The sequence below is a fragment of the Juglans regia genome, chromosome 14 (genome assembly GCF_001411555.2).
Source record: "Juglans regia cultivar Chandler chromosome 14, Walnut 2.0, whole genome shotgun sequence".
Classification (NCBI taxonomy): Eukaryota; Viridiplantae; Streptophyta; class Magnoliopsida; order Fagales; family Juglandaceae; genus Juglans; species Juglans regia.
Genome location: NC_049914.1, coordinates 23374263 through 23516236, shown reverse-complemented (window position 1 = coordinate 23516236; position 141974 = coordinate 23374263). Strand labels below are relative to the sequence as shown.

General features: G+C 35.5%; 12 protein-coding genes, 1 long non-coding RNA gene, 1 other non-coding gene and 1 pseudogene across 22 annotated transcripts; 6 read left to right on the top strand and 9 right to left on the bottom strand.

The window, feature by feature from the left end:
- Positions 1-7112: 7112 nt before the first annotated feature.
- LOC109000560 lies at positions 7113-19140 on the bottom strand. The gene is made up of 9 exons (XM_035685610.1): positions 19057-19140; positions 17798-17866; positions 17135-17359; positions 14955-15024; positions 14636-14853; positions 14119-14541; positions 13907-14031; positions 12977-13770; positions 7113-11365 (listed from the first exon to the last, which is right to left on the bottom strand). The coding sequence occupies exons 3-9, from the start codon at positions 17156-17158 to the stop codon at positions 7113-7115; spliced, it is 5907 nt and encodes a 1968-aa protein (XP_035541503.1). The 5' UTR covers positions 17159-17359; positions 17798-17866; positions 19057-19140.
- Positions 19141-22914: 3774 nt separating this feature from the next.
- Positions 22915-25581, bottom strand: LOC118344577. The gene has a single exon (XM_035685609.1). The coding sequence runs from the start codon at positions 25579-25581 to the stop codon at positions 22915-22917; it is 2667 nt and encodes an 888-aa protein (XP_035541502.1).
- A 7729-nt stretch (positions 25582-33310) lies between these two features.
- On the bottom strand, positions 33311-49632 carry LOC109000603 (stomatal closure-related actin-binding protein 1-like). 2 transcript variants are annotated; one of them, XM_018977543.2, is made up of 13 exons: positions 49397-49632; positions 48207-48506; positions 47631-47759; positions 47227-47319; positions 43607-43747; positions 42929-42997; positions 41360-41443; positions 39992-40172; positions 38020-38136; positions 37639-37697; positions 34893-35027; positions 33790-33939; positions 33311-33676 (listed from the first exon to the last, which is right to left on the bottom strand). In XM_018977543.2, exons 2-13 carry the CDS (start codon positions 48486-48488, stop codon positions 33632-33634), a joined length of 1485 nt encoding a protein of 494 aa, XP_018833088.1. In that variant the 5' UTR covers positions 48489-48506; positions 49397-49632; the 3' UTR covers positions 33311-33631. The 2 variants fall into 2 exon arrangements, with proteins under 2 accessions (XP_018833088.1, XP_018833089.1); XM_018977544.2 differs by lacking the exon at positions 49397-49632 and adding an exon at positions 49238-49339.
- A 4835-nt stretch (positions 49633-54467) lies between these two features.
- On the bottom strand, positions 54468-60324 carry LOC109000604 (protein FAR1-RELATED SEQUENCE 4-like). 6 transcript variants are annotated; one of them, XM_035685501.1, is made up of 12 exons: positions 60111-60324; positions 59787-59987; positions 59200-59306; positions 58200-58272; positions 58013-58117; positions 57850-57945; positions 57694-57783; positions 57531-57623; positions 57266-57455; positions 55175-57183; positions 54936-55073; positions 54468-54814 (listed from the first exon to the last, which is right to left on the bottom strand). In XM_035685501.1, exons 4-11 carry the CDS (start codon positions 58257-58259, stop codon positions 54936-54938), a joined length of 2781 nt encoding a protein of 926 aa, XP_035541394.1. In that variant the 5' UTR covers positions 58260-58272; positions 59200-59306; positions 59787-59987; positions 60111-60324; the 3' UTR covers positions 54468-54814. The 6 variants fall into 6 exon arrangements, with proteins under 6 accessions (XP_035541394.1, XP_035541395.1, XP_018833093.1 ...); XM_035685502.1 differs by lacking the exon at positions 59200-59306; XM_018977548.2 differs by lacking the exon at positions 59787-59987.
- A 122-nt stretch (positions 60325-60446) lies between these two features.
- On the top strand, positions 60447-65742 carry LOC109000606. Its single transcript, XM_035684946.1, has 5 exons — positions 60447-61164; positions 62349-62512; positions 62612-64652; positions 64932-65159; positions 65461-65742. Exons 1-3 carry the CDS (start codon positions 60543-60545, stop codon positions 63698-63700), a joined length of 1875 nt encoding a protein of 624 aa, XP_035540839.1. The 5' UTR covers positions 60447-60542; the 3' UTR covers positions 63701-64652; positions 64932-65159; positions 65461-65742.
- Positions 65743-72647: 6905 nt separating this feature from the next.
- Positions 72648-76556, top strand: LOC109000608 (elongation factor-like GTPase 1). The gene is made up of 2 exons (XM_018977556.2): positions 72648-72773; positions 72900-76556. The coding sequence occupies exon 2, from the start codon at positions 72946-72948 to the stop codon at positions 76048-76050; it is 3105 nt and encodes a 1034-aa protein (XP_018833101.1). The 5' UTR covers positions 72648-72773; positions 72900-72945; the 3' UTR covers positions 76051-76556.
- Positions 76557-77193: 637 nt separating this feature from the next.
- LOC109000609 (putative pentatricopeptide repeat-containing protein At1g69350, mitochondrial) lies at positions 77194-80221 on the bottom strand. 2 transcript variants are annotated; one of them, XM_018977558.2, is made up of 2 exons: positions 78282-80221; positions 77194-78200 (listed from the first exon to the last, which is right to left on the bottom strand). In XM_018977558.2, exons 1-2 carry the CDS (start codon positions 80149-80151, stop codon positions 77707-77709), a joined length of 2364 nt encoding a protein of 787 aa, XP_018833103.2. In that variant the 5' UTR covers positions 80152-80221; the 3' UTR covers positions 77194-77706. The 2 variants fall into 2 exon arrangements, with proteins under 2 accessions (XP_018833103.2, XP_035540877.1); XM_035684984.1 differs by having other exon boundaries at positions 77194-80221.
- An 11851-nt stretch (positions 80222-92072) lies between these two features.
- On the top strand, positions 92073-97185 carry LOC109000610 (phosphoribosylformylglycinamidine cyclo-ligase, chloroplastic/mitochondrial-like). 2 transcript variants are annotated; one of them, XM_035685507.1, is made up of 10 exons: positions 92073-92411; positions 93281-93351; positions 93846-94220; positions 94801-94895; positions 94968-95069; positions 95172-95231; positions 95949-96121; positions 96244-96346; positions 96441-96599; positions 96763-97185. In XM_035685507.1, exons 3-10 carry the CDS (start codon positions 93875-93877, stop codon positions 96931-96933), a joined length of 1209 nt encoding a protein of 402 aa, XP_035541400.1. In that variant the 5' UTR covers positions 92073-92411; positions 93281-93351; positions 93846-93874; the 3' UTR covers positions 96934-97185. The 2 variants fall into 2 exon arrangements, with proteins under 2 accessions (XP_035541400.1, XP_035541399.1); XM_035685506.1 differs by lacking the exon at positions 93281-93351 and having other exon boundaries at positions 92087-92411.
- A 7339-nt stretch (positions 97186-104524) lies between these two features.
- On the top strand, positions 104525-106609 carry LOC109000611 (F-box/kelch-repeat protein At5g26960-like). The gene has a single exon (XM_018977560.2). It carries the CDS (start codon positions 104708-104710, stop codon positions 105992-105994), a length of 1287 nt encoding a protein of 428 aa, XP_018833105.2. The 5' UTR covers positions 104525-104707; the 3' UTR covers positions 105995-106609.
- A 5071-nt stretch (positions 106610-111680) lies between these two features.
- TRNAA-UGC lies at positions 111681-111753 on the bottom strand. The gene has a single exon. It is a non-coding gene; the product is annotated as a tRNA-Ala (tRNA).
- Positions 111754-111823: 70 nt separating this feature from the next.
- Positions 111824-116067, top strand: LOC109000613 (translation initiation factor eIF-2B subunit gamma). The gene is made up of 13 exons (XM_018977561.2): positions 111824-111974; positions 112171-112266; positions 112538-112615; positions 113407-113487; positions 113565-113784; positions 113864-113922; positions 114137-114186; positions 114286-114373; positions 114466-114720; positions 114846-114938; positions 115102-115206; positions 115389-115505; positions 115586-116067. Exons 1-13 carry the CDS (start codon positions 111846-111848, stop codon positions 115655-115657), a joined length of 1443 nt encoding a protein of 480 aa, XP_018833106.1. The 5' UTR covers positions 111824-111845; the 3' UTR covers positions 115658-116067.
- On the bottom strand, positions 115692-118795 carry LOC109000562 (annotated as a pseudogene).
- LOC118344470 lies at positions 118578-120306 on the top strand. Its single transcript, XR_004798258.1, has 3 exons — positions 118578-118654; positions 118813-119377; positions 120230-120306. It is a non-coding gene; the product is annotated as an uncharacterized LOC118344470 (long non-coding RNA).
- LOC109000614 (feruloyl CoA ortho-hydroxylase F6H1-3-like) lies at positions 120271-123050 on the bottom strand. Its single transcript, XM_018977562.2, has 2 exons — positions 121961-123050; positions 120271-121219 (listed from the first exon to the last, which is right to left on the bottom strand). Exons 1-2 carry the CDS (start codon positions 122455-122457, stop codon positions 120646-120648), a joined length of 1071 nt encoding a protein of 356 aa, XP_018833107.1. The 5' UTR covers positions 122458-123050; the 3' UTR covers positions 120271-120645.
- Positions 123051-132760: 9710 nt separating this feature from the next.
- Positions 132761-140064, bottom strand: LOC109000615 (cysteine desulfurase 1, chloroplastic). The gene is made up of 10 exons (XM_018977563.2): positions 139748-140064; positions 139149-139282; positions 138714-138873; positions 136698-136884; positions 136399-136544; positions 136248-136320; positions 136082-136145; positions 133946-134045; positions 133351-133509; positions 132761-133150 (listed from the first exon to the last, which is right to left on the bottom strand). Exons 1-10 carry the CDS (start codon positions 140009-140011, stop codon positions 132980-132982), a joined length of 1458 nt encoding a protein of 485 aa, XP_018833108.1. The 5' UTR covers positions 140012-140064; the 3' UTR covers positions 132761-132979.
- Between the last annotated feature and the right edge of the window lie 1910 nt (positions 140065-141974).

Genomic DNA, 141974 nt, shown 5'->3' with positions numbered 1-141974 from the left:
ACAATCTTTTATAATAACAACAACACCTATCTTATTATTCTCCTTATCAATTGTCATATCTCAATTTACTTAACAACTCCAATAGTAGGAGGTGTTCATTTACATTGAACTTGTCTTACCAGATGTCTTTGTACTTTTTGTTTCGAAGCTTTTTTAAAAAACTCATAACTTCTTTACTTAGCAAAATTGATGATACGATTTGGATTAGGAAAACCCCTTTATGCTTTAAATTATTTCTTCTTTGCCATTTAGTTCTTGATATCACTGCAAAAAAAATTGAATTCTTCTTAAGTTCATATATTATCAAATTTTCACACTACTTGGAGAAAAGGTAATATGCATGTCATCCAAAGACCGTAATACATGAATTGTGTTTCTTTTCTTGTGACTCACAAATGGGACAATACAGACAGTCAATTACTCAATTATCCTTCTTCGATAAAGGTTCACTTCAATAAGGATCCATTGAGACAAACTTTACATATGAAGTTTTGGAACATTCATATTCCATAAGACTTTCCACACTCCAATATCATTCCTTTGGGGTGATGTTTGTCTCCTATATCGATCACATATATTATTCTATATATAGTAGGCACTCCAAACTATAAAAGGCCATTAGAATATGTTGTGAATATTCTTTTAACTTCATATGCAATAAAAATATATTACACAAGTTGCATATTCCACCACCCCATTTTCTAATCAATTAGATCTGCCACATAAGAGTTTTTAGATAAGCTACATGTTGGAGAGTATATCAAATCAAAGGTACAACCATGAACCCATCTATCCTTGAGACTTTCACATGTTTATCATTTCCAATTCTCCATGAGAGGCTCTCATTAAGGTCTCGTTTGGTTACACAAAGGAGATATAATTAAAGTTGAAAGTTGAATAAAATATTATTATAATATTATTTTTATTTTCATATTTGAAAAAGTTAAATTATTTATTGTATTTTGTTTGAGAGTTTAGGAAAGTCATAATTATTAGATGAGATAAAATAAACTAGGCATAACTAATCCTAGGGCAAAGTGAATATTTCTCCAAGCATAGGAATGTCTTGATCCCAATTTTGCATTCGATAATTGATAATGAGTATAATATTTAGCCTTGAATATCTACCCTACAAGAGAATCAGGTTGTTGCATAACCTCCAACATTGCTTAGCTAAAAAAGCTTTGTTAAAGCACTAAATCTCATGAAAACCAAGTCCACCTTACCATTTTGACTTACCCATCTGATCTCAACTAGTCTAGTGCACTCCATTATTCTTTTTCTGAGAACTCCACAAAAAATTTCTAATAAGCTTGCTAATCTCCTTACAAATAATTAATTTTGGATAAATAAAAACACTCATATTGTAAGCTTGTATGGCTTGAAAAATAACTTTGATCAACATTATGAACTATGTCTCATACTTGACTTTTGATATTTTGAAACGATTGCATCTTAGACTTTCCAATAAGAGAGAGTAGTCCCAGATAATTATCAAAACTCCAAATGGTTGTTATATTAATAGTAGCAAGCAAAATATAGATGATTTATATATATTCAACTTTTGACCAAGTGTATGTTCGTACATATCAAGCAAGTAGTGAATCCTTGACCATTCTATAGGGTTTGCTTTACATAATAGAAAGTTATCAACTACAAAAAAGAGATGATTCATTGTGAGAGTGCCCTTAGCTATAGATACTCCAAAAATAAGGTCTTGTTGTTCAAACTTTGGTAGTAGGTAACTCAAGGCTTTAACGCAAATGACAAAGAGGTAAGGTGACAATAGATTATCTTGTCTTATACCCCTTCTAGGGACAATCTAGCCATGAGGTTTACCATTTATTATAATAAAGTAATCGTTAGATGAGATACTTTTTTCATGATAACATTGACCCAAGTAGCATCAAATCTCATTTTTCACATAATAGATTAAAGAGTCCTCACTCAACCCTATTATTTGTTTTGTTCATATTTAATTACACTACAATGTACCTAAGGGTGTAAAAGGTCCGGTCCGGTCCGATTTTGGATAAAATTTAGGACCGAACCGGTATGTACCGGTTTTGTATTTTTCAAAACCGATTACACACCGGTTATCCTTCTAAATCAGTACTTTCGGTTTCCGGTCCGGTCCGGTCCGGTTTTCCAATTTTTTTAAAATGTAAGTTTCACAATTTGTCATTAAAAATTTGTTTATAAAAAAAAAATTTTTGATTTAAAAAAAATTGTTTTATACTTTTATTAATATATTAGACTATATAATAGTATTTATATTAGACTATTGGTATATTTATAAGTTATATATTAGTATTAGTTATAAACTTTTAGTGATTTAGTATTAACATTTTATGTAATAATTTACAAATTATAATAAGAAATTATTTCATATATGAATATATATATTATATATAAAATTTCACATAAAAATTTATAATTATACATTATATATAAAACTTATATATATTAATATTTAATATATATAAAATATTTTGTATAAAACTTATATATAAAAATATTGTTTTTTATTTTTTTTAATCAACCGGTCCGGTTCGGTCTGGGCTAAAAAATCCCGGAACCGGCCGGTTTTTACATTTTAAAAATCTGTTCAGGACCGAACCGGTTCAAAACGGGTAAAACCGGTCCGGTCTGGACCGGTTTTCCGATTTTTCGGTTTGAGTTTACACCCCTAAATGTACTTATCATTGCCTTCAATGAAGAGTTCATTGTCTACATTACTTCATAAGTAGCTAATTTATTATCTGTAATCAACCTACCAGAGAGAAAAAGCACTTTTAATTTTTAGAGATAATGTTTGGAATGATATACTCTAGGATGTTAACCAAGACCTTAGCCACAATCTTATACAAAACATTATAGAGACGAATAGATCGAAAATCTGTTACCTTAAGTGCAGCATGACCTTTTAGAATGAGAGTGATAAAAGTGTGGTTAATAGAATGTTAGTTTTGTGAAGTATTTAAACATTCTAGAACTGCCTAACTTACATTTTCACTAGCAAGGTCTCAATTACTTAAAAATCAATAAGCAGTAAATTCATCTGACCTAGGAGGTTTAAGAGGTCCCATACTGAAAAAAGTATCTTTTTATTTCCTATGTTGTGAAGGCCTCCATTAGTCTTGTATTCATGTAAGAAGTATCCAGTATTCTGAACATATTCAATGCATTCCTCCACCTTAGATAGACCTGCGATTGAGAATAAGTTTTTATAATAATGCAGAATGATATTGCTAATGGCACATGTTGAGATTCATTAGACGTGGTATGCTATATGTCAATATACGTATATGCCATGTCACATGTTTTTTTGCTTTCAAAAACTCTATTCAACTATCTAAAATGGCTAACAACCCATCTCAGCTCATTAGGTTATTGTATTGTCCTATTCAAGTGGTAGTCTTTCCAAACTTAGATCAACCAATACCTTAAGTCAACAAATATCATTCGTTTTTTTAGCACTAGAATTGCCACCAAGATCAGATGTGGATTGGTGGTGGATGATCCACGACCGACCGTTGGATCATGTCCTTTTCTTGAGCATTCTCGTAATCTTGAAATTTGTGGTTGGTTAAATAATACATTTGGAGAATTGAATGATTATTGTCCATGTTGAAAACTACATTTGCAAAACCAACATAAATATGTTTATCATTCAAAATATAGAATTCCTAAATGTCTAGAAAATGACATCTAGGACAAGAGAGAATGAAGAGTATGACTAGAATACCTCCTTGTAACGACCTAGTCTAATATTATAAGAATAATTTTATTGAGCGAAATTATGTTGATTGGCCATATTAGGAAACCCAATTTTAATTTATTAGATAATTTAGAATAATTCACAATCCAAAATTTATTAGAGGAAATTAATAGTTATTGGACTCAATAATTAGATTGAAGCCCTTTTTATTATTAATTAGAGGAGTTAGGTCTATTTTAGACTCAAACTAGACCCGTTAAAATTTATTGACTACCAAGCCTACGAAATGTGGGTAAGGTTAAGAGATTATTTGAATAAATTAAAGCAACGAATTTGTTAGACCCAAAACCAGCGTAAAGCCCAAACTTTCTTTCAATGGCGATCTACTTGCGTATAAGCCCATGCACGTCTTCCCCAACTAAGATTTCCTACTCTAAAAGTGTTTCCTAAATTCGTAACAGACTCAACTTAAAATTCCATAATCTTATTTTAAAATGTCACTAAGTAAACGTACTACATCTTATTTAGTGGGATAAAAGTAAGATGGTAGTATAGTGTATAGAATTTTTCCATTTGAGTAATGTTATATACTATACTATCATCCTATTTTGATCATACTAAGTAATATGTGCACATTCATCACCATTAGATGATAAAGAAGCATGTAATAAATGATCATTTAATAGTGATAAATATGTCACATCTTACTTAATAGGATAAAAATGATATGGTAGTATGGTGTATAGAATTTTTTCATTTTTATACATCTCCTTCCTCTGCATTAATTTTCCTTTCACACAACCCCAACGTGAAATTAAGCAACCCGAAACACCCATTATTTTTCACAACAACTAATCTCACGGCTTTACACCCCCATGTTCTCTTTACATGTGAATAGGCTTGGATTTAAATTAAATAATTTTTTAATTGGGTTATGTTCAAGAGATACAAATATTTTAAGTTGGGCTGGTTTTAGTGTAATTAAGAAACTACTATATTATTTTAAGTTGGGTTGTGCTTAATATTTTAAGTTAGGCATAATTTCACTTGGATAAATATATTAGTCCATAAACGATAGTTAACAGAAAATAATTGAAGGTTTTAAATTGTATTGCCAGTTATTAAATTATCATTAGTCTATATTAGTAGTTTATAAGGATTTTTAATATTAAGTATCATTCAGGCTATTTTATGAACCACAATCGTTTAATAGATTTAGATAAAATACATTTTCCTACTAAATTAGATGTTATTAGTATTAATTTATTATTACAATAATAGTATATAAGGATCTTAATTTTAAATATGATTAAGTTAATTGGGATATGTGAACTGAACGGGTGGTTGCTGGAGCTTCTGATCAAGAATAACTAATAAGGGTATGGAAGTGTATAATGTTGGACTAAGTGCGATATACAACCCATCAATGCCAATGCCAATAATAAAAATGTCCATAAGATAAATGCATGGAAAATGGATAAATGTAAATAAAATCACTTTCAATTGATAAAAATGGTATTTTTAAGGCAACTTTCCTTTTGCGGGGAAATGGGTGGAGATCAATTTATTGATACTAAAATATTTTTTTGAGAAGAAATCGAGTGTAGTTGTTGTAATGAGTGTTTGTGGAGAAATCTTACTCCCTCCTTATCAAGGTCGGAACTAGAAATTTAGCTTCGGGGGGCAAATTTATATAATGATGATTATTTGGGTAAACATGTAAATTTGTGTATATATATATATATATATTATGCATTTTGTTATTTATAATTATAAATGTAATTTCATTTCATATTAATTCAATGGATACCAAAGAATTATTATTAAACTTGACAATTGGTCATATTAAAGTTTTCACTTTAAACAAAGTAAAAAATTTGCATCATTTTTCTCATTCATGTATTTTTTCACATGGGAAAAAACCTATTGAAAACACTTGGAAGAAGATATAGGAATAACAAGTATTAAGACTTTTAAAAAGACATTTTAACTTTAGGGAAATGAAGAATTTTGAGTTTTTTTCTTTCTATACACATGTATAGATATTCATATTTATAGGCCAAGACTTTGGGATATTTTTAACTTATCTCTTCAAGTTTTATAAATTTTTGGGGTATATTTTTTAGTTATAATGGAGGCAAGATTTTGGATTCTAAAATAACCAAGAAACTTTTTTTTTCATATTTTAATGGAAACTCGATCATTTTAGATGGAATTGAAAGAGTGTTTTATATTTTTTAAGAATTTTGGGAGATTTTTAAACTTTTTTAAGTAATTAAAAGTAATTTTTTTTTTCAATTCTTATTCGTTAATAAATATATTTACTTAATTTTTTTTCTTGTGGCCGAAGGGCCATAGACCCCTCTACCTCTATGTAGGTATGCCAATGCTCCTTACGTGTCTTAGGTCTCGTTTGTTTGTACAACTCTTCTAAATTCATCTAATCATTACTATTTTTTTAAAATTTTATATAAAATAAAATAAACAATTCAACTTTTTTAAATCTCAAAATAAAAATAATATTATAAAAATATATTTTAACAATATTTGATTTAGTTTTTAACTTTAATCTCAACTCATCTCATTTCATCTACGAAAACAAACGAGGTCTTAATCTTCTAAAAAAAAATGCTCCTCATGTATCTGACCTCTATGTAGGTCTGTTATTGCTCCTTATGTATCTTGATCTTTTTATATTAATAAAATACTTGCTAAGGATAAAAGAAGGTCACAAGCTTGTTTTTAATATTCATAGTTGATCTATCTATTGGTAAATCAAGAAAAAAAAAAAAAATTGTGTTTTAGTTTTGTGTTATAACTATGTAACACCCCTGTATTTGTATTTCTTCTTTTGTATTTGAGACTGTAAAACATGTGCTACATGCAAATGGCGATGTGTGTGGATGATGGGAAATAGAGAAATAACTCACTTCGAGGGTGAGGACCTCCGGAAGATAAAGAGAGAGAAGGGAATAACAAATTCATTCACGTTTTGCATAAAAACAGAAAGTGCGTACACTGTCCTCTATATAGGACTGACCACTACTGCACGTCAACCCTTAACAGAATAATATTCTTCTTCCAGATACCCACTACAGGACACAACAAACAAACGGCATAAAGGAAATAACAGAAATAGAAATAAGGGCTTAAACTAAGTAGCATGGGCTGACTGGCCCATTGGACTGACTCATAAGTAACATAGAATAAGGCCTCACGGCCTGCACTGCGCGACTAAGCCCATCGATGGAAGCCGCACTTCTTCAATTACCCAATTCCGTCCAAAACGACATCGCACTCCATAGCCCTAAATCCTTTCCCGAAGCTTCTCTTCATCTTTGCACTTCATCCTTTCGTCTCTGTACTTCGGTGTGTGACAAGAGCCCCCTTCTCAAATCACCTTGCCCACAAGGTGAGGATAAGCTCCCTTCAGCCACTCGTATGATTCCCAAGTGGCATCATCTTCGCTCTGTCCCTGCCACTGCACCAAGTGCTCGGTGATGGGTATGTTATGCCTCGGCTTGCGAAACCACTTGCTGATTATCTTCTCCGGCTCGGGCTTCAACACTCCTACGGCATCCGTGGGTGGCAGCTCTTCAAGAGGTATGTTTCTCTGTCCTAATTTCTTCTTGAGTTGGGATATGTGAAAAACTGGATGGATTGTTGCTGTTGGTGGAAGTTTCAATTTATATGCTACTGAACCGACCCTTTGTATGACCTTGTATGGCCCATAAAACCTAGGGGCAAGCTTCAAATGCTTTCGATTGACCACTGATAGCTGTCGGTAGGGTTGTAGACGAAGATAAACCCACTCTCCTTCTTCAAAGTTTTGATCTTTCCTCTTAAGATCCGCATATTTTTTCATGCGGTCTTGAGCCTTCTTGAGGTTGTGCTTAAGGATCTCCAGCATTTCCTCTCTGCTCTTCAAGGTTTCCTCCACTGCCTCAACTTTAGCTGTACCTGGCGTGTAGTTGAGTAACCTGGGGGGAGAATATCCGTATAAAGCCTGAAATGGTGTAGTCTTTGTGGATGAGTGCTGAGTGGTGTTGTACCACCATTCGGCTAAGGGAATCCACGTGGACCAATCTTTGGGTCTGTCACCCGAGAAGCACCTCAGATAGTTTTCAACACATTTGTTCACTGCCTCACTCTGCCCATCTGATTGGGGATGATAGGCAGTGCTAAAAGCAAGTTGCACCCCTTGGATCTTGAATAGCTCCCTCCAAAATTGCCCTGTGAAGGTGCTGTCCCGATCGGAAACTATGGAATTAGGCATTCCATGCAACTTGAAAATGTGTTTAGTAAATAGCTGGGCCACAGTTTTTGCAGAAAAAGGATGGCTCATTGGTATAAAATGCCCATATTTAGTTAACCTGTCCACCACAACCCAAATGCAACTAAATCCATGGGAAGAGGGCAACCCTTCAATAAAGTCCATGGAAATTTGTGTCCATGGCTGGTAGGGAATGGGGAGTGGTTGCAGCAAGCCACTTGGCTTAGACTGGTCTGCCTTAACTTTCTGACAAGTGTCACAGTCTCTAATAAATCTTTTTACATCAGCCTTCATCCCTGTCCACTTGAAATCCCTTCTCAATCTATGAAGGGTTTTATCATAACCCGAATGGCCCCCAACTGGGCTATCATGCAGTAGCTGTAATAACCTTTTCTTCAGCTCATCAACATCAGCAACCACTACCCTCTGTTTATAGAGCAAGACTCCATCCCTCATAGTATAGGCAGATTGTAATTCCCCTTGCTGGAATTTATTTAATAACTCTTGCATATTTGGGTCTTGAGCATATGCATTTTTTATGTCTTCCCACCACTCAAAGGTAGGTAGAGAAATAACTGTTAAAACTGCCCCTTCAGCACTTTCTTCCACCTCAGCCCTTCTAGACAAGGCATCGGCCACCTTGTTGTCTTGTGCTTTCTTGTACTCCACTACCAGGTCATAGCCTAACAACTTAGTAATCCATTTATGCTGCATTGGAGTCCCAATCTTCTGCTCTAACAAATGCTTTAAACTCTGATGATCTGTTTTCACCACAAAGGGGTGGCCTAGTAAATAAGGACTCCATTTCTGAACTGCCATCACCAAGGCATAGAGCTCCTTTTCATATGTGGACATCGACAAACTCCTTCCTTTGAGAGACTGACTGTAAAATGCTATAGGCTTTTGTTTTTGCATAAGGACAGCCCCTACAGCAGTTCCTGACGCGTCACACTCCACTACAAATGGTAATGTAAAATCTGGCAAGGCTAAAACAGGGGGTTGAGTCACTGCCCTTTTTAATTCCTCAAAGGCCTTTCTAGCTTCCTCGGTCCAAATAAACTGATTCTTTTTAAGTAACTGGGTTAAAGGGGCTGCAATGCTTCCGTAACCCTTAATGAATCTTCTATAATACCCGGTTAATCCCAAAAAACCCCTAAGTGACTTGAGGGTCGTGGGAAAAGGCCAACTCTTCATTGCTGCCAATTTTTCTGGATCTGTCCTTACACCCTCAACAGAAATTAAATGACCCAAATAAGATACTTCTTCAGTAGCAAATCTGCATTTTGAAAGCTTAGCCAACAAACAATGTTTTCTCAAAAGCTCCAAAGTTACCCTTAAGTGCTGCACATGCTCTTCCACCGTCTTGCTATAGACCAAAATGTCATCGAAAAACACTAGGATAAACTTTCTAAGGTATGGTCTGAATATATCATTCATTAGACTTTGGAAAGTTGAAGGGGCATTGGTTAGCCCAAACGGCATCACTAAAAACTCATAATGCCCTTCATGGGTCCGAAAGGCTGTTTTGTGAATATCATTTGGTTTGACTCTTATTTGGTGATACCCCGACCTTAGATCCAGTTTAGAAAACATCCTAGACCCACTGAGTTCATCTAATAACTCCTCCACCACGGGAATGGGATATTTATCCTTCACCGTTACTTTGTTCAAAGCCCTATAGTCCACACACATTCTCCATGACCCATCGGCTTTTCTTACAAGTAAAACAGGAGATGAATAGGGGCTGTGGCTTGGTCTTATCACTCCTGAAGTTAATAGTTCTCTCACAATTTTTTCAATTTCATCCTTTTGGAAATAAGGGTAACGGTATGGTCTTACTGAGATTGGGTTGGTGTTTGGGTTTAGGGTGATGGAATGGTCATGACTTCTTTGTGGGGGTAACCCTTTCGGGTCTCCAAACACATCCTCATAGTGTCCTAACAGTTTCTGCACCAATGGGGGCAACTCACTTGCTGACTTCTCACTGGACACTTCTACTAACTGTAGTAACAGTCCCTTTTTTTCCAATTTATTATTCATATTCAAATTTCCCTCTTCAATTAAGTTGGAAGCCCACAAACCCTGTAATGCTACTGCTCTACCCTCTTGCTGAAACTTCATGGATAAATCTTTAAAGTTCCATAGAATGGTTCCCAACTCCCTCAACCATTGAACCCCTAACACCATATCACAGCCTGCTAACACTAAGACAAATGCATCAATAAGGAAAACATTGCCTTGTAACTTCACTCTCAGGTCAGAACACCCCCCTTCACTACTAACTTGTTCCCCATTCGCCACTCTAACTCTCACCTTTTCGACTAGATTGACAGGAATATTCCCCTTTTTAATAACCGAGGGATCCACAAAGTTGTGGGTGCTCCCCAAGTCTATTAAAACTACTAGTTCCTGATTCCCTATCTTCCCTCTAATTCTCATAGTTTTTGGACTAATGGACCCAATAATTGCATGTAAAGAAATTTCAGGTTGATTGGGATTATCCACAAAATCCAAAACCTCTTCATTTACCAACTCTATCTTCTCTTCCTCTATTACAACATCTTCCTCCTCCACTTCTTCCATCAAAAATAATTTGGGTCGTTGGCATTTGTGACCCGGATTCCACTTGGAATCACAATAATAACATAAACCCTTATCCCTCCTTTCTTTCATTTGGTGAGGTTTAATTTTCTGCACTGAAACAATGGCTTTTTGGCTAGAGGGGTTACTGTTTGGGTTATGGTTGTGTTTTTGGATGGATTGGTGGTTGTTGGGGCTGTTTTTCAGGATGCCTGACTCATGATAACCCCCAGACCGAAACTGTTTTTTGTACACAGACACACTCTCTTCTTGTAATTTTGCAAGACTATAAGCACTTAGCAAATCTTTGGGATTAAACATACGCACTTGTAGTCTAATTTCATCTTTTAAACCACTGAGAAAACAACTTAACTTATACCCTTCCGACAAACCCCTCAATCTATTAGATAACCCTTTAAAGCTGGCTTTATATTCTTCAACAGTGCCCATTTGTTTGAGCCTTGTCAAAGCTTCCATAGGATCATCATAAGATGATGGCCCGAATCTAGTTAATAAGGCCTTAGTGAAATCCTCCCACTCCCTTATTTCACCAGACTCCTCAAGGTCTTGAAACCAAACTAAAGCTTGACCATCCATGTGAAAGGATGCAAGTCTTAGTCTATGTTGAGGTAGGGTATTGTAATAAGTGAAATAGTGGTTTACCTTGTACAACCAACCACTTGGACCCTCACCATGAAAAAAAGGAAAATCAATCCGTACCTGTCTAGGATAATTATCTCTGTTTTGATCCACATGCTCCTCTCTATACTCTTGGTTGTTCGAAGATTCCCCTCTACCATAGTTGCTGTTTTTCTTTTGCAGTTCTACTGTCAGAGCTGTCAACTGCTGCATCACCGAATCTGATTGCTTCTTGAGGGCCAGCATTTCGGTTTCTAAGGTCTTCATTTGTGAATCAGTGGATTTCTTCAAAGCTGTGAGGCCATCCTGGAGTTGGTTCAGCCTTGTTTCTTCAGCCATGATTGGACACTCGGGAACCTGTCTCTGATACCAAGATTGTAACACCCCTGTATTTGTATTTCTTCTTTTGTATTTGAGACTGTAAAACATGTGCTACATGCAAATGGCGATGTGTGTGGATGATGGGAAATAGAGAAATAACTCACTTCGAGGGTGAGGACCTCCGGAAGATAAAGAGAGAGAAGGGAATAACAAATTCATTCACGTTTTGCATAAAAACAGAAAGTGCGTACACTGTCCTCTATATAGGACTGACCACTACTGCACGTCAACCCTTAACAGAATAATATTCTTCTTCCAGATACCCACTACAGGACACAACAAACAAACGGCATAAAGGAAATAACAGAAATAGAAATAAGGGCTTAAACTAAGTAGCATGGGCTGACTGGCCCATTGGACTGACTCATAAGTAACATAGAATAAGGCCTCACGGCCTGCACTGCGCGACTAAGCCCATCGATGGAAGCCGCACTTCTTCAATTACCCAATTCCGTCCAAAACGACATCGCACTCCATAGCCCTAAATCCTTTCCCGAAGCTTCTCTTCATCTTTGCACTTCATCCTTTCGTCTCTGTACTTCGGTGTGTGACAAACTAATGCTTGTAAAATTGCATGCTGACCAGACTTGTAAATAGCAAGATCCATTGGAGTTTAAAGTGGAAGAGAAAAGCGTAAAGTCGGCCACACTACCTTCATTATTGCTCAATTGAATCTCTCGAAAAGTAATAAATATTCAGTACTTACTATTATCAAACTCACTTAACGTGTATACCTCTCTTCTACTTTAGAGTTCAGAAAACAATTCTAATAAATCCAAATCCGTTACATTCTTCCCAAAATCCTACGATATGGCCTGTTTCACGAGTCATTTTTGAGCTGTGTCGTATGCTCTCAATGCTGGACGTTAATTTCTTTGAGAGATCATCTGATGTAATTTGTGGAAAGAATCTGTATTTATCATGATCACTATCTTGTTTTGCAAGACTTTGGCTCATAAATGATTTGCGTAAAGCTAATTAGAAGGTGTCATTCTTCTTTCCTGTTAGGGACCGAGTTGTTCATCATGAGTAGTGCTGAATTTCTAGACCATGTACCTATGGATAAGAAACAAAGAGTGCACATGATTTGTAACAGTCCAACTCAATTTTACCTTTTTTTTTTTTTTTTTTTTTATGAAGATTGAATGAAAGTTTGGGGGAGTCGATATGACAAGTGATTTATGGAATGCCAAAACATTACTCAATTCTCACATTATTATATCATTCTTTCCTTAAAAGATCACAATCCATTGTATTATTAAACAAAGGAATTCAAATACTTATATTCTGGTTCTCTGTGTTGCAATTGCCACCAAATTCTTCTTCCCTGAATCATTTATCTCCATTCTGTGTCTTAGACTTGATCCCAAACTCTGCAGTACTGTCTTCCTTGTATTTGTACCATGAAGCACAATAAAGATAGATTGCAAGGTTGAGGGCGCTAAGGATAGCCAGGAACCAGTAAAAAAGATCCAAGTTGTTATCATTCAAGTTGTTTCCATGTAGCCACCCTTGTTTACTTGGAGTAATCTTTTTGGTGATTGAGTTAATGAGGTCCACAAATATACTGCTCAAGAAGTAGCCAAATGATAGGGATAAAAAGGTGAAGGAAGTAGATAGCGATCTCATTCCTGAGGGAGCTTCCTTGTAGAAAAACTCCATCAATCCCACAATTGTGAACATGTCTGCAATTCCAAAAATGCCATATTGGAAGGAAAGCCAGAACAGACTTAAGGGCTGTAATGGGTTTTTGTGGGCATGGTTCCTTCTCTTCACTTCAACTATGGCGGCTACTGCCATTGAAATAATAGAGAGAACAAGCCCCACTCCAACACGTTGAAGCTGCGTAATGCCTGATGGATGGCCGGTGATCTTCCGAGCAAAAGGGACCACGAGGAACTCGTAGATGGGTATGAGGAGGGACATGAAGAAGAGTGGTATCACTGGTATTGATGATGTTGGGAACTTGAATGAGCAAATATAGGGATCCATGAAGTAGCCTTGGTGCACTGAGAATGTTTGCAACTGTGCCATGCATGTGTTCATTATGATTGTACTTCCAATAATGGGCAGCATTCTTGTTAATATCTTGACTTCTTCAACTTGGGTAACTGTGCAGGCTTTCCATGGCTTTGGAGTCATGCCTTCGAGAAGAATAGCAGCTTTATCGAGCGACCTGATTCATTAAAAGCAGACTTATAGCAACTGTACACTGGAGTTGGAAGATGCCAAGAAGAGAGAATCTAAAAAATTGTGCCACACAATGATGCACTACCAGCTGTTACATTGCTGAGTAAAGTTTACACCATTACCTGAATTGGCTTGTATGTGAAATTTTTTCTTCAGATGGATCTCTATCTTCATCATCGATCTCGTACAGTTCATCTGGACTAGTTGGTATTGACAACCTTCTGTTTCTAATTGCAACCACTATAACCTGAAGCAGAAACACGAATCATTCCTTAATAATAGCTACAAATCTAAGTAGATAAAGTTCAGAGAGAGAGAGAGAGAGAGTAGCAACTTGTGCAATCTTCACTATAGGGCTGCTTCCCAAGGGTTGGAAACAGTAGAAGGGATTCCCAATGGCAAGAAAGATGAATCCAACAACAGCAGTGACAGTGCCAATGAGGAAACCCCAGTACCAATCTCTGTTCATGCTAACCCACACAACGACTGTAACTCCAACCATGGATCCAATCGTTGTACTGAGTAAGTACCAATTAAAATAGCTTGCAAGAAGCTTCTCTCCTTTCTGGTCCTTGCGATCAAACTGGTCGGCACCAAGTGCTGGAAGAGACCCCTTAACTCCACCAGAACCAACTGCTAATAGACAAAGGGAGGCATAGAACATGGCTGCTTTACCACCTTTGACACAACTTGACTTGCCACAAGGATCAGGATGCAGGCTTTTATCGTAAGCTTGAATAGTAACCATTATTAAACCCTGCAAGTTAAAGTGGTAGTTTGAAATAGTAAGGTGAAATTTGCCCCCAATAGAAACATGGATATGTAGTTGGGCTTTTGACATTGAATCTTACCAGTACTTCGAATGCTCCAAATGTCAGACACGTTTGTAGTCGATTTAAGAAAGTGTCTGAAATGAAGCCTCCCAAGAGTGAGAGAAGCCAAACTGAACCCATGAAGTTCGTAAGAGTATTTGAAGAAGCAGATAGATCAAAGTGCATCACAATCTTAAAATACAGAACCATGGTCACCATGTTAGCTACAAATCCTATATTCTCAAAGGTCCCCAACACTGCAAATCAGAAAATTAGTATGACTTAACCACGAACTCTAGCTTTGCATGCATTGCTTACTTTAACATTAAAAAAAAAAAAAATACAGGGATGTTCTTACCAAAAACAAACATGCAAGCCAGGAATCCACCTTTTCCCTTGCCCCGTGGGCTGATGAGCATATCCACTTCCTTGTTATTCTGCAAGTAAAATATGAGAAGCAACAATCAGCAAGAGACACAGAGAGACAAAGGTATGGAGATGAGAAAGCATAGTAGTACAGTGCTTACCATGATTTAGAGCTTAGGAGAGCAGTAAGAGTTGCCAATAGCTTAGGAAGATTCAAATAACTGTGAAGTGGAAGTGGCTCTGAGTATAAAATTGCGGGAGTGATATGTATAGTGTGTCATGTCCACTACACACCAACCTGCTAGACTTATCATGGAATTTTAGAAGTTGTTCTTTCTAAATAATCCAAAAACTCTCTTATTCCCTGCTTTGTACTTCTAGCCGCTACCTCTCTCCTCTGTGCCGGAGGAATATTCATTTTTCTTAAATTTTTTTATACTTCCCCTCAAAATGCTGGACAATTATTAGTACCACAAATTGGATTCAGACAATCTGACTATTATTCTTACTTTTGGAAGTCTACCTTCAGTTTAACATTATAATAAACGTTGCCACTCTATTTGATAAGTACAACCAATGGCATCTCTTAGTAAGGAGAGTAATAGCTTCTTGAGCAGGATTTTCTAAACCCTCAAAAAGAAAATTAATCACAAATTAATAGAATTTTCCTTAGTTCATATGTTTCTTATACATGCCTTGAGGAAAACTTTGACCAATCTCTCTGATCTTCAAGGCTAGAAGGCTTTTTTTTTTTTTTGGCTTATTTTCACGTACCAAACGACCAGAAAATTGAACTCGGAATAGAATCTCTGCATTAGTAAAATCAAAACCCACAAGAGAATACTGAGGCAGTAGTACTCTACGAATATGTCTGGTGTATTAAACTTGCTCAAGCTCATTTAGCAATTTAGGACTGCAAATTGCAACTTAAGTTCAAAAAGTTCTTCAAACACAGAAATTAAAGATAAAGTTCGACCTTTTTTTTTTTTTTTTGATTGATAAAGTTCAACCTATTTTTAAGATGTCATAATTCTAACAGAAACTATTAGGCCTTATTTGTTTTTACAACTCTTCTCAACTCATCTCATTTAATCTAATCATTACAATTTTCTCAAATTTCCATATAAAATAAAATAAGTAATTCAATTTTTTTAAATCTCAAAATAAAAGTAATATTAAAAAATATATTCTAATAATATTTTATTTAATTTTTAACTTTAATCTCAACTATCATCTCATCTGCGAAAACAAACGAGACCTTAAAAGTACAAGCTTATCCTGGATACAAAAATAAAAAAATTACAGGCACAATAATTATACAAATCACGAAAACCTTTTCATAGAAACAATTGACAAAGGAGTCACATGTAATATGGTTATTCGCCGATGGATGCTACCAATGCACCAAATTCACATGTGTCGTCCGGCGTTATTTTCAAGAACTTACATTACTCAAATCTTGAATGCTCTCAAAGCCTCAAAACACTAGGTTTAAGACAAAAAGGTTTAAAAATTCCAGGTCTAAAATTACAAGAATTAGAATACCATTACAAGAAAGAAAGATTAATGCAAATGAATGGGGTCTTCCCCATACTCAGCTTCACTGGACCCTCCATGATCGGTTCTGATGTTGGCAACTCCTTCCTCATTCACCTTAACCTTAGCCCCACAGCAGCCCTTTCTATCGTGTGCCTTGAACTCAGCAGCTTTTCCACACCTGCCCCCATCATTTTTACCAAGCTCCAGCCTCCTCTCTAAGAACTCAGAATTCTCCTTCCAGATCTCTCCATTAGCATAAACCTCTTTCTTCCATATTGGAACTGATGCCTTGATTTCATCAATTACATACTTACAAGCGGCCAATGCATCAATTCGATGAACTGATGAGATTGCAATGAAGACGCTTGTTTCTCCTACTGGAACTGGGCCCAGGCGGTGAGAAACTGCAATGGAGTGGAGATTCCAGGAGGATCTAGCGGATGAGCAAATGGATTTAAGGCATCGAATTGCCATGGGTACATACGCCTCGTATCTCAGCTCCAAGACTGTTTTGCCATCAAAAGAGTCGCGTGTTGTGCCGGAAAAGGTTGCTATGGCACCAGCTTGCGGAGCACTTACATAGTTTATGTATTTGGCAAGGTCGATTGGATTATGCTCTTCCAAGATTTCAACCAGAGTCTTCTCCTCACAGGCCATCGTTTTGGCTACTGTTGTACTTATCCTGAGCTCCGAACAATTATGCAACTTTTGGTGATTTCTTGTTTTATAATATATTATAAAACTGCCTATGTTTCACATGGAGTACTAGAAGTAAAGTATATAGTTCCCCAGTCCAAACCCTAGACGGAATCATTCTCAGCCACAATGTTGCATAGAAGAGTCAATAAAAACCTTCCCCTGTAAAGTTAGGATGTTAGATATGAACTAAGCAACAAAATCTTTCAATATAGAAGAAAAGTAAAATGTTATTTTTCATCTTAGATTTTGTAATCCTTAATCACACATGTTGTGTGACACATTTTTTTTTATTGGTACTGGGTGTCCGATAAAAAAGTCTTGACTAATCCCAAGGGTGCACAAGCCCTAGGAATTTCCCGCATGTGCACCTCAGGTAATTCAAGGAGAAGCAGAAATATAAAACTACTTAAAATGTGCCACATCAGCAAGTGTGATTTGAGAATGACAAATTATAAGATGAAGAATAACATCGTTCAAAAGCTTCAGTGACATCACTACAACTGATTCTTTGGCTCTTGAAAATTGGGACTTTGGGAGAGGCAGTTTCCAGAAAACTGAAAGATAACAGAAATCATAGTTGATAGCACTTAAACTGACATTTAGACATAATCAGATGAATTCCTAAATGAAAACGACCTCACTTCAAAACTGTATCTTGGCGAAGCTCTGTACAAAAGACAGGAAAACTTTTAGTTCAGCTCAAACACATTCTCTTTTCTCAAACATGTTCTCTTTTATAAGGGCTCACCACATAATATGTGAAAGGGTAAAATCATCTACTCCATCAAATTGCTCAATTGAAGGGAGAAATAAAAACCTTGCACATATGCAGTGGATAGGAAAGAGTTTTAAATATAATAATCTGATATGAACCCACTAGGTAGAACTCACCCTTGAAAACTAGCTTATAAGGGAAGGGTGCCTAGGGGCTTATAAACCATCAACCAATCGCATACTTAGTCGATGTGGGATCGTAACATAATCCCACTTGGGGTGTTGATTTACATTCAGAAAACGAACTTTGCCAACATAAAATTTTAGCAGGCCTAGTCACTGAAGCCAACATGTTAAACACTGAAGAGACAGATTATCATATTTCACAAGTGAGCAACAGAGATGATGAGTGTATTCTTGGCAAGTTAACCAGACACAAGTCTAGATAGGGCCCCAATCAAAGCTTTTTCTTGAACAAAAATACAGAAAATGTTCCCTAGAGGCAAGTATGAAGTATGGCCACGCTATTGAAAAAAATCCATTCATTCAACTACACATTATATTTTGCATACAAATTTGAAAATGGCAAATACTAAATGATAAAGGTTTATATATATAGATATTTTTAGAAAAAATATGCCTTTTACCCACCACAAATTACCGCTCCTTTTCATTTTACACCAAAACTACCGGTATGTTTCACTCTGTACCCTCAATTCAAATTTAACTGTTAAAATCTTTTTTTTAATATATGTAGGAATAAGGCCTGAAAAAACCATAGAGTTGTTGAGCCATTCCTAATTGCTTCGCCTATGTCTTCTCCAACAACTCAAATGTCTGAAAACTCTCAATAAGGTATATCTGAGATTATCAAGAGTTTCGGCTACATAAAGCTACGTGCGTCAAGAACCATCAGTCATCAGTGTATGCGGTTTCAAAGAAAACGTCAAGATCATTACTCAGACTGCTTTCAAAAACTAAACAAAATTACTGAACTTAAGAAACATTAAAAAAAAATCAACAAAAAACGTAAAATAGAGACCCTTTCACGAAACTAACAGACATCGAACAAATATCTGACGGCCAAAAGATTTTAGCATTCAAAATAAAGGAAAAATTATAATAATCAAAAGTTCCAGTACCTGTAGTTTAGGAATAATGGGGTTTTGTTCGAATCCTCAAAAAGTCCGCGACTTTCATCTGGTCGGCCGATATAAACATGGAAACTTCTAACTTTATGAAGTTATGAAAAAAATCTTTCCAACCTCACACTTCATATTTTACGTTATTTTTTATTTTTATTATTTTTTTCTTTTATCAAATATTTAATATATAAATAATAAATAGAAAATTTAAAATAATTTTTAAAAAAAAATTTTAAAAAATTTTAAAAATTTTAAAAATTGAAAAAAATATGGAGTAAAATAGAAATTGTGTAACAAAACTCTATGAAAAATAGATCCCACCCACTCGTACGGTACACGACAAAAATGAAATACACATGATTTTTTATAATATTTTAAACAGTAATATTTTAAAAGAAAAGGTATTTTATAAAATATCTTATAAAATTAATATTATTTTATAAAAATATTCTTATTTAATAAAAATATGGTTATTTTATAATATATATTATGACATATATTATGAAATGAGTTGTGTGGGTATCGTATGTCTTGGGTTCAAGTAGCCGTAAACTCGTAATACACATATAAATGTACTAGCAGTGGATCTACGTGCGATGCACGTTTGCCTTGTGTTAGATTATTCTAAAATATAAATATTTAGTGTAGAAGAAGAGAAATTAATGATAAGGTCTATGAAGATAACATAATTAATTGTTTAAGCAAATTATAATTGTTTAAAGTCTCTGATAATAGATTTAGACAGACTATATGTTTAAGCAAGTCAGGAAAGTGAATATTACATAATTGTTTTTTTGGTACTAAAAGTAAAGTCTGAAACAACTAAATATTACATAAAGTAAAGTCTGAAACGACTAAATATTACATAATTGTTTTTTTTGGTACTAAAAGTAAAGTTTGAAACAACTGAATATTACATAATGGATTCAAAGTGGTGTGTTCTCCTCATTCACAGCATTGTTCTCCTCATTCGCAGCATTTATGGAGAGAACGTTGAAGTTTTTGTGACGTTGTTTTTGGAGTTGATCTAAATTTGCACCCAATTGTATGATCCATTTTTTTGTTGAACATAATTTTGCAATATTTTGATATACGGTAAATGTTCCTGTATGGTGAATAAATTTAATGTAAAATATATTTTTAATAACTTCCTATTTGAATATCTAAAATTAAATGTTTTTAAAATATAAATTGGAATTTGAATAAGTTGGTTACCTCTCCTGTATGTTCCATTAGTTCGATTGCTGTGCAACCTAGAGCTTCTTCTGCGATTTTACCGAACATGACAGCTCCTAGTCGTCCATTACCATCGTCAACTTCGATGTAAGCTCGACAGCTATATAAACAAACTATATTTTTTAGTCTGAATGATTAAGCAATAATTTAAATATAATATAAAATTGATTAAAGGAACATTTACGACGTAAAATATGAATATAAGATGTATACCGTGGTTGTGCATTACTCATGTATTTGCAATGATAACATTGAAATTTTTCATTTTGTTCATATCCAGTCCCCTTTTTACATCCAATGCAGGACATGTAGAAGAATATTTGATGGAGATCAACCACACAAATAGTTGCTTTAATCCAAAATTTTGCTTTCTGCATTAATTTTGCAACAGATATATATTTTTAGTGGTTGTAAATAATATGTAGTCTTAAGATAAGGTTAGAAATGTACCGTCATCGGCTGTAATGATTTAAGAAAACCAGCAAGATCATCAAGCTTAATTATGTCTTTCATGTCAACATTTGATGTCGATGCTGATGCTGATGCCGTTGTGTGATGTAGATTTTTTTCGACGATTTCTTCAAGCAGTGCATGGTTTAGCATTATCCTAAATATTTTTAGAATAATTTAAAATGAATGAGAGAAATAATGGAGGAAAATATATAGTAGGTACAAATTGTATATGTATATAATAAAGTAAGAAATAATTATCATTGACATAATGGAGTTGCAGCAGGGATGACAGGATTTAAGGTAAATACACTTGTTGGTTGAGACGAAAGAGAGAGACCTATATTATAAAAAAAAGATATTTGTTAGTAGATAATAACATTCTATTTTTAATAAATGTTGATATTATAAGTTGTGTGATATACCATTGTATGAACCAACTTTTATACGTGTTGCGAGTAGAGTTGGCTTAGCTTCAATAATATCAGAGATTGTTCGGCATTCACCATCCACAAATCGACTCCACATAGTCAACCATATGGGCATTAGGCTGTAAATTTTAAGAGAAAATATTTAAAAGTGTAGCATGATGAAATAGTATTGAAAATAAGTTAATTAAAGAATTTATTAATATCACATATATAGTTGAGAAATCTTTTTTACCTCTGGTCGATAACATATATTTCTTGAATTTTTGTTGGCCCATGTTTTGAGGTAATTTCTCTAGGAGGTTTCATGTATATTGCGATCGCCAGAATAGCTGTCCAATTATGTTAAAAAAAAAAATTGTGAAAACTGAATAAGAGTATCAAGATGTACGTTAAATATATCGATGTGATATTTACCTATTTCAGTTCCAGTGTCTTTGTACTCATGCAGATTGGTGAATGGGATAATATCATATTCTGGTGGTTGTAATTCCACTTCGTTATCTTGAATGTTTTCGATGATTGTTCTTGAATTTAAGATCCACTGGTATTCATGCGCTTCAATTCTATGCCTGGGATCTAAAGGCTTAACATAAGCATTACTGATGTAGTAAGACCGGAAGATGTGCAACATGTCATTACGTAGGTCTATATCTTTGCCGAAAATTGTTGCTTGTAGTCGGTTGCCCTGCATAATATTGTATAAATGAATAGTTATTTCTATTCTATTGATTGTAAAATAGTATTTATTAAATATATATAAGATTTAATCTGAGAATATAGTTAGAATGAATCTATGTTGTAAGGGGAAAACATATTTATTTTGGATATATCATGTGAAGGAATATAATATAAATATTAAGTATATTTTTGCAAGAATGATAATGATATCAATGTGTTACCTCAGGGTCTATCAATGTCAGATTTTGATATTTTGTCGGTGAATGTTGTGCAGTACGTTTGGGAGATTTGTCTGACACAATCATCTTGATGCTCCAATTTCTTGTACTTGGAGTAATGTCTTTGATTGATGTATAGATAGTCCGCATGTTGAAGCCTACTTATAAATGAAGAGAAAAAAAATATTAGTTTAAACAATTGAATTTAAATAAGACAATTTCAATAATAGAAAAACAGGAAGTTCTGAAAATTACATAATGGAAAAACAAATTGTATTTAATTGAGAGGTATATATTGAAATTTGATTACTTACAGAAGTTTATGATGGATATGCTAGTGTTAGTAATTCTTTATAAACAATATTATTTGTTTCAGCTTCTTCACAATCTTGAGTTGATACTGGTCTTATAAGAACTTTTACTGAAGCAGAAGTCTTGGCTCTTGATAGTGCTACATAGAGTTGGCCATGACAAAATACAGGTTGAGGCAAGTATACACCAACAAAATCTAATGTCTGTCCTTGTGCTTTATTTATTGTCATTGCAAAACTTAATCTGATAGGAAATTGTGTTCTTTTGAATGGAAAACCACTATTGTCATCTGCATTTGGCAAGAAAGGAATTCTTGGTATGAAAACTCTTTTTCCGGTGTGGTGACCAACTGCAATTTCAGCATCAATGATATTTCGTTCAAAGTTGCGACAAATAAGACGTGTTCCATTGCATAAACCTTCTGAAGGATTGACATTTCTGAGTAACATGATGGGACAATTTTTTTTTAATAACAGCTCATGAGGTGGAAGTCCATTTGGTGTCAATGTATTTAAAAAATCCTCCATCATTCATTGTTCTGATGTATCAATCGTTTCATCGAAGCTATAGTATTGTGTAACTGTACCAGGAAATCTTTGAATAAGTATTGTATTTATCTCATCGACAGAGTTGTTCTTTGGTGTCAAGATAGCTCGATTTGTCATTTCGGATAAATTTTCTGAATAGCTGCCAATATCTTGGAAGACTGCATCGATCAGATCATCTAAAGACTCCACATCATTTCTGTAAGGAATGAGCATTTCATTGTGAATTTTGATCTTATTCTCAATTGTGATTGGTGTTGTTCCATTTCCGACCTGAAGTAAATAATTTGAGAAATTTAGATCGAATCTTGCTCGCATATTCTCACTCAACCTAATCTTAGTTAAAGTAGACCACAAATATGACGATGCTAAACTGGCATTAACTTCTTCTTGTCTTGTGCCTTTCCGAATCACAGGTAAGACTTGACGAAAATCTCCACCGAATACGATAATTTTTCCACCAAATGGTAATCTTGAATCAGTTATGTCTTGTAACATTTTATCCAATGCTTGCATACATTCTTTTCTAGACATAGGTGCTTCATCCCATATGATTAGCTTTGCAAGACGTAACAATTTGGCAAGAGCACTTTGTTTGCTTACACAACAAGTACTATTTTTGTCAAGATCTAATGGAATTTTGAAGCGTGAATGGGCTGTTCGACCTCCAGGTAAAATAGATGCAGCAACACCAGACGATGCAGTTGCAAGAGCAATTAAGTTTCTTGATCTTACTGTAGCGAGAAGTGCTTTATATAAGAATGTTTTCCCTGTTCCGCCCGGACCATCAATGAAAAATGCAGCAGATTCATTTAGAAGGACTTTCTGCAAAATTGATTCATATGCGTGTTGTTGTTCAGAATTAAGACTCATCGAAGCCATAAGATCTTCTTCTGGTATCAAAACTGCAAATTCATCATTTATTTCTCTAGCTTCAGTTTCGTTCTGATCAAAAGAGACATCATGTTCTATTAAATGAAACATGTTTATGTCTTTTCCCATCGATTCAAGTGTAGAAGAGATGCTTCGTAAGACTTTTGTCCTAATATCTGCTGATGTTGCAACACTTGTTTGGAAATCACTTGACATATCTTGTTCAAAATATTCCCAAAGTTCTCTAGGATTTGTTGGATTACAGTATACTAAAATTGTTGCAAATAGCCGTCTTAAACTGTGTGGTATTTGGTATAAGGAAGCCTCTTGCATACAATCTTGCAAACTGGTATCTCTTTGTAACAAACCATGTAATGTAGCAGCTTCACGAAAGGTTGGTGCAGTGACATTGCCAACTGTTTTGATGCGGTCAAATGATAAAGGGCCTCTTATATGATTTAACAATATCCGTAAGTAATACCTTTCACCTTCGAATGGACTTGCTGTAACAATGCAGCCTATAACAGTTTTCTTCTTTCTTGGAGTCCATATTTTGTGTTGCTGGTTCCAAACAAAAGCTTCAGGAAATTCTTTGTACAGTAGTTTTCGTGCATTTTCATTAGTTTGATTTGTTGAAAAGAATTCAGTCAACATTGATTTTGCCGTAAAATCGGATATCAGAACATTGTTAAGGTTGTCATGTGCATGAAAAGCTACCAGATGTTGATCTTCAAGATGTAGATGTAAACTGTAAACTGATGGATACATTTCATTAAGAATAAAACCATATATTCTCCACATAGCTTCTGGTGGAGCAATCCATCTGGCTGATTGAAATTGTTGGATTTCATCTATATCTTGGATGTTTTGTCCAGGAATCAAGTTGAAAGCAACACGATCATGACCTTTATAAATGTACTTATAAAGGTATTTGACTGCTTTGATTGTTGAGCAAATTTCTACATTCAAGTGACAATCAAATTTTGCGAGGAGATATGGATTATGTGGAACAACCCAACGGTTATCTAAATCTTTATCTCTGACTTTGACAGTCATTCCATTATCACAACGTTTGTACTGTGGGAAACAATCGATTCCAACGGTTGTGTTAGGTACAAAACCTTTTGGAAAGTGGTTTTTACAACTGTCATTTGCTTTCATACACACATTGTTCGGATTCAGTACTCCACAGGGGCCATGCATCATATGTCTTTTTACTGTCTTGTGCAAATGTAGATTTCTTTCTCTGTCAGGTATTTCTGCTGATACAATTTCATCAAAAGATTCTGGAGTATAGATTTTCCAATCTCTTTGTAGTATGATCAAGAAATGTGCATGTGGTAGTCCTCTTTTTTGATGTTCAATGACGTATACGTATGATGAAACTTTCCCAAATATCTCCCGTTTGAATAATTCATCCTTCAGTTCTTCTAATTTTGCTCTAAAGATACGTGCAATCAAATCAGGACGATTTTGTGCTTCTTCTTGTGGACCCAATTCATCTAAGATTTCTTTCCAACTTGGGTTGCATGTCATGGTTAAAAAGATGTCCGGTTTTCCAAAGCGTTGGACTAAAGCCATTGCTTCCATATATCTCTTACGCATATCTCTTGGACCTCCAATAAAAGAAGAAGGCAGAATGATGCGTTTACCAACTTTAGAAGCATTGCTTTGTCCAATTGATAGACTGTCAACTATTCCTTGATATACTTCAGATCGAATCTCTTGTTGCTTATTACGAAAATAATCCAATCTTGACGTCTCAATTTTTACGTACATATCAACAACAAACTGCTGCAGTAAACGGCCCGAGAATAGTAAAATAGATTTTGTATTTTTCCTAATTTGAAGTTTGTAGCAATAGTACTCGCGACATGAGACAACCTGTTATTTTCTGTTTTTTTTCAGCACTGTAAGATAATAAATTTAATAAATTAGAAATGTAACATTGTTATATTAGAACAATTAAAAGTTAAAAGAAGAATTATTATTTTAACCTTCTTGTTCCTTTATAAGCAGTTGTTCTGCTGATATTGATTGTTGAGGGTCGACTGATGCTCTTGTTACTTGTTGTGGTAGTCTATCACCTTTCTTTATTCTTAATATTCCTTGGTGCCAACCAGTATCACCAAAAGGAAATAACAATGGATACTGCAGTGGATCATAACAGCCAAAATAGTATTGGACTATATGACTTCCACCTGCATGATTGAATACCACAATATTTCGTCCTTTCAAATGTTCTGAATCATCATCTTCAATCCAAATAACTGCTACTTGAGAAGCTGACGGAGTGTTAAAAACACGCTGATCCAAACCCACATCTGATCTGATATGAATTTTGTGATTTTCCAAATTGGGCAGATCTCCAAGAGTTCGAAAGAATGTTGAGTATGGATTAACATGAAGAATATCCATAAGTTGAGCAACAGTTGATGAATCCAATCTTCCAATGTCATAAACACGATTGTCCAATTCATGTTCGGTATCATAAAAATATAATTGTAGATATGAAGGATGTCCATCCAAAGGAATCAAATCATTAATGTAATGATAGATTTGACCTTGAGCTCGAAATGTGTAAATACCTTTGTTCCTTCTACACAAATCTCTATCAAATTTAACTCCAAATGATGTGAAAGCAAATTTGTTATTGTATGTGCGAACATACGTAAGAAAGTTGGTTGATTCAACTGTGTTAGAAGTAAACAAATGGTAAAGTTGTTCTGGAACATCATTTGTAGTTAAAGAGATTGTTCCATCGGCACAACAAAAACCTTTTGTTTCATGTTGAAATCTTTTTGCTTCACAAAATTTACAGAATGGTACTGATGGTAAGAGAGTTGCCTCAAATGGCACTGTTTGTAATATTTTCCTATGACCAGCTGATTGTTGATGTTGATTTCCTATGGAGGAAAGATGAATCATAAAAATGAGGTAAATGTTTAAAGTTGCTATAGTTTCAAATGGTGGTATCATTGAATGAAGTTGTATATAAGAAAGGAAAAGAAGGAAAAGAAATACGATTTAATTTTATACATCTTTCTTACCCCGAAATAGAGATTTTGTTGATGTAATTTCAACTGTGTTTATTTCCTGATAGAGTGCTCCAGAACTACCAATATTAGAACTATATTTGAACTGTTCAACGGAGGATATATCACTGGTTCCAGCTTCGGCACGAAAAGTGCGTTGTCTTTTTGTACAATATGGCCTGACTTCTTCATTATTGTGTATGGATTCTATATGATCTCCCAATACATTTGTTTCATCATCAACGATTGGTTGGGAGAAAAATTGTTCTTCATGTTGAGTAGTATCATTCGTAGAATTCCTTTGTTGTAGATATTTTTCTTTCTTTTTTTGTCGTATATGTTCTCTTTCTTCTAAAGAAAGAGCCTCATATAAATTGTTTATCTTAGGATGTTTTGTAGTACCTTGGGAATCATTTTAAACAAGAATCAAAGTTATAAGAATATCAAAGAATTAATTAATCATATAATGATAAATTTATACTAATTTATTAATATAAGCTTACCACTTTTCATTTATACATGGAATGAAATAATTCTTGTCGATAACTGGATAAAGAAGAAACTCATAATGATGTAAATTGGAAAACTTTTTTAATCTAAGTATGTATTCCAACAGAATAAAACAACCTATTGAAAAAGATATATTTATAACATCGTTGGTTACCTTGGTAGTCTTGAAAAAAGACTAAAAAAACTAAGTCAACTCAGCAAATTTAACGAAGCTGTAAAAAAGAGATAATGAAAATTAGAAATAAACAACCAATAGATATAGAAATTATATAATTGTTATAGCATGAATTGCAGATGAAAGAAATAGAAATAAAAAACTTACAATTTAATTAAATATTTAAACAAATAAAAGGAAACAACAAATTTTGAAATTCATGAAAATGTTATATTTTGTTTGCAAGTTTTTATATATATTTCTTGTCTATGGTTAAAACTGTAAATATTGATGTAAGTATTTACATATAGAACTAAATTTGTCGGTAGAATTTCTTGTCTCAAGTTTATATATATAAAAACTTTCATTAATACCACCACTAAATTTTCATTTTTTAAAATCTAATAATTATTTAATCAGAAAGTATATCTCTATTATTTACAAACTTTATTATTAATATTCAAAAAATTTTTATTTCATTTTGTTCTTGAAGAAATACAAGTTTGTGCACAATATTATTTTTATTGAATCTGTACTCTATTTTATCAAATTATTTAAATAAATTTTGGATTTTTTAAAATTTCAATATTTTACTAATTGATTATGTATTTATGAAATTATTCAAATAAATTTTGGATTTTTTAAAATTTCAATATTTTACTAATTGATTATGTATAATTATATGGGTAAAACTGTAAATATTAATGTAAGTATTTACATATAGAACTAAATTTGTCGGTAGAATTTTATGAGTAATTTTATAACAATTTTTAAATTTTAATTCAAATATAAATAGTAAAAGGAAAACAAATTGTTTAGTAATAAAATAATAGCAGAAGAGGTATGATTAAAAAAATATAATTTGAAAATATTTCAATTTTATAATAATTTTTATTCAACTGTTATATTTCATTTTTTAAAATCTAATAATTATTTAATCGGAAAGTACATCTCTATTATTTACAAACTTTATTATTAATATTCATAAAATGTTTATTTCATTTTGTTCTTGAAGCATATTTTAAAATACAAGTTGTAAAATTCAATCATAATATTCAATGACCCAAGGAGCATTGAAAAAATTCAGAATATTTTATTTTTATATTATTCTCACATTTTTCATTATTAAAGTAAATCTCTTTTATTTTGAAAATTCTAAAGATATTATAATGATAGAAAATCATTTAGATAAAAAGATTTTAGTTAATTAAAAATATTATAAGATTTAAATTATATTAAAAACTCTAATTATTTACATGATTTTAATTTTTTAAAATATTTAATAAAATTCTATCATTTATTTTACTGTTTAGAACTATTTATTACTGTAATTGTTTATTATTATTCATGAGTAATGTTCAGTACTGTTTATTATTGTATCACATACTATAGGACTGTTAATTACTATTTATACTGGTTAGTAGTATTTATTATAAAAAAATCTTCATTACCTTCTAACACTCTACACTCCATATTATTTTTAATTTTTATTATTTTTTTATCAAATATTTATTATATGTATAATATTTATTATAAAATTTTTATTTCATTTTGTTCTTGAAGCATATTTTAAAATATAAGTTTATGCACAATATTGATTTTATTGAATGTATACTCTATTTTATCAAATTATTTAATTAAATTTTTGATTTTTAAAAATTTTAATATTGTACTAATTGATTATGTATAATTATATGGGTAAAACTGTAAATATTGATGTAAGTATTTACATATAGAAGTAAATTTGTCGGTAGAATTTTATGAGTAATTTTATAACAATTTTTAAATTTTTTTTTTCTATAAACATGCATATGTAACTAATAAGATATAACATTTAAATATGTTGGAATAACATTTAATTTGAAATTATAATTTAATACAGCTCAAAGTTCAAACAGAATAAATATTGAATAAATGATATTAAATAAATAATTTAAAAGATTCTAAAATCAGAGAAGCAAAATAAACTATTTCAGTTATCAGTTCACAGTATGAAACTAAAAAGTTAAAAGATCCATACTTTTGATATTTTTATATGAGCAGCTAGTTGTTGAGATATTTTGTTTCCACTTTCAATTTCATGGAGCTCAACCTATATAAAAAATTCAACAATATAAAATTCTAGTAAGAACAAAAGTAGAGTTGTAAAAAAAAAAAAAAAAAATTTACTATTATTTAATATTTTCAGATGGAAAATTGTAAATAATATAAATAGTTAATAATTCATTTGATTTCGAAAACATTTTATTTTGAAAACAGTTTCTCTCTCTCCTACGCGATTCCGGAGCTCGGCTCCTCTCCTCCAGCGAAGCCCGTTGCCGGCGAGCGCCGGCCATCATCACCGCCTACACCGGCGTGTTCCCCTCACGCCGATGAGCATCCCCGGCACCACCAATGTTTGCCACGCGCAGCCATGCTTCTCCTCCGTGGAAAGAGAACCGAAATGGGTTTCTCCTATTTTTGTGGTTTTCTGCCGCCGTACGCGGCCACCGAAGGGCACGACCACCACCGAGGAGTCCCCCTCAAGGTGGCGATCATCCCACCCACCTTCGAAGGCCGCCACGCGCAGCCCTCCGTCTCCCCCACGGAAACCGAACGAAAATGGGTTTCACCCATTTGTTTCATCTCGCGCCGCCGTACGTCGCCACCGAAGCTCACGGCCACCACCGAGGAGTTCCCCTCAAGGCGGCGACCATCACACCCACCTTCGGAGTCCCCCACGCGCAGCCCTTCGTCTCCCTCCGTCTCCCCCACTCAAAGGCACACGGACAAACAGAAAAATATATTCGAGAACCAGAAAAGAGAAAAACAAAGTTAGAGGTGAAATAGAAGTGAACGGCGTACCAACGGCGAGAAGAAATCTCAGGAGCACGGGAAAATTTTTTCTTCGAGTTGAGTTTGGGAATTGTTCTGTAAATGTGAATTGTGTGGAGATTAGATGAGATATTTCATCTCTTATATGTGAATATTAGATATTTTATATAAGGATTAGATATTTTTAGTCTGTAAATGGTGCTAACCGAACGAAGAGGAAGAGGAAGGGAAACACTGAAATTCGAACTGAATTTCAAAAGGGAACGAGAAAAGCCAACGGGAAAAAAAAAACGGTGCCACTGTTCACTACTGTTCATCTTTATACGTGCTTTTAAGATAAGGAAGATATACACATGAATAGTAATGTCCAGTCAAGACTCAGCTCAATAGTTAAAAGATAAGCTCGATTTAACTCAAATAAAACTTGTTTAAAATGTTCAAACTCAATTCGAACAGGACATTCTAATATCCAAAATCGAGAATCGATTAAGGGCTTGATTGGGTTTGTGTTAAAAGTTTTAAGAAATATTTAAATAACTTTAAAAATTTTTTAATAGAAAAATGAAAAATAAGATTGTTTGAATGTTACACATTAAAATACTTTTCAATCTCAAATAAGTTAAAAAATACGCTTGAGAAAAAATATATTAGTTTAAACTATTTTACTACTATTAACAAATCATTTTACTACTATTAATCTCTCAAACTCTCATTTCATCATTTTACCGCCCGAGCATTGATATTGAACTTATCAAATTAGTTCAATCTTTAAAATTTAATGAATTCATGTTTAAAATCACTGCATTGGATTTACCAAACACTAAAATCTGAAACTTTTAGTTACAGTACATTCCAATTCATCTTCAAATTTAAAAACTCATTATTCACACTCTATAACTATTATTTTATTTACTTAAATTATTGTTTCCTAATTTTGAGCCACAATATATTTAAGTTGGAAACAATAATTTAAGTATAAAATTAAATTATTAATTAACATATAATTAGTGTAGTTGTAAAATATGAAAAAATAAATAAATTAAAAATATTATTATTAAAAAAATAATATTATATTATTATTTTGATTAATCCAATTGCTAAACTAATGTGGGGTTATGGATATGGAGGTTTTGAATTTATGGACAATATGTAATTTTCATCAAATTTTAAAGATAAAAATGATGAATCCAATACTAATGCTCTTAGTAATCGTGTCTTTTTTTTTTTTTTTTTTGTTTACAAACAGCCTATTTAATAATATAATTGAGTCGAATAAGAGTTTCCTATCGAATAGTATTATTTATTTACAGCCCAAATTTTATATAATACTATTAAATATGAAGTAAAAATATATATTAAAATATGTGCATTAACATATAAGAAGTGCTAACTTGACAATATAACATAAAGCATAATTATAAGTACAAATTATACCGTTGTATTAGAATACTTTTGATATTTAACTAATAACTCAAGAAAAACTGCAATTATTATTAGTTAAAATTTATTATATCATTTATTATATATTATTTTTCAAATTAAGAAAATAAAAAACTTAAAATAAATTCTAGCCTGAATCTATTATATATAGCTAAGTATTAAGTAGGTTACAACTTAGGGGTGAGTTTGGTTGCCAAACTCATCTCAACTCATCATTACAACTTTTTCAAATTTCAATACAAAATATAATAAACAATTCAACTTTTTCAAATTTTAAAATAATAATAATATTAAAAAATAATATTCTAACAATATTTTATCATCTCAACTCAACTCAACTCAACATCCAAACACAACCGAAGTCAAGCTCGAGCTGGATTTTCTAGCCTGAATCTTATACAAGTCGAACTCGTGCCAGGTTTTAAGATATTTAAACCGTGTTTGGAGAGTCTCAATTCGCCCGAACTCGACTCGAATATAGTAGTCGCATTGGAAAGTGGAAAGGGAGTTTTGGACATAGTTAGAGTTGTTACATTTATGATTTGGCATCCACAGGCTTCCAAGCAAAACGCCTCTAACAACTGCAGCAAAAACATTCTCACCTCGCTACTCCCACACTCAATCTTGCAACCCATTTTACCTTAATACTCTGGTGTAATATAGGGCCAAGCTCCGATTCTAATGGATTTAGAATCCATAATTCCGATTCCGATTATATATTGTATTGGATTCAGCTTCGGCTCTGGTCGATCCTCCGGCTTGATCAGAGTAAGAGTCGAAGGTGTTTTCAGAATTAGTTCATCTCAAAAATGAGTTCAAATATAGGCTTCCAAAATTTGTTAGCTGCGGTTCAAGTTTGATGAGTTAAAAACATCAAAATAACTAACTTGTGTACGACCTTCTATATCTGCTAAGTAATAATTCATAAAAGAGTCGTACCATGCAAAAATACCATACAGAACGAAGAAAGCTCTAACTAGATGAAAAAAGCATTAGTGTTTGAATAGAGAGGACACCCCATTACCCAAAAGTCTCATGTGCATTCAAGAGAATCTCCAAAGAATAGGCACTTTTTAAGAGAATCTCTAAAGGAAATATGATGCTACTATTGTTGCATCCTAATATGAGCCTCGTTTGTATAAACAGCTTATCTCAACCCATCTCAACTCATCTCAACTCACCTCACTACTATTCATTACTATTTAGCAACTTTAACTCACAAATCTTACTACTATTCACAACTCATCTTACTACTATTCATAACTTATCTCAACTCATCTTCGAATCCAAACGACACCTAATCTTCCAAGTATTGTGAGTTGAGAGAAGAAAATGTGAAACTCTATGCTTCCAAAGTTGTATATTAAACAAATAAATGCCTCAGACCACTCCAAATAATCCACATCAACCGAATTCACATGATAATATACTAAGATCGACTCAGCCAATGAACAATGATTGTCTAAATGGGATGGCATGAAAGGAAAATGTAAATACCCTTAACAGTGAACTATGATACCGATGCATACATGGAAAAGGTCGCCAAATCTTCATAGAAAAATGTCACAAATTGAACTCCAATAAATATGATCAATCATGCACCAGTCTTCCAATATATCAATCATTCAAAACCTCATGTAATGTCTTAAAGATTTACAATTAGCTGCAGCTATTTTTCTAACGGAAGTAGAAAACTTGACACTCTGGTAAAAACGGCAAACAAAAAAAATGCCTTGGTGTTGGTGAAAAAAACTGCCGAAAACCCATCTTACAATTATACAGCGCCATCTCTACTATCGCACACTTACGATAGATGATACATGGGAAAGACACAAATAATTACAATTTAGTGGACGTAAGATCCTCGGAAGTTTGGTTAGTTTCCCAAAGAAGCTGTGTCATCTGGCCCAGCTAGTATGATCTGGCATTTTAAATGTTTGCAATCGATTATATAAAAGGCAGGGAAAGAGACATTAAACCGATAACTAGAAGTTTTAATGGTATGTTGCTTGAAAGAATTTAGAGAGCACATACATTACAATCAAACGCAAACCTCCTGGCCAGCATAATGGCTGCATTCCTCTCTCTCTCTGATTCAAAGGCTATTACGAAGGAAAGTCCTTTCTTTGCCTGCCAAAACAATGCCTGGGCTGCAGCATTCCCACCTCCTCTAACTCCACATAGCTAAAACAAGAAAGAATAGAATCAGGAATAACTAGCATGAGATGTAACTTGTACCAGTTGAGAGAAAGGAAAAACACTTTCACTTTCTAAAACACAAAAACCCAAGCATGTTACCAAGGGAAAGGCCAGAATAAAGCATGTTACCTAAGACACTTTTGAGAGGTAATATTGAAAGGAAAACTTTGTTTTGATAAAAAAAAATTTGCAGGAAAAAACCAGAGAGGAAAAAAAGTAAAAAGGGTATATTCCAGTTAGAGTGGTTGGGTACCAAAGATGCAGGTCTAGAACTCGGTTCTTGAAAAATGTTTAATCAGCTAACCATAATTAAAGCATATGCACACCAGAGAGAGAGAGAGAGAGAGAGAGAGAGAGAGAGAGAGCTGGATTAGGAACATTATTTCCACTCATTTTAAAACTCAGTTCTATGAGAGAAAAAATATACTTTGCTGGATGTTATTTTTCCAAATTTTGGAGGTTGTCAAGGATGGCTCGCTGCAAATTAAGAAATGACACTTACATTGTTGCGAAATGTTTAAAAAGCTGTCATTCTCTAACCAGTTTGTTTGAAGTTGATTTGGCTACCTTTTTCTCCCATTGTGTATTTCTCTTGGGAGACTCAAGGTTTCAATGGTAAGCTTTTTTAACATATTTTCCAACAAATATTTCAAGATGATCCAATACAGTTACAGCAATATTTCAATGTATATATATACCCACATATCCATGTGCTCAACTATATTTGATCGAGTAGTGCTTCAGCCATAACGAGATTTCAAGTAAACTCACAAACTGCCGTGGCTTCATGCGATACGTCAGATTTACTTTATAAAAAAAGCAACTTTACAATCTGATGTATCGCATCAAGCCACATTAGTTTATAAGTTTATTTTTGTGAAATCATGTTTTGGCTAAAGCATTTCTCTATTCAATCCCTCACCCAACACTTTCTATACCTGCATCGCAGACCAATAGTATTCTTTAGCAATTGTTGTCTTTCCTTTACATAATTTTATCCTCATCTTTCCCACATGTAGCACATGAATGGATTCTGACTGGTAATTTCTACCATTCATCTGGGTAACAACGACCTGTAAAGTATGAAAAACCCATTGTCATAAGAGACCATACCGCGGGTGATAAAAATAAACTCAGCAATTCCCCACTATCCGATTAAAATACATTTAAAAAGATAACGACTAGATGTTCACACAAACTGAGACCATACCGCAGGTGATAAAAATAAGCTCAGCAATTCCCCACCATCCAATTAAAATACATTTAAAAAAATAAACGACTAGATGTTCACACAAACTAGACTAAACCAACCAATTGACTAACAACTAAATCGGCTCGGCTCATTTCAGTTGGTTTCTGCATGTTTGGCAGTTCAGTTTGATGCAGCAAATGTCAAAAACCAAAATTTTATCAATGCTTAGTTTTTTGTCAGTGCATAGTTATCAGTACATAAGATATATACAGCGAGCCACCTACAAATAGGAAATATACACTAAAATCATGAGAATTAAGCCCATTAAAGTCTATAGAATAGATGTTAAGCTGTCCAGAGATTATCTGGCACAATTTTAAAAGAGGCCTCTATGAGTATTAAAGAAGGTCTTGAGCTCCTCCATTTCCCTTCACGGTCTCCAAAACTTCTTTCATTTCTTCACTCCATATATACCATATGAAGCAGATAAGGACCATTAACACTTCCGCAAACCGTGCACTTATTTTAGAAGGTTGGGAAACCGATGTGCACCAAAGCTGACCAACATGTCCCTCTTACATATTTCAGAAAAAAAAAAAAAAACAAAACAGGATTATTGCCCCACTATCTGAAACCTAAATAACATGACCATGCACTGGCCTCCACCCCCAACATCCCCCAAAACAATTGCACACACTAAATAGATCTGCGCCAATTCAGAATCCCCTTCCCAATTCTCTCATTCTCGCATCTACTGTCCATCTCACCTATAAAAATCTATAACCCCCCACTTTCATTAGTCAAAATGCAGAAACATCACTAAATTTTCAACAAAATCAACAGGAAATTCACACAGAACCTTATATTCATCTTCAAATTAATTAAATTCCCAAAGTCTTCTGATTTCACTCCAATCCTCCGCATCTGAGAACTACTTGTCCAAGCCCTCATTTTCATCACAAAATGGTCAATCCAGCTTTAGCATGCATTCTTGCTACAACACCAGAGAAGAGGACCACTGCTCAAGGAGATCACAGTAGCTCCTTTGCAAACATTTCTCCTTTTTTCTTTTAGACTTATTGCTCCCTTTCTTTTTTCCTTCAATCCCTGCTTCAGATTCAATTAAACTTTTCTCAACCTGCACACATGATGCTTTTTCTGTTTTCGTAAATATTTGGCTTTTTGATGAAGGATCACCCAACCCAATTCTAAGGTTTTTCTTCATTGGAAGGCGCCACGAATCAAGTCAGCTTAGAGTCCTGTAATCAGGGCAAAGCACAGATCGGCAGATAGCAATGGGAGCTCCGCTAGGGTGACCTCAGACAAAGCTCCAGAAGGGTTACAAGGCTCCGGCAGCTACTTTTGCTGGGGAACAGAAGCAGATTCAGTCTTTTGAGATTTTGGGAGTCAAATCATCCAACAGAACTCATCCTGGGTCAACTCAGAAGTGTGATACCTTGACGAACTACATGGGCAATGATTCCTCAATGGCACAGAAAGCACCAGTGAGCTTGGAACCAAGATCCCCCCATACCAAAAGCTCTGCTCGCCAGGTTCTGATGCCCGAAGTAATGATGATCGGCAGAGCATAGAGTTGAGAGAAAAACTACAACCAGTTGGTAATTTCTTTTGTATCTTGACTCATCATCCCAGAGGCAACTTTTCTTGTCCATTCTCAACTCATAAGATGGGGGGAACATTCTGCTAAGAGTCAGAAAATAAGACACTAAATCTGTATCCTTGCCTACAACTTTTGCGGCTTAAACACCTAAATCGTGCCTCTTCCAAAGCCACTTCAAATGGTTTAACAAGTAAATTGTTCAGCTGTTACATTTTTAAGAGTATTTAGCATAAATGGCATACTAAGAGGATAAATTCACCATCACAGTTTCTGTCATACAGAGATTGGATGTGGATATTTTACACAAAGTGCACCAAAAACTTAAGAATTTGGTCAAATATGATTCCTTTTTTCTTCAGATGAGGAACCGATATATTTAAAGGTAGGTTGTGATAGTAAAGGGAACAGTGGATAGCCACTTAAAAGAAAATATAAAAAGGCCAAAAAGGTGCAAAATATGCACCTTTCAACTCACCTCAGTTCACAAAGCATAAGCCCAAGAAGACAACAATTTCACTATCATCAAGATTTTTTTATGCCTTTGTCCTAAGGCAATCCTTCAATCTGCTTGTGACCTGGTATTTTTTTTCAAGTTTAAAAGGATTATATGATGCCGGGATACTGCATCTTTGACGCCTCCATCTAGACAGAAATTGACAAATCATGATTCAATCAATGGGCCAGTTCTGAGCTTTACCAATGGCTAACAGAAAACACTACAGGGAAAATGGTGAATGCAGTATCATCAAGATGACCATAAAATGATGCACATCTCCCTTACAACTAAACTCTAAGTGTTATCGGACATTGAAGCTGACATACATTTAGTTATCTGCAGAAATGAAAGTTGAATAGGATTAGGAAAACCTACATTGAATTCAACATCATGTTTCCGCACAAGTGCCTCCACATAGCTTCCCAAACCAGCAGCTGCTCAAGAAAATAGAATCGGCCTTTTTTCAGTTCATTTTAACAATATAAGCAAACAAACATACTTTGCAAATGATATGAGAATCACAAGAACATGATATTAATAAACACGAATAAATGATGTGAAATGGAAACCACACAAAATGATATTTCTAAATTGAATGAACAATGCCAATGAGTGCTGACTCAAATGGTAACTTTGGCCTAATATGATACTGTAGAGAATGACATCGTCAGTTCAAGACCCACTAAATGCATGTGAAACTTACCACCAACAAAATAATCAAAGAAACACCAAATGGAGTAAGGATCAAAAGTAGACCTGGATCAATGGGACCGGCAGTTTTCAATGAGATTTGCTGTCCTTCTGAAACAATGTCAGCTTGCAAGATTCTCCCAACATCAAAAGGCTCAGGAGCATAAACTGATTTGGTAGCTCCTGAAATAGGAGAAGTTGAATCAGAAATATTTAAAAAGATAATAACACTGCTAAGTTTTGCAGCTGTGTCAAGTTTGATGCCTTGGAACAATAAATTCAAGATAATACCCACAACTAACATATGATTATGATCACAACAGCTAATGTGAGTAAAAAAGGCAAGTGTTTATGATGTGAAACCAGAGACAACCAGCCACAAATACAAAGAAAAATTAAAATAAGAGTTTGAGACCTGTCAGACACTAGAGAGTTGCATTATTTTTCACATGTTACTTGCCTATTTCTTAGGGCATGTTTGGCAAACATGACAATATCCAAAATTCTCAAAATTTTTCATAACTTCATTACTGAACATCACTCAAACACATAACACTTTTCAATTTCAAATTTTCAACTTTTACACCTAATCATTTACTCAAACACAAAAATAATACAACTTTTACAAATTTTAAACAAAAATAATATTAAAAAATTACTTTCAAACAATTTTTAACTTTATCTATTCTCTTTCACAAACTCCAATACAATACTTATTTTAAAATATATTTTTATTCAACTTAATCTCTCTCCTTTCCCAAAACCCAACAAAACATTTTCACTCAAACCATTCTACTACTATTCACAGAATTTTGAAATACTTTAAGCATCCAAACATGCCTTTAGTATAGGGAGAAAAAAAATTCCAGAAAAGTTCTAGCTGCAGAGATCTGCACCATTGCACCCAAGCATTCATGGAAGAAATTCTGATTATATCTTTTTGACATAACATTCTACGCTGCCTCCAGTTAATTTAATCACTGTCCCCCCAAGCCAAATATCTAAATCAGGGGCCTACCTCTTTCTCTCACCTCCAAGCTTAAGCCACTACTGCTTTGAGCAACAATAATGTTCCACGTCAAGCAATTGATAGAGTTTCACCTTTATGATAGATTAAAAAACTTGAACCTAAATGGAGCAAGTTCAAGGGTAAATGGTATGCAGACATAATATCTAGGAAGTATATAGTGGGGAAAGTGATTTTTTGAAGGCACTGAGCTTAATCAAGGAAAGATGTAGCTGAGCGTCACTGTTCATTTTCCCTCACTCTGGATGAATAAACTATGCCTGCCTACGCAGGATGGCATTAAATAAATCTCTCTGGACCCTGGAGACTCCACCCAACAAACTTTGCCTGTAGGGATACAATTTTTTGCCTAGGTCTTAACTAGGGATCCGTCAACCTGTTATCTCATTCCTCAACTAAGACCATGCCCCCCCTTTGTATTACAGGCCAACACGAGTTTTTTCATTAACACCACCCACCAATTTAATCTCACCGCATCTAGACGCAATGTTAATATTTAAGCCCACATTACTCCAGTTGCATACCAGGCACACAAAAGAAACCACGCCAACAAGATTCCAATATTTTTCCCACACAAGCATATATCTACTGTCCTGTTGAAATCGTTTGAATAAAATTGAGAATTAACCAAAAACAACTTATTTCCTATAGTCTTTAGAATTATGTGAATATTTTATGTTTGTTAGGGAGTATGTGCCAAAGACCTTCGATGATATTCCAATCCCTAACCACTAAGGGACAAATGAGAGTGCATAAGTTATGGGTAGATACTTTATATCCTTTGATCTGTACATAACCCTTCCATTCTCATACTGTTAAGAACAATTCTGAAATACCCATGAACTTTTGCAACAAAAAGGAAAAAAAAAAAACGTGAAGGAAAAATCATAAATCTGTCATAAACTTCGAATGTATTTAGAGGGTAACAGAAAAGGGCAATCACTATGGTTATCTATACACAAAAGGCGGCACCAAAGTCCAGTGTGAAAATCAATATTACTGCACAAATACCTGATATAAGCTCCTTCTTGCCACCTTCAGCTGATACACGATACCATTGAATCAAACATTTAGACATTTCTGGAGCATTATCAGAGCAAGGTTGAATGCGCAAGTATGAACCTAAAGCTTCGTGCCCATCTAATTCAAATAAATGGGAACTGTTTTCCACAACTCTCTTGCTTGTTGCCAGCTGTAGAAGGTATGAGGCAAACATTAAAGGCACACCAAATTAATGAAGAAACTTGCATTTCCAAGCAAGAAGAAAAAAAAGAAAAAAAAAATCAATGATTCTTTTTTTGACCAGTAATAGAAAATTTTATTGAAAAACATAAAAGGTATAACCCAAGTACACAAGATGTATACAAGAGAAACACCTATTTAGAAATAGAACAAGATACAAGGAAATGATGAAAATTCTGCCTGTTAAAACCTATTCCCAACTTCCCAAAGGTACAGAGCATTGAAGAAGAAAGTTTTAAGCTCATCCATCTTCCGCTCAAGGTCCTCAAAAGATTAATAAAAATAACAATAAAAGAATAGATCAGCATACCCCAACAAAACAACAATATTTATCAATTCTGGCCGCATGAAATCCAGAGAAGAGGGCTGATTATTTGTTGGCTCAGACCAGATAATCAATAGACACAATATGTTTTTCATTTCCAGTACCCTACACAGGCATCTATAAAGTATACAAAGGATATAACAAATAAGTAGACATGGCAAGCTTTCCATTGGAACAAATGCTTATTCCTATTCAATTTCTGCAACTCTTTACCCAATATATACATATATATATATATATTATTTTGTAGCTTTCTACAATCTTTTAAAGTTAAGAACACACATCCATGGACCTACATATGGTCAGACTAGAACTTCACATCGTTGCCTCTAAAGATGCATGCACTTGGCACTTGGCTCCCTTACAAAACTTAAATGGAACAAACCAATTTATTGAAAAACCCTAGAAGAAAGATTGATATATTAACAATAGAAAAAAAATAATAATAAATACAAGAAAATTCAAAGAAAGTAAACATGAATTAATTCACCCACGCGGCGCGGGGGGGTGGGGGGGGGGCGCGGCAGGGGGAGGAAACAAGTGCTGCCAATAACTTAGGCATATCTTAACAGATATATTTATCTTTCATAAGTAACAATACTAACTTTCATTAAAAAGATGTATTAACCTATAGGTAAAATAAAATTTTGTTGATAGAAGTAAATAGTGCACAGGAGGTATACAAAGAGAACACCTATTTAACCTATATTTTTTTTTATTTTTTGATAATTTAACCTATATTAAGCCAATGCTTTTAAAACTCACGAGATTTTACCCAAACCTGCAAACATAGGGCAAAGCAATAAACAAACCTCTTTCTGAAGCCGGAGGGAATGCTTAGACTTCTCTGCAAGTTGTGCCCGTAATGCTCGAAGCTCAAGCTCCATGTCCATAACCTGGAAATCAATGTTTTAATCACTCATTATTGAGAATAGCATCCAGTCAATACTTTAAAAAATAAAAAATAAAGAGCATTTATGACTAAGAAATAAATAAATAGAACAATAAATTTTACTACCAAAAAGGAAGATGAGCCATCTTTCAGTACAAAGCTTTAAGAATATCTGTGAACGCTAGAAACGTTGGAGGGAATACAGAAAAGATAGTCGAGGTGGAAAAAGTCAGTGTTGCTGATCATCTCATCTAAGCATCCAGCTTTGCCATTTACAAGTAATGCACCTCTTAAAATTGAAGTGTGGCACCTATTAACAAGTCATAAGCTCTCTCATCCAGTGCCAACACACCCATCTTCCTTAATTATCTGCTTCATGTTGGTGATGCAGCCATGGAAGAAAGGTTAGGTTTAGGTCTCTAGAGTAATTGTTACGTATTTCGAACTAGGTTCCCAATTTTCTAGTGTGAAGTGAGCCTGAAAGCACTTCACAAGTCTTCTAAACAAGTAATTCAGGTACTCACACTCGACAACTTACGGAAACGCCGATTCATTGTCATGAAGTGGTGTTGTATGTGCAAAAAGAGTGGGGAGTCAGTTGATCATTTATTACTTCATTGTGAGATTTTCATGACATTATGGAATGACTTCTTCACTCGGGTGGGACTAACTTGGGTGATGGCGAGAAGGGTGATCGATCTCTTAGCATCTTGGAGAGGCCTTCAGAGTAACTCTCATATTGTAGCAATATGGAATATGGTCCCAAAATGCTTATGGTGGTGCATTTGGAGGGAAAGGAATGACAGAATCTTCAAAGATCGAGAGCGACCAATGGAAGAGCTTAGGAAATTCTTTTTGAATACATTACTTCATTGGTCGGTTGTAATTGATTTCAAAGGAATGAAATTTCATGAATTTCTTGTATTGCTAAACTAGCATGCACAAGCGACACTCTTGTATATGTCTCGTATACCTGAACTTTTGCCTATTCTTATGATCAATAAAATCTTGTTTACCAATAAAAAAAAAAAAAAAGTAATTCAGTTTCAAATGATGGGAGCTTGGAAGAAACCTATCATCTATCGATAGGCAAGAACCTAACTTTTGGAAACATTTATTGTCAGGAAAAGGAAGCAAGAGATCCGTATAGCTAAGACATTTCGACCTACAGAAGCTTGATCCATGATGGGAACTCTTAACGAATAAATTGTCCATTGCTGAACTGTATGTTTAGTAGTTCATACGGAACAAGACAGTGCAAAACAGTCAACTCATACTCAGATGAACTGAATAGCTACAGAAACCAAACAACATGTGAAATACTTGAGATGTTAGGATGAATTACAACAAAACACGGTAAGAAGAACAGGTCTAACGAGGAGAAACACGTGGAAACCCATATATGTGCATATTACAAGAAGGGAAAAGAAAAAGGGACAAATTTCAAAAAATAGAAAAAAAAAAATTGGCAATGCACGTGTGCACACACCTTGCTTGGCTGATGCAGCATTTTGATTCGTCTAGCCTCTTGGACCTCCTTCATCAGTTCATCCAAGTCCTAAGAGTCCCAAATAAAAAATATTAGTTCAAAAGAACAATTAGACAATAAAGGTAGGTATGCCAAATCAATTAATCTCTAGTTTTCACATTGGCACACACTACCATACACCACCATAGAGAACATACAAAGATATTAAATACTAACACTTTGCCCCTGAATTACCATTTCCTTTGCAATGTAAACCTCAAAATAAAAATTTTGACGCATTGCATCCACAAACTACTGAAAAATATACCATGTGGCACACTCTTAGAAGCCAAATCTTGATGGAACTTTTTTTTTATTGGCACTGGGTGTTTGAGAACAAAGTCCCAACTGATCCCAAAAGTGCACAGGCCCTCAACAAGAAGTTTCCCGCAAGTGCACCTTGGATAATTCAAGGGGAAGTTCTCCCAATCTGATGGCCCCTAGAAATTGTTTGCACCCCAAGAGGATTTGAACCTTAGACCTGGAGGGAACATACCACCAAGACCAAGGCCTTTACCACTTGAGCCAACCCCTAGGGGTTAAATCTTGATGGAACTTTCACATTGCAAATTTTTGGAAGCTCAAAGACTACATTAAAATGTGATAGTAAGCACTCCTGAAAATAGACATAATATATACCTGCTTTCCAGAACCACGAGACATTCGATCTTGTTCTTGAAGGGCCTCTTCCACTCTCAGGACTACTGCTCTAGCATTGTCTATTTCAGCACGAGCAAATGCTCTTTCCTCATCAACAAGTCTTTTAGCATCTTCTGAAGCCTGCAATTGGATCTAAACATTCAATAGCGGGCAACACAAAAGAGGCATTCTGTGCATGGGCTAAAGCAAAAATAACGAAACATGGTTTTTTTTTTTTTTTTTTTGAGAAAGAGAGAGAGCAGGTTTTGAGTGGTATCATAAGGACAAAAAGGCCTGAGCAAACTGGGGAAAAAAGAAGGTGATATATGTTTAGTCCTAATGGAAAACAAGCTTTTAAGAATGATCATTTTAGATTTATACAAAATAGTAATAGAATCAGGGCATATCTTTTTCTTCCTCTTCTGTACAAAGTACTTGAATGTGAGGCAAAAATGTGTGGAACGTGAACAGGGAAAAAACATAAATTTTACCAAAGAGAATTAAATGCTTTCCCACCTATTTTTCAAATACTACAATACAATCTTGCCCTTACCTTTACATTAAAACGAATAAAAGATTGCATCACAACTCTTTAAATAATTGATTGGTAAAGGTTATGGTAAGAAAGTAAATAAAGTTATGCTTGACTTTTGACAATGGACACATTTTTTGATAGGTAATCATAGAAATGTTATTAATAGAAAAAGGCAAAGCCCAGGTACACAGGTAGTATACATTTTGAACCCAAAAAAGGGAATTTGGAGTATTTTGATAGATGGGTTGAGTAAGAAAGAGGTAAAAAGTTGAAGAAACAAAAGTATCTCGACGGAGATAGAGAAGGAGACCATGGAAAATTTTGCAACTTATTACACACTAGGTTCTGTTACAGGAACAAGACCTTGAAAGTACTTCTGCAACTATATCAGGTACTGTAAGGTGTTCCATGTTAGGAACTTTACTGCGAACAAGTTCTTAACAATATATTGCATTTCTTTTTTTGATAAGTAATAATGATCTTAATTATAAAGCGTGAAAGGTGAAACCTGAGTTCACAGGAAGTATAAATGAGAGACACATATTTAGAAGCAAAAGATAAAAGAAAATCATGCAACTTTAGCCCATCAAAGTCAACAGAAACAGTCCACATGAGAAGGGTGTTGATTACAAGAAGTTTTAGGCTCTTCCAACATATATTTGAATTTATTTATTTTTATTGGCACCGGGTGATCGGGAACAAAGTCCCAACTAATCCCAGGGGTGTGAAGGCCCTCGTCAAGCAGTTTCCCAAAAGTGCACCTGGGTGGTTCAAGGGGAATTCCTCCCATTATGATGACCCCTAGAAATTGTTTGTACCTAAAGATTCAAACCTTAGACCAGGAGGGAGTGTGCCAACAAGACCAAGGCCCTTACCACTTGAGCCAACTCCTAAGGGCCAACATACATTTGCATTTCTTATAAATATTGTCATTTCTTTCCTTCCAAATACACCAAATGAAGCAAGTAGAAACCATCTTCTACACTGAAATGATCTGCGGACTGCTACTTAACCCTTTCAAGATATAAAAAAGATCCACAATGCTTCTGGGCATGACCCAATGATGCTTATGTTTCACATTATTTGCTTTCATATGATATGTTAATGATGCAATTATGATTTTTAGAAATCCATATTTAAAGTATGTTTATGGTATGGTATGCACTTATTGAGTCTTCGACTCATTTTAGTTTGTTCTTATCTTTTAACCACCCAAGCGAGGAAGATGTTCAAGAAGACGAGTATGCGGGTCAAGATTGGATGGAAAATCTAGTTTCGAGAACTTTATGCCACTACCTAGACTAGTTGGTATAGATTTACTATTAATTGTTTATTTGTTTATTTCCTTCCGCAATTAAGGCTCTTATTATGTTTTATGACTTGGTTCAATTGAAGGATTTTTATGATTTAATGAAGTATTTATTAATTATGCCAGTCTCTTGCCTAGTGCGAGTTATGTGTCACATGACATCCCTAGGCTACAGGAGGGGGTGTTACAACCTCAGTGAGTGTAGGAGTTTCCAATTGCCATGACCATGCGCCTTCTCAATGTCCACTTTGCATAGAACCCAAGGCTCTCATTAACCATAAAGAGCGGAATCTAAAATATGTCTACCTCTTAAAAAATGTATTATGTGGCTTCAAAATGACCTTTGTAACCACTAAAGACAACCTATTAGCAAAAACTTCGAAATGATCATGTCAATCCCACTCACCAAACTTATAGGCCTATAATCCTTAAGATACACTCTCCAATGTTTTTTGGTATAAGATTGATAAAGGTAGAATTAAGGCTTTTTTTCAAATTTACTGCTGGCATGTAGATCCTGAAATACTTGCATAATGTCTTTTCTAACCACCTGCCACTGTCTTGAAAGAAAGCCATAGAGAAACCATCTGAGTCAAGGGCCTTTTCACTATTCAAGGCATTCACTACTTTGCATACCTCAATCTCCTCAAAACATCTCTCAAACCACACTGCCTCCTATTCCCCATATTAAAAGCTGATCCATCAAGCAGGGGTCTCCAATAAAGCTGTTCAGTAAATACACTAACATAAAATTACGCGATATGATTTCTAATCTATTCTTTACTGCTAGGAATTGAGCCTCAACAGACAGATTTGTTTCTCTGATTCGAGTCAGCCAATTTGATGAAAAAGCTGTCGACTTATTGCCTTCTTTCAACCATCGATCTCTTGACTTCTGGCTCCGGCATATTTCCTCCAATAATGCAACCAGCTCAAGTCATGCATTACCTATTTTTTACCCATCTTCTCATCTCCACTTAAATGTCTTACTCCTTCCATCCTATCAAAAGCTTGCAACTCATCCATAAGAGACTTTACCTGATGTTACACAATTCCAAAAATTATTTTGTTCCACTGCTTTAAGTTCCCTTTTAAAGCCTTAAGTTCTAGGTCAATAAGTAACTTGGGGATCCTTGAAAGTGGCATGATGACCACCTCTGTCTAATCTTTTCAACAAACCTCCAGTCTTTAACCACATATTTTCATATTTGGAATATCTTTTACCACTATGAATACCACTCCAATCCAGAAGAAGAGAAAGGGTCTAAGAATAGGCGGGCCAACTCTTTTGATTCAAATCTAGATAGCCTCCAACTCCTGGCCATGGGAAAACTAGAAATATATCAATTCTATACCAAGATGGAAAGTATTTTAAGAACTGGGAAAATAAATTAGCTTTCCATCTTCCCTTTGTTCAAACTTAAACATCCAAAACCTTATCAACTCTAAGATGCTTGGAGAAATCACTATGTACCAAGCGGATGGCATTGTCCAATAATACAACTTCCAATGGATTAGATATGTGATAATAGCTGTCAAATCCTCTCAATTAGATATTTCATCTGTTTTAACGAATGACAATACTCTCAACCTACTTCAAAAGCAGATCATTCTTTAATAGCTCTACACAAGCACTAAGACAATTATTCATTCAATTCTTTCAGTTATTAAGATGTATTAGAATTGATTTCAGAAGTTAAAATAATTTTATTGATGAAAATGCACAACACAAACCCAGTTCTATCACCCAGGTTCTACGAAAGAAGTTCATCTCACCTGCTTAAGAAAATTTGCTAGTTTCTTCACCTCTGCCTTCTCTTGTAATAACTCCCCTTCCCTCTGAGTCAGCTGAACTGCTAAAGCCTCCACCTAGAAGAAGTGGCAACAATTTGGCAATGATTACTTGCTTCACATGGAATATAAAATAGGCTAAGTACTTATATAAACAAGAAATCTAACCAACAGGAAGAATCATTATCAGGAGAAATACGAGCAGCAATTTGGAAAGAATCATTACAGCTTTAAGTGGAAAATATTATCATCTATAATATTTATATGACGAAAAAACCTAACTGACCAAGAGAATCAAGTAAGTAACCAACTGAAAAAGTTATGTGTGTGGCATAAGAATACAGAAAGTAACAAACCCAAATAAAATGGAGGATGATATAGAAACCGACCATAGAAATAGCCTCCTCTACATCATCCTTGTTTCTACCAGCCACACGCCCTTTTAAGGATTCCAGTGCATCCCTAAGCTTCTTCAAAAGAACGTGTTTCTCCAATGAAGCTGCATCCCTCAGCCTAGCCTGAAGTTCACAAATAACTGAATTATAAGTTGGTTTGCTCTATCATCCACTCCCTTCAGAAATAATTCTTATTCTTGCCAATTGGACACAAAAACAACAGAATAAAAGTAGCATTCTAATATGAAACAAACCAACAGTTTTCCAAGTTGTTTACACTGTAAATAGACTGTTCTTTCAACTGCAATTAGAACTGCTACTTGGCATATCTTAACTGAGTTATTAAATTTTCTAAAACCTTAATAACATATACAATTTTCCGAGACCTTAGTTTTCTCAGTGACCAAAAGCTCAGGAGAAAAAAAGAATAGAGAAACAAATTGAGAAAAAGAACAAGATGATATGAAAAAAAAATTATGGGAAAATAATTAAGAAGTCTCACGCAAACACAAATAGAACACTGTTTCTTAGCATTACAAAAAACCATAAAAATTTTACGTAAAACTTAACCTCTTCAGATAACTTAGCAGCTGCAGCCAACCCCTTCTCAAATTTACTGGCGAGGTCACGAACTGAGAGGCGTTTCTGCTGTTCCAAAAGTTGTGCCGTCTCACGGGCAACAACTTCCTTCATGGATAGCACTTTAGGGTCATCCTTTGCCTCCACAATCTGATTGTTAGCTCCAATTTTGTAATTTGGAAAACGACTGGAATTAAATATCACGTCAGCAGATACTGCCGGGACTGCATCCTTTTGCATGGTGTTGGCAAAATCACGGGTGACCCTCGTCATAATCTCAGACCAACTACACTGTTAACCACCAAAAGTGAGATTCGTCAAAAAGGATTGAACCACAGAATAACTGTAAGAAGACAGCACTTCATTCTATTGTAAGAATAAGGTGGAGGGGGAGGGGGAGGGGGAGGGGAGGCCAGTTCAAACCCACTGGGTGCATTTGTAACTTTTTAAAAAAGGAATCAAGAAAACCTCTCAAACTCCTTTAAATTGTGGGTCAGAGACTGCCAAACCACATTACTTCAATTAAGGAATTAATTTCAAAAGTTTATCTGCTTGGTCAGTCCGAGAATCCAGGAAAACATTTTTTTACAAGTGAAAATCTAGTAAAACACGGGCAACAAACTATTTTATTCTTGAAAATTCCATGATTTAGGAGCGGCGGACAAGAAACATATAAAGAGAAACATTCACATACACAGCTTAGTCGAGAAGTTAAATTATTACTTTAAAATATAATCAACCTCTTTTTCCTTTGTTTTCTCGGAAATCAAACAGCTGATTGCAGCAAACAACAATCCCCGCACAAACAAATAGAACTCAGAAAACTCAAATTCAACTTCTTTCCATATTTTCACCCCATAATTCAAAAAATAAATTTTCTTCTACAAGGGAAACAAACCAAGCAACTTACACTGATCAAGATAATTGAAACGATAGTATTATACACATAATATACGCATAGCCCGAAGAAAATAGACGAGATGTACAGAAAATGAAAGAAGAACAATAGCAAATGCAATTACCCATTACAGTTTTGAAGTCAAAACTAGAGGTAAGATAACGAGAGCAAAAAACCCTAATTCTTCGGGTTCCCTTTCCTGGTCTTTGTTAAATTTACTGGGGAGAGAGAGAGAGAGAGATGCAGAAAACTGCGTAAACAAAAAAAGGAGACTTGGACTCACCGATCATGAAGGGTAGGTGTGAGTAAGTAAATACCGGGGGGAGCCTAGGATTAGAGATTCCCTGGATCAGATAGAGGCAGACACCTTCAATTCAACTTGATTATCCAATGAGAGAGAGAGAGGGGGGGGATAGAGTCTGCGGGAAGAGAATATGCAAAGGAGATAGGAAAGACAGTGGTGCAGCTTTTTGAAAAGTGAGAGAGAGAGAGCCGCTGATGTTACGCTTTTGTTTATGATTTTGGTTAGGATGGGGGGGGGTGTGGGGGGAGTTGAGTTGAATTGGATACTCTCTTGTCATGACTCATGCGTGTGCTTCAAACTTCAAACTCCTTGGCGGTCCCACTTCTTGTTCTGTCTTTTTTTCCTTTTTTTTAAGGTTAAATAAATAATATAATCATCTTTGTGGTAGACGTGTGTCTGCTTCAATCGAATCCAATACCATCACAATCCAAAATCAAAATTAAGAATAATATTATTTCTAATCGTATAATATAATACGTAAATATCATATAATTATTTAAAAAATTATACGATACTTACATATTTATAATTATAATTATAATTTTTTTTGTTAATTATATTATGATGTCATCTATTTTAAATTAATAAAAATTAATATTTTAATAAAATTCAAAATCTCATAATGATGAGAGAATATTAAAAAATTTTCTTAATTGATAATTATGAAGCAATCAACTCAAATTAACGAAATAAAATGGAATAATTTATACAATCTCAAAATGTATAAATTTGATGCATTTTAAAAAAATAAAAAATCAAAGACCTATATAAAAATATTAATTTTTTTATCGCTTCTACTTTTTTAAAAAGGAGAGTGTAGTTCTTATACGCTCTAAAATTATATCTAACATTAATCATAAGTATATATGATTATTATGGATACTCTTGGAAAGAATCTCAGAAGATATCATCTCTTTTTTTCAAAAAAGCACACAAGAATGAAGAGATAAAAATCAAATGACAAATTAAAAATATCTTTATTTTTAGTCACGATAAAATTAAATATAAAATAGAGGAGGACAGTTGGAGAATGGTTTGGACGAGATGGCCCTTGGTTGTTGGTAGTTGACAACATTTTTGGGTCTTAATTTTATTTTTGGATTGGAAATTAAGGTTGACCAAAGCTGTTTATATTAACGTAGTTCTGTTTCAGTAACTTTGAAGTGGACCGGCGGGAGAGAGACAGAGACAGCGTGACAGAGACAGCAAGCAACCGTTTGGTTGATCATTAGTACATCTTGTTGTAACGAGCAGTTTCAATTGAAATCTCAAATCATTTATTGATTCAAAAAAAAGAAATCTCAAATCATTTTTTATTTATTAATTTAAAAAAAAATTATTATTATTATTATTTTACTAATCTACAAACCATATAAAATTATAAAATTATTTAAATTTTTAATGCATATATTCGTTCAATTCAACAAAATTAACTAACCACTCTCAAGAATCATTTTTAAAAGAGATATATGTCTTATTTGGATAGTAAAAATATTTCATCTTGTCTTATTTTATTATTACAATTCTTTTAAATTTTTATATAAAATATAATAAACAATTCAATATTTTCAAATTTTAAAATAATAATAATATTAAAAAATAATATTTTATTCAACTTTAATTTAAAACCATCTCATCTCATCTTGTATTATCACTATCCAAACCGCACCATAATCATCTAAGACCACGTGAAGGACACAAAGGAATAATTACAGTTTGAATAATTACACTTTGAATTTGAATCTCATGGGGCCTTAGATTGTTTATCCTGCCTGTGGTTACTTTCCATGAATTTTTTTTTTTTAGTTTTCTAGTGAATAAGCAGATCTAATTTTAACTGAAATATATTTGATATGTTCGCGTGGGACACTCATTTTCTCATTCAAAAAGCACGATTCCAACGAGAATTGAGTCCACGCTCACCGCTATATGAAGCTGTTTAACATGATTTACAATTTCTTAATTTAGGTCTTTGAATTGGCTATAATTAGATAAAGGGAGTTTTATTTGAATAGAGAAAGAGTTTTTTTCGTCTATTCAAATGCAACATAAAGATGTTTTAATGGAAATTATGGAAGTTTTGAGAAACTGTTGATTCCCAAACATCCAATAACTATGAAAATCTAATCGGACGTTTATGTTCTTAGTTTAGAGCTCGTCATGAACTAAGAGCATATGTGCAGCTGTCTCGAAACGTGAAGACTTTAGTGAAGAAACTTGAGCTCGGAATGCAAGAAGAATCAAATGGATATGAACAATAGCTAATAACATTTTGTTGGATCGGAAAACTTGTAATGATTAAATGAAAAAATTAAATATTTAAAATTGAAAAGTGTTTGTATTTGAGTAATATTTAAAAAAAAAAAGAGATGAGATGAGATGATATAAAATGAGATGAGATGAGATGAAATGAAATATATTCTCAATATTCTCTAGAATTCATACAAACTAATCTCTCTCTTTCTCTCTCTCTAATTCTTGTTCATGTTCTTCGAGATTGATTATCTTGAATTAGCCACTAGTAGGGTCCATTTCACTCTCCCCATTGCTTTTGTCTTGAATCTAGGGCAAACTTGACCCCAATCCATGAATCTAGGGCAAACTTGAATCGACGGCAAAGTGTTTCCCCATTTGTGATTGCACTTGCGAGTCTCTCTCCCGGTGTGTCCCTTGTTCCGGTCCTCCAGTCGAATTCAAACCCACCTTACTTCTAAATTTGCAACATCGTTCAGTAAGTTTTTCAATCAAACCCTAATGACATATTTTATGATTTTCAGTCTATTTTACACACCGACCATATGCTCCCATCTATTTGTTGAACACTGATTGTGATTCTTGTGTGTAATTTCAAACATGGAGGTTGTGTTCCATTAATTATTTGTTGATTCTTTGCTATTTGTTTTTGCCCATCTATAAGTTTGATGGAAGTACTGAACCAAATGAAATAAAATATGTAGAATGAAAATAAATTAATGTAGAAAATATTAAAAGTAAAACGTTGAAGTCTTGTTAAAGAAGAAGATTTAGATAAGTGACAAGAACAGTTACAATCGCTCAATTAGAGCAAGATCAGATCTTATTCGATGAGAATAAATATCACACATGAACATGATAATTTTGAGATATTAGAGCAAGAAATCTCTTACTGTCCAAATCTTGTATCTTTTCCAAAAAGATGATCCCGTGCCCCTAACCTTACAACATTAATCCTTGAAAATTGATGTGAGAGCCTAAGGTCAATGATGCACCTATTCCTTCAGCATTTCAGTGTTGGAGTTGGCAAGATGAGAGCTTGTTATGAGATATTAGTCAGACCTTGGTTATAACTTTACACTTACTAGCCCAGCTATTGTCTGCTTTTAGGAAATTATAGAAAAAATGGCCCTCTCATGTGGTTGCATGTAATTAGCGTTTCATTGACACATACGCTATATGTGATCTTAATCATTAACATATTGAGCATGACATTTATCAAGTATATAAATACATATATATATATATAAAAATGAGCATGGAGGGGGAAAAAAAGGTCTCACCGTTACTTGGATTTCTGTATTCAAATCCTGTCTTACCAATTTCAAAACCGTGTTCAGTTCCATGTGTGCATACAACAAATTTTCCTTCTTTTTTGGCATTGAATAGATGCACTAATTTTCTGCACCAAACAATAAATCCATTGTAGTCGCTATGTGATTGGTTTTTCAAATCACTTGTGACATCAACTCAATCATTATCATGTGTAGTTGATGGGTTTGTAATAGAATCATCAATTTGTTGATGTGGTTTGAAAGCACCACTAGAGACCTCGCACACTAGCAAAAATCCTGAAAGAATATTTTATGCATGTCCCAAGTATAACATGAGAAAGCAAACTTCAAGTTTTTTGTATTGCTTTTGAATTTGCAAGGTCTACTTTGTCACGTGAAATGTTCGTGTTGTGTGTAGGGAGAAGCAAGATATTAATTCTTTATATGGATGGATATACTTCAATTGATAGAAGAGAACATTCGAACAAGAGAGAATCCAGTTCAAAAGAGAGAGGATGACGTATTGATAAAAAAAAAAATTAAAAAAAAAAAGAAGGTAAATTGAGAGAGAGAGAGAGAGCTTGAACTTCAAAAATGGGGGGGGTCAAGAATAGGTGTGCAAGAATATTATTGTGTTTGGACTGAATTGTATTTATTGTATTAGTACTTATTTGGTTCCGACAAGGCTGGTTTTGTATGGATTAATTGTACTGTCCTACCCTTTCTTTCTTGTATGGATTTTGTGTGGATCAATCGCTGGTTTTTGTATGGATTTTGTATGAAAGAAAGAAAGAATCATTTGCTTGTATGAAAAAGTACCACCCAGTACCCACCCTTGTGAATCAATGCTATTGTCCATGCTAAGCATCTTTCTTAGCCACAGGATCCCAACACATGACTACATCAAAAGAAAATGTTGCACTCTCAAGTTGAGTGCATTACGACCCATTTCTTGATTATTCCATATTGATGCAATCGGGCAGCAAGCGTCAAAAGGACTTTACCATCCAAAGCTAGCTACCATCTTAAGACACCCATAATTCATCAAGAATAGTCATCTTTTAAGTCCCTGATTTCTTGTCTTCATCCAAAGCTAGCTACTTGTCTTTGCCCTACAGCCAGCTTCAGTATGGTTCTTACCCACTAGGATGTAATCTGTGACAGTTTTTTTAATCGAATTGGTTTTGAAAATTAAAAAATCGATATCAGACCGACTCATTTCAAATTGGTCCAATTTCCCCTTCTTTTTTTTTTTGTAAGGAAAAAAAAAGGCTAGTAATTGATCCATACCTTTCATTTTATGTTAAAAATTTTATGTTATAAAATTAAAATTTATATTTTATATCAAAATTCAAATGTTATATTAAAAATCATAAGATTAATTTATGTATATCATAATTAAAGGTTATATTAAAATTTATAAGATTAATTTTATGTTATATCAAATGACATATTAATTTTATGTTAAAGATTAATAAAAAAATATATCTCTACCGGTCCGGTTCGAACTAGTGTTCTAAATATTAAAACCGAAATCGGACCAGTTTCTAACCCTTTTTTATCATTAGGAACAGGAACCGGATTGAACACACCGGTTTGGTTAGTTTTACCGGTTCATCTACCAGTTCATCATCTACAAATTCCGAGTTACATTGCTAAAAACTACTCCACAATAACAACACATTCTAAAATCACAACCACCTAAAAAATTCCCGAGTGACATTGCTACAAACTACTCAACAATAACAATTTGACAAAAACAACAAAGATTCTGAAATGACCTCAAAGTCTCCATAGAATGACACCTTTGAGCACATCGTTTATATGCATTTACATCTTTAGTTACATAGGGTCCTTACAGTCATTTTTGCTGAAACAACACAAGCAGCTCAACAGTTACTATAGTTGATAATTAAATAAAATTATTTATTAATAATTGATTGAAAACAATTAAACAAAGAAGAAACATATGGTAAATAAATGCATCACACCTAATCATTGCCTGATGGTGTTGGTTGTGTGATAGTACTATATTGGGTTCCAATAACAAAACCATCAACACTACTATCAAGTTGAGATAGTGGGAGCTCACTTGAATGAGATTCATCATCAAAGATTTTCCTGCAAGTCTAAATTTCAAGATAAAAATTTAGACATCTATTAGAAAAGAATATGCATGTAGTTTAATATATATATATATATAATTGCAAAAAGAAAATATATATATTACCTGTTTTTTCTTTCTACTGGTTACCACTTTTTCTTTGACATTGGCTGAACAAAGTTTTGACTCAAACGTTAAGCCTTCACATTTAGGTTCAAATTCATCTAAATGACGTAAAAATGCATTATAATGCTCATCACTTGGGGATACACGCGTCGCTAATTTCAAGCATTTTTTCACCACAACCTCATACCTTCGTGCATCTGTATTGCCCTGCAAGTCATCATAGCTACTCTTGACCAGTGTGTATCTCCTCTTTAAGTCTTTTCTCCATCGATCCAAAATATATTTTTTCGGCAAAACATTAATGTTCTTCATATTATATACAGAAAATGCATGCCTACAGAAAATGCCCCTCATCTCAAACAACCCACACGTGCATTTCACTTCACATTCTTCTTCGTTGTAGTAAACTGAGTACTGCACCCTCTTCACATGGTCATCAATGGAAATTTGATCTAAAACATCAAATGTGGAAATACAACCTTTAGTGCTAACAAGTGTGCAATTGCATAAAATCATCCCCAACACCTCTCGTTGGACCTCCTTGAACTTTGCATTTGTATAAACCATTTGAAATTGTTTTTCAATGCCAAAAGGGGATAAGCATTGAATCGTTTGGTTGAAGGAATTGAAATCAGCTATAGCCTCAACCTCCACCTTTTTCTTTAGCGCATTTTCAAATTGATCAACAAATTCCTTTAATGTTGTACCAGAATAAACAAACCCGTCGAAAAAAGCATTCATTCTTTCAGATCGCTGTGTAGTGCTCATACCAGCCCAAAAAACATTCTTCAAGTAAACCGGTACCCAAAAAGACCTGTCATTGTACAATCCTTGTAGCCATGCATTAGAACCAAGATTATACGTATCAAGTAGTTGCCCCCATTTGTCCTCAAACTCCTCACAAGTTTGTGAATCATATAGGGTACTCTGAATAGAAGTCTTCAACCCTGCGTTGAATTGAGAGTGAGATCCCAATTTTTCTGGTAGTTTTCGCATTATGTGCCAGAGACAATATCTATGACGAGTATCTGGAAATACAATGGAAATAGCACTCTTCATTGCCTGATCATGATCTGTTATTATGGCTTTGGGAGCCCGATCATGCATGCACTTCAACCATGCTCGAAACAACCAAACAAACGTACTTGTGTCCTCGCCTGAAATCAATCCAGCCCCTAACAATATAGATTGCCCATGATGGTTTACACCCACAAAGGCAACAAAAGGTATACTATACCTATTTGTTAGAAACATTGTATCAAAGGTGATAACATTTCCAAAATACTCATATGCTGCTCGACTGCGTGCGTCAGCCCAGAACACATTTTTTACTCTAAACTCATCATCCATATCCATAACAGAAACAAAGCCATCATTCATCTCTCTCATTCTATCAAAGTAGTCACTAAGTGTTTTACCACCTCCTTTACCAAGCCTTAAGTGTATGGCTTTGTCAATAAAATTCAAACAATCTTTTTCTGCAAATTCAAGATTCTCAGACCCCTCCGCGTCAACAACATCATTGAAATTTTTGTTCATTTGAACAACTGCTTTGTCATTCAAATCAAGCATTTTTTGACTATATTCATCTAAAAACTTATGAGATCTAAAAAATCTAGAATTTTGTGGGCTTACGGTATGATTGTGAGCAATCTCAACAGTGGTCAAAACCCATACCCCATTCACCAAGTGAGCATTTATCTTCGCCTTACAATCTGTTTTAATTGTCGGTCGTGACCTAGAGACATTACCATGGCTAGGATGATACTTGCCACTACGTGCACACCCAATTGTGACATACTTAACACTACCATTTGCCTCTCGCTTTGTCCTCTGTGTTTTCACACCAAAACCCACTTGCTTGGCATATCGTTTGTAATAAGCCAAAAGTTCTTTCTCAGTAGCAAACTCCATACCAGATTTTGGTATTTCAACTCGTTCATCATCATTAGATACATCATTAGTCTCCTCCGCCTCTTTATGTACGTCGGATGTTGCTTCTTTATCCTCTACAAAATAGATGAGATTAGCATTCACATTATATACATTGAGTATGACAATCATCAAGTTTAAAGTGGTTTAGTGTAATACCGCTACTAATATGATAGCTTTGATCAGTTGTGTGTGATGTACCTCCAACATTCTTCTCACTTTCTACACTATTAGGCATGGTGGACGAATCACTTACACGTTGTGTGGTCACTTCAGATCTTCTAAACTCCTCCAGACTACTTGACAAAGGATAGGGTAGAGTTGATCCAAGAGGTGGCATCGAGGGATGCTGCAATTATATATATGTTAGTCCATTGCTAATGCACATAGGAAAAAAAAAAAAACTTAAAAATAATCCATCTACCTGACTAGTCTCTTGATCTCTTTTTAACTCCTCCAATTTTTTTTCAGACGATGGGTAGGGTAGAGTTGGGCCAAGAGGGGGCATTGACGAATGCTGCAATTATATAGATGTGTTAATTCATTGCTAATGCACATATAATATTTGTTAAAAAAATTCAATCTACCTGGCTAGTCTCTTGAAATCTTCTTAACTCATCCGGATTACTAGTGGAAGGGTAGAGTAGAGTTGGTCCAAGAGGTGGCATCGACGGATGCTGCAATTATATAGATGTGTTAGTTAATTGTTAATGAACATAGAAAAAGAATTATAAAAAAATTACATCTACTTGGCTAGTCTCTTGAGATCCTCTTAACTCCTCCGGATTACTTGACGAAGGGTAGGGTAGAGTTGGTCCAAGAGGTGGCATCGACGGATGCTGCAATTATATAGATGTGTTAGTTCATTGCTAATGCACATATAATTTTTTTAAAAATTTCGTCTACCTGGCTACCCCAAGGATACGGATGTGGATTTGGATATGGATTTATATATGTATTTGGAAGCATCATAAATGGCGGGTAGTATGGATTTACGGGACTATAATATTCCTATAATACACAAATAAACAATAGATTAACTGAATGAAAATATCAGATACCAAGTCATACAAATGTCCAATGTGTATCATACCTGGATCGACGACATCGATGTAGAAGGCTTGGGTGACCTTCCAGCTTCCTCTTTGCCCATTAGGCTATTTTAACTGAGAATTTGGTTAGAGTCAATTCACAATAGTTCAATAAAATCACTTCATGCAACATAAAATTCTGACTAATACAAAAATCTTTACACTATCCACTTGATATGTATTGGATGACGCTATCCACAATTTTTTCTTTTCTTGAGGATTCTTTTATTTTATTTCATTTTTTTCTAATCAAGAAAGATATGCTTGATACAACAAGTACAATAATTTAAACGGTACTCTAGCACTCCTTGATGCTCCAAGCTATAAACTTTTTATTGTTTTTTAGTGGTAAGTCAATGCAGAACAAATTGAAATCGTTTTGTGTCGATTTGAATTTGAAATAAGAGATATTTAGCTTTCATTAGTCTCTTGAACTACCTCAAACCAACTTCGTACAAAAGAAAATTGAAAATGGTCTTCACGTCAAACAAGTTTCCCATCAAACACCCTGCAATGGCAATGCTAGACCGTATACATACCATCTTGATCTGTCATTACTGCCACTACTAATGCTTATTTATCATACATTTCAAAATGCGACTTAAGAGCAATGGCATTGGCTTCATTAAAGTTATCTTCAAAATTTGATGAAAAATACATGTTTTTCATAAATCTAAAACCTCTCTATCTATAATCTCACATTGGATTAGCTATTAGATTCATGAAAATAATAATATAATATTATTTTTAATAATAATATTTTTAATTTTTCTTTTCATATTTTGCAATTACACTAACTATATGTACATTATTAGACAAACAATTAACATCAACCAATTAATTCATCTGTTTTTCTAAACCCATAAAATGAAAAGTAGGGAAAGAAACAATATTGAAAGATAAAAATTCACAAAAAAATAAAAACAAAAGGCTATTTTTCTTTAGCCTATGCAGAAACCACACAGGGCCAAATAAAAACATTGAAATAATCTGTATTAGCACCACTACGGCCAAAGCTCATCAATATCTGTCTCCAAAGCCTTCAACTCCTCCATGATTTTCGTGACCATGGCTGGTACAGGAGACGTGGTGCCCCAACCCTGCCACTCCTGCAATGAGATAGACCCAAACTCAATCCTAGATGGAACCTAATCATCCTTGTTCCTGATTACTTATTCCAAACCCAATCCAATCTCTTCCCGAAATAAACTCATCTAATAGCTGGGCTAGAGCCTAAATCCCAAAATAAACCCTCTTTTCAGTGATCATTTCTCTCTCGGACATTTTATCAATCTGATAATGGTCACTAGGCTCTGATTTGTAGAGCAATTGTGATATATAGGCGTGGGGGGTGCGTAGCTCTGTTGAGGAAGAAGAAGAACCTAGCGGAGAAGAAGGCATACTACAAAAGCAAGAATAAGAGAGAAAGGGAGAGAGAAAACAAGCAGGGAGGAAAATTCGTGAAGCCCGATTAAACCGTGAATAAAAAATAGATTTGCTTGATGAACAGTAACTCTTCGTACTTGAAGAACCTCATTCATTTAATGTAGCTCAAAGTTTCCCACTCATCCTTTTAGCTAATCCAATACCTGTATTTTAATGAAATTCATCATATTTTGCATTTGGCTAGGCTTTAAATGAACCCAATGCTAATGCTCTAACGTCCTCACAAGTTGCCAGAGTGTCCCCTCGAAACAGTAAATATGCAAATCATCTCAAGTTGTGTTTGGTTCGGTACTTCCGTCGAACAGATGATGTGCCAAGACAAAAATCAACGTATGAGCAAACAACTAACACAAAAAAAAAAAAAACCATGAATCCATATACAGAGGCAACTTTAATATCAGAAAAAAAAAGATAGAACAAAAAGAAACTTGCACACAGAGAGGCAAACACACGGACAACCAACTTACAGTGCAATACCGAGCTCCAAAACTGTACCCACACGTCAGGTAGTCACTGTGTCAATGCGTTTGTGAGTGAGAGATAGAGAGAATTTTTCGGTGGAGGACGCCACAGACGCCGTCGTCAGGGGAGATTTGGGGGAGGGGAGAAGACTCGGAAGAGGGCAAATGACTCGGGCGGGGTGGTGGGTGGGGTTGCGGTTGGGAACGAATTCGAAATGAATGTTTGATTCTGTCCTTTCCAAAACGCGTCGTTTAGGTTATAAAAGAAAAAAAAATTCCAAGCTGGCAGGTGTGCTGTGATAGGCTCCCCCTCTGATAGGCTCTCTCTCTCTGTCATGGAAGCTCCCCCTCACTCTCCTCTCACTCTCAACTCTGCTCTTCCTCCCAACTCCTGTTCTCAATTCGAGCTTCCGGTACAGCTCTCAGAACCTCTCAATAATGGTGGGGACGAAAAGGCAGTTCCTCCCACTTCTCTTTCTCTCCCTCTCCGCCTTCTTCTTCCTCTTCTTATGCCACTCCTACTTCTCCTCCCCTAGCCCTAACCCTTACCCCAATTTCATCCATTCCCTTCAAACTCATGATATTAGCACTAATCGTGGCATTATCAATTCCCAGAATTTCACTTTTATAATCAAGGTCCTAGCCTTCAACCGCCTGGACTCGCTCTCCCGCTGCCTCCGCTCCCTTGCCGCTGCCGACTACCTCTCCGACCGCGTCCATCTCCATATCTACATTGATCATTTTGCCCCCTTAAACAATGACACCCTCGGATTGGAAGGTTCGCATCGCATTCTGAGCTTCGTGGATGCGTTCGAGTGGTTGTTTGGAGAAAAGATCGTGCATTATCGGACCAGGAATGCGGGGTTGCAGGCGCAGTGGTTGGAGGCGTGGTGGCCGAGCTCTGACGACGAGTTCGCTTTCGTGGTCGAAGACGATTTGGAGGTCTCGCCGCTCTATTACAAATTTCTGAGGAGATTGATCATGAATTTCTATTATAACGCTTCGAACTTTAGCCCCTCCATCTACGGGGTTTCACTGCAGAGACCAAGGTTCGTCCCAGGTAATATTATTTTAATAGTTCTCCCCTTTGGGATTGATTTTTAAAGTTGGGAATGAGAAGTCTAGTTTGGAGACTGATATCTATCGATCGCTTCATTGTTCTGAAAACTGAATGTAAATACAGAAATAGAGAAGGAGGTGTTTTATAGATTAGTTTAGAAAGTTTAATTGGGAAAGCCTTAAAGTCGCTTTTCTTTTGCTCAGGGAAAAAAAGGGGGAATCTTATCAGCAGAGTGACAAGATCAAGAGTGAATTCTTACTTAAAACAGTGTTTTTGGATTTCAACGTGGAGAAAAGATTTATTTTACTTGTCCCGTACTCATGTTACTCAGAAATCCGTTAGGTAGCTTTGTATTTCTAGAGCGATGAGGAACATAGCATAATATTTATCTGAAAAGTAGTCAAAAGACTTTTGTCTGTTGATTTCTAATTTAGTAGTTTTTCTCATTTTGATTTTATCATGCTACCTTGTGTAGCCTTATTGAGGCTATTCCTAGGTGTTAGGACTTCCTCATGTCATCTATGTTCCAAATGGCCTGATTTACCTTAAAATACATGCCAAACAAGTTTGTTTTTTTATCGGTCTGCCAAACAAGTAATTTTCTCTTCTTGTTTTTGTCTTCAATAATTAAGCTTTCTTCCTAATACGAGTTAGACCCAAAATTCTTTGACTGAGATGACAGAGGGGACTGAAAGAAACCAGTGAATGATTGTTGAAGCAATTTGTTATCTAAACGATAAAGCCAAATTTTTTTGTTCTCTCTCATGTCAGTTCTGGGCTTTCACTTTTTGATTATTCTTGAATTCTTATCTCGTCCATCCTGCCCTGCACTGCGCCTACATCTCCAGGTGCCAAGCTATCGACCCCTACTTGGAAAAAAAAAAGGAAAAAAAAAAGCTGATAAGATTGAAAATCTCTCCAAGAAATTCCATGTATACTCGGTCTTTCATAGTGTGTGCCATTTATTACCAGGTTGATTAGTCGTGTTACTTTTGTTTTAGGTTAATGTGGTGGCCGACTTTTCTTCCTGAAATGGAAGATTATTATATCTGTGCCCCTCTCTTTCTGTGTTTGTGCATTATTGTTGTTTTACCAATTGGCCTTGTTACATTTCTTGTACTTAGACTCGTGGTTTTTAAATTTGATCCTTATACACCTCTGATTTAATTGGTTGTTGGATACAGGTAAACATGGAAACAAAATACAATTGGATAGCAGAACACGACTTTTCTTGTACCAGATAGTTGGCACTTGGGGTCAACTTCTCTTTCCAAAACCTTGGAAAGAATTCAGGTTGTGGTATGATAAACATAAGGTCAAAGGAATCAAGCCATTTCTTGATGGGATGGTAATTAGATTTATGTTCTACTCATATTTGTTGGTTTCTAGCTTTCTTGGTAATGTCTATGGTACTGACTCAATATCTCAATTGAATCTAAAATTGAAGGTGACAACGGGATGGTACAAGAAGATGGGAGAGAGAATATGGACTCCTTGGTTCATTAAATTTATTCATTCCCGTGGTTATTTTAACATCTACACCAATTTTTTAAGCGAAGGAGCGCTCAGTGTCTCTCACAGGGATGCTGGTGTTAACTATGGAAAGACAGCTGGGCCTGATTCTCAATTATTGGATGGAAACTCCCTTGATTTCAGTCTTTTGGAAGTGCCAACCTTGCGTAATCTTAAATGGTTTGATTTCTGTTTCAGAGAAGTACGTCCTGGAAGAATTGTAGGGAGCATTGATGAACTTGGCCCTGTTCTTCAAGCTGCACAGAAACAGCAGACCCTTATTTTTATAAGCCTCTTTGGAGTATCGGCATTGGTCACCAGGAACTTGATATGTCACTTTGAGAGGCTAAACATTTGGAACTACATACTTGTGGGCCCTGAATCTGACTTACTGCTTGATCTCGCAAGAAGGGGGCATCCGGTGATTAATGGTGACAAATTTTTTAGTAATGTTAGAGAGCACAAATCAATGCTTTCTCAATATTCCAAGGCAGAGCCGATCAAGCAGATTTTAGTCAGGGCCTATGTAATCAAGAAGTGTTTGGAGTATAGGTATAATTCTTGGATGGTGGATGGGAACATGCTTTTCTTCAGTAGTGGATTGTTTCTTGATTCCATTGATCCAACCTATGATTTCTATGTTGGGAAGAGCTTAGAACTTTTATATGTCAAAGGCTCATATTCTGCCGAGAAATTCTGGGTTGGCAATTTATTATCCAAGGTGGAAGCAATGATGAACTCAAGGAAAGTCGCATTGTCCAGGGATGGAGTTAGTTTTGTGTACATAGCAGCTAAATTATTGGAACAAAAGGGTGAGAAGATTATGGGGCTCGATGAGACAAGCTTTGGCATAAAGATTGGCACCGAAAATGTGAATAAATCTTCTATAAGGGATGGGAAGAAGATGGTTTTTTGGTCTTCTGAGATAGGTCTAAATATAATTCAGATGCGGCTTCAGGAGTTGGGTATGTGGATTCTGGACAGTGACTCATCGTGCAGGGCTGTTGCTTGCCACAGATTATAGCATCTCTAATGGATCCAAACACTAAAACATTTTCTGTAATCAATCTGTACAAAATATTGCTCAAATTTTTTTACACCCTACTACTTGATAGGTTTGTCAAATTTTCATTGCACCAATGCTCTAGAATTGATTTGCTCAGCCTGCAATAAGTGTTTTGTGATCGGAACACGCTTTCAGATTGACTTCCAATGCTGACCTTTCAACTTTCACTGGCCGGATTACCTATGTGATGAGATAAATTAACACCATGCTCTCCACGACTAAGAATAAAGTCATTTTTAAAAATTTTCGTGAGCTAAAGTGTTGTTACTATTGAACTTGACTTAAAAATATGAGAAAATCTGCTCAGCCCCCGGTCTCCTACCGCACTCCACACACCTCCAACATGGCAAACCGGGTCTAATTCCACGTCACGGTTCTTTCCTCCCCTCCCTCACTTGACGAGACTTTCTCCCCCTCCTCAGTTCCCTTTCTCCCTCCCGAAAGCCAATATGTTTCTCCCCCTCCCTCACATCCCTTTCTCCCTCCCGAAAGCCAGATATGTTTCTTCCCCTCCCTCACATCCCTTTCTTCCCCTCCCGAAAGCACTCACCTGATTCACCTTCTTCCAACATCCTCACCCCAATGAAAACCCTCCCATGTCTTAGCCCCTTGCAAACTGTCACCCCCATTTCTTTCCCTTCTGAAAGCCCAGCGAACACCACCTCACGCCGAGATCCCCCAGCCCTGGTATTCTCTCAACCTTGTAAGGCTAGAAGAAAAATTTCTCATCCTCACCCAAATAGTCTTTCACCCATGAAACCCTAGAAAAAATTCGAATCCTCACCCCAGCCCAAGGAGAAACCCCTTCAGAGCTTCGAGCCCCTCCTTCACCCTCTCCAATGACCAATGCCTCCCTCTGTCGTCGTCTCCTCCGTGGCATTGCTTCGTTTCTGTTCAGCTCGCTTGCAGGGTAAGAACTCCATGCCACTTTTCTATCTTTGAAAGTGTTGTATGCTTTTATAGGTTGTATTTGTGATGGTTTGACTTGGTTTTTTGCTTTTAAAATATGCCCTTTCCTTTAAAAACTATTATGCTACCAATCAAAAAACAAATTATGCACTTTGCAATACTAAAGAGAATTTGGCAAAGCATGCTTGTGGGTTGCAAATGTTTATCATTTTTTTATTTAAATAAGAGGATAAATAGTAGTTTTATCTTGTTGATTAGCAAACCTTTCTTATTTGTGCAGAGTTGCATATATGTCTTCTCTGATTGAGAGGGCAAAAAAGTGCTTAGACTTTTCAGCCAGTGTTTACATCACACATCTCTTCATATGCATTGTCTATGGAGGTTGGCCTTCCTCAATAACCTGGTGGATTCTAATGGTACTGGAATTGCAGTGATGGCTTTGCTAGGTGAATATATGTGCATTAGACGGGAACTGCGAGAGATTCCCAATACACACGATACCATTCAAGTTAAGAAGTTTTCTTTTGTACATTACTTTTCTAGAAAAATTATTTTCCCCCTATGTGTTTCATTGCTGTTAAAGTTTTATGTTAAATTTGTTCCTATTTATACAAAGTAGTGGCTGCCGACTACTTTATTGCAATGATGAATTTCCATTCTCTAATACATTTTCCTGTTGTTTTGGCACTCAACTTTTTTCTGTTACTGGAAATTTAAGTCAGTCTCATTTATATATTTAGGACATGCTTTTGTTCGTTACTGGAAATTTAAGTCAGTCTCATCTATATGTTTCTTTGTTTTTTCTACAGAAATAATGTTGGATATGCAAAAATGGGTTTGGACAACACTTTGGACACTTGCAGGACTGAAGATTTATGGAAATAGTTGCAGCCAAATAATGGCTTTAGCTGCTGGTTTTGTCTTTGTTGTTGTATTTGTTTAAACTCAAGTTAGAGAGATACAATACATTCTTGTTGTTTTATTTTGAAAACTGAACTGGTGTATTTCCTTCCATAGTTGTATGTTGAGTTGTAAGTGTTAATTAATACTTGTGAAGTAGGAAGTATGTATTTATATGCAATGGAATGAGGTTTTGCTTGGACAGCCCAAACTATATTTTGTTACAATTAAATGAGGGATTTGAATGGGATGGGGTTCTGATTTTATGTAATGGAATGAGGTTTTGTGAGCTTTATTTATATGCAATGAAATGAGGTAACGAATCTTCTGATTAATGGATTTGAATGAAATGAGGGATGTAGCTAGGGGACAAACCCGTGACACATTTTTCTTCTTTTATGATACCTGAGGCAAGTTGTCTCTATTCATTTAATCAGATTAGTTCTAGATAGTTGGTCTCATCTTATGGTTGCCAACTGCCCATTAGCTCACCAATTCGTGAGTTAGCATATATTTATCCAAAGACCATGACAAGAGGCATGGGATTGTTTGATCTCATTAGCTGGATTTTCTCCCATAAAGTATGCATTCTAAAATAGAATAAAAAAGGTTGAAAATCATAAAGGTAGAACGTCAAGGCATTCTAAAGTAGAAAGGCAAAATGCATCCCATACCTAAGCATGATGCATTCCAAAAATCCTGAACAATAAGACGCACTCCTCATTGCATTTCACAATTGAACAAAAAATATTTACAAAGCTCAATGAAGTCCTATTTTTTTACACTTCAAAAAATAGTACCCCTTTTACATATCATGATTTACACTTCTTGAAAATATTACACTTGAAGAAAATGGAACACTTTCATTTTCACAAAAATGCCACACGCCCAATCTTCCCTCATGTATGTTGAACGCATCACTCCTCTCGTTGCTCATTATGTGGTTTATACCTGTACCAACAGTGCAAAAATCAAATGCACGACCATATAAAATGCTAACTGAATGAGTCTAACTAACTAACAGCAATATAAATGCATGACCATAAAAAATACTTCAACCAATTTCTGAAGATATTAAGTCCCATTGGGCATGCACGACCCATCCTGAATATTTTAAAATTCTAGAAAAATTAAACAAAGACATTAAAAATGGAACAACGAGAAGAAAGACCTAAAAAAGTGAAACATATCACACCTCATCATTGCCAGGTGGCGTTGGTCGTGTGATAGTACTACACTGGGTTGGGATAACAATGTTGTTAACAACAGGACCAAGTTGTGCTTCTGGGACCTCACCATACTGTGAGTCTTCGTCAAATATTTTCTTTCACGTCTAATTTGACAAAACAAAAATACACTTTCATTACACATTAATATGCATGCACTATACCATATAGAGAATTACTCGACCATAATGTACTACCTATTTACGTACATAAACAATATATTAACTAGATGACAAGAATATCGGACACTACGACAGTTTCAAATAACGAATGTGTATTATACCTGAGTCCGTGAAATTGATGTAGAGGGCCTAGGTTTAAAAAGGTAGTGCTGGTCTATAAGTGCCACCAATCTTTATAGTTGATTTAGTTACTTTGGGAGTGTTTATCTTTCCATGGGATTGCTATTAAGCTTAATAATAGTCATCCACTCTTGCTTCTTTGATTGAAAACTCTTAAAAATAAAGAAAATCAGTCATATCTTTGCCACCTTCAAAAAAGATGCATATCCTTTGTGATAGGGGAAACAAAAATATGGGACCAGAGGTTGTATGCTTTGGTCAAATGGGACCTGCGAATATTGGGTCTTTCCTTTTCTTATCCTTATCGTAAGATTGAACTTTCACGATCAGAAATCATTGCAAGAAAATAAAGGGCCCAAAAACTATTGTGGATGAGCTTCTTCCATTCCTATCTGCTACAATTTGGTGGAAAACAGAGAGAAATAGGACATTTTATCACTTAAACAACAATATCTTTTTTTAAAAAAAATGAACCACGGTCTCATAGAAGAAGACAATCTTTTATTACAAATTATTGACCTCTTCCAGACATAACTAAATACATGATATATAGCTACCTATACAACTGAATGAGTATTGCATAATTTTTAATTAGAAATGGTAAAGCTTCAAAATAGAGGCTAAACTCTTCAAATTATTATCAAAACTCGATAGATTCAAGTTATGTACAAATCACAACACCTAAGCACGTCCTACCCAAGGTTCAAATCTAGACCAATCGTCACCTTCAGACCAGAAAGCTTAAAACAGTGCATTATTTCATTACTCACCCAGTGTCTGTTAATCTTACTTATAGCGTTCAATATCTAATCTTAAAACGTAACAACAGTATGTATAAAACATCATCCCAAGTTTCATTCTTCAAGAAAATTCACATATTATAACAACCAAACTTTAAACAGTGGCTAAAATTTTCCAGTACCGAGAACAGAAAATCTAAATCGAAGAAAAGAGTTGTCGAGCTTATTGTGCAAGATCCTCGAGTGTTGCATGGGGTCGCATGGCATGACGTCTTATTAAGTAAATTCGGAACCACCACATTTTCTTCCCTACATTTTCTTAACAACCAAACATGTATCCAAAAATAGAAACAAACAGCGGCTGAGAAGAAATACCGAGAAATACCCAAAAAAAGCAACCAAAATACACAAAACACAGATTCAAACAAACACAAAACCGCAGATCCAAGAAACACAAAAACACACAAAATGATTCATGCTGGGAAACAAAATGGAGAGAAAAAAAAGACTTCTTTTGGTCGGTTCTTACCCTTGTCAATGGCAATAAAGGGTGGCGTTTGGAAGACGATCGGTGAGAAGTGCTGTGCAACGAAACCCAGTGGAAGAGAACCAAGCTTGGGGGTGGGTGGGGGGAAAAGCAGGGAATGAAATCTGGATGCTGTTTTTGATTTGATTTCGAGGTTTTAAATTTCAAAATGGCTCATTTGGTTAATTTTGAAAAAAAAAAAAAAAAACAAATTACAGGTCAGCTGTGTGCGGAGGTTGTGCTACAGTAGGAGGTTGTATAGTAAGACTCTAAAAATATATTTGTTTCTTTTTCTAAAAACAGCGCTAAGTAAAAAGATTTTTTATAATAAATAGAGTTGTTTTGTATCAAAATCTTGAAATCTTAAATGAGAGTGCACGAAAGTATTTATTAAAATTTCTCAAAATATGTGCTATAAAAATCATAGCTTAAAATTTTTGTACATGATCTAAGCCATTGTCACGCCTCCCTAGATTAAGTCACATTCTGCAGATTTACTTTCATAAATATTCTGACTTAGGGTGGTTTAAAAATATATAAAAACAAATTAAAATGAGTTAACGATTCAGTAAAAAAATCATCATAACATCAACATACTTAACATAAGGATTTCACAAAATATTTCATGCTAAGAATTAAACTCATGACTGATACCGGTGTTTATGTTATTCATGACCGATTTATCTGAATTAACTGATTTATCTAACTAATCTGATTAGTCAACACACTTAATCATGTGTGCGAGGTTGTGCACTGACCCCACATCCCACGGCCGCAAACAGAGCCGCTGATAGTATTATTGGTCTATGCATATATATATATATATATATATATATATATATATATATGCAAAATCATATTTACATAATATGACTCTAAAATTTTCTACATTGACTTATGTATATCCAAATATTTAGTTAGCTATGAACAGTGCTTATCTAAATTTGAATAACTATTATTCACTCTATAAAATATATTTTAATCATTATTTCTCTTTCCTCTCACTCTCTCTCTCACAATCATTTCATTTTCTATCTCCTTCAATAACACAACAAACATTCACATGCACATTTATTTTATTATTATAATATATTATATATATTTTTTTTCATTTTTTTATATTTTTAATATAATAGATAAAAAATTATATTTTTTATTATTGCGTTTGTATTATTAATGTCAAATGTAAGTAGTGGATGCTAATTGTAAAATATATATAAAAAAAATTTTAATTTTACCAACAAATTAATAATAATAAAATAATATTATTATTTTGTCTCAAATATGCATAAGTCAATGTGAAAATTTTGTTTGAATGACAAAGTGGTTATGCAAAAGAAGTGATTTTACATATGCATAGGCATAGACCAATGCTAATGCTCTTAGATGTTTAAACGTGAGATACATAATACATACATAACTATAATATGCGAAATGAAACATGATGAATGACGTGCTTGCAAATATCATGACATGCGTGGTCCGTAAACATTATCTTCCAAAGAACTGACTTTAATAATAATATATATAACTGGTTAACGTATACTAATCCTAATTTATGATCAAACTACTTACCTTATAATGTTGCTTCTTAAAATTTTTGACACAAATTCGATCATGGTGGCCTTGCCATGTTTCATGGTGGGGGAGATGAGGTTACAATATGTCGAAGGTAAAAAGAGAGCTAAAAACAAAAAGCCGAGACTTTATTTATTTATTTATTTATTTGGAAGAGGGGGTTTCAAACTCCAAACCTCTATTTTGGAGGTTGGAGATTATGCCAATCAGGTCATAGTCATTTGACAAAAAAAAAAAGAGAATGAATGAATGAAAGAAAAAAGGCCTAGGCTTGAAGAGGTAAGTGCACGTATAGTGCATAAAACTCTATTTATAGGATGATATGGATTAGGTTTAGGAATTTTAAGGTGAAGAGCATTCTAGAATTGTAATCCTAATATGTTTGAAATTAAAGATATACTCTAGTAATTCATTTAATATAACATTGGGAGCGACTGAAATTGTGTAAGAAATTTTAATCAGTGGTGATTTTAAATTGAAATAAATTTATAATAGCCGATATTTAAATTCTAAAATAATTATAACTCTTTCAATAAATAATAAATGAAATTTAATTTAGTTATTAAACTTAATTAAAATTTTTAATCAATTTTAATAATTTATCACTCATCGACAAATTTAATATTTTTTATTAAATATAATTTAAGTTTAATAAAAATTATTAATATTTCGATTTTAAAATTATTAAACCGGATCGTTATAAAGCAGGACAGCGTCATCATATTCATTATGATGGGAAGGATTAAGCATATATTAAGGATGATAAGGAAGTGGACAGCACCTTTCTCTTATCAGAGATTAGTGTTATGCACTTCTAAGAGCATCCTCGTTAGGATGCCTAAAACACTATTATCTCTAAATTATAGGAAAAATTTTAGGGAAAAGCTCAAAAACTCCCTCCCATCTCATTCCCTATTTTAGGATTTTGATTTAGGAAATGAACAGTAGTTCCCTAAATATAGGGAACCACTATTCATCCCCTAAATCATTTTTTATTAATATTTTATTTAAATAAATAAAATAAATTTTTTTTTCAATCAACTACATTTTTTCTTATACTCATATTTATTATACTTTTAAATAATATTTTTAAAAATAATTTAAATAATTACTAAAATATAAAAATAATAATTTTAAAAATATTATTAAACCCTTAAAAAAATAATTTAAATTTTTATTTAAAATATTCACTATAATAATAGTTCAAAACATAAGAAAAAATATTAAGTAGTGAAATTTGAAAATGGAAGTGAGAGAAAAAAGTAATAAAGAAATAATAGAAGAATATTATTTTAATAGAATAGAAAAAGGATAGGGAATGGGATGTAGAAGGATTTTTAAAAATGAGTAAAATTTAGGATAAAATTATAGGGAGTGTCCTTTTTAGCTAAAATTTAGAAAAAAATTTAGGGAATCGGATGAGAATGCTCTAAGCATCTATGCATCTGAAGCCAATAAAGAGAAGAGTGCCCCTTCTGACAGGATGTCCTGTGATCCCAAATCGACGTAGAATCATTTTGAAAAGGTTAACAAGTTGTACAAATTTTGTATAGATTATTTACATAATTAAAATTTATCATGAAAAAGTGTAAAAAAAACCTTTTATTTTTTAATGAGATCTTTTTTTTTTTATTTTATTTTAATGAAGGGCTTGTTCGTGTCTTGTTTATTTTAAATTTGTACCTAGCATTAACTTTGTTATGAATAATTTAGTATGAGGGAGTCTATTTTACCACATAAGGTTTTAAAATTGAGTTATTCTTTTTTAAGTTGATATGTAGAGTATATTATTTACGTCACTTAAATGGTAAGATTTAATTTATAATATTTATATTTAAAAAAATTTCTTTCAAATCAAATTATATCGTGTAAATATTTACTATGTATTATCTATAGCGACTTATAATATAATTTTTCTTTCTAATAAATTCTGAAGAGAAATGTAGTTAAATAAGTAATATGACACAATAGAGGGTTAGATCTTAATAGAGAGTGTACAATTAAACATTTTGGTAGTTTGAAATTGTAAAGTGTCAATTTTGGTAATTTAGGGTGCAGATTATAAAAACTTGTTAATTGAAAGACACAAAATTTTATTTTTCCAAAAATAATAGAACTAGATACATGATAAAGATCAAGAGAAGGCTTTATTAAGTCCCGGTTTAGAATTTGAATTAAATTGAGATCAATTCAGTTTAATTTTAAGATGAGTCTAATATTTAAATATCTAATTTTCAAATCACTAAATTCATATCAACTCAAAACCTCTTTACACGTGAAGCTCGTAACCTTTTTAATTTATCATAAATATATTTAAACTCATTTTAACATCTTAATACATTTAACTCATCTTAAATGAATCCTACAAAATTCACTTTATTATCTCAACTCACTATTATTTATAAAAAATTCAACTTCTTTCAATTCAACTCAAATCAATATCAAAACGGGTTTTAACAAGATTAATGCTACATATAGTCGTGGAATGTGCAAGTACCGTACAGTCGTTTTGAAAAAGAGTGGAGCCTGCTATTAAAAAAATTATTTCTTTTTATGTAGGTCCTATATTTATTCATTTTTTTATAATGACTGCACGGCACTTGCACACTTACAATTGCTTTCTAACAAAATCATTGTTTCTACTTTTTTTTATTTTTTCCTTCTAATCGAATGGGGCACAAAGCCCTACTATATATATAATATATGAGCCGGTTCGGATCCCGTAGGTACTCACCAACCAAAAATGGGATTCGGATTCTGTAGCAACCCTACGGCTACGGAGCAGGGCAATTTCTCCGCAAAACAGTGTTGCAGAGAGAGAGAGGGGCAGAAAAACTCTCCGAGCTCAAGGTATTAAGATTTTGTGTTGGACACAATTCCAATTTCGTGATTTTTAATTACGCAGGAGTTCAATTCGCTGAAAATTTCGTTTATGTGAATTTGTTATGTTTTTTGTTCAATCCTCGGGAAAAGTAGGACCCTGAATTTGATTTTCAGAAGAAACTCGGGAAGACAAAAGTAAATGGGTGAATCTGGTTCTGATCCCGATTCCGAGACTCGGAAAATCCGAAACATATGCATACTGGCACACGTTGATCACGGCAAAACAACACTTGCCGACCATTTGATCGCTGCTTCGGGTGGCGGCGTGCTCCACCCTAAGCTAGCGGGCCGCCTGCGTTTTATGGACTATCTAGACGAGGAACAAAGGCGTGCCATCACTATGAAGAGCTCCTCCATTGCTCTTCACTACAAGAACCATTCTATTAACCTTATAGACTCCCCCGGCCATATGGACTTCTGTAGTGAGGTGTCCACTGCCGCTAGACTAAGTGATGGAGCCTTGATATTGGTCGACGCTGTCGAGGGCGTCCATATTCAAACCCATGCTGTTTTGAGGCAATGCTGGATAGAGAAGCTATCGCCATGTTTGGTACTTAACAAGATTGATAGATTGATTTTTGAGTTGAGGTTGAGTCCAATGGAGGCCTATACCCGGTTGTCAAGGATTGTTCATGAGGTTAATGGGATTGTTAGCGGGTATAAGTCGGAGAAGTATTTGTCTGATGTTGATGCGGTGCTTGCAGGGCAGTCAGGGGACACGGGTGATGAGGAGAGTAGTGAGTTTGTGGAGGATGATGAGGAGGATACGTTTCAACCCCAGAAGGGGAATGTAGCTTTTGTATGTGCCTTGGATGGGTGGGGTTTTGGAATTCATGAGTTTGCTGAGTTCTATGCTTCAAAGCTTGGGGCAAGTGCTGCTGCATTGCAGAAAGCTTTGTGGGGTCCTCGGTATTTCAATCCGAAGACAAAGATGATTTTGGGAAAGAAGGCAATTGGTGGAGGAAATAAGGCAAGGCCTATGTTTGTTCAGTTTGTGCTTGAACCGCTTTGGCAGGTTTACCAGGCGGCTTTGGATGCTGATGGGGACAAAGCGATGCTGGAGAAAGTGATCAAGTCATTTAATTTGTCTGTGCCGGCTCGTGACCTTCAGAACAAGGATCAAAAGGTTGTGCTTCAATCTGTTATGAGCCGTTGGCTTCCTCTGTCTGATGCAATATTATCTATGGTGATTAAGTGTATGCCAGACCCTATTGCAGCACAGTCATTTCGTATTTCACGTTTGCTGCCTAAGAGAGAGCTCCTCGATGATCAGGTTGATTCCATTGTGCTTGCAGAGGCTGAACTGGTAAGAAAATCCATCGAGGCTTGTGATTCGAGGCATGAAGCTCCTTGTGTCACTTTTGTTTCCAAGATGTTTGCTGTTCCATTGAAAATGCTCCCAAGGGATTCACATGGAATGATTATATATGGTCCAGGTGAAGAAAGCGGAGAGGGGGAGTCAAGTGAGTGTTTCCTTGCATTTGCTAGGGTCTTCAGTGGAGTCCTTTATTTGGGACAGAGGGTTTTTGTGCTTTCGGCTTTATATGATCCATTAAAAGGGGAATCAATGCAGAAGCATGTGCAGGAGGCTGAGTTGCAATCCTTGTATCTAATGATGGGTCAAGGCTTAAAACCAGTGGCTTCTGTGAAGGCAGGGAATGTTGTGGCAATTCGAGGCCTTGGTCAGCACATACTGAAAAGTGCAACTCTGTCATCCACAAAGAACTGCTGGCCTTTCTCAAGTATGATATTCCAGGTTGCACCAACTCTCAGAGTTGCAATTGAACCGTCTGATCCAGCAGATATTGGTGCAGTTTTGAAAGGTTTAAAGCTTCTGAATCGGGCAGACCCATTTGTAGAGGTTACTTTTTCTGCTAGGGGCGAGCATGTACTGGCTGCTGCAGGAGAAGTTCATCTGGAAAGATGCATAAAGGATTTGAAAGAGAGGTTTGCGAAAGTAAGCTTGGAAGTCTCTCCACCTCTTGTGTCCTACAAAGAGACCATCGAGGGAGAGGTGACGCACATGCCAGAGAATTTGAAATCTTTCAATGGGGGATTGGAGTATGTTGAGAAGACAACACCAAATGGTAGATGTGTAGTTCGGGTGCATATCATGAAGCTTCCACCTGCTTTAACTAAGGTGCTTGATGAAAGTTCGGATTTGCTTGCAAATATTGTTGGATCTAAGTCTGGGCAAACCAACAAAAGTTTGGAAACTCTGAGACCAAGCATTGTAGAAGATGAGAATCCAATTGAAGTGCTTAAGAAACGCATAATGGATGCGGTGGATAAAGATATTTTGTCAATGACTGAGATTGACAAGGAACGGGCTGACAAAAGTAGAGCGAAGTGGCTAAAGCTTCTCAGGAGAATTTGGGCACTCGGGCCTAGGCATATTGGTCCAAATTTCCTTTTTGTCCCAGATTTCAAAAGAAAGGGTGCCGACAACTCTGTTCTTATACATGGTTCCTCCTATGTATCAGAGAGATTGGGCTTCGTGGGTGATTCTATTGATGGTGGCCCAGCTGCTGAGACATCTTCAGAAGCAACTCAAGTATTATCAATGGAAGCAGAGCGTCTTGAGAGTAGTGTTGTATCTGGGTTTCAACTTGCTACAGCAGCCGGACCCTTATGTGATGAACCCATGTGGGGTTTGGCATTTGTTGTTGAGGCTTACATTTCACCATTTTGTGGGCAGGCCGATGAGTCTGAAACTTCTCACCAACAACCTGAGCAGCATGGCATCTTCACAGGGCAGGTTATTGCAGCTGTCAAAGATGCTTGTAGGGCGGCTGTGCTTCAGAAGAAGCCAAGACTCGTGGAAGCCATGTACTTTTGTGAGTTGAACACCCCTCCCGAACATTTAGGTCCCATGTATGCAGTGCTTGGTCGAAGACGGGCCCGGGTGAGCAAGGAAATAATGCAGGAAGGTTCACCACTGTTCACTGTGCATGCATATGTGCCAGTTTCTGAAAGCTTTGGCTTTGCAGATGAGCTTAGAAGATGGACTTCTGGAGCTGCTAGTGCTCTTCTCGTGCTTAGTCACTGGGAAGCACTTCCTGAGGATCCTTTCTTTATACCCAAAACAGAGGAGGAAATTGAAGAGTTTGGAGATGGGTCTAGTGTGCCTCCAAATACAGCCAGGAAGCTCATCGATGCTGTGAGACGACGGAAAGGCCTTCCTGTGGAGGATAAAGTAGTCCAGCATGCAACAAAGCAGAGGACCTTGGCTCGTAAAGTGTAGAATGTGTTGTATTATTAGCTCTTATGAAAACTAACTCCATTCATCACATCATATTTATAAATGGAAAAAAAAAAAAAAAAAGGTCTGTTTTTGTCATTGGCCATAAGAAATATCTAAGGCAGTCAGTACTCACGATTGATCGGGGGGAAAATATAGACTCTAAGCTTAAAATCAAGTTTCTGCTTGAGTTTGATCTACTCTTTTTCTGTCAAATGTTGCATCTCATGATAAATATTTCCTGAGAAATTTCACATCAACCGGTTTTTCATTTCACACCCCACACCTTACGTTTAGTAACAAGTGAACCGTTCACCTCTTTCGCCTGAACATTCCTCTTTTCCATTCAAAATCGTTGCCCTCTTTTCTATACGAAAACCCTCGAATTGCCGCCAGATTCTACAATCGTCGCCCTTTTCCTCACGAAATCGTCTCCTTCCTCTTCTCCATACGAAATATTTGCAAATCGTGGCCCTCTTCTCCAATCGTTGCCAAGCTTCTTCCCGAAATCATTAAGATTCTCCATACGAAACCCTCCTGCAATTGCAGGTATATAACCCACTATATATTCACCATGTCATATCTTGATTGGTGATTGATGATTAATTCATAAATACATGCATTTGTTTTGGTACTACCTGAGGTTTGCTTTGAGGTTATATTGAATTCAATAGGTATCCATGTTTTGCTTTGAGTTTTCATTTAGATGATTGCGATGGAGGATAATATAATTCTTCGAATATGTGCTTTCAAATTCACTAGAAATCAGATACTAGTATTCTTAATGCTACACCATTTGGTGATTGAGGTGGCTCCCTTGTGAACTTTGAGGATTTGTATGTGGGGTTTGGCTGTGGTTGCAAGGTGATTTTCATTAGGTTTTTCTTAACTTGGGGGGAGATATGTTGCTCTTCCTTTGTGCACTTAACACATTTTCCCCCCGTTTATCACTTAGAGTTGGGAGAAAACAGTAGACTGCTACAGCCCAGCAGAACGAAAAATGAAATTAAGCTGGAGTTAAAAGAGATTTTTGCATACCCCTGGTTGGGCATGGTGTCCTTTATCCATTTGTAACAAAGTACTTGTAGTAAAATGCACGTCTTTCCTAACCGTAGACTTAAAGAAAAACAAAAATAATACCCGACTTTATTGATATTGGAAAAATCATTTTATTTTCGATTTCCAAGAAAATCTTCAAATGGATATCGCACTAAACTACAATTCATTCATAACAACCTTCTCACGTCTCTCTGTTTAGTCCATGTTTTCAACTGGTTTTGATGTTTGTATCGCCAAAGTCCAACCGAAATCATCATTCAAAAACTTTAAGAACTGCCTGTATAAGCTGGATTCTAGAAATATTTAACCTCCAGCATAACTGAGTGTTGAGCAACATTCCTTATCTGTTGCTTCTCAGTACTTCCCTTTCTGTTTCGCATTGTTGCTTCAACTGTAGAATATCTCGCCTCACCTTTCACGGTTTCACAAGGCATCCATGTCCGCATTAAAGTGGTGAAGGTGAACCTCTAAGGGTTACTAAGATGTGAGACGAAGGTAACATATACCTGAATAGCTCAACTATCCATAGTTGTCCCTCAAATGTCATATCCCATCTTCTTAGGGTGAACCCTCAAACTGAATCTCAAATGATAAAACAAATCAACTGCTTTCTGCAAGCCAAATATCTGAATCTAATCCCTCTATTCTCTCCCCAACTACAAAAGTATGCACCTTGTCACGAATTTGAACCCAACTACAACCGGGATTCTTCTTCACTCCCCTTGACTTCATCAGCTCCCTAATCCTGTTTGCCTCATCCCATCTCCCAGCTTCTGCATACATGTTCGAAAGAAGAATGTAGTACCCACAGTGCTGAGGCTTCAACTTGAACAGATGCTCTGCTGCCCAACATGCCAACTCTACATTCCCATGGATTCGGCATGCCCCAAGCAGAGCTCCCCAGACATTGGCATCTGGCACAATTTGCAGGCCTTTAATGATATCCACTGCTTCTTCCATTAGGCCAGCTCGGCCAAGGAGATCGACCATACAAGCATAATGCATCTGCGTTGGTTTGATATTTTGAGCCTGCATTTCCTCAAAGTACTTCTTCCCCTTGTCGACAAGCCCTCCATGACTACAAGCTGACAAAACTGCAATATACGAAACGGAATCATATTCTACACCATCTACCCTCATCGCTTCAAAAAGATTGATCGCAGTGTCCAACTCACCTAGCATTCCATAACCCAAAATCATAGTATTCCAAGAGGCTACATCCTTTTTCTGGATCTGGTCAAAGACCTTACTAGCAGTATCAATTCTTCCGCATTTGGTATAAAAGTCCAACAGTGAGTTCGCGACAAAGAGCTGAACATGTAAAAGCTTTCTTACTAATAATCCATGGATCTCTTTGCCTTGCTTGATTGCGGCTAGATTTGCACAAGCTGATATAACACCAACAAAGGAGACAATATCATGCATCATACCTCTAAGCATCATTTCTGAAAACAAGCTCAGAGATTCTGCGCAATCACTAGTTTGAGAATATCCTACAATTAGTATATTGTAAGACACTTCATCTCTGAGGGAGATGTTAAAGACATTTCGAGCAAGATTTGGGTAGCCACATTTTGCATACATGTCTGTCAGAGCATTGGACACAAATAAATCATAGGCAGATCCCATGCGAATAGTCCTTGCATGGATTTCTTTCCCAGGAAGAAGAGAACCCAGCCGTGCACAAGCTGGAAGAACATTAGTGAACGTGACAGAGTTAGGAGTTTCACCCTGAGCTTGCATTTCTCTTACTAGTCCTAGGGCAGCCAACTCAAGCCTATTTTGAGCGAAATTAGCAACCATGGCATTCCAAGAGACAACATTCTTTTCATCAATATTATAGAACACGTTGGATGCCTTAGTTGTACAGCCTGACTTTGCATACATATCAATCAATGAGTTGGCAATAAAAACATCAGACTCAATACCCTTCCTTGTACAGAAACCATGAATCTCTCTTCCAGCTTTGAAAATTTCTAGTTCGACCAATACAGGTAGCATACTAGAGATGGTAAAAGAGTTTGGTTTAACCCCTGAATCAATCATCAACCTGAATATCCCCAAAGCATCCTCATTAAGCTTTGTGAAAGCAAGACTAGTGATGATCGCATTCCAAGAAACTTCATTCCTTTCAACCATTTGATAGAAAACTTGCTCTGAAGCCTTCACATTCCCACATTTTCCATATGCGTCAACCATAGCATTACCAATGGTGACGTGAAGATCCAGACCAACCTTCACGACGTAACAATGAATAAGACTTGCCATGACCGCATCTCCAAGCCCAGCACAAACCGGCAACACATTAACAACGCCAACTAAATTCGGCCTAAACCCAGACCCAAAATTCATTTCTTTGAAAAGATTGAGCGCCTCCACGTAACAGCAATTAACCGAAAACACCCCAATTATAGTATTCCACGACACTGCATCCCTTTCAGGCATTTCATCAAACACTCTCCTTGCATATCTCAAATCCCCACAGTTTCCATATAACAGCAAGAGGGTATTCCCAACAAAGACATCCATGTCAAAACCCAGCTTGAACACAAACCCATGAGTCTCCATTCCCTTCCTGAGATCTAAAAAGTCTGAACACACCTTGAGAACGAAAGGGAAGGTATGATCATCGGGCCGAACACCGGTCCTAACCATCCGATTATAAGTCTCAAACCCATCATATACCTTAGCGATTGTATTAGCCCGGATAAGCGTGTTCCACAAGAAGGCAGTGCAGGAGTGCTCAACGGTCTGCTCGAAGAGATAGCGAGAGGCAGTGGAGTCTCCGGAATTGGAGTAGCTGAGCATGAGGGAGGCACAGAGAGAGACACTGCGTGGAAGCAAGCCATTGAGAAGAGCAGAGGCGTGGGCTTGCTTGGTTTGGCGAAGTGACTGGGCACTGGAGCAAATGGTAAGCAGATTTGAGTTGGAGTGAGTGCATGACGTGGTACTACAGAACAAGAGAATCTGGGCATGGTTTTGTTTCGATTTGCATGAGCGTGCCGAGACTAGAAGGAGCGTTTTGCGTGCATGGTGGAGGAACATGGAATGGAGACGAGCTTTCGCCTTCTAACATTGGTTTCACTGGCCCATGTGTGTTTATCACGATCACCAAAAATACTCTCTGGGACGTTAATTGCAATTAATTTTTTAAGGTTAAGCATCTTGTATCGGTAATATTAATATTTTTCTTGACAAGTAATATTCAAGCGAAAACACGTAAATACACGTTAGGAAGTAGGAGCTAGGAAAAGCTAAAAGAAAATTATGTAGATTATCCCCCGAACATTCACCCAAATACATAGAGTTACAAAGAAAAACTCTCTAACTTCTCCCAATGATCGTTCTCTATTATCAAAACACCGCTCATTCATTCCCATCAAACATAAGGAATCATCTTTCAAATAGTAGCAATATGGTGGCTGCACATAAATCATTTTCAACAAACCAAGAGATCCACCATTCCCTTAGGCATCACCCAAGCAATACCCGACTTATAGAAAATCTCATCTCAAAAAATCTTGGCCACCTCATAATGTAGAAACAACTTATCAATAGATTTACCATCTTTTTATACAAATAGCACCGGTCTAAATAAATTATACTGTATTTTCTCAAATTATCTATTATTAATATCTTTCCAAAGGACACCAATAAAAAAAAAACAAAAACAACTTTGCTAGGCATCTTGGATCTCCAAATATACTTCTAAGAGAATTGGTTGACACAATGGCAAGTTAGTGTTTTATAATAAGAGCTGACAATAAAAATGGAATTTCCTGCATGTTTCCACAATAATCTATCCTCTCATCCCTGCGTAATAATTGCCAAGGTAATACAAGAGTCTCTGCGCAATAATTTATCCTAATACAAGAGTTACATTAGGATAAATTACACAAAATATGCACTAATAAATTTAAAAATTATGTCATTGATTTTTAAATTATGGTCATATTTATAAATTTACAATTTACAATTTATATCTAAAAATGTGTTTTTTATCATTTTTTAGTCCATGAATAATTTCTAGATTTAGTGGGCCAAGGATACTACTGGAGTGGACAAGATGCGTGGTGGATGAGGGGTTTGCCACTACCCCTACTACCGAGGTGGGGGACCCTGCTCCGGCATCCTAGGGGCGGGGTGCGGGGAAGGGTCGATTCCACCCCCGCATGAGCAGGAAACATCCCTACTCTTACTCTATGTATCCTTTGCTTTGATTATTGTAGCCGTTAATATATTTGTCAACGAGTTTTAAGTTTCGAAATTCCTAGCCTAGAGTTTTTAAGCGAAAATATGAAATACAACGGCCAAAATTATCCTTCTTTGCTGTTACTAATTTCAGTCATTTTATTTTATTTTACAAAGAATATGATTTAGGATTAACTTTTGTCTTTGGGGGAATTTCTGACCGTTGGATGGATTTCAAATCGAAAGGACAGGGCTATGTATATCCTTGTATACTTTTTCCATTGATTATTGCTTTGTGATTTATGAGTATTTGTATATGTACAAAACCCTTGTATCTCTTCCACTATGACTGACAAAAACTTTGTATTTGGTCCAATTTTTTATTTTCTGATCTTGGTTTTTCTGTCTTGTAGTCTTCTGATTTTGGCAAAGTTTTGTTAATCTTTTTTTATTGGCAGTATGTGTTTGAAAACAAAGTCTCGACTAATCTTGGAGGTACACAGACTTTCGGTAATGAATTTTTTACAAGCGTACCTCAGGTAATTAAAGGAAAAGTTCTCCAAATTCGAGAGCCTATAAAAATTATTTACATCCAAGAGGATTTGAACCTTAAATCTAGAGGGAATATACTACCAAAACCAAGGTCATTACCACTTGAACCAACCCCTAAGAGTTAGTTTTGTCAATTTTCCCATCTTCTACATTTTGTAGACTAAATTTGCAGTATGGTTCAATCACTATTATTGATTACTGGTATCGAATCTGGTGGAGATTTGATACAATTGTTATTAAAATCATTTTTCTATTTTTCTAAGAGAAATGTTAGTATACTGTCTGAGTTTGCCTCCTCATTTTGACCGTTCATGTATTTTATTTATTTTTATTTAATTAAAAAAATAACTTTTAGTGTATTGGTATTTTAAAAAATATATATTTAAATATGTTAAAAAAATATGAAAAGAAAAAGAAAGTGTGGCGCCCCCGACCCCCATGTAAGGAAAACACGGGAATCGAGACGTCGGGATGATGACAACACGGTCACACATCCCAACAAAAGTGCCAAGTGTGTGTACATGCGACAGTGTACAATAACAACGCAGCGGATAATTAAGTCTACTAAGTACCAGAATTTAAACACAATCTAAACATCAATAAGGTTTAAAAAGTAGTTATACAGTCATCCAAAATAAAGTTTAACACATGTCCCAAAATACCAATAAGTAAAATAAAAAAACAAAGCCAGTGATCTCAGATCACTCCTCGGGCGGAGCCGTCTCCTCAGGCTCGCCCTCCTCCTCCTCATCTGCATCAAAATCTGCGTTACCACAGAATGGTACCGCAGGTAAGTATAACCCAAATAATCCTCAGGAATAAAAATGCATTAATGCAACCAACATGTATGCATATGAAGAAATATGCATTTTTCCTCAAAACATCATTTTTCCCTAAAATGATTATTTTCCAACACACGCCAAAATCCCAATTGGCCCAAAAATAATCCGTAAAACATTTTTCCAGAAAATGGTTTACACAAAATCCAACACACGCTATTTTCCCAGAAAACAGTCTATTTTTAATGTATGCACCATGATCTCCCCTATGGGTCATCAGCACACCCTGGCTTCGTAGCGATGCCCACTTCCGCGCCCAACACGTACGTGGGAAAACATCCACTACACAACGAGCGATGCCCAGTTCCGCTCCCAGCGCGTACGTAGCCAAGCATCCTCTAGTCCCCGCCAGCAGAAGGACCACGGAGTCGGCATGAATTTCTCGTCCGATCCCATTGTCGCCAAGCGACAATCCAGGGGACGTTACTCAGTATATTCCGCTCCCGAGTAACCAGAGGAACTCCACCGAGATAATACCCCATCACGGCTTGGGGTTCGTGATACACACGCACCCAATAAATCATATCACATGAAAACCCAATTTTCAATAAACAAATGAACATGATGCAATACACGAAAACCTAGTTTCCTTTACAAACATGATCATGCATGAAATCATGAAATGCACATGTACCAACTCTAATCCACAACCATCAATAACCAACCCAATCAATCCAACCAAACAATTCCAATCACCAAACCATCCGACCCCCGTACTCCTCGGACTCAGTCCGGCAAAACCAATCAACAGATCAAATACAGTGAAATGTGTTAGTGCAAAAATACATTAAATTCACAAGAATTCTTTGGAGAAATACTTACAGCGCTATAAAGCAATTTCTGAAGGATCACGAAGCTGCAAGAAGTGGAAAAACAGCTACAGAACAGTGTAAAATACACTGTGATTGTGGGTCACAGATGCCCACTTTTCAACGAAGACCAAAAATTGATAGAGTAGGGTCTAGGGAGGTTGGTGAAGCTAGTGGTGGTGAAGGTTGGCCGTGGGTGGCGGCACAAGGGGTGGTAGAAGACCAAAATACTCAAATCGAAAATGTGGATGGTGGAGCTTCACCAGTGGCGGATCGGAGGTGGGGTTGGGTCCAATGGGTTGCCAAGAGGTCGAGGATGATGTGGTGTGAAGATGGTGGCCAATGGTGGTGCGACGGCGGCGCTGGAGCGAAAGTGACGCCGCGGCTTTAAAGAGCTGGTGGTGGTTTACGGCGGCACGGATGGAGGTGAGGTTGGTGGGGTAAGGTCACCGGCGGCTGGGGAACCAAATGGGGTGGGCGGTGACGGTCATGGCGGCGCGACGGACGCACGGGAGAGAGGGAGAGCGGGCTGGGTCGCGCGGGAGATGTCCGAAGGAGAAATAAGCGGGAAAAAGAAAAGAAAGAGAAAAGAAAAGGAGGAAAAGAAAAATAGAGGAAAAAAAAATGAGGTCCAATCCTCATAACTTGGGTCACAAAAATGATCCAACGGAAACGATTTCAAAACCACAAGTTAAATAAAATAATTTAAACGTAATGGTAAAGTCAAATTGAAATAATTAAATCCCACAGTAAATAATTAAATATGAAAAATAATTTAAATGCACAACAATAAATAAATATTAAGAAAGCACATAAAAAATTAATTTTCACCAAATTAAAAATCCTAAAAATAACCCAATTAAAAATCCAATAATTTAAAAATAAGAGAATAAATTTTGAATAAAATAAAAATAATCATTCAATAAAAATACACTAAAATAAAGGGTGTTACAGAAAGAAAAAATAAAAAGATAAATTTATACTAGGTGGCACGCCCAACGGTCATTGTTGGGTGGTAACCTACCACTACTCTTTTTCTAAACAGCTTTTTGTTGAAGTTTTGGCTACTCCATGAGGTTAAGATTAGTGTCAATGAAATTTCAATATTCTAGAGCAAAACTATTATTTTTTCTAGATTAAATTCAACTAGCCACCTTGATGTTGGCATTGCTGAAAAGGTTAAAAATAAAAAAATAAAAAATCCAAGGCATCTTTGCATTATTATCACCTCAATTCATAATATAAAGGCATCGATTTTCACATTTTAGACTTACATTATATCCTGATTCCTGTGACCCACTGCAAAAGAGACAGCATTAAGCCATGTTTGGATAGTGAAATAAAATAAGAAGGTTTTATATGAAAGTTAAAAATTGAATAAAATATTATTAGAATATTATTTTTTAACATTATTATTGTTTGAGATTTAAAAAAATTTAATTATTTATTATATTTTGTGTGAGAATTTAAAAAAATTATAATAATAAAATGAGATGAGATGAAATCATTTCTATATCCAAACGGAGTCTTAGTGTTAGTCTATAGAAAAATAAGATATTGTTACTAAAAAATTATAAAAACGTTATTAAAACATTATTATAAATGACATTCATATAAAATAAAATTATAAAAAAATATAAAAATGGCTTGTATTTTTATCATTTTTATGGCTTGTATTTTTATCATTTTTGCACGTAAATTTATGTAATATTTCAAATAGCCTTTTATTATACTTAAATGTCACATCAATTGCATGATTACAAAATAAAATAAAAAAGAAGAATATCTAGAAATATATTGCAAGATTTTATTTTACAATTTTTTTTAATCTTCTATTCATTGTAAGACAAGATTTAAAAATACTTCATTGTAAATTTCCCGAAATTAAAAATTGGAGTAATATAAAAAAGAATTTGATAATTTTTTTACAACTTTATTTTGTAAAAATTAAAATTATTTTTAATAAAAGAAATAATTATTTGATTATTAAATAAGTTCTAAAATGGTTAATAAAAATGTCAACAAAATAAACATCTTATAAACACCCGAAAAAACAAAAAAACAAAAACTGAATTTGCATTTATACATTAAGTTCGAAAACCAAACCACTGTTGAAAACCTCAAAGTGCTATGGTGCAAGTATGCAACTAGGAGTGTAAATTTACACTGAAAAATTAGTCCGGACCGGACCGGATTGAACCGGTTTTTTCAGTTTTACACCGGTCCGGTCCGGAACCCGTTCATGTATTAGGGAAACCAACCAGGACCGGTCCAGTTCCAATTTTACAATTTTCCAGGCTGGACCGGTTGGGGAAATATATATATATATAAATTAATATTTTATATAAAAATTTTATACAAAATTAATATTATACAAAATATCTTTTTATATATAAGTTTTAAATATAATATATAATTATATGTGAAAGTTGTATATATAATATATATAATTATATATCATATATGAAATAATTTCATATTATAATTTATAAATTTTAAGTTATAACATAAAATGTTAATCTTAAAATTGAACATTTGTAATATGTTTGATCATATATTATTAATATAATTATATATAAGATAATGTTATATAATTTAGAAAATAAAAGTTTAATCTTAAAAATGAAAATTTAATTGATCATATGCTTCAAACATAAAAATATATATTAAATTATATTATATATAGTCTAATATATTATATAGTTGTACTAATATATAAGTTTATAACTAATACTAATATATAACTTTACTAACAGTATAATATTAATACTATTATATAGCTATACTAAATTACTATAAGTTTATAACTAATACTAATATATAATATAGACTATAGTTATACTTATAGTAATATAGTTATACTAAATCACTATAAGTTTATAACTAAATACTAGAGTCTAATACTATATTACTATTAGTAATATATTTTAAGTCTATGTATAAATTTGTATATAAATCACTATACTAAATAATAAATTACTATACTAATACTATCACTATATTATTATCAATAATATATATACTATAGTCTAATATTATCAATAATATATATATACTAATACTAATAGTCTAATATAGCCTATAGTTATACTTACTAATATAATTATACTATATCACTATAACTAATACTAATATATATTTATACTAAAAGTCTAATATTAATATTATTATATAGTCTAATATATTATATAGCTATAACTAGTATATAACTAATACTAATATATACTACAGTGGCCCTCAAACTGCAATAAATGGTTCTCCAACAATCAAAACCTTCTCATTCACTTCGGATGTTAACTCTCTTCCACCAAACTATGATCCATCAATCACTCAAGTGACACATAGTTCTCAATCAATCTCTCAACAAGTACTCTGTAGTAACCTCAAGGGGACGGACTCGAAGAACTTCATCCTCTCTCCATCTACATACACTGAAGAATGGGTTTCTAGCTGGTTGAAGACAAAAGCTGAAATATTTATGCAAACTAATTTGACTGGCATCTCATTGGTGGCCAATAACTCAACGAATAGTTTGGTTGGTCATTCTCTACAGGACCCAAGAGAGACGGAAGTGAACTCGAAAAGCCCACAAGAAGGTATGGCCCATAATAATAAATGGAAGTCTGGTCCACCTTTCAATGCCTTAAGCCTGTTGGACCCAAAACCAAAACAATTAAATTTTGTGCCTTCTATCACTTATCACCCAGTTGTCCTAAGTGCTCATTCGACAAATTCAAAGTCATAAATTCTGTTGAGTCCTCGCTACCAGTGGTTTCTCAAGCAAGTACTTCGAAAAACTCAACTTCACTAATCCCTATCAAAAGGGCGGCACCTCTATCTGACCAAGGCTCTAATCCACCAAGAACAAAAGTGCAAAAAATACTTGAGGTTGATAATCCAAAGACAGACAGCATTTTTAAAAAAGCTGGAGATGAGGAAAAAGAAGCGGCTGGTTTGTTATTGTCTATCAAATCAAGAGGAGCATCATTTGGTAAGGTTAAAAAATCAAAGGAAACTGTAAGATCAAAGCCATATACCAGGGCTTCATCCAAGGCATCACTACTCGAAAAATCCAAGAAAGCTGACGAGGCAGGCCCTACCATGCCTCCAGTTCTCCCATGAAATCCCTGATTTGGAATTGCAGAGGTCTAGCCCACCTTAAGGTAATCAGAAGTTTAAGGGCTTTTATAAATAATTTTAGTCCGGATATAATCTTTTTGTCGGAAACCATGGTGTCTGATGATAGCACCTCTACTATTGTAAATAGACTGGGTTTCCAACTTTTTGTACACGTCCCAGCGTTGGGAAAAAAATGAGGCCTTTTGTTATTATGGAGACCGGGTGTAGATATCGAACCAGTTCATATTAATGCTAATGCTATTTCTGTTTTGGTTTATTATGATCCTCTCAATAATCCTTAGTTAGCAACTTTTGTTTATGCTTTAACACAATGGCAACAAAAAGCAAAATTCTGGACTCATATGGATTCAACTCACACCTCATTTAATGGTCCGTGGCTCTGCACAAGTGATTTCAACGATTTGTTAGGCCAACATGATAAATATGGTGGCAGACCACTAACATCATCATCCATAGGTGGCTTACAAAGTTTAATGGATTCTCATGGCCTCATCGATATTGGGTTCTCTGGACCTATCTTCACTTGGACAAATAACTGATTGGGAAAGGCAATGATTAGAGAACGTTTGGACCGTGGTATAGCCAATGCAAATTGGCGCCTACTCTTCCCAAATGCCACCGTTCAACATATTATTTCTTCAACCTCTGATTATAATCCCCTCTTGCTTAATACTATGAAGATAAGGAAGAATCTATCTCCTTTCAAATTGGAGGAATTATAGACTCAAGAGCCACTCAGCAATGTTATAATTCAAGAGGTATGGAATCATCATTTATATGGGAACCCTGCTTTTTTATTCAGTGTAATAAAATCAAGGAAACAAAAAAAAAGCACTCAAGCTCTGGAATAAAAACCACTTTGGGAAGATTCAGACCAACATCCAGCACCTTGAGACAAAGATAAGCAATCTCCAGAGTAATACATCGAATCAATGGAGCCTACAGAGGGAGAAGTTTCTCAATTACAAGCTCCAAGAACAACTAAAAAATGAAGAAACTCTTTGGCGACAAAAATCAAGAATCACCTGGCACACTACAACTGATCTAAATACAAAGTTTTATCATCTGTCAACGACTATTCGCCGAAGAAGAAATGAGATCGACACAATCAAGCTAAGCCCAGGTAATTGGACAATGGATCAAGATATCATTGAATCTACCTTCATAGATCATTTTAAATCCATTTATACCTCTACAACTCCCATCTTCCCAGAGCACTTTGAAAATATTTTCGAAAGACAGATTTCAGAGGATGAAAATAATCTCCTAATAGCCATGCCTTCGGAAGGGGAAATTCTTAGTGCACTCAAACAAATTCCAAATCATAAAGCACCAGGACCAAACGAGATGACAACTATTTTCTACAAACATTACTGGCATATTATAAAAAAATATGTTGTTGCGGCGATTCATAATTTCTTTAGAAGTGGGAAACTTCTTAAACAAATAAATCACACCCATGTAGCCCTCATCTCATAAATAGCAAACCCCGTTTCACCTCAGCATTTTCGACCAATAAACCTAACAAATGTTATTTATAAAATTATCACAAAAATTTTGGCAAACAGGTTGAGAAAATCCCTTCCATTTATAATTTCACCATTCCAAACGGCTTTTGTTCCTAGTCACAATATCAAAGAAAATTCTATAATAACTCATGAGATGTTTCATCACCTAAAGCATCACAAGGGGAAAAAAGGTCAGATAGCTTTAAAGCTAGACATGGAAAAGGCTTTCGACTTTATTGAATAAGACTTTCTTGATATTGTTACGAGAGCTTTGGGTTTCAACTCTACTTGGATAAATCTCATTAAAGAATGCATTTCTATGGCTTCTTTCTCTATCCTCATAAATGGATCTCCAAAAGGCCTCTTCAAGGTACAAAGGGGTCATTGACAAGGTGATCCCATCTCACCCTTTCTATTCATCCTATGTACGAAGGTACTTTAAAAGCTATTGGCAAGATTAGAAGAACTAAAAAAATTGAAAGGTATTAAAATTAGCAGAGATAGCCCCACAATATCTCACATTCTTTTCGCAGATGATTTAATTATATTTGCAAAATCAAAAGGAAGGTCGATTCAGGCGATCAATAATATTCTAGAGAAATATCAAGCTTGGTTTGGCCAGCGCATCAATCAAAGCAAATCCTTTATCTACATTACTCAAAATACTAGTCAAGCAATAAGAAAAGTAATTCCAAAGAATATGTTATACAAAGAGTCCTCCTCTAAAATAAAATATTTGAGAATGCTGACAACTTTTGATCGATCCAGGAAAGAGGACTACAAAGATTTGATGGGGAAAATCAATATAAGGCTGGATGGTTGGAAGTCAAAAATGCTCTCTCAAGTTGGTAGAACGATGCTCATCAAATCAGTAGCAATGCCATCTCAACATATCAAATGTTAACGCATATGCTACCAAAATCAATTTGCAACAAGCTGAACACTAGCTTTAAAAATTTATGGTGGGGAAAATCAAACAACCAAAAGCACAAGTTTTGTCTAAAATCATGGAAATCTATTTGCCAACCAAAAAAAGATGGTGGACTGGGATTAAGACTGATGGAAAATATGAATGTGGTCTTGATAGCGAAGACATGATGGGAAATGAGCCAACTAAGCAACAATATTTGGCACAAACTTCTATCCAAGAAATATTAGAAATCAAACGTCTTCGAATTAGCAACTAAAAAGGTAATTGACTCGAGTTTCTGAAAAGGAATTCTAAAGACAAGACTACTCTTGGAAAAAGGTACTTGTTTCAAAATTACAAATGGTTTGTCTGTGAGATTGACTAGATCACAACTCTGGAAAATTTTAAACCTTACCCCCTCACCCACACAGCTGATTTCCCGACTACCCTCAAGGTCTCAGACCTGATCATTCAGAATGATAAATCCTGGAATCTCCCATTGTTAACTTCCCTATTCCAACAAGAAAGCATAAAGGAAATTCTTAAAATTCCTCTACCCATATCCAACCAAGCCGCGTGATTGTGCTATTTGGACTAAAACCCAAAATGAGATTTTCTCAATTAAAAGTGCCCACCATCTAGCATCAACTATCGCAAACTACTTTAGAGAAACAATCCCGGATATACCATGGGGGAAAATTTGGAAACTCAAGATTCATGACTGACACAAGCTTCTCTTATGGAAGATACTTTAAGATATTTTGCCAACAAAAGAGCGCCTTAAAAGAAGAGACTCTCTTGCACCTATTCATTGAATGTCCCATAATCAGAATTCTTTGGACTTGTAGTAGATGGCCTCTAAATCTATATTCCCTGGCGATAAATTCAATGAAGGATTGGTTTCAGATTATTTTATACTCTCAGAAAAAACTCAGTCTTACCTCCCAGGAAGGACACCCTTTCAAAGTCTTTTCGGGTCTAATTCTAGACTTTATCTAGAGGCTACGAAATGAACAAGTTTATAATCGCAAGGAACTCTCTATCCACAATCTTTCACAGCAGCTGAATCTCTCTTATAAAAAAACCTTCATGCATGGAAAGAATCCAAAGTGGAGAAGGAATGACAAAAACCTCTCACGAATCAAATATGTATTTCATTTGATGCAGCAGTCAGGAATTCTTTCTCCCTGACCTTAGCTATAAGCAGAAATTCAACAAGAAAAGTCATTGAAATCTGGACTGAGACAAAATTTTCTACGAACCCGATAATAGCAGAGGCACTTGCGGCAAAGTTAGCTCTTAAAATGGCGGAGCATCTCAACCATCCTTTTATCTCCATAGTTGGAGACTCTCAATTGTTGATTTGTTCTATTTATAAAGAAGAACAGATATGAAAAATAGCACTTATCTTGGAAGACATCGAAAATTCTTTGAAATCCCACATAGGCTGGAGCTTTCACAAGATTGATCGATCCCAAAATCGACTTGTGCACTCGGTTGCGCAATTGGTAGCTACAAATTCTTTGTTTGGTAACATTTCATTAGATATTATTCTTTCAGCTATTTTGTATATTGATAGTGGAAAAGACCCTCCTTAATAGTTTGTAATAGTTTTTATTTATAATATGCAAGCTTGCTTAAAAAATATATATATATATATATATACTAATACTAATAGTCTAATATTAATACTATTATATAGTCTAATATATTATATAGCTATATTAATAGTCCGATATTAATATTATTTTATAGTCTAATATATTATATAGCTATAACTAATAGTAATAGTCTAATATAGACTACAATTATACTAATCTATATTAAATCACTATAACTATTAACTAATACTATATTAATATAGTTATATTAAATTACTATAAATTTATAACAATATATTTTAATAGATTAAATCACTATAATAAAATATATATATTATTATTATATGGTATTAAATCACTCTAAGAAACAGCTCCGTTTCCCTCCAAACCCTCAGATTTCGTTCCCCCAAACCCACCCCCACTCCCCCTCCCCACCGAAAGCTTTGTTTACTTTCAGTTACAGTTTCCCACCCCCTACCTCAGAAACCCTAGATCCCCCCCGTCTCTCCAGGGACTGCGCCGCACGTAACAGGCTAACAGCCTCCGTCGCATCCTCCAGTCCCTCCGTCGGCGCCCCTCTCTTCCTCACTCTCCACCTCTCTGCGACTCAGCGCCTCCATCTCTGCCCTCTCACGGCCTCTCTGCATCCAACGTTCCCGACCTCACCTCTCTTCCTCACTCTCTCAGCGTCTCACGCAGCCCTCCCATCTCCTACGCAGCCGGCAGCCCCTCTCTGACGTCTCTCTGCTTCGACGGTAATTTTTCTTGAGGATCTTTATTTGTCTAACGTCAATACTCAATAGTGAAGCACTGAAGCCTGTTTGTTTAATCTGCAATGATATGTTTGGGTTGCGGACTTCCTAGTTTTTTTTTCTAAGGACCACGTTAGCCTAAAGCTCTGTTTGTTTTGTTTGATTAAGCATCTGAGATTCTGAGTTGAATGAAAGCTTTCAAGTGGATTTGCTCCATTGCATATCATCTGTTTTAAACTGATTTTATCATCTGCATCTGCTGATCATTATCATCGATTCATCTGCCAAGTCAAAAACCCATTATTCTCTTGTATATTCCCAAAATGATTTTATCATCTGCACCTGCATATTACAACATCTCATATTGTTTTAAACTGTGAAGGCTCAACAAAAATAAATAAAAATAAAATAAGGAATAATAACATATAAGAAATTACTTTCAAATTAACATATGCATGCATATAGGAGACTTTCATATATGGATCGGGTGAAGAAATTAATTGGAGCTTATAATATTAATATATATATTCTAGCATATATAAACCCACTATAGCAGATGGATGTTTATAGTTAAAAGAATGGTTGTCCTTGGTCTTTGACACTGAATGAAGCAAAATATAGTAGTTGGACAGGTTGCCTGCATTAAGCTCCCCACCTTTGGTTTAGTTATTAATAATTGTATAGTTATAGCTGCTTTTATTACGATGTTTATTTTTGTTACTACATATATAAATTGGAAAATCGGACCGGACTGGAAACATGTAAAACCGGAAGTACCGGTTTAGGAGAGTAACCGGTGCGTAATCGGTTTTGAAAAATGCAAAACTGGTACATACCGGTTCGGTCCTAAATTTTGTCTAAAATTGGACCAGGCCGGACCGGTTACACCCCTACCTGCAACCATTCTGGGGGGCTTCGAGGATTTTGCTCTTCGGCCAAAAAGGTGAATTCTGCCTACAGAACTTGGTTTCTTTCTAATTTGTTCCATATATGTATGGCTACCGTGCGGGGTGTATGTGTGTGTTTATGCCTGTGCCTGCATCCAAGTATTTGTGTATGCAGAAAAATTCTAAAAGAGCTAGAGCACCTGTTTTGTTTTTGATAATGACTCTCCGATTCCTGAACATGAAATTTAATCGATATATTTTGTTTTATTACACTGAAAGATAATTTTTTTAATTGTCGTAAATAAAAAAATCATCTTTCAGTGTAACTGGTTTCTTATTGATTGCAGGTAATGAAAGATTTTCTCACTGGCTGACAATGTATTAGCTGATATTATTGATTTTTTTAGCCAGAATTGAATTGATATATTTTATTTGTTGAGCAAGTCAGTAATCAGTATTTTGTATTTTCCTGAGCAAGATATTAACAATATATGAATTATTTGCCAATGAATCAATTATGATTGTTTCCTATATTTTCTTTTATTCGCAGATTTAAAAAACTCTGTAATCTCTTTCACCATGACTATTACCTTCAGAGCAAACACCGAGCTATCCCGCTGTGTAGCTTGTTCAATTAGACCGTCTGATCACAACTCCAGCCCAATCCAACGATATGCAAGCAGGTGTACTTTCAATAGGTTTGCTAATGGGTTTCAACCGCTATCAATGGCTTCCAACCAATTAGGTTCAGTAAGAAGAATGAGGAATAGCGGCAATCATGTGTTTTCGATGACGAAGAACAGTTCCAGTGAGAGTCTAACATACAAGGATGCTGGTGTCGACATTGATGCTGGCTCTGAACTTGTTCGTAGGATTGCCAAAATGGCACCGGGAATTGGTGGCTTCGGAGGACTTTTCCCTCTCGGTATATTTTTTTGCTTTTGCTTGTGTGTAATTCTTTAGTTATAATTATTTACGAGGTGCAAATTATGAACTTTGGGTTTATCCAACATGTCAAGAGCTGGTGCCAAAAAAAAAAAAAAAACTATGAACTTTGAGAAAATTTGAAATTCGAATAAATTTTTTGTTGTGCATGTGGTCTTTGTTTTCTAATTATGAAAAAAAGTTCGCTTACAAATTAACATGTTACTGTATCTTTGTGGTTGATCTGAGTATTGAACCAAATATTTGCTAAACTCTATTAATCCACTTAGCACTTTGGCAATTTGTAGTTAGAGCTTTGAACTTGGCTTCATTGTCCTGTAATTTTCTACTCTTTGCCAGTTTGTTAATTTTCAATCTTCTAGATATTGCATAATTAATTTATGGTATCGTTTAATTGCTATTTTTTATTAGACTGTTCATTTACGTCCATATCTATATCTGACATGAATTTAGAACCAATCCTTAATTCTTTAGGTAATCTGTTGAGGTGAGAAAATTTGATTGCCCCTTGTCGGGCCTTGTGGTTTCACGTGCTTTGCTAATAGAATTATCGTGGGCAGGTGATTCATACCTTGTTGCCGGTACAGATGGTGTGGGAACTAAACTTAAGCTTGCATTTGAAACTGGAATCCACGAAACTATTGGGATTGATCTGGTAGGGATTTATGTTGTTGAACTCATTCTACTATCCATGATCTGCTTTCTAATACAGTTTTTCCTAATCCAGGTTGCGATGAGTGTCAACGACATTGTTACTTCTGGGGCAAAGCCATTATTTTTCCTCGATTATTTTGCCACTAGTCACCTTGATGTTGACCTTGCTGAAAAGGTACACCAAATTTGCATAAACAAACTGGGTGTTATAGGTCATTAAGATGGTATAAGTACGTCGGGCTCAAGCTGATCTGAATTTATTTTTCTTCTTATTTAGGTTATAAAAGGCATTGTTGATGGTTGCCAACAATCTGATTGCATTCTTTTAGGAGGCGAGGTGCTGGTCGTTTTCTATTTAATTTTGTTTCTCTTTATTTACTGTGTGAATAAATGCTATCCTTTTGATACATTGTCTGGTGATTAATATATCTGAAAAGAAAGGGAATGTAGAGTGCCAAGGCTTTTGAACTTTTGACCCTATATACTTGGGCTCTTGCCTATTCTTATGATCAATAAAATTTTATTTACCAATAAAAAAAAACGTGTGACAAACTTTATTTAGTGTGACAAGTTGAGATATTGTCGGTTTCCATTTCAGGTTAAGGGTTCCCACATGAGAGTAATGAATTACTACTTTGAATATATAGAATTCATGTTCAAAAGGTTCATGATAGTTATTAGTTGAAGTTAGGGATGTGGTTTTCCTTGACGTTGATTTTATAAGAGAGAAAACAGCGGACTAAAACATGTTGTACCACAAAAAAAAAAGGACTTTCTGATGGGACACATGCAATGAGATTAATGGATTGTGAAAATACCTGTTTATAACATTCAAGCGTTGTTCTGAATTGGACTTGCCATTATCCTTTTGGATGTGGGATAAATTTGCTTAATACAGTATGTGTATGAGGTTTGACATTTAAACCAAATCGTGGTCAGTCTTTATTTTTTCTTCCCCTCCTATCCTAATTGAATGCAAAAATAGAACTAGTAAAGTATTATGTGTATTTTTAGCTGCTTACTTTACACTGAATTGGTTGTAAATACTTTTCAGACTGCAGAAATGCCAGATTTTTATGCTGATGGTGAATATGATCTCAGTGGCTTTGCAGTTGGCATTGTAAAAAGGGATGCAGTTATTAATGGGAGAGACATTGTGGCTGGAGATGTTCTCATTGGCCTCCCATCCAGTGGTGTTCATTCCAATGGTTTCTCCCTAGTAAGAAGGTTGGGTTTTTTTTTCGAAAACGCTGTTATTGTTATAATAGTTTTAGCTGCATTACTACAATGGATGAAGCTTTTAATCTATATCAAAATCCTTATGGATATGTATTGCTATATCTTCGCAGGGTTCTCAGTCGAAGTGGCCTTTCTCTGAAGGATAAACTTCCTGGTGAAGATGTAACATTAGGTGAAGCTTTGATGGCCCCAACTGTTATCTATGTTAAGCAGGTGTTTGTTGCCATCCGTTTCACATTATAATTCTCAATATTGCCTTGTTCTCTAGTCTTACAAATGTTTTATTTTCCCTTTCCTTCCAAACCAGGTGCTTGACTTAATCAGCAAGGGTGGCGTTAAGGGGATTGCCCACATCACAGGTGGTGGTTTCACAGACAATATACCTCGTGTATTTCCAAAAGGCCTTGGAGCTGTCATCCATTCGAATTCTTGGGATGTGCCAACTCTGTTCAAGTGGATTCAAGAGGTAGAATGTATTTTTCGTGATGGAAATATAGAGACAAAGACAAAGGCCAGAGTGTTTCTCTTAAATTATTTTATATAAATGTTTATTTTTTTCTGGTTGCTTTAGTTACTGTAAATATGTTTCTTGAAAAAAGATAATAGAATTTTTCATTCTTTCTGGTTAGGTGGGAAAAATAGATGATGCTGAAATGAGACGGACTTTTAATATGGGCATCGGGATGGTTCTAGTTGTGAGCAAGGAGGCGTCTCACAGAATACTCAAGGATGGAGATGGAGCTTATAAAGCATACCATATTGGTGAGGTTGTAAGTGGTGGTGGAGTGAGCTATCATTAAATTGTGCATCATGTGTTCCGTGTACTGATTTTTAGCATCCCGTTGATGGGACGAACTATAGGGTGATTGTGGCATATACATCCGTTGTAATAGATGAATATGAGGGAATTATTATCACATAAAAGCTCTTTTATAGGACGTTGTAACTTTGAATGATTAACATTAGGCGATTTTGGTTGAAAACTTAAAAGATGTTAGAATCTTTCTCAATATTCTTGTGTTCAACTTAAAAGATGTTAGAATCTTTCTCAATATTCTTGTTTGTCATCTTGTAAAGGTAGTCTTTATGTTGAAATTTCACTAGCATTTTCTAGCGCTTGCTCTGACGGCCGGGAAGAATAAACCGGAAAACTGCAGGAGTCTTCATGAAGAAAATGGATTGAAAGCTCTGTAATTGATCCAGATATTGTTGTTGTGACATGAACAGTAGAAATGTTAAGATATGGTTCGGTTATACTTGTACTAAATGTTCTTCCAATGGTTGTCCATCTTTTTGATTCTATCAAAGATTCTTTCTTAGAATACTCTGCCATGGGTAATTCTTTAATTCTTCTTGATTTAACTAATTGAGAATCTGCTAGATCATTGTGTAAATGGAGGTATACAATATTACTGGGATGCATAAAGTCTAATTTCTTGCCCCTTCTTCTACGTCTGGTACAGAATATGGGTAAGTTAGGACACCCCATGTGATCAAAGTCCCCTGTAGTTAGGGAGAATGAGAACAGGGTCATTCATTGACATGTTGCTGAAGTGGAAGATAACTGGTTTTGTCTTGTCTCTTTCATTTATGGGGACAGCTTATAAAATATCAACCGGTACTTATGGAGACAATTTATCAACCGACATGAAGAGTTGTGGAAATATATGTTGTTGGAAGTGAAGAAAATGTCAATGTGCCATGGTAGCCAGGGATTCTCAGAGCCATAAGGACAGGAATCAGAAAAAGGGTGGTTCTGTGGATTGGCCAGGGTATACGGATAACTTGGAGACCTGTTTGCATGAAGCTGGGTTGGGAGATATCATGACAGTTTGGATATAGAAGCATTCTCATATCATATTATCTCATTATTATAACTTTTCTAAATTTTCATACAAAAATATAATAAAAATTTTAATTTTTTTAAATTCTAAAATAAAAATGATACTAAAATATATATTTTAATAATATTTTATTCAACTATTATTCAAAATATTTCATTTCATCTTATTTGAATTGTCTATCCAAATCCAACCAGAGGTTACTCTTGTTGGGACTTAGGTCTCCTTTAATGTTAAACTGAGTCGAGATAAGTTGAGTTTTTTACGAATAATAATGAGTTCTTTATTAAATAATAATGAGTTTAGATGTGTTTAAATATTAAGAAGATTTTATATGTATTTATGAGAAGTTGAAAAAAATTATAGGTCCCGTGTGTAAAGAAATGTTGAGTTAAAAAAGATTATAGATCTCATGTGTAAAATAGTTTTGAGTTGAGATGAATTTAATAATTTAATAATTATATATTTAAATATTAAATTAAATTTAAAATTAAACTGAAGTAAAAATATCAATTCAGTCCAAATTCCAAACGAAGTCTTGGAATTTGAAATCAAGAAGCAATAAGCCAATGACCCTTTTGGCCAATGTCATTTTCACCCCTTTTTAAAAATGTTTTCATTTTTAGCACACGACATATTATTTTTTTATATATTAATATTATTATTATCATGAATAATGATAGAATTATTATCTTATTATTACTATTATTATTTTAATTTTTTATTTTACTTAATAATTAAGAAATTAAGCATTAATAAAGTTATATATATTTTTAATTTTTTTTAATAATTAAGAATGTTAAAAAATATAAAATAAATGAATAGTCATAAAATAGTAAGAGTATCACTTTCATTATTATTATTATTATTATTATTATTATTATTATTATTATTATTATTTTATTTTCCTTTGTCTGGCGAGAATCATGACGGAGAAGACCCGTGAACCTTTCGGTGCAAAGCCAAATCATATCAGTAAGAAAATTGAATAAATATGTATATTAAAAATGGGTACCTTTTTTGTTGCTTTCATTGGAAAAGCCACGTGGATAAGATGCAGTCCAATATTATTCCTGATATTCATTTAAATATTGCAGTTATTATATTTATCATATGGTTTTGATTTATTTTTCATAAGGTAATTTATATAAGTGGGTCACATCACATATGCGTGGCCTGTGGAGAATCATGCAGTCGTAGGTCTGAGAGTGAAATAGAACATGACACATGCTATGATTTCTACAAACAAAAAAGAGATGCAACCAGCATGCCTGTACCATCACTCAGCTCAACTTCAATCCGACAGCTACGTACAACATCCCATGTAAGAATTACCAATTAATTAAGCAAAACAAAATTTCAATTGGATAAGAATTATTGTGTTTTAGAGATGTGCTTCTTGTTTCCCTTTTTTATATTTTTTTAAAAAAAACTGAACGTATATTAATTTCTTTTAATCATTGTGTATAGCATGAGCGATAGAATAATTAAATGGGATTTTTTACTTTATTTGGTTAAGAAAAGCAAAATGCGAGAAAAGTATTTTGATTAGGTTTGTAACTGTGAAAAGTAAAAATTTGGTCTGCAGTTATTTTTATATATTTTATTAATATGATTGATTGTATTATTTTTTAATATAAAATAAATGTTGAATTCGTACAAAAAAAAAATATAAGAATGACTATATATCAGAATTGGTGCAAAAATACTATCCTTGTCATGATCTTATATAATTTTAAGGGTATTTATCTTGGTATTTTTATGGTGAAGAATGTTGGAGACTCTGTAAATACAATGTCTTTATTATAGGTTAACCCTGATGACGACGAATCTTAAATTTCGTGCAAACGCAACATGTTTCTAAATAGTTAAACCCTGACACCTTTAATGCATCTCCGTCACAAATACTAGGTAAATCATTGTTTTGTACCGATAAAATGGAACTCTCTATGTTGAATTCAATATGAAATATAAAGATAAAAAAATAAAATCACATATTTTTAAGTGGGTGTGTAGGGTGTGGGGCTTATATTTAGAATTTTTCAAATCTTATACCTAGAACCTAGATAAATGATAGTATAAGACCTAGGATCCTTAGAGCATTAATAATGACTTATTTATCTTTATTTTTATCTTCATATTTACATAATATATCTTTAAATTCATCTATATTAATTTATACATTTCTAAATTTTTACATAGCTTGAAGAATCACTATTAATTCTCCAAACATTATTTTTAATGTTTTTTCTCTCTCCTACCCATTAAAATCAACTTTGTGAAATTTATATTAAGATGATTTTGATATATGAAATTTATATTAAGTTGATGATATAAAGTATTTTTTAGTACATATTAATATTTATTGATAAAATTAGTCATTTTGATATATGAAATTGGTAATACTTAGATATATGGAATTTGTATTTTTTTAGCACATGATGCTAATTGTAAAATATATAAAATAATAATAATTTTAAGAAAAAAAATTAAAAATAATAATATTTTATTATTATTTAATTTAAAGATGCATAATTCAATGTGCAGATTTTTATTGATATGCAAAATAAATCTTCAAAAGATGTGATTTTGAAGATGCATATAGAGAAACCAATGCTAGTGCTCTTACCACTTAAGCCAACTCTAGAAAAATCACTTATAATTGGTGAGGAAGTTAGGAATACTGTGTTGAATTGGCTGTATGGTGGGACAATAAAGCTCTCGAGAGACTTGAGGTAAATAGACCCTTTATCTTCTTATTTATTCATTATTTGTGTTGAAGGACTTGATTTTTTGTTTAACAGTTCAGATCTAAGGGAAAAGAAGGGGTGTGACTGTTTCAAGAGGAGAGACTCGGGTAAATCATTTATTTTTTGCAGATGGTTGCATACATTTTGGTAGAGCCAAGATAGAGGAATATGATAAGATTCAAGGATTGCTTGGGCAATATGAGAAAGCTTGTGATCAGTTCCTAAACAATGACAAAATAACTATGTTTTTCAGTTCTAATTCAAAAGAGGAAGATAAGAGGACGATCGTGGAGGGAGGTGGAGCAGTGATGAAATGGAATTATGAGAAATATTTGGAGCTGTCTGCAGTTGTAGGGAATTCAAAGTATAATGCTTTTAGAGGCATTAAGGAGAGAGTGTGGAAAAAAATCAACAATTGGGAGAACTATTTTCTGTCTGCTGCAGGGCAAGAGATTTTAATCAAAACTATACTTCAAGTTGTGCCTTCGTACATAATGAGTTTGTTTCAACTTCCAAAACAATTGTGTAAAGAGCTTAATGTCATGCTTGGTAGGTTTTGGTGAGGTAATCATGTAAGAGGGAATGGGGTACACTAGTGTAGTTGGGAAAGAATAAGGAAACAGAAGGGGAAAGGAGGGCTGGGCTACAAGGATTTAGAGAGCTTCAACTTGGCTCTATTGGCTAAGCAATGATGGAGACTACTCCAGAATGAGACAAGCATAGCAGCAAAGATCCTAAATGAGAAGTACTTAAAAAATAAGTCACTTCTAGAAGCTAACTTGGGTCACATACCTTCTTATTCGTGGAGGAGTGTGTGGAGTGCAGTGAGTTTATTGAGGGAGGCTTTGAGATGGAAGGTGGAGAATGGGAAAAAAAATTAAAATTTGGGGTCATAGATGGCTTGCAACACCCTCATCATTTTCTGTGCAATCTCCAATTTTTGTTTTGGATAATGAAGCAAGAGTATGTGACCTGATGCAATGTAGAGAGGAGTGGAATGTACCACTGATTCAAAGTACATTTAGTAAAGAGGAGGCTGACCAGATTTGTAGTATCCCATTAAGTAGGATGGAGGTGGATGATAAAATGATATGGGAACCTTAAAAAAAAGGTTTGTTTTCTGTTTGGAGTGCACACCACTTAGAGATGAAAAGGAAGCAGGCCAATAAAGGTAAAAATTCAAGGCATCAGGAGAGGGTTAGAGGCTGGGAAAGTATATGGAGGATGAATGTTCCAAGGAAAGTAAAACTTTTTCTTTGAAAAGTTGTCAATGACTTCCTTGCCACCAGGAAAAATTTGTTTTTGAAGAAAATAACAGACAACCCTCTTTGCCCCATTTGTAAATGAGATGAGGAGATAATCATGCATGTGGTTTGGCAATGCCTTGCAGCTATTGATGTGTGGTCAGAATCTTTCAATTTAATGTAGAAGATGTAGAGTGAAGAACCTGATTTGCTGGCCCTATGGGAAAAGCTTATAGAGAAGCTGAATGAGTCATAACTAGAGGAGGTAGCTGTGGTGATGAGAGGTTTATGGTTGAGAAGAAATGAGAGTATTTTTTAAGATAAGTTTAAATCTCCAAGCCCAGTAATCAGAATTACTAAAAGTGACTTGATAGAATTTCGATAGGCTTAACACATTGATAAGGTAAGCTTGAGAAGGAATGATGGGAGATGCAACAGAACCATGAGGTGGGAAAAGCCAAGACTAGGTTTTGTAAAAACCAATTGGGATGCAACAGTAGATAAAAAAGAGATGAAGGTGGGCATAGGGGTAGCAATTCGAGATGAAGATGGGGATTGTTAGTTGCTGTTGAAGGACAAAAGTTTGATACTAATCAACCTGCTGTTGTTGAAGCTTAGGCTCTGTGGAAGGCAATGAACATATGCAGAGAATTAAGGCTGGAAAAAGGTTTTGTTCGAAGGTGATGCACAAGTGATTGTCATAGTCGTTAACAATGCAAGTGAAGACTTATCATTCTATGCAGTTTAGTTGAAGGCATGAAACAATTGTTAAAACATAGGACATATTGGGTAGTACAGGTTACTCATAGAACAGACAATGAAGCAGCACACACTTTAGCTGTGAAAAGTTTTAACTTTACAGTCATAATTGATTTGGATAGAAGACATACCCGATTGCATTCAAAGAATTGTAGGGAGGGAGAGTTATTGTAATGATTAACACTCAGTGATTTCAAAAGAATGAAAAAAAAAAACACTCTAAGAAGTTGGGTATTTATCTTCTTTGTAAACAGGCTATATTGAAAGGGACAAAAAAAAAATAAAAAATAAAAATAAAGGAAAGAGCGATTTGAGGTTAATTACATGAATTGTATTCTTATTAATATTATCTGGACTCATGTCATATCCTTATTCAAATCAGTCATGAATTCATATCCGAACTTGTATCTTGTGTGTGTATATATATATATTTATTAATATCAAAATTCTCATTTTAAACTTGTCATAAATCTATCAAATCGATTAATCCTGATTATAATTTTTCAAACTTTAATTTGAATTATACGGCCAACTTTAGAGAACCATAATATATGAGATTCATAATTAGAGAGAACTTCTATAAGTCACTTTAGAATTTTTTTTTTGTTTATGTTAAACTTATTTAAAAGTTTATTTATTATCATGTCAAATAAACTATACTCAATTAAAGGAAAGTGTATTTCAACCCATTTCCATATATATGTTATATTTATTATAAAGTAATGCTACATATAATTTTAAGGTGGGCAAATCACGTTCTATTTGAAAAGAGTGAAATCTATTAATAAAAAATTAATTCTCATATAGATTTTATATTTAACTACTTTTTTAAAAAGAGTGTACAAAATTTACACACCTTAAAATTCAAGTAATTTTATATTCCGTCTCTATTATTATTATCATTCTACCATTTTATGATATAATATTTAATAATTAAAAACTATTTATTTGTTTAACAATCCTTCAATACAAATATTGAGGTCGATGTAAGGCTGGTTTGGTAATATAAAATTAAACTATCTCATCTCATATAATCATTACAATTTTTTCAAATTCTCACATAAAATATAATAAATAATTCAGTTTTTTCAAATTTTAAAAACTATTTATAATAATATTTTATTCAATTTTTAATAAAATATCTCATTTTATCTTAACTGCATAACTAAATGATGTTATAATGTTAAAAATATGATAAATATAATTTTTATAACCCACCGTGTGGCCGATGCTAGGGATCCTGTCGGGAGATCTTGCTCATGCTCCCGCTCTAATTTTTTTTAATTGTGATTAAGAAAATGTTATTTAATAATATTGTGATTTTTTTTAAAAAAATATTTAAAAGTTATAAAAAAATGAGGTGAGAAAAAAAAAATATTTAAAAAAATTTCACAATATTATTAAACAACATTTTCATAATCACTAAATATAAAAAAAAAACTACAAAAAATAAATAAATAAAAAATGTGAGCGGGAGTATGAGCGGGATCTCCCACAAATTCCTATCATTTTTCTTAAGTTATTAACTAGTACAAGTAAATAAAAAAAGAGTCATGCTACAGTTACCGCCCCTAGCTACTGCGGGGAGCTATCGTTAGTTATAAGATTTTATTTTATTTATTTTATTTATATATTTTTTAAAAAATAAAAAAATAATAATATTATTAAAAATATTTTTTTAATTATTAAGTAAAAAAAATTAAAAATAAAAACAGTAGAGTTGAACGGTAAAATAAATAGGAAATATTAGTATTATCTTTTAATAAAAAAAAAAAGAGGAGGAAAAAAGTCCCAAGTCAAAACCGGTCTCATTCTCCTCGATCTCCCAAAATCTGCTCATTTAACACAGGAATGAATCCGTCAGGCAAGAAGCTCCCTCTCACGGTCTCAGCAGACTCTCACTCACTGTAGTAATTAATAAACACACTCTCTCTCTCTCTCTAGACTGCAGACCACTTCCTTCTTTCGCAGCTGCTTCTTATGTCAGAGAGCTGCAACTCTCGCCACTTCTCATGGCTCATGAAATCCTGCTTCCCCAACCCCAACCACACTTGTCCCAACTCCTTCATTCGCCTTCCCCTCAATGTCCCCGATCACTGCTCCGTCTCCACTACTGTTTCCTCTCTTCCCGATGATCTTCTTCTAGAATGCCTCTCCCGTGTCCCTCCCTCTTCTCTCCCTGCTCTCTCTCTCGTTTGCCTCCGCTGGTCCCATCTCCTCCAGTCCTCTTACTTCTTGGATCTCCGTCGACGCCTCGGTCGCCTCGAGAATTTCGTGTTTGCTGTCTCTGCCGCCGACTCTGGCCTTTATGCTGCTAGTCTCCGCTTCCATGACGATGCCGATGCTCTTTGGAAGGTCGCTTTCTTCCTCCCCAACGACGCCGTTTCCCTCGGCAGTTTCCATGGCTTGCTTTTCCACGCCCGGTTGTCTGCTGTCGGCCATAGAATTTTCATAATCGGTCGGGACTCGATGGTGCGGTACGACACGTGGTCCGGGACGGTTGTAGCCAGATCGGCGATGATTTTCCCCAGGAAGAAGTTCGCTACAGCCGTCGTTTCTGGGAAAATATACGCTGCTGGAGGCGGTCCGAGGACCAGTGCGGTGGAGGAGTACGATCCCGATTCCGATGCGTGGCGCGTGGTTGCACACGCCCCGAGGAGGAGGTACGGTTGCGTTGGGGCTGCGGTGGACGGTGTCTTTTACGTGATCGGAGGGCTCAAGATTGGAGCTTCGGTGGATGAGCCCTCGCGAGCGACCGCCAAAGCGGAGGCTCACGTGTACGCGAGCTCGATGGACTTGTACAACGTGGAGGCCCGTACGTGGATGAGAAGCCGAGCCATCCCCGGAGGCGGATGCGTAGTGGCAGCCTGCGCTGCCGCCGGGTACGTGTATGTCCTCGCCAGCCACGCCGTGGAGCTCTCGTTCTGGAGATTCGACGCGCGAAGAAGAAGCACTAGTAACAGTAACAAGGGAAGCAGCGTTAATAGTGGATTTGGAGAATGGTGCAGGTTAAAGAGCCCTCCTCTGCCGGCGCAGGTTAGGCTGGACAGCACCGTGAGGTTCAGCTGCGTAGGGGTGGGAGTGAAGGTGGTGCTGATTCAAGTCAAGGGCTGCATCGACGACCTGTTGAGGCGGAGCGGGAGGGGGCTGAGAGATTTGAGAGAAGGGCTAGTTCTGCTCTACGATTCTGCCACCGGAGACTGGAGCAGAGGGGCAGATCTACCGGAGGTGATTCAACGCACCGCCTGCGTGTGTGTGGAGTGCTAAGTTACGCTCTCCCCAGTGGCGCATGTTAGGGAGCTTCACCAACTGGAGTGCACGTGATTGTGATCGTTACGCACGCGGTTTGCATAAGGCGAGGAAAAGCGTCGTTTTGGGCGTTTCATTTTATTAGAGAAGAAAAGATTGTTGATTGGGTTAGTTTTGGCATCGATCAAAAGATTGGTGTTGTTGTTTTCGGGAATAGGATCCATGGGACCATGTGGGTTTTGACAAAATTCTACGTGGCTTTGGATTCCTAAATTTGTCTACGTTTCTGTCCTCTTCATCTGGTTAACTGTGTGGTGCATTTCTTTAATTGGCAGTCCTATTTTTTTAAGTCAGGTTTTGGAAGTTCGAAAAAAATTCGCTTACTAATTTGAAAGGAGAATTCTGTAAATGTATCATTTGAAAGGACTAAGGAGAGAGGAATGGCAGTTTGTTTCTTATTTTGCTGGTTGGCACATGTGCAGTACTTGGGTTTGTATTTTTCGGTGCCGTGTCTGTCTGTCTGTCTGTCTGTATACTAATCTCTTCTGGTTTGGTTTCCAAATGGCTCGTATACTGTGGCTCTGGCTTTAGTATCCGTTTCTCTTGATATTGCAGCTTAGGGTAGGATTGAGGATGAGATGATAATTTTATGTTTTGTTTTGAAGTTTAAAATATTAAATTTTAATATTATTATTATTTTAGAATTTGAAAAAGTTGTATTGAGATTTAAAAAAGTTGAATTGTTTATTATATTTTATATGGGAATTTGAAAAAAGTGTAATGATGAGATGATATGAGAATTTTATGTTTTGTTTGAGGTCCCAAACCTGCCCTTAGAGTTTGCTGTCTGCTGTGTTGGTGGTTTCTATGTAGTAACTTAACCTTTCCCTTTTCACTTGAAAACCAAGATGCTATTATCCTTTTGCTGTCCAAGACTCCAAGGGGTGGGTGGAGCTGCTTCTCACCCTTCCTCCACACCATGGTGCATAACTGTTTTTTTTTTTGTTATTTTCTTACTAGGTTGAAAAATATACTACAGCTTGGGATGTAATAACACAAGAGAGACAAGAATGGAGATGAAATGCAATGGAGATGAAATGCAGGGAATGTAATTCAGAAAATTAGCTACAGCTTGGGATGTTCGAGGCTCCCAATTCCTCCAATGTAATTTCAGACAACATACATTCTAGAATATCCTTCTACCTGACCTCCCCCACTACATATATTGTTAGGCATGATGACAAGGGCTAGCAACATGTCATAAGACCATGGGCTAGCAAACAAATGGCCGAAGACCAGTTATGGAATAACAACTGACAAAGTAGATTTTAAGGTTGTGTTTAGATGTTGAACTGAGTTGAGTTGAGTTGAATTGAGATGATAAAATATTGTTAGAATATTATTTTTTAATATTATTATTGTTTTAGAATTTGAAAAAGTTGTATTGAGATTTAAAAAAGTTGAATTGTTTATTATATTTTATATGGGAATTTGAAAAAAGTGTAATGATGAGATGAGATGAGAATTTTATGTTTTGTTTGAGGTCCCAAATCTGCCCTTAGAGTTTGCTGTCTGCTGTGTTGGTGGTTTCTATGTAGTAACTTAACCTTTCCCTTTTCACTTGAAAACCAAGATGCTATTATCCTTTTGCTGTCCAAGACTCCAAGGGGTGGGTGGAGCTGCTTCTCACCCTTCCTCCACACCATGGTGCATAACTGTTTTTTTTTTTGTTATTTTCTTACTAGGTTGAAAAATATACTACAGCTTGGGATGTAATAACACAAGAGAGACAAGAATGGAGATGAAATGCAGGGAATGTAATTCAGAAAATTAGCTACAGCTTGGGATGTTCGAGGCTCCCAATTCCTCCAGTGTAATCTCAGACAACATACATTCCAGAATATCCTTCTACCTGACCTCCCCCCACTACATATATTGTTAGGCATGATAACAAGGGCTAGCAACATGTCATAAGACCATAGGCTAGCAAACAAATGGCCGAAGACCAGTTATGGAATAACAACTGACAAAGTAGATTTTAAGGTTGTGTTTAAATGTTGAACTGAGTTGAGTTGAGTTGAATTGAGATGATAAAATATTGTTAGAATATTATTTTTTAATATTATTATTATTTTAAATTTTAAAAAAATAGAATTGTTTTTTATATTTTATATTAAAATTTAAAAAAATTATAATAATGAATTGAGATGAGTTGAGAAATATTTAGTAACCAAACGAAACACTAACGGTCCCATGACTACACGTCAGACCCATCTATGAACACGGCTAAAACACTAAAGATTACATAAAATGAGCCTATCAGTTTGGCCCAGATACAAGGAGAATTTATTCAAGGCCAATTCCTCTCTCCCATCTTAAGTTCCTAATAGTCTTTCTTTTGTTAAGCCACGACTAATTGATCCATTTGTTGGATCAAATAAATCTCTTTTGACAATCCTCTTCTTGGCTTCCGAAGAACATGGACCCGTAAATATGGTTCTTTTGAGATTTCCTTTTTTTATTTTACCCCATCTTCTTCTAAGCATTGCAGTCAATGTAATGATACTTTTCTATGGGGACTCGACCCTATTTTTGTATCTCTCAGTTTATTCAATGCACTGTGATTACAAAAACAAAACAAAAAAAAAAACCAAAAGACAAAAAACAAAAAAAAATAGAAGGACCTACCTTTAGGAAGTATAAGGCTGCATTTGGATTGCAAGACTCAGCTGAGCTTTGTCTAATTTTAAACTAAGTCTAACATCCAAGCATCCAACTCTTAAATTATTAAACTTATCTCAACTCAAGACCTCTTTATATGTGGAACCCACAATCTTTTTTAATTTTTTATAAAAAGTATTAAACTCATATTTACATCCAAACACACTTTAAATTTAATTTAGATGTGTCCCATATAACTCCCTTCACTATTCAACTCACTACTATTCATAAAGAACTTAACTCAGTTGAGCTCAACTCAACATCTAAACACAGCTAGAAGTAGGAGGAAGGTCATTTTCATTTCATTTAAAAAATGGCCTAGCAGTTGACAAATGTAGGAACCAAATGTAGCAGTTGACACTCAACTCTAGTGTTCAACCAAATCTAATTATCAACGATCTTTCCCTACCAAAAAAAACTTTTCTTACTCATGGAAATAGGAACCCAAAAGCACAAGCGAGCAGAAGATAACAGGTTGAAAAGATGTTATGACAAGAAACTGAGACTATAAAAGAGTAATTATGAGAACATCATAGGGTTAAAAACTCAAAACTCCGCATGTTTCCAATATAAAAAGTTATGAAAAGAAACGGGTTACTAGAGATACCAATATGAAATGCGACATTTAAAGGAGTACATGGTCTGTTTTTATCCTACCCGACATAGAAATCTGGATACTCGGGCCAAATAGCTGGATCTGCTATCCACTCTATGCCCAAAGGATAATAAGGGGGGCGGATTAGCAAATCCAGTTAACAAATAGCGCTAATACCAGTTACTATTTTATATTTATTATTTTAAAATATAAGTAAAAATTAAAAATATATATCTCAATTTGAAATAAAAAATAAAAACATAAATAATGCAAAATGCCACCCACGAGGATTGTCCCTCATGGGTGACCACCGCGGCACCGCGGGTTGCCCATCCAGGTGGCGCGCAAAGGGCTAATGCCGGGTGGCCACACGCATGAGCAACTCCGGCAGCTCCTCGTGGGTGTTGTTTTATTACTATTTCTACCCGCAGGGCTGGCTTAATGGTAAGGCCAGGCTTTATTTGTATTCGTAATCTATCTCAATTTATCTTATATTATCATTACAATTTTATCAAATTTTCACATAAAATATAATAAATAATTCAATTTTTTTAAATTTCAAAATAATTTTTTTAAATTTCTACACAAAATATAATAAATAATTCAACTTTTATTCTACTATTCACAAACCATCTCAATCCATCTCAACTCATCTCTAAATCCAAACCACTCCTTAGACTATTGACAAGGTCCCAGCTTATGTAAGGCTCTAAAAAATAAAAATAAAGAGTTTTTTTTTTAATTTATTTTCAAATAAAAACCATTTTATTAAATAAAATTTTAAATAATTTTTTATTATTTTCAATGTGTGCAACGCCCCCTACTAAATTTAATATTTAATATAATGAATTTTTTTATAAGTAATACAATGAATTATTTATATTTTAAATAATTCTTTTTAAGATCTTGTTGAATTGAGGCACAAAATCTACATTGATGCCTCATTTTAAGTTCTTATAAATTTAAATTCACAAAATTGTATTTAAAGATTTTAAATAAAATCTCATTTTATTGAAAAGTTTGAAAACATTCCATATAATAATTTATATTTTATTGTATTATAATTACGAATAACTCATTTAAATTTCACCTTAAAGGCAAGTTTGGGGGTGGAATGAGACACAAAATTATCTCATCTCATATCATCATTACACATTTTTCAAATTCCTATACAAAATATAATAAACAATTCAACTTTTTCAAATCTCAATTCAATTTTTTCAAATTTTAAAATAATAATAATACTAAAACATAATATTTTAAACACTAAAATAAAACATAAAATTCTCATATCAATTTGTATTGAGCAGCCCTGTCTACCCTTTTGAGCAAGCTTGTTTGTTGTTTTATTTGTACTTCTAAAAACATGAGCCAAAGATTGCTATATAAATTTTGGAAAATATGCTAGCAATTATTAGAGGTGATTTGGAGTCTCTTTCAGAAATAATGTCGTCTTTTTTAGAGGAGTTGCTTCTTTATGGTGAGTACTTGTTCTTCTCCATAAGAAGGTGTTATTGTAGAAGTTATGTCTTTTTGTGTAGAATTGTAAGACTTTTGCCATGGTTGTTTCCGCGTACTCCGTTATACTCCAATTATAACATCACAATTAAGTTTCATTAAGGAAAAATGATATTTACATAATGCACTCTAGTTAAAATAATAATAATAATAATAAATGTGAAATTTATACAAAAAAATTAATTTTTTAAAGAGAGTGTGCGATGAATTTGTAAATGTTAAAACTGTATTCAATATTACTCTTCAAAAAAGGGCCAAGAGTGGTTGCCAAGGAGGAGGCTGTTTTTTTTTTTTTTTTTGGTAATTCTAGTATGAAGGAGGGGATGAGAGCATTGACATTAGCTTCATCAAAAGTCTAACTAAATATAAAATATGATAAATTTAATCAAAAGAGAGCTGCATTGGATTAGCCAAAGAGATAAATGTGAAACTTTGAGCTACAGTAAATTTATAGGTTTCTTCAAATTTGAAGAGCTACTGTTCACTCATCAAATCTATTTTTTATTCACTTTTAATATCTAATGGTCCTTTTTATTCAAGTTTAATCTCTAACTATCTTGTAATAATAATGAAAGAATTAAATTAAATTATTAATTAACATATGATTAGTATAATTATAAAATATGAAAAAAAAGTAAAATATTATTATTAAAAAAATAATATTATATTATTATTTTAATAAATTCAATAGTTAATTCAATGTGGAGTTATGGATAAAAAAGTTTTAGATATATGAAAAATATGTACTTTTCATCAAAATTTGAACATAAATTTGATGAATTCAATACAATGAATAAACTTGAAAGGGTTGAGAAGAGATGAACGTCAAGAGGCCAAGGAGAAAAATAAAATAGAATTAAAAATAAATGGTGGAGATGCAGGGGATCGAACCCTGTACCTCTCGCATGCAAAGCGAGCGCTCTACCATTTGAGCTACATCCCCAGCGGCTTGTTGCTTCTCGTAAGCTATATTATTTTATCTAGACATAATACCCTACTACTGTACCCACATCGCTCTCCGTACTAGTGGAAGAAATGGAAAGAGGGGAAAGAGAGAGTGAAACCCCACGAAACGCTCTCTCCTCCTGCTCCGCTCCGATGGATTTCCAAGTGGTAGTTTTGGCCGGCGGGGCGTCCAAGAAGCTCATCCCTCTCATCTCTAAGGTCCCGCCTCTCTACTTTTCCTCTGCTTTTTTATTCTTTTGTGTGGAATTATTTAAGTTCGAGAGAAGGGAACTTCTTTCTTTGATTTTCCCCAAACCAAGCGGGCATATAAGTAATCTGTTACCTGTAAACATCCTCTAGTTTCTCGGAGGAAATTCTTACAATCTGTAATGCATTTTTTTTCCCTTGAATGCAGGAGGTTCCGAAAGCTCTACTTCCGGTGGCGAACCGGCCGGTTCTCTCGTACGTACTGGAGCTATTGGAACAAAGTAACCTTAAGGATCTCATTGTTGTACGGTTCCATTCTACTCCATATTTGCCCTAATTCCTTTTTCAGCCTTTTGTTTTCGCCTCACTATGCTTCGTTTGGTCTATTTTCTTTGAAATAATTATATTAAAAAGGCAGTTGAAGAAAACAAAATTAATAAAATGTTTCATATTTTGTATTATAATTTCTAATCAGAAACGCATGAACTTAAACGTCAATTTCTCATTTAGCAAACGGAGTACTACTTCTGAACGTTTATGGGCGTCGTTGATTTGTTTTATTCATGGTTGTTTAGGTGGTTGAAGGGCAAGATGCGGCTGTTCGGGTTGGTGGTTGGATCTCAGGGGCTTATGTTGATCGTCTACATGTTGAGGTATTTTTCAATTCAAGAACGATTACTTTCTGGTGCTTACTTGTAGAATGAAAAAATAAAAGAAAAAGAAAAAATACTTCAATCAGGAATATAAAGTACCCCCTTGGTTCATGTCATGCTTAGTTCTATTGCTAAATGTGATGAAGGGTGTACAGGACAACAAAAATAGCTTGTTGTTCAATCCCATACCATTGATCTAATTCCATGATTAATTCTGCGAGTTGTAGTCCTTTTGGAAGATGAATTTGAAGATTGAGATGATCTTTGGCATCCCAGTTTTTCAATACTCGCTTGTGTTGATATTGTCAAATATAGTGAAGCTAGTAGTAAAAAGTGACAAATTGGGGCAATTAAGCTGAGTATTTTTAAGTTGTTGCAAGTAATTAAACTGGCTAACTAATAACCGATTAGTAAAAAGAGTCGCAGGGAAAGGATGCATTCCATCAACTTGAATCTTGAAGCTCTTGCCACCAAAATGTCTTGATTATGGTCTTTTGAGGAAAAAATCTTGCCTTGTATTTAATTTAGAAATGGAAGACTCAGGGATATTCTAACACAGGGATATCGTTTTGGAAGAAGGCTTTAAGGCTATGCAATTTTGTTTGTTCTGGACTATTTCTTGGATGGTGTATACTCCTTATTTTGTCTCATGAAACTGCAGTTGTCGGTATTATCAGAGCGGCAGACTGCCTCAACATTTGGAAGTCATCTGTATTAACTGCATCATGTATTGCTTAACCTAACATGATACTCCAAATTGGTAGGGCTAATGTATTTTTCTTACATGGCAGGTTGCTGCAGTCCCAGAGGATGTCGGAACGGCTGGTGCACTTCGCGCTATTGCTCGCCACCTGACTGCAAAGGACATCATGGTTGGCATACATATAATGTTAAGCACTTGAACTTTGTAATTTTTTTTTACAACAGTTTGTTTCATATGTTTCTCCAGGTTGTAAATGGTGATCTTGTTTCTGATGTTCCTCCCGGTGCAGTGGCGGCTGCTCATAGACGACATGATGCAGCAGTGACTGCAATGCTCTGCTCTGCTCCTGTTAGTGGGCCTTCAGAGTCTGGTTCCTCTGGTGGAAAAGACAAAACCAAGAAGCCAGGACGCTACAATATTATAGGGCTGGACCCCACTAAACAGTTTTTGTTATATATAGCTACAGGTTTAGATCTTCAAAACTGTCTTTTCTTTTGGATGCTGCCTGATGTTTTTCTCATGCCTCATTCTGCAACATTTACCAGGTGCTGAGCTAGAGAAAGATATTCGAATACAGAAGAGCATACTCCGTGCAGTTGGCCAGGTAATGGCATTTGAGTACTTTTCTTTTCATTTTGCTTTTGGTAAACCTTTTCCAGAAGTTAATTACAAATGGGCTTTTGGTAAACTTGATTGTATCAGTGTTTTATGGCCCTTCCCCCTCTTTTCAAAGAGAACTTTTCAAGTTAAATGCCCTGTATTGAGATAGGTTTTCAGCATTCTGAAACTTTCCTTTTCTTTTCTTTTCGTTCTTATAGATGGAAATTCGAGCTGATCTCATGGATGCTCATTTATATGCGTTCAAGAGGTTTGATATGCTATCATCTTTTCTTTTCAATGATTTTTTCATCTTGCTTTTGAAACTGGGTGTTCTAGTCTTGTGTTATGTTCCATGATTATTTTTTAGGTCTGTTCTACAAGAAGTTCTAGATCAAAAGGATACATTTCAAAGCTTAAAGCAGGATGTACTGCCTTATCTTGTCCGGAGCCAGCTGGTTAGTTTTATACACTCACAGCCTATATGTTTACTATTGAATACCTTTCTTATAGTCTCTGAACTGGTTCATATTGCTTTTATGAACATTAGAAGTCAGAAGTTTTGTTAAATGGTGCACCGCAAGCAGAAGAGAATGGAAACGAGAAGGTTAATTTCCAGAAGAACCAAGTCATGGTGTCTCGAATCCTGGCCAATGCATCTACTCCAAGTTTTCATGAGTTCTCTGGACTGGGAACCAATGGTTCTGCTCCACGAACCCATAAATGCTGTGTTTACATTGCCAGCAACAGAAAGTACTGTGCGCGCTTAAATTCCATTCAAGCATTCAGTGACATCAATCGAGATGTGAGTCAATACAGTGTCAAAAAAACCTTTGTTGGGTCCTCATTAGATTTATATAATTTGCTTTTTTCTTTTGAGCTCCTTTGCCTTAAATCTGGTTGAGTTTTTTTCTGTTCTATACGGATCAGGTCACTGGTGAGGCTAGTCATCTGTCTGGGTATTCCTTCTCTGCTCAAAACAATAACATCCATCCTTCAGCAGAGCTTGGGTCAAAAACAACTGTGAGTTGAATGCTCTATCAACACAGTTGTACTCTGCCACTATCAAATTTGATTTAATTTATGTTACCTACTCTATATGTTAGTAGAATGTTCAAGCGTTCGCTTTATATCTCTTGTGAAGTTCATTTATTGGTGTACTCATCAAGTAGTTTGATGGATGTAGGTGGGACCGCATTGTATGCTTGGGGAAGGTTCACAGATGGGTGACAAATGTAGCGTGAAACGGTCTGTTATTGGCCGTCACTGTAGGATAGGTTCTAATGTGAAGGTATCATTAATTTTCAATCCGGAAAGTTAAAAGAGAAGTATATTGTATCAACCTTTTGTTAATTCTTCAGCTTCAGTAGCACTGATCGTCACAATAGCATCTCAAGATTTTTCTTTTATACTTTGTTTTTCCATGGCTTTGATGCAAAGAGATTCAGACTGAGATTTTATGCCCTTATGCAGGTTGCTAATTCAGTTATCATGAATCATGTCACCATTGGGGATGGTTGTTCGATCCAAGGTTCTGTGATTTGCAGCAATGTACAACTCCAAGAGCGTGTCGTGTTGAAAGATTGTCAAGTAATCTCTTTCTGTCTTTCTCTCTCCTTCTCTCTCTCCTGCATGTGGTTATCTCATTATAAAATTACACTTCAATTTAGGTTGGAGCTGGTTTTGTGGTTACTGCTGGGAGTGAGTGCAAAGGGGAGGCCTTGGCAAAGAAAGAGAAATGAGTACAAGGGAAGTCCCTGGGAACATATTTGGTAATTTTTTTTTGGCAGTGTGCTTAACTGTAGGTTGGAGCAGATTTTGTGGTAACTGCTGCAGAGTGTACAATGTGATGCTCTTGGCAAGAAGTGGGGATTGCTGGTCTGCACGAGTGTACTATCATCTCACATTTTCCTTCATTTTTGTATGATAGGTGCTCTTATGGTTGTGTCCTCAATACCTGTATTTTTGCTGTGACTAAACAAGACCAAATAGATAGCATTATTGTTTGATTTTATAGTAGGTTGAAGAAAAAGTTTTTCACTTTCAATGAATGTTGCATGCCTATAATAATTGTTGCTGATCAGAAGATGCAGTGAATATTGTTGAATTATAATAACTGGATCTATGTATGTACAAAATGTGAAGTTTGACCAATCTTTCATATTACTTGATATGTCCACCAGTTGTAATGGATTAGTTAAAATATACTGAACTGGCCAGGGTTGTGAGAATTATAAGATGGGTCTTATGCTTTGCCATTGATTCCTGAAACTGACTTTGAAGGTTCAAACAACGTGAATCTTAAGGTGTTACCTGTGGAACCTGTATGAAGTATTGGCTTCTATTCCAATAGAATGGATGGATCTAAAATATTTCTACCATTCTTTGACATTCGATGTTGGAAGTAATTGGGTTTCCTTACTGTCTGCATGTATTTATTCAAATGCAATAGAATGTATACATTCATGTTCTGGCAAATTAATCTGTGCAGACAACATGCTTGTACACTGGTTTCTCATTGCTGCATGTACTTATTCAAATGCAAAAGAAAGTCTGCATTTCATATTCTGGCAAATTCTAGGGCTTGCTTTCCATCGTGAGCCTTACCGAAGAAGCTCTTCAAGTAATCTTTGTAGACAACATTCTTGTACATTGGTCTCTGTCCACTTTCGAGCACTTTCAGCATAGGTCCAATAATGGCATCAGGTCCTGGTTTTGCAAAAATTGGAATTGAAACCCTATTCTGGTTTCTGTTTGTAAATGCCCGGTGCTCAATGCTTTTGTATAGGTCATTGCTCATTATCTGTAATGCATCCCCAATGTTGATGATTAGAGCCCCCTTAACTGGGGATAAATGGATCCAGCTATCATGTTTAGTTCCTCGGACGTACAACCCGCCACTCTCATCTTGAAGAAGGACGGTTAGTGTTGATATGTCGGAGTGACGGCCTACGCCGACCACAAGCTCAGGGTTTGGACAACAAGGATAGTGATTGAGGTTAATGCTCATTCCACCCATTAGCATGCTTTCTTTTTTTTCGTCAATTGCCTTCACGCCAAGTCTCTTCAAGAGCACCTCTAGGAGCCTTCTTATAAGGAGATCACCCCTCTTCACGTATTCTAGCGCTTGATCCCTACAAGAAAACACCAATTAGCCTTGGAGAAATACTACTTAAAATGCATTAATTTGAGTTGCTACTCTTGGAAGATGAATGGGCAAATGACCTCCATGGAAAATGTGTTATGTGTGTATCAATACTCTTTCGTTTTAATAGGAGAATGAGATGGCTAGAAAACTGAAAGTCGAAAAGACATTTTATGTACTCCCAAAAATATACTAAGTTCAAGTCACTGATGATGCAAAACACACGGATAAGGCCAGCAATGGAAAAGTAAAGCTACCATGGGAGGATGTTTTGTTTAGCTGTAAGAGTTTGGTCACACGGTTCTAGTGAACGAGAGGTCATATATAGTAAGATATTATTATGTGCTCTCGCAACATGGAATACCATGTTACTTAAAATTGGTACTTATATAACTAATTTTAATTACATGATAAGATAGAAGTACTACATTATTCATACTTCGAGAGTACCTAATAATTTTCGGTCATAATATAAGTTTTCGTAGACAAATTAGATACTAGGGCATGCGAATTATGGTTATTATCTCTCTTTATCAACTTCCTATGATTGCATCCACAATGAGTTGGGATAACACTTTTTGAATGGTTGTTTCTACATCTTCTCATTGTTGTGTCTAAGTAATCAATTTTAAGTCTTTGACTACTCTCTTGTATCTTTGTTTGTTTGTTTGTTTTTTTTTTTTTTTTTTTAACTTGAAAAATTATATTTGTAAACCGGCGTTGAATTACATGGTAGTATTTGTTTTATCAAAGAAATTTGAAATTTTTATCGGATCTTGTTATATTAGCAATGCAGAGATACACTGACTTATAAGTAAGAAAGCCCTTGTGATTCATTTTAAACATCAAGCAATTACTTGTGATTTCTTAGGTCATGTTCCTTTAAATAAAATAATAATAATAATTAAAAAAAAAAATCTATGAGGCTTATGCAAAAGAGATCAACAAAATCGGATGAGTTTCAAAATTAGACTATTCAGAAAGAAAGCTCAGAGACTGACTTGCATGCAGGAGGCCAAACTGCAGAAGCCTCATTCTCAGAAACCCATACGAGTTTTAAGGGAATCTTTCCAATCTAGGACCTTTTCTGCTTGAGTACCAAAGCTGGTAACCAAACACACAGATTCAGATGGCGAATTTTCTTTCAGATATTTCTTCCTTTCCTCGACTGGCAGCTCAAAGAACCTATGAGCAGCTAACATTCTTCATGTCCTCAAGAACTTCCAAGGGTACCCCATGATTGATGATCTGAAAGAAACCCCGCTTGCTAGCAGCATCGCAAATCGAGTCTGCCACCTTTGGATCATCCCAGTTTGAGACATCGATGCTGGGTATGGATTCATCGGTCTCGACTTTGCTCGGATCGAATCTTTCTTCCAGGGGTTGGATGTATCGCTCGGGAACACTTTCTATGCCCAACTCTACAAGACCCGTTATTCCGTTACCTTTGTGCACCACAAAATCAATGACATCAGAGGAGGAGGAGATTGTTGTCGACATTGGTTGAGTTTTTGGGGTAGAAGTACTCATGTTGGGTGATCCATGTTGGGTGATCGGAGGACGCAAGTATCTGTATGTAATCTTTGTTGAGAAAGTAAGGAATCTTGCTTGCAGTTGTCTTCTTTCGAAACGGCGTGTATTGCCCATGGAATCATTTGTTATAATCTAATCTCCTGCAAATGTTATTTTATTTAATCCTTCACGTTTTGAACATCAATTGAATATTGTCTTTGATTTGTCTGTGACTCACAGAAACGAATGGTACGCCAGACTGATGTTGCAGGCTTGTACCATGCCTACCCTAATGAAATAGAGCAGGGCTAGTATTCACCTGGAGTTTTTTGGCTTTTTCATCTCTGTTACACACTAGTTTGACGTTGCATATTTTAATGAAACCCAGTTCTTTGCACACAGTAATACCATGTGAGATGAGATAGCTCTAAGTTCCGCTTCATTATTAGTCCCAAAACCAAATTTTACTGAAAAAGCAACTTGGACAACACCTAAGCGATCACGAATCAGCCCCCCTCCTCCACTAGGCCCGGGATTTCCCCTGCAACTTCCATCAACGTTGAGTTTAACCCAACCCTCCGGCGGTCGCTGCCAATAAATAATGCGAGGGCTCCTTTCAGAGGAAATTTTAAAAGGCACTTCCATAGCTTGAAGTAGCTCTTGGCCCGTTGTCGACAGCCTACACTTCTCCGAAAGGGTCTCTGCCATCCTCCGAAGCCAGTCCTTTATTGAGAGCCAAACAGCTTCAACTGAATCATAGTATCCTTCCATCCTAGCTCTGCAGTGCCGTGTCCATAATCTCCAGGTATGCTTGTCCTTGTAAATATCGAGGAGATAACTGTTGACCTTGAATGGATTTAGCTTGTTGATGAATGCTATGCTGTTGAATGTTGATCACTAAATTTAATGCTTAATTCTATAAAATGTAGTCCCATGTTAGATATGAATTTGGAAGGTGAGAAGTAATTGGATTATATTTTTTAATACTAGCTTATGTTGAAAATGTAAAGAATGATGAATTAGCTTGTAGTAAAAAGTTCATTGAAGCTAGAAGTAGAAATTTGCTCCAAAGTAGGGTGATTAAGGTCTCGTTTCGATTTAGAGAGTATTTCATCTCTTTATTATAATTTTTTTAAATTTTTACACAAAATATAATAAACAATTCAACTTTTTAAAATTTCAAAACAATAATAATATTAAAAAATAATATTCTATTAATATTTTATTCAATTTTTAATTTTCATCTAAAACTATCTCATCTCATTTCACTATCCAAACTAGCCAAGCTGAGTAAAGCAAAATTGAGAATGTTTGTAAATAGTAATGAATAAGTAATAATAGAATATTGAATAGTAATAAAAAAATAATGAATAGTAATGAATGGTAATAAAAAATAAGTAAAAAATAATAATAAAATAAATAATAGTATTGAGGTATTCTAAGAGTACTTCAGTACCCAAACGAAATTATGGTAAACCCAACTGTATCACATGAAACCCGGAATCAATGAAAGGCTTGTTTTCTTCTTTCTGGACGAATAAAAAGTTCAGTCTCAATGAATGTTAACTTCCTTCAACAATTTAAGTGATTCGAGCATCAATTTATGGTTTAGTAATTAAAGAGATGCTGTGATAATCTCTTTCTATCGCTGAAACAGGACAACCGAGAGTGAGCTTCTGTATGTAAGCTGTAGCAGAATGCCAAAATGAAGTTTCACCATTTATTAGATATTGCTTGATATGTTCCACCAGTAATAGTACTGAATTTTACAATTGAAGTCCTGAAACTGAGTCCGAAGGTTCAGAGGGTATCAATCTGTAAGTGCTCCCTATTGTGAAGAATTGGCTTCTATTTCCAAAAGAATAATGGATGCGCTTAGAATGTTTCCACCGTTCCAGCTGCTCCTGTTCTGTTCAATGAGTGGATTGCATAGCATCTAGCTACTTCTTGTCTGAATGCATGTATTTTTTATTCGCGTCAAACAACAAAAAATGCAGGCAATAAACTTTAACCAATCTAAGAAGACAATACTGCCTGCATGTATTTATTCAAGTGCAATAGAAAGTGTACATGTCATATTTTGGCAAATTTCATGGTTTTCTTTCCATCGTGACCTTTACTGAAGAAATGTTTGAAGTAATCTGAGAAGACAACTTGCTTGTATATTGGTTTCTGTCCACTTTCCAACACTTCCTGCAAAGGTCCAACAATGGCATCAGATCCTGGGTTCACAAAAATTGGGATGGAAACTCTATTCTTGTCTCTATTTGCAAATGCCCGGTGCTCAATGCTCTTGTACTTGTCATTGCTCAGTATCTGCAGCACATCCCCAATGTTGATGACAAGAGCCCCCTCAACCGGGGGAACATGGATCCAACTATCCTCTTTAGTTCCTCGCACGTAAAGCCCACCAGTCTCGTCTTGAAGGAGGACGGTTATTGCCGATATGTCAGAGTGACAACCTACTCCAGCCGTGAGGTCGGGGTTTGGACATCTCGGGTAATAATTGAGGTTAAGCCTCAGTTCACCCATTAACATGTATTCTTTTGCTTTGTCAATTTCTTTAACGCCAAGTCTCTTCAATAGTACCTCTAACAGCCTTCTGATCACAAGTTCAGCCTTTTTCATGTATTCTATTGCTTGATCCCTATGGAAAACGTGTATTAGTCATGTAGAAAATACTACATAAACACATATTATAACAGTACCAATTAATATGCTAGAACACTGGTGTTTATGCAGTTGAGTGGTCCAGTTGCGAGTTGTTCAGTCTAATGAGTTCTAGTTAAAATCAACACACAGAATCATCATATTCCAAGTTGAAGTTTTGTGCATCTGATCAACAAAGCGTGCTCATTAGTAAACAACGACTTTGATCTTCTTGCTGACACTATAGCACTTAACAAACCCTTGAAATATAGAGAACTTTACTTACTTTCCTATCAAAGTAACGGATTTGAACAGCCAAGCCTTTCAAAAAAAAATTCGTCATTCCTTAGTCTTTGGCAGAAAGCCTGATTTAAGTCATTATCTTTCATATTTGGGATCAATTCCCACTGTGAAAAGAAAGGGAAGGGGAATTGTTTTTTCTTGAAAGTATGAAGCTGCTCCAACCAACTTCAAAGCTTATCTTCGAAAATTGAAGCCAAAGTAGATAACCAATCTCATTGTCACCCACACATTGGTGCTATCTAGCAGTTAGTACAACATCCGGACCGTCATGATTATAGCACGTAATTGAACGTGTGTCTTCAAATTACCCAAAAGGGGAAAAAATACAGAGTGCTTTCATTTGGGTGTCTTGCTTCAAGTGCTTACGAACCTATATATATGCATTTAGATATATAGATTCCATTTTCATATTTAGAAATAAAACTCAGAGACTTACTTGCATGCAGGAGGCCAAAATGCAGAAGCCTCATTCTCAGACACCCACAAGAGTGTAAGGAAATCTTTCCACTCTAGGACTTTCTCGGCTTGAGGACTAAAGCTCGTAGACAAGCACACGACTTGCGATGGCGAATTTTCTCTCAGATACTTTTTCCTCTCCTCAACTGGCAGCTCAAAGAACGTACGAGCAGCATTCTTCAAGGCCTCAAGAACCTCCAAGGGCACCCCGTGATTGAGTATCTGGAAGAAGCCCCACTTGCTAGCAGCATCGCAGATTGATTCTGCCACCTTGGGATCATCCCAATTTGAGACATCAATTATGGGTATGGAGTCGTCGGTCTCGACTTTGCTTGGGTCGAGTCTTTCTTCCAGAGGTTGGATGTATTGATCAGGAACGATTTGAAGGCCGACCTCTGCCAGACCCGTTACTCCGTTCCCTTTGTGCACTACAAAATCGATGACATCGGAGGAGATGGAGATCATGGGTGCCGACATTAGTTGAGTTGTGGGAAAAAGAGTGGTGGATAGGTGATTTTATTGCATTCCTTGATTCGTCTTCAGATACATTGAAGTGAGACATCGCACGCCGACTCGTTTTCTCTCTCGAGCGAAAACGCAGTCAAAGGTAGAAAAATCATACCTGTGGCTGGAGGGTCGGCTGTATGGTGTTCTGATTGTATTGCATTCCTTGATTCGACTTCGATGTATTAGTTGAGTTGTGGGAAAAAAAGTGATGGGTAGGTGATTTTATTGCATTCCTTGATTCGTCTTCAGATACATCGAAGTGAGACATATCGCACGCCGACTCGTTTTCTCTCTCCAGCGAAAACGCAGTCAAAGGTAGAAAAATCATACCTGTGGCTGGAGGGTCGGCTGTATGGTGTTCTGATTGTATTGCATTCCTTGATTCGACTTCGATGTATTAGTTGAGTTGTGGGAAAAAAAGTGATGGGTAGGTGATTTTATTGCATTCCTTGATTCGTCTTCAGATACATCGAAGTGAGACATATCGCACGCCGACTCGTTTTCTCTCTCCAGCGAAAACGCAGTCAAAGGTAGAAAAATCATACCTGTGGCTGGAGGGTCGGCTGTATAGTGTTCTGCTATAAATATATATATATATATATACATACATACTAGTAGGATTAACGTGCGCTGCACGTATGGCCAGTTAGAGATAATGGTATAAGAAGGTAAGAAAATAAATTAAAAAAAAAATCAATAAAAATAGTACACGTGCAGTGGACGTGTGCCCAGCTAGAAATAATAAAACTATACCACATTGGAAACTGTAAATGCACCTCAAATAACATTATAAATTTGATGTTAGTAAATAAACAATTCAATTCATAGGAAAATAAAACAAAGGTTAAACTTTCGAAATTATATATTTTAAGAAATCAATAAGAATAAATCATTAAGAGATTGGAAAAAAAAATTATATAAACAAATACAGATTGTTGTTATTTTTTTTTAAGAATTTTAAGAATAGTTATCAATTTGGATTTATTTGGGAGAATTTTTTTACGCGACTCGTTTCACATGTGAAGAATAAAAGTCCAAAATACCTTAATTTCATCCGACATCGTTTGACCAAAACACAAAATCATAAAAACTTTTTTCTTCTACTCTCTCCCCAAATTATAAAAAATAAAATAAAAATAGAGAACGTCATTCCATGTCTCCTTCTCTACTAACCTAATACTCTCTCTCTCTCTCTCTCTCTCTCTCTCTCTCTATTTTCTCTTCTTCCGTCGGCGACTCTCTATTTTCTCTTCTTTCATCGGCGACTCGGCAAGCTCACGCATTTTTCAAAAATCTCACCTAAAACATCCTTCCATGTCTCATTCTCTCATAATACTCTCTTCCACATATCTCTCTTTCTCTCTTCATTGTTGAGTCATGCAGTCTCCATGCGCGTCATCATCTTGCCAACCTTTAAATTTTTTTAGATCTAAAATAGTTTGCATATTGTTTTTTTTTTTTAGATCTGAAAATATATTTTAAAGATTGTTTTTGAGTTTGGTTTAATTTAATGAGTATGAGTATGATTTTTTTACTCTAACTTGTAGATTCTCAGATGTGCCCTCTATTTCTTGATTCATCTGGAATTTTTTTTTTAATAATGCTACAGTTCCCGCTCCCAGCCACCTTTAGGAGCTACCGTTTGTTATAGAATTTTATTTTTTTTTATTTTTTTGCTTTTCTATACATGTATTTTTTAATAGTTTTAATATTTTTTAAAAAATAAAAAAATCATAATATTATTAAAAAAAATTCTAATCATTAAGTAAAAAAAAAAAATTAAAAAATTAAAACAGTAAAATGAAACGGTAGAATTGAGTGGAAATAATATTATTATCCTTTTTTTTTATATGAACATATAGTTTGCAGATTTTCTTTGAGTTTGGTTAAATTTAATATATATGTGGGTGTGTTTTCAGATCTACTCTCTGTTTCTCCAATTCTCTGGAGGAGCGGTTTTTTTTTTAAGATCTGAACATATTTTGGGTTTGGTCTCGTCTCATGCAAATACAAAATAAATTTATTTTCCTCATCGAAACCGCCACCGAAAGGTTCTTGAGAAAGGAGAGGAAAATTTTCCTGGGGAGCTTGAGAAATAAGTATAAATTCAGAAATCAAACACTATTTTTTTTTTTTTGTGTAAAAATACTCATATTAATAATTTCCAGATTCCATTAGATGAAAAGAAACACAGAGCACTTCTCAAGAAGTGCGAGAAAGGCGATTACAAAATCCACAAAGGGCTAAAAACGTAAAAGTGCTAACAAATGAAAGGAAAACTTAGGGATTAAAATAGAAAATAACAAAAGCAAAGGGGCAAAATAGGAAATAAAATTGTTAGACGAAAACACTATTTATACTTCATCTGCATTTATATATATAGAAGATATATATATTAAATTTTATGATTATAGTACGGAGAAATACTGATCTACTGCTTTCCGATCATCCAAGACCGCCACGCACCGCAATACAAGACTTGCCGGCCATTGATCCTTGGGATGGTAGAAGAAAAACGTCAAAAAGAGTGGCTCGCAGTCCAAACCGTGCTTGGATCTCACACGCCGCCACACTATGGCTAGTTTGCTGCCAACACGTGCGGCATTTTTGGAGTAAGCAGCCTCGAATCTCTTAGATCCGACCACCATCCAATCTCTTAGTGTGGCGAGTGGTCCTCACGCACCACCACAGTTCCTGGTGGTCTCCTGCTAGTGATTCGACGATTCTCCAACTTGCTATCTTCTTATGTTATTGCTCATTCTAACCAAGGATTGTGAGAAAAAGGCAGTGAAAGTCTTTTTCAATCAGTCCAGACCAGCGACATGCAGCACATATTCCTATATTATAGTCCGTTTATCAGATTGTATCAAAATCACTTCAAGTAGCTTCCCCTTGTGGGAAATGGATGGAGGTCAAGTCCTTGACCCCAAATCCCCATTTTTTTTTTCATATGTTGTACCAATTGGTTTGTCGGGACCTCTCACTCTGTTATCTCTTGTATCGTATAACTGTTATATATATCTATGCTTGATTAGGAAAAAAAGAAAAAGAAAAAAAAAAAGATGCATTGAAATGAGACTTACATATAATCAAAATCCAAAGTTGGTATATAGTTGGTCCATATAAAATATTGGGATTAAGGATAATAACTGCTATAGACACAAAGAGATTACACAAAATAAATCCACAAACTAATGTTGCATCATAGAATTTGTTAGATCTAATTATAATAAAAATAACTTTACAATCTGGCGCATCATATCAAGCAATATCAATTTGTGAGTTTATTTTTGTGACTAAAGTATTTTCCTTTGTTTATTGAAGGTTAAGCAAGTCAAAGTATGAAGTTGAAACTTCTTTTGATAAGTTGCTCATGTGTCCTAATATTCATAAGTGGCTTTGAACATAAGAGTGTACATTAGCTTCATAATTCCTCTACATTCACTATGAATGTGGAATTATGATGGCTAAAACCATTCCCAAAGATTATTAACCATTTTGTATTTACAAGACTGATAGTTCTATGTTTATCACAATCCAATAATTCTAGTTTCACTTGATAAATCATGGAATGGAGAGAGGTGCACATTATGAGAAAATAGAACAAGAAAAACCTGCTACGAGTGCAGTAATTGTTTTTTAATAGGTTTAATATTATTAAGCAAAATTATAAATGGTATAATCACATTAAGATTTTTTTTTTTTATAAGTAAATAGATATCTTTATTGAATAGAATGAAACTAGGCAATGCCCAAGTACACATGAAGTATACAAAGTGAGACACCTAATTACATTCTAGTGAGCTGAAAAGAAGATAGAAACTCATGAACACTCCCACCCTTCAGTACAATAGTAGAAAACCACTGTAAAAGAGAGAATACAAAAAAATTCCAGATTTCCTCCACTGCGTGCTCCTTGTTGTTAAAGCACCTATCATTCATTTCTGACCATAAACACCACATTAGGCACAAAGGTAACATACGCCACACTGCTGCCAATTGTGCACTGTTATGCCTCCTGTTCCAGCACGCTAGTAGTTCCACCACACTCTTAGGCATTACCCAACTCAGTCCGGCTCTATCAAGGATACCAGCCCATAATTCCCCCGCCACCTCACAATGTAAAAGCAAATGATCTATCGATTCTCCATTCCTTTTGCACATGTAGCACCACTCCACGACCACCATACCCTGCTTCCTTAAGTTATCAACCGTCAATATCTTTCCAAGCACGGCTGTCCAAGTAAAAAACGCAACTTTAGGCGGAACTTGTGCTTTCCAAATATTTTTCCACGGAAAAAAGATGGGTTGTAGTGCTGTTAAAGCCTTGTAAAAAGATTTAACAGTAAAATCTTTTCTCCCCGTGTGAATCCACAACATACGGTGTCCCCCATTTCCTCCTACCTTTGTTGAATACAAGTGGCTAAAAAAGGATGTCATCTCATCAACCTCCCAATCCTGAGCATTTCTAGTAAAAGTGACATTCCAAGTTATCGTCCCGTTGGTACAGCATAGTACATCTGAAACTGCTGCTTGCTGATTTCCAGCCATGTTAAAAGCGAGTGGAAAGAGCACTCTCCCCACTCCAAGCATCATGCTAAAAGCGAAGTCTTGCTCCGTCACCCACTCCGAACATAATATATTTTTCAAAGGTGTTCCACCCCTTGCTAATAAATTTCCATAAGCTCACTCCATACAGGCCTATTCCTCCTTGAGACACCAACCCTCACTACCATACTTGTGTTCGATTACCTCTCTCCATAACGAGTTCTCTTCTATTTGATACCTCCACAACCACTTAACAAGTAGGGACTTGTTGAAGATGCTCAAATTTCGTACCCCTAATCCCCCGTTTGCAATCGGACAGCACACCATTTGCCAACTTACAAGGTGGAATTTGGTTTCCTCCCCCATGCCCCCCCCCCAAAGAAAGTCCAAAACAACTTTTCCATATGGTTAGCCACTCCCGTTAGCAAAGGAAAGAGGGAAATATAATAAGTATGAAGGTTGGAAATGGTATTTTTAATAAGTGCTAATCTCCCCCCTTTTGATAAATATAGTCGCTTCCACCCCGATAGTCTTTTCTCAATCTTCTCTACCACCCATCCCAAATGCTCTTTGCTTTAAATGACGTCTCCAAGGGGAGTCCAAGATATTTCATAGGAAGTGAAGCAATTTTACAACCGAACAACTCAGCTAGAGAAGCAATATTACTCACAACCCCCACCGGTACCAACTCCGACTTCCCCAAGTTCACCTTAAGTCCTGAGACAGCTTCAAAGCACAACAAGACCGCCCTTAGAGCTTGAATCTGGTCACTAGCAGCATCACAAAAGATAAGCGTGTCATCTGCAAATAATAAGTGAGAAATGGAACTGACACCATTATTATTGTTACCCACTGAAAAACCCGTAATAAAACCCCCCCTTAACGGCAACCTCCACCATGCGGCTCAAAGCCTCCATAACTAAAACAAAGAGGAATGGTGATAATGGATCCCCTTGTCGCAAACCCCTTGACGGCTGAGAAAAACCACAAGATTTTCCATTGACTAAAACCGAGAACCGAGTGGTCGAAACACAGTGTTTAATCCATTCGCACCACTTGCTTCCAAAACCACATCTTCTCAACATATAAAAGAGGAAATCCCAACACATATGATCATAGGCCTTTTCCATATCCAACTTGCATAGAACCCCCGTAATGCCTTCTCTTAACCGGCTGTCCAAACACTCATTTGCTATCAAAACGGAGTCCGAAATTTGCCTCCGCCGAACGAAAGCATTTTGAGGTTTGGAGATGAGTTTGTCCATCACCAAACTCATGCGATTAGCTAACACCTTTGAAATAATCTTGTAGATCCCACCTACCAAACTAATTGGCCGGAAGTCTTTCAAATTATAGGCACCAACTATCTTGGGGATAAGAGCAATAAAAGTAGTATTTAATGACTTCTCAAACTTAAGATTAGAATGAAAAGCATGGAAAATCTGCATCACTTCCTCATTCACTATCTCCCAACATTCTTGAAAAAAAGTCATAGAAAAACCATCCGGACCCGAGGCTTTATCCTTGCACATGCCTCTCACCACTAGGTGCACCTCCTCTTCAACAAACAGCCTCTCCAACCAACTTGCTACCTCCGAACCTAGCTGGTCAAACAATAAACCATCCAGTTTGGGGTGCCACTCAACTTTTTCAGCTAGGATTTCCTCATAATACTGCACTATATGGTCTTGGATCTCTTTGGGAGATTGTAACACATTCGAGCCTAAATGAAGGACTTCAATAGCATTGTGGCGCCTATGGGAATTGGCCACCTTGTGAAAAAAATTAGTGCATTTATCTCACTCCTTCAACCAAAGCGCCCTTAATTTCTACCTCCAAGATATTTCCTCCATCAACAACACTTTCTCTATTTCGGTTACCACCACTTTCTATCTTGACAAAGAATCCTCATTTACCTCTCCTTCCTCCAATACTTGCAACTCATCCCAAATGATATTTTTCTGCAATTCTGTATGTCGAAATACTTCTTCATTCCACTTCTTTAAGTCAGCCTTTAGAGCGTTGAGTTTGCCCGCCATTATGAAACTAGGTGTTCCATCAAAGGAATAAGCTTCCCACCAAGCCCATACCTTATCCACAAATCCATAAAATTTCAACCTCATATTCTCAAATTTGAATGGGCGCCTACCCCCATGAATGCCACCACAATCAAGTAAAATTGGAAAATGATCAGAACATACCCGTGACAACCTTTTATGACATATTTCCGGAAAGTGCGTCTCCCATAAAGGGGATACTAGAAATCTATCCAACCTTGACCACCCTCGGCTGTTGGACCAAGTAAACCCCCCCCCAAAGGAAGATCCACGAGATTTAACTCAAAAATCAATTCAGAAAAATTTTCCATTACTCTTGTCGACGTAGATGTCCCTGCCCTCTCACTAGGGAACCGAACAACGTTGAATTTACCACAAAAAATCCAAGGTAAATCCCATAAAGAATTTAGACCCGCCAATTCCTCCCACAATAAGCTTCTATCACTATCCACATTAGGCCCATACACACCCGCAAGAGCCCACCTCCACCCATCCTCAATATTCCTAAAAGATACAGCCATGGAAAAGGACCCGATACATTCCTCTACCATCTCCACCACTCTCCTATCCCACATTACCAACACACCTCCCGAAGCTCCCGACAAAGATAAATAGCACCACCCCACAAAGGAACAACCCCACAAACTGCGAATTATACTTCTATCAACACCACACAGTTTAGTCTCTTGCAAACAAACAATATCAACTTTCCAACTTCGTAAAAGAGATCTAATGCGAAGGCGTTTATTCACATCATTGATCCCTCTTACGTTAGGCTTGATTAACAACAATGGAGTCCCCCCCTTTTGATCTTTCCCTTCCCGAAGTTCCTTCCTTGTTATCATAATTGATAGAACATTCTAATCGTTTCAGCTCTCTCTCCTTTCTAACAGCTGACTTCATGGCCGTGGGACGACCCGCTTCCATGGCTATTAGGAGAGCCATAAATTATTCTTCGTATCCATCACATGTTAATCCCACCCAACCTTGAAGTTCCCCGACTTTTTTTAACACCCAATATGATGCTCTAGGTGCGATTTGAGGGGGAAGTGTCTGTAGAGGAGACAGACTACCCATCTCCTCCTCCTCACTATCTTCAAAAATCAAAGACTGCTTCCACGATAACCCCTCCTCCACAGACCTTACTTTGTCCACCGTATCCCCTACCTCCATTGCCGGCGCATAGGACACCGTCTCCAATCCACCCGAGTCTTCCCTAGAAACTGTCGGAGCTTTCTATGCCCGAGGTGAGGTAAAAAACTGGGGAACAGTGGCCAAAATCTCATCGCGGGGACAAGCCGTGACAAGCTCGAGGACAGCAGCCTTGCCGCTGCTCTCAGACACCTTCTTTGGCTTCTTTGCCGTTTTCTGTGCACTGGAATGCTCCGACGAAGTAAACTGAGCAGAAATTAGATCATCGTGGCCCCACGACGCGGCGTTAATCCCTCCACCAGCTTCAAAAAGAACAAACTCAGGCACCAAGACCTCCGTTGGAGCTTCTAACATCTTCTTCGTCGTTGTCTGTGCACCGGAATGCTCCGGCGAAGTGATCTGAGTAGAAATCACAACATCGTGACCCCACGACGCAGCGTTAAGCCCTCCACCATCTTCGATTACAACAAACTCCGTCGTCGGGACCTCTGTCAGAGCTTCTACAGTCTTCGGTGATGTCGTCTGTGGTATCGCCGGCGCCGGTGAAGAGGGCCGAGACGTCGACGGGCCACCAGGGTGCAGTGGCTTCTTCCTCCAAACAAGCTTCTCTGCCTGGGACTGGGCCTGGTGCTCCACCCGGGCCTGCATAGAAGGCCACTGAGCCATCAATGGCCACTTCCTTTCCTTTACCTGGCCCATTACGTGGGCCTTCATCTTGGCCCATACCCCAATCCTTCATCCCCTCTTCAACGCAACGTTTCATTGTCACCATATTAATCTGCAAGCAACCCACTTGCTTCTCCATTTCAGTCAAGGTATGCAACAGAGATGCCACATTTGTCCCTAACACCTTCCTGCCATTCCCTTCACAGAACTGCGCTTTCACCAAAGAGGAAGAAACGGCTGGCCTCTCTTCATGTTTTGAGGCTCGAGACAAGACCTCCCTGTAGGAAGATGAGGCTTGGTAGTACTGCAACAGAGGATAGGGCATCAGTGGATAAGTCCCTCTGTTATTCCCTCCCAAAACAGAGGATTTTGCAGAGAGCTCCTCCCTTCCGGTATCACTAGCACCCCACGCCGCCTTGCTTGGCCAAACTCCTATAAGTAGGGGTATCAAATCGTGTTAACGGGTCGTGTTCGTGTCGTGTCAAGGAATGTACATTACACTTAACGGGTCAACACGAACCCGACTCGTTAAGAATTTCGTGTCAAAATTCAAAACCCGAACACGACACGGTAAGATAACGGGTTGACACGATACGACCCGTTATAACCCGTTAATGAATAATAAATAAATTGACACGATATGACACGACACAACCCGTTCCGTTTCAACCTGTTTATGTTAATGGGTTGAGCAGATACGATACGACACGACCCGTTTGACTTAATTGATTTTATTTAAATATTTAAATATAAATAATATCTATAAAAAATAAAAAACTAACTACAAGTCTAAAATTACAATCCAAACAAATATGATCCACACAATTTATAATAATATTCATTATCAAATATAATAAACAAAACATATAATGTTAATATATTAATATTACAATCCCAAATATAATAAAAAATTTAAAATACAGATCTAAACAAATTTAGATCTTGAAGAAGAAAGTGGAGCATCCTCCTTACCCTTTAAGTCTAAGGGTATAAAGGTAAATTTAATTTTCTTAACGGGTCATAACGGATTATAACGGGTTGACCCGTTAGTGACCCGTTAAGCAATCGTGTCATAACGGGTCAACCCGTTTTGACCCGAACCCGTTAAGACTAAACCCTAACCCGCTTTTATCGTGTCGTGTTCGTATTAGGTTAACAGGTCGTGTCACATATTGCCACCCCTACCTATAAAGTGAAAAAACTCTCATGAGACCCATTTCTTCTTGTTCTAAGAAACACAGAAGGACCCCCAAAAGCTACACCTTCCTTTATCATGACAGCCAACCACCCCAACAATGCTTGATCAATGGAAATATGATTTACCGCACGACAACTACTCTCTGTGATTCTTCACCACCCTTCATTAACCTTCATAAACTCAAAGCACTTTTGATCAATGATAACATTCCTACTCGACTCCATGGCGCAAACACTCGTAACGCAATGAAGAAATACTAAGCTAATCACGACTAAACTCGACCACCATAAACCGCCACGAAAGGAACAACATGTTTTCTCATATGTACGGAGAGAAAAAACTCAGAAAACTCGATTTATTAATTAAGATATATTAATTGTGCACCAAATTTAAATAAATAAAGTATTTCTACCCCATGACATAGATTGATTGCAAAACATAGTCCTAATCTGATTTTGGTTCAAGTCATTTTTCAGTATTCCATAATCAGAATCCTTAAACTGCAATTTATCTCCAAATGACCCCTAATCAATTTCAACAAACTACTTCAAAGTCCAATGTTCCAAAAATGGGATCTCAATCTCGAAAGCACTCCCTTTGGCAAAATCCACACGTCTTAATAGCCCTCGTAAAATAGGGTGCCATCAGCCGATAGACATAAAGATAAATCATGTATTATATTGGGATATCAAATATCTTATGCCTTGGTTCCCCTTTATAAAATAGATTACATCATGGGTGAGGGATGCAGATACAATACTAAATGAGGGTGAAACAGAACTAAAAAGACCCGCCTATAAAACTTAGTTGTGTATTAGCAGGACAGTTGAGATAAAAATCTAAACCCGGTCAGGGAGCAGAACAATCAACTCTACTTGAAAGAAGTGAAGAAGCTGACGGTGTCGTTGAGTGCCCGGACAAAATCGTCAACGTCCTCTTTAGTGTTATAGAAGTAGAGGCTAGCGCGTGCGCTTGCATTGACTCCTAAATAACGATGAAGGGGTTGGGCACAATGGTGACCTGATCTGATAGCCACTCCATGCTGAAACTAAATACGTTAGATTCATTCCAATATAATTTTCTTCTATAACAGAAAAAGAATTGGTCTATAAGTTTAAAGAACATTTAGGCTTCTACAAGCTATCACACTTAAAATTACTTAGTAAAAACGCCGAGGAGAAATGACATTTATGGAAGACCGCAAATCTACCATTATTTCTAAGGTTACACCAGTTCCAATACCTGTTGGTCAAGAAAAGTTGCAATATCTGTAGGGTGAATGTTCTCAACATTGAAAGAGCAGAGAGCAGCACGGTTTGTATTTCCCGACGGTACTGGGCCATAGATGCGAATATTGGGGACTGAAAGAAGGTTCTCATACAGATATTTAGCCAGTTCCAACTGAAAAAAAAAAAAAAACAATAACAATAATTATTGGGAGTATATGCATTCACATTGTACACTTGTCAAAAGTATCTATTTTTGACAAGTAACCCTCAGGGTTGGCTCAAGTGGTAAAGGCTTTGGGCTTGGAGGTATGCTCCCCCCAGGTTTAAGGTTCAAATCACCTTGGGTGCAAACAATATCTAGGGGCCATCGGATTGAGGAATTTTCCTCTTGAATTACCTGAGATGCACTTGCGAGAAACTCTTTGCCGAGGGCCTATGCACCCCTGGGATTAGTTGGGACGATGTTCCTGGACACCCGGTGTCAATAAAAAAAAAAAAAATCTATTTTTGAAAAGTATCTATATACACATTATACCGCAGACATATTTCTGCTTCCTATTTGCTAATTTTAAAATAAGAGAGAAATATGACATAAAAGTTCAACTCACCTCATATTCATGTATCTTTTGCATGCCAATTCCTGATAAATAATCAATTGCTGCTCCTAATCCAATTGCTTCCCCAATTGCAGGTGTTCCAGCCTCAAATCTAATGCAGCCAAAGAATAGATTATACACAAAGACAAGTAACGTTATAGAATACGGCATTCTGACACAGTCATCCCAAGGGAAAAGAAAAAAGAAGGGAAGAGAAGAGAGAGGGGGGGGGGGCATTAACTTTATTACAGCATACTCCAAATATTTTGAAATTGAAATTGAAATTAGTATTGGTACTAGTTCTAAAGTGCCTAACAATGACAAAAACCTAGTGATATATCATAGAATTAATCAAGAAAAGAGATGACGTGAATATAAATTATCCTGATTAATTCTATGACAACGTGATATATCGTTGAAAAGGAAGCAATACCATTTGGCACTCCATAGGACCCATGGCAAGGTAATGGTTGCTTACCATGCCCAAATAGATTGAATATACTGCAGAGTTATTAATACACAATCCAAGCAGAACCTAAAACAATCCAAGGGAACTTAAAACAGAAAGCGTACCATCTTTTTCCTGACAAGTAGAAAAGAAACCATACTTCCAAAATGATATCTTTTGCAATGGAAAATTTGAGATTCACTAATGGACATGACAAAGGAGACATCTCTATGACCTATAATGTCTCACAGCAGATATTAATACCAGCAAAAATTGATAATCTTCATCCTATTTCAATATTGTTAAAAACTTAACATCCGAAGAATAAAAGGAGTACATCAATTGCTAAATATAATAGGGGAAAAATACTTATAAAAAGTATTAGAGAGGAAAAGTGAATAGATGAAAGTAGTAAGAGTAACTACAAGTTTTTTCAAATGGCAACATGCAAAAAACAAAACCCAGAGAAAAGCGGGGAATTCAAATTTTCTGGGTCTCCAGACCCCCCATGCTATCCATGGGCTTCATAATCATCCCTCCTGCTTCTAAAAGTATTTATGACGTATCTCACTCTGTGGCAACTAACTCATATTTGCCATGCGAATGGATTTCATCACAAGGAAAATGCTAGAGAGCCCGTTTTCCCTTCCTGTTTAGTGTTCCCACTTGACGTGTAAAGGCCACTTGGCATCCACCTTCTTTTTTTTTTTTTTTTTTTTTCAGACTACCCCCCCCCTGCGTCCCCTCCCTCACCCAGTTAGGATAACCACGACCCTCTCTCTCTCTTCAGCGGTGTCGCTGAATTAGCTTGGCTCATAGGGACGTTTCTCTCTGCTTCATCAATCTTTTTCCTCCGACTGGGTTCTTAGGAAGTGTATGAAACAAACCATTCAGAAAATGTTGCAGTTTTAGGCTGTGTTTGTCTCCTCCAATATTCACAGCCTTGGGGTTTCTGCGAGACCGATTTAGAGCTGATTTTACAAGTGCAAATGGATATTGATGTTGTGTATGTGTGTTTTTGTGCATTTTCCATGCTCGAACTTTTTCTGGCAGTACCAACAAATTTTGGAAAATGGGGTTGAGTTTTTGTGACAATGTATAAGCACTACTGTGCATAAACTAGAATGGTTTTCCTTCCTTCGCTGGAAACCATCAATTAGGGAGTGTAAATTTAGATCATTGGCTTAAAATTATGACAGTGTTTGCTTCAACATGAAAACCCACTTTCGTCTTTAATTTTATCAGATATTCTTCAAAATCCATATTCAAAAGCAAGGGAAATGGAGGATCTCTGTAAAGTGGGTTTTCACAGAGATGCGGGGCAGGGGAGATGAACGGAGGGGAGGGGAGGTGTTTCAAATAAAAATTAAATGACGTGTTTAAAGGGAAGAGAAGGAGACCATGTCGATGGGCTGGGAAGCAACGTGGGATTAAAAAATTTAAAAGCTGTGCAACGTGTAGGGGCCACGTCAAACGCGATGAATGAGCGGGGTCCATAGCATTATCCTTCATCACAAACCTCAACTTCACAGAAAACTCCAAGCTATCCATGCCAACTGCTTATTTAGTCTTCATGAAACTGAGAATTATCTTGTACATCTAGAATGCCATTAAGGTCACCAACTTAAACCCAAATGCACTTGATGCAGACATTCATTTAAAAAGATGAATTTGGTCTAGACAAGAATAAGCTCACTAACCTGGACGGAGGTTCTGCATAAGTGGAATGATCAAGAAATACATCAGATATCATTTCTCCACCACCTAGAAAGAGAAGGAAAGGATCAATATTAGTATCAGCTTCAAATTATAAGAATTAAACTAGCAGAACAGACAAGACCTTATATTTAATTCCCAATAACTTACCTAGGAATGGAGGCATGGCCGACAGGAGCTCTCTCTTACCATATAAGAATCCCATGCCTGTAGGCCCACACATCTGAAGAATGTTTATTTCTTAAAACTCATTCTACTCGACCATAAGGATAAGAACTCGCATACAAGGCAGTACCCTGACCTTGTGAGAAGAAGCAACAAGAAAGTCAGCATCAAGATCCTGGACATTGACGGCCATATGTGGAACACTCTGACAAGCATCCACAAGAACTTTTGCCCCAACATCATGTGCCCAAAGCACAATCTCTTCAATTGGAAGAACAGAAGCTACATAATAACAAATATAAATTTATTTGATTTTAAAAACAGAAAAAATCCAATGAGTTTGAACATCTTTTTCCAACATGCACGAGCCACTACTCAAGTTTCAATATGGAAGCATAAAGGATCAAATTGAAGCAGCTCAAGACAGAACTATACCAAGCATGTTTGAGACATGATGAACAACAACAATTTTTGTCTTCCTCGAAAGCATTTGTCTTAGCTTCTCTATATCGGGAGATTCAGTTTCATCTAAATTCACAAATTTTAAAACAGCACCAGTCTTTTGAGCTACAAGTTGCCAAGGAACAATGGCACTGTGATGTTCAGCAATTGTGAGAACTACCTGCAAGAATAATAATTTTTTTTTTATAAGTGCAAGAATAATAATAATATTGATGATGTAAAACACGAGGAATGATAATTATTTCAACTTCCTAACTTTTTTTCCAAAAAAAAGAGAGAGGCTAACTGAAGAATAATGGTATAGCTACATTAAATAAAATTTTGTAATACAATGAGGTACTTTTAGTAAATTGGGCTTTTATTTCCAGGCTTGGATACCAAAAAAAAACACATTTTCTTTCTTCAATAATATAAATGATCATCATATGATTCAAAGGTAATGAAAGTGTGGAGATTATCATTCAGATGAGCGGACTAATTTTAGCCTAGCTCCAAGAAATTATCCTCCAGCCCACAAAAGCTCTATGCATCTGTTCACGTAATGAAAATCTAAGGCCTTTGTTCCATATATTTGAAGGCAACTTTGTACTGCTTTCGCAAAAAAATGGTAACCACTATATCACATGAAAACCACAATTTTTGAAACTTTTGTGCACTAAAACAGCAACGTGTTCCTATAATCACTGTTTATTTCACAGTAATCATCAGATACACAATATTGGAGTAACCAAGTGCAGGAAATTGATGAAGCCAAAGTCCAGAAGTCACAAAACGCATTGGATATGGCAAGCGATAAGCTCCAAAAAAGTTATGTCTGGATTAAACTCAATGTGAGGCCTAATTGGCACCCTCCTTCAGCTAAATCAGTTACTATTGAGAAATCATTTTTACATTCATTTATATAAGTTGCAATTTTAGTTTTATTTTTAAGTTGGGACATTTCTTTAACCAAACGATTTCTTGACATTGGCTCTAATTTTGGTCCAAGGGCCCAATTTGGATGTGTAATTTAGTTTGCATCTAGTAGTTAAATTTTGTAGTGTCTAGAATCTATCAGAAGTAAAGAAGTTAGTAGCCTTCATTTATTGACATGATACCTTTAATTTAATCGAATGAAAGGTGAAATTATAGTTTCTGTATTTTTGGTCCATGAGTCCGATTATTGTTTTCCTGAAATTCTTAAATATTACTTCCAAAGCATACCAGTTGTTAGTTAGGGTTTAGTGTTCAAATTTTATCGGCCTAAGTCCCATCGATAAAGAAATTAGTAGCCTCTATATATTGACATTATACTTTCAATTTAGTAGCAATCCTAATTTTCTTCCTCTTCCTCCTTTTTTCCCTTGAACGTTTTTAGAAATTTTCCATCCAATTCCAGTCAAACCTAGACTTAATTTTTCTGAAACCCAAATGATATAAACTGAAGCCATTTTCTAATCACAAAGCTCCCAAACAACCCAGCAATAAAATTACTTCATAGCATTAAGTGCAGCCAGAACAGCCCCTAATTCTAGCCCTTTCTCACCATAGTTCCATTCTAAACTTTTTCTTTCTATTATTCCATTTGCAACCAGAACTTCCAAATCTTAGCAACACTTCTCCGACTATAAAATCCATAATACAGTGCCCCAAAAGGTCTGCCTGAAACCATGCAACTTCAATCATACTTTTCAGCCAGAAAAATAACCCATCAATATTCAATCTTTCCATACTTGTATTTTCCAACTTTAATCTTAAAGTTCCATGCAATAGTCACCCTATCAAAACGAATTACATTTGCTTCCATCAGTCTTGTGCCGCTATAGCAACCCAACTCACTTAAATTTCCTAACAAGGACTGTATAAGGGTTGGATGCGAACCTTTTGATTCATATATTATGGCAAGCTAAATGGAATAGAAGGTTAAATGAGGTTAAATTCGTTTTTTTGTACAATAGAAAATGAAAAAAAAAAATGTATGAAATTAAATATGAGAGAAAAAGCATAAACCTCATCTTCTGGTTTTAAAGTTGACAGGCCCCAAGAGTAAGCTACCAGATTGATGGCTTCAGTAGCATTCTTCGTGAAAACAATCTCTGTAGATTCCGATGCATTGATAAAAGCTGCCACCTTTTTTCTAGCTAACTCATACGCATCTGTTGCCTTCGAACTTTATTCAGAAGATCCAGTGAGTAACTTGCATCATATACACCGACAAATATCCCCCCCCCCCCGGTCCCCACACCCCAGAAAAAAAAAAAAATGGAAACAGGACACATAAAATCACATTGAAGTGAAATATTGAGAAAACACTACCAAGAGCGTCAACACATGATGGAAAATCTCATTGAAGGCTTTATAACATCAATCAAAAGAAAACAAGAAAGGGGAACCTACAGCTCTCTGAAAAACCCTCTACGTATATAAAAAATTATGATTACGTACCTCAAAAAATGAATCCCACGGTGCACATTTGAATTGTAAGCTTCATAATAATTTTGTAAAGCCTTCAACACAGCAGTCGGCTTCTGAGAAGTAGCAGCATTGTCCAAGTAGACAAGTTTTGAGCCATTGACTTCCTGAAAAGGAAAAACATAATAAAGTTAAGACTTCTCACCCTGTATGTCATGTAAAACTAGAAAGAAGCTGCACGGAGTCTAAGCAAGAAGTCTATTATGTGTTAAATCCGAATACGGTAAGGAGTTAAGATGAGTAATAAACAAAAGCCATACGAACAGCATTTTATTCAGTTAATACAATTGAGTTCTGTAGTTAATAGCGCCTCAAAGTGATTATAGTTCTGAAAGTTCATCAACGTGCAAAGAAAACAGTGAAAACAGCGTTATTTCAACATAGAAAAAGAAACAATATGGCATGAAATGATCTAAAAGAAAGCTTTTTTATTTGTCAACTAAGAAACCAATAACTACTTAAAACCATAGAGTCCAAAATTCGATCAATTTCCTTTTTTTTTAAATATAAAATTTCGAACTTCCTTAGCAACCAAACAGAGCATAAAATTGACGAAGAATCCGCGTGAGTACCTGGTGGAGAATGGGGAAATCTGTTCGAGTGACGTGACCGAGCGAAACGGATCCGACAGCCGGGTCGCCTTCTCGGACCGCTGAAGCCGATATGGAAAGAGAAAAAGGCCTGCGTAACCCGGCCCGCAGAGATGAGGAGCTCCGAGCTGTAGAGCAGGAGGGGGAGGAAGAGGATGAGCTAGGGTTTAGGACCTTCAAAGATGGAAGCTTAGGAGCAAGGGTTTCCATAGCAGAGCAGCACAGTTGCAGAAGAGTAGACGGCATGTGACCGAAAATTCGTTCTTTGGTGATTCATTCAGCAACGAAATGCTTCCGCAGCCGTCCCTTAGGCTTCAAGCCATAAGGATTAGGCGCCACGTCATTTTTAATATAAATTCTTAAAAAAAAAAAGTAAATTACAATTTTCCTCTAAATTTCTTTCTTTTTTTTTTTTTTTTTATCAAAATTGCAGAAAATTACAATCATCCCCTCAAATTATCAGTTTTGACTATTACTCTCTCGAACTATTAAAAATTTGCCGTGTACCCCCAAGTAAAATTTGATACAAGGTTTCGTTTGAATTTAAAATTCATCTTAATTCATCTCATCTTATTATTATAATTTTTTTAAATTTTTACACAAAATATAATAAATAATTTAACTTTTTCAAATTCTAAAACGATTTTTTTAAATTTTCACATAAAATATAATAAATAATTCAACTTTTATTCTGCTATTCACAAGCTATCTCAACTTATTTATGAATCCAAACCACTTCTAAATATCTTTCATAAAAAATTAAGAATCCAAAAACAAGATTTAAAATTAAAAGTCTAAAAAAATATTTGAAAAAATTTAAAAACTTCAAAATATAGTTTATTTCTAAAATAATTAAGTTATTATAAAATAACTTTTTAAATGGGCACTTTATAATCTTTTAGAATTGACAGATGCAATTTTCTCTCTTTTATCTGTACAATGCATGTTTTTTATTGTTTGGAGGTTGATTGCCATTGGCTGAATGGTTTCCAAGATGGAAGATTTCCGACCACCATGGTGTAGCTTGTTTATTTGACTGTTACGAAAGCAACATCAAGAAGAGGCATTCAGATCTCGGCAATTCCAGACATCGATCGATATCCTTGTGGTTTGGTGAAAAAGGGTCTGTCTCTCGAGTTATGATAATATATTCTTGATAATCTTTATTTTTTTTTAAATATTAGTAGAATTCTTTAAACTTACCGTTTAATTTTACTGTTTATGTATTTTAATTTTTTTTTATTTAATAGTTAAAGAAATGATTATTGATGAAATTATATATATTTTTTATTTTTTTAATGATTAAAAATATTAAAAAAATACTTAAAAAATGGAGCATGTGGACTGGAATACCACAAATGTTTTTACATAGTGCAAATACTAGTGTGCACGATTTTTTTTTCTGATCAGCAAGTAGCATATATAAAAGGGAAATACATTGTTTGTTGGGTCCATTATGCCAAGTAATGCTCGCATCGATTTTGATGTCTATAAATTTTTTGGATAAACCATTTTTGGAATGAATTTAGTTAGCTTGAAATGTCAGTGAGAATGTTGAAGATGGACTGGTCAGGGGATGATGAAGGACTTGTTATAGGAGATATAACCTCTTGGTTGTCACCTTCAATAATGATGTTGGGTAATTGTCAATGAGCTGCTTATTCAATTGTCAATGAAAGTTTGCCTACTTGGGGAGGGATCCAATCAAGTAGGTTTGTTATCATTTGGGTCTTTGTATTCTACATGAGTTGGTGTTCTTTGAAAATCTTGATAAGTGATTGTGTGAAGGGAATTGGAGATTGACAAGGATGATGGTGAATGACCTGATTTCTAAGAAACCAAATGGAATCCATTGCAATGACAGCAAAACTAACGTGACTTGATAAAACAGACCACCTCCTCGTCTTCGGGATACTGTCCAAATTTCATGCCATCTCTCTTTTCCGTTGTTTCTATAGTAGAAAAGACTCTCTCCTTAACACTTGTATGTATCCAACTTGTATGTATATATAATAATAGTTAAAGTGTTGCATCTTGAATGACTAGACAAATAGAACCAAATAAAGAAAAATATTTTATACCTTCAAGAAATAAACATCTAAAATCAATTATATTTTTATGTCATAGTTTCAATTTTTAAATAACGGGGTCAAGGGATGGGTAATATTATATGCATTTTTGGAGTGTACAATTTTCGCATACTCATTTT

Bases quoted from the DNA above. Each gene is read 5' to 3' on its own strand.
- LOC109000560 (XM_035685610.1), bottom strand. From the start codon at position 17,158: ATGGCCTGTGAGGAGAAGACTCTG. The intron at 14,032-14,118 runs GTTGCTACTCTC...TTTCTGCTTCAG, and splicing joins CTATAGTGAAGATTGCACAA to GTTATAGTGGTTGCAATTAG. The intron at 11,366-12,976 runs GTACTGCAGAGT...ACTATGGTAGAG, and splicing joins GTACAAATACAAGGAAGACA to GGGAATCTTCGAACAACCAA.
- LOC118344577 (XM_035685609.1), bottom strand. From the start codon at position 25,581: ATGTACGTAAAAATTGAGACGTCAAGATTGGATTATTTTCGTAATAAG.
- LOC109000603 (XM_018977543.2), bottom strand. From the start codon at position 48,488: ATGACGAGGGTCACCCGTGATTTTGCCAACACCATGCAAAAGGATGCA. The intron at 35,028-37,638 runs GTAGGTTTTCCT...CATACTTTACAG, and splicing joins AACATGATGTTGAATTCAAT to GTCGTTGTTACCCAGATGAA. The intron at 33,940-34,892 runs GTATAGAAAGTG...TTCTTGTTTTAG, and splicing joins ACTATTGGTCTGCGATGCAG to CTATGTGGAGTTAGAGGAGG.
- LOC109000604 (XM_035685501.1), bottom strand. From the start codon at position 58,259: ATGGGCAAAGAGGAAGCTGGAAGGTCACCCAAGCCTTCTACATCGATG. The intron at 57,946-58,012 runs GTAGACGAAATT...ATATAATTGCAG, and splicing joins CGTATCCTTGGGGTAGCCAG to CATCCGTCGATGCCACCTCT. The intron at 57,784-57,849 runs GTAATTTTTTTA...ATATAATTGCAG, and splicing joins AAGAGACTAGCCAAGTAGAT to CATCCGTCGATGCCACCTCT.
- LOC109000606 (XM_035684946.1), top strand. From the start codon at position 60,543: ATGGTGGGGACGAAAAGGCAGTTCCTCCCACTTCTCTTTCTCTCCCTC. The intron at 61,165-62,348 runs GTAATATTATTT...TGTTGGATACAG, and splicing joins GAGACCAAGGTTCGTCCCAG to GTAAACATGGAAACAAAATA. The intron at 62,513-62,611 runs GTAATTAGATTT...CTAAAATTGAAG, and splicing joins AGCCATTTCTTGATGGGATG to GTGACAACGGGATGGTACAA.
- LOC109000608 (XM_018977556.2), top strand. From the start codon at position 72,946: ATGGGTGAATCTGGTTCTGATCCCGATTCCGAGACTCGGAAAATCCGA.
- LOC109000609 (XM_035684984.1), bottom strand. From the start codon at position 80,151: ATGTTCCTCCACCATGCACGCAAAACGCTCCTTCTAGTCTCGGCACGC.
- LOC109000610 (XM_035685507.1), top strand. From the start codon at position 93,875: ATGACTATTACCTTCAGAGCAAACACCGAGCTATCCCGCTGTGTAGCT. The intron at 96,347-96,440 runs GTGTTTGTTGCC...CTTCCAAACCAG, and splicing joins CTGTTATCTATGTTAAGCAG to GTGCTTGACTTAATCAGCAA. The intron at 96,600-96,762 runs GTAGAATGTATT...CTTTCTGGTTAG, and splicing joins TGTTCAAGTGGATTCAAGAG to GTGGGAAAAATAGATGATGC.
- LOC109000611 (XM_018977560.2), top strand. From the start codon at position 104,708: ATGTCAGAGAGCTGCAACTCTCGCCACTTCTCATGGCTCATGAAATCC.
- LOC109000613 (XM_018977561.2), top strand. From the start codon at position 111,846: ATGGAAAGAGGGGAAAGAGAGAGTGAAACCCCACGAAACGCTCTCTCC. The intron at 113,785-113,863 runs GTTTAGATCTTC...AACATTTACCAG, and splicing joins TTTGTTATATATAGCTACAG to GTGCTGAGCTAGAGAAAGAT. The intron at 114,187-114,285 runs GTTTGATATGCT...ATTATTTTTTAG, and splicing joins CATTTATATGCGTTCAAGAG to GTCTGTTCTACAAGAAGTTC.
- LOC109000614 (XM_018977562.2), bottom strand. From the start codon at position 122,457: ATGTCGGCACCCATGATCTCCATCTCCTCCGATGTCATCGATTTTGTA. The intron at 121,220-121,960 runs GTAAGTCTCTGA...CGTTTTCCATAG, and splicing joins TTTTGGCCTCCTGCATGCAA to GGATCAAGCAATAGAATACA.
- LOC109000615 (XM_018977563.2), bottom strand. From the start codon at position 140,011: ATGCCGTCTACTCTTCTGCAACTGTGCTGCTCTGCTATGGAAACCCTT. The intron at 136,545-136,697 runs GTATAGTTCTGT...GTTATTATGTAG, and splicing joins TCATGTCTCAAACATGCTTG to CTTCTGTTCTTCCAATTGAA. The intron at 134,046-136,081 runs GTTAGTGAGCTT...TGGCTGCATTAG, and splicing joins TATGCAGAACCTCCGTCCAG to ATTTGAGGCTGGAACACCTG.